Raw genomic sequence first — 128,634 nt, 5'->3', positions numbered from 1 at the left:
CACGGGGTTGGAAAAACCATGACATCTTTGCCAAGCCTGTCAAGCGGAATCTATATCGAATAGGATTTGAAGAGCAATTTCGTTCATGACTATTTTTTATTGTATCATCTTGTTTAAACCATTTGGCTATGTGAAAGATATTTTGAAGAGGGGAAGGGGTACATAATCTTTAAAAAATTTGGTTGTTTTGTGTTTTTTTAATTCGATTTTGAGAATGAAACTTGTGGAGTTTCATCCTAAACAAGGGAGGGATTCTGTCACGGATTTTATTATCCGTGTGTTTTAATTTAGTTTGTCTTTTTGTATTTGCCTATATGCTTTTTGAGGACCCTTGGTTCGGGTATACTTCATCCGGGTCCGGTTGCTGTGGGACTCCGATCGCCATCAGGTCGGGAGAAAAAGAGAGCTTTTCGCCTCTTCTCCGGTCGCCTCGCTGGCGGCCGGACGTGTTTTCCTGTGTTCTCTGTTTTGTGCTGTTTTAACTGTGAAGTTGCCTCATAATAAACCACAAATCCGGAATCTGAGTCTTCTGATTCAATACACACGGTAGCAACATCTTAGACCGTGACACTAGGAAAAAATCCACACCGCCTTTCCTAATGTGGAAGCAATATTAAGACTTGTTTCTAAGCTTAATGGTCACTAACTGCTCAGGAGAGAAATCTTTCGCAAGACTCAAAAGCATCAAAAATTAACTGAGATCGACAATGTCTCAAGAAAGGTTGTCTGGAATGAGCATTGAGAGTGACAAACTTAAACAGATAAATTTTGATGAACTTTTGCATGATTTTGCTTTGACTGACAATATTTATATATTATCCAAATTTAACCAAGAGGAACTAGCGGAACAGTTTTTTTTTAATTCATTAAGCGGTTGAAGAATATATATATACTTTGCAATATTGTTATTATACGTTTGTATGAAATTTTTACTATTATTAATTCCAAAAATTATGCGGCTCTCACATATTTCTGACTTGCTGCATGCGGGTCTTATATTAAATAATTTTGCCCACCCCTGGGCTATTTGATGGCTGTAACTATTTCTTATGTTCTCGTAAATAAACTTCACAATTATTGTAAAAGTTTTATCAAAGAAATTAAAATTGAAAGCAAAACTGATTTAAGTAAATTTTTATTCTTTCAATTAAAAATTTGCACCCGTGAATGGGGAGAATGAAAAGAACGAAGAGTTTAATGCACTAATATTTTTTAACATTGAGCAATGACATTTGATGTTGTTTAGAGAGAAATTCTGAGCTCAAAAAATGAAGGGGCCTAACAGATGGAATAGGCTAGTAGGGCTTCTCAAGGTATGCTATAATTCAAATTAATTTTTAACGTAATAATGTCTTTATTTAAAGAAAGGGGGCATGTCGATACACAGCTATAATAATTCATAAGCTACAACGAATCTAAGAATGCCACGTCCACCACGACCCCTCGCTTCCTGACTATATACTGGTACCGTATTCTATTGTCATGTTTTATTACAGCCTTGAATTTTTGGAAGCGTATATTATGGCGGCATAATGAATTTATATGATGTCAATCTTGATTGCAGCAAATGGATAAAGAAATATTGTGATTTACAGTAACCATCCATCTTCAAACAATGCTGTGATACAATAATGCGTGTTTCTTTGCACTTTTCAATGTACTTAAAAAGAAAATTGCTCCAATCTAAACCCAGTATTCGAATACGTCATCTGACTTTGTACGAAAGATATGACAGCTTGAAGTGCAACATTTTTAAAATTGCTGCAATTCGCAAAAACAATCTTTCATGCCTCGTTGCTACACCGCCCTCACGCCATTGCACCTCCGATTCGAACCCCGTGTGCGAGAGGATTGCTGGACTCCTCGTCGCCGTAGAGTAGTTCACATGACCACTGGTCGACCACGGCTTTCTCCACCACCAAGTCCACCTATCTGAAACAAATCCCATACCCGACATGGACTTGGCATTTCGAGTCGAATATTTGAATAGGTTCGAAGCAAAATTTCGAATCGCCTCCATCTTGTTTTGTTCTTTCTGCCAATGGTCGAAGTAAATTCCCAAATTTTTATTATTGAAGCCATATTTGACATATATATACAGTGGCGTAGCAAGACTTTCGTGGGCCCTCCCGCAAAAATATTTCGTGGAAATGACCCTAAAAACTTCCGGACATAAGCTAAAACAACGCTTTTTTTATTTCGTCAAAAAGCATAACATGTCGCTACTAAAAGGCAATGGTAACTTAAAATTTGCCGTTTATCTTGGTTACTTCAAGTTTTTTCATACGTGCTTCCTCTTCTGCCCTTACTCTGCGTTTCTGTGCGCAACTGAGAGGTTTTGCTTTCGAAATCATTCTGACAGCCTTCGTAATTTTGCCGGTGCGACCAAACCACAGGACGTCGAAAATCGACGACTCCCTGGCTTTGTCACGTAACAAAACGATTTGAGCAGAACTAACACCAACGTTATAAGATGTGCATTACTGGTTTTGCAATGCAGCTTTTGGTTTTGCGGCTTGAATTTCTAAATTCTAACCGCTTGGGCCCCTTTGCGCTGTGGGCCCTCCCGCGACCGCGGGGGTGGATGCTACGCCACTGTATATATATATATATATATATATACACGACTCTTTTCTGTAGTGAGTTATTGATGAAGGCTGTTTTTTTTATTGTGTGTGAACCCTCAGCAAATCTGCCTGAGTGATGTATTCTAGGTTTTCAGTAATTTATGTGTCTGGAGGACTCAATACAAAAAGAAAGTTACATACAATTTTATATCTTCTAGGTATTCGAGATTCTGAAATCATCAGGTATTCGAAAATGCCCAGTTCTACTGGTAACCGAACGAGAGGCATATGATAAAACCGTCTTTTCTCTACCCCGGGATAAATGTATGTGAATTCTATTTTTAGCAAAGGCGCCGCACCGATAGCAATGGAAACAAATACAAAATATATTTCGTTCTGCTACCGTCGTGGCCCATTCAAAATTCGCAGAGCGCATTATAGGAGATATTAAGGCGCATATTCCAGCGACAAGCAAAAAGTACATACTTCTCTCTCTTATTATCCCACTTCCCCACACACCACGTTCTGAAACCAAAGAGACGCTTTGTCACGTGGACCCTACCAAGAGCACAAACTCATTCTCCCGTCAGTCTTGTATATAGATAGTTGTGCTGTTACCATCATAGTTGCATAAAAATCACGCTTATGTATACCGCGCATACCGGTCCGGCATGTTATCAGAGCACTAGCACACCATTTAAGCATTGTTATTAACACATGCGATCAAGTCAAAATAACGGTTTATTCATCATATTACTGTTTCGGTAGTCATTTTCACTAAAATCATCCACAGCGAATAGCGACCTCTTGCAATAGGATAGGATAGGATTTACATATTTATCCCGGGGGAGAGGAAAGCCGATAAGACGGCTTATCCATATGGCGAACCACGGCCTCTCGTCCGGTTACCATTCCAAGTCGGGTATGGGATTAGTTATATATTGTTTGTTTCCGGAAGCATGGACTTGGTGGTGGAGGAAGCCGTAACCGACCAGCGGTTACGTGAACCACCCAACGACGGCGAGGAGTCCAGCAATCCTCTCGCACATAACCATCCCTGCATGGGATTCGAACCTGCGAACCCACGCAGAGTAATTAGAGGTGCGGTGGCGAGCGTATTCCTAACGCTTAGCCCTGTTGAGCCACACCGCCGCGCCAGCCACACCGCCGCGCCAGCCACACCGCCAGCTAGCCTAATAACTTAGGCTAGCTGGAACACTGAGAGGGTGTCGGGGCTTTGGCCTTCATACTCTAGCTTGCGACAAAGAATTTTTTCCATGTTTTCAGTTGTTATTAATCAATATCTTAAAACCTACAGGTGGAACAAAAAATCCAAGGTCGCTAGGGTAAAGCTATGTTGCAGTAAGTTGTTCGAATAATGAACTGCAAATTCAAATAACAAATGCTGCGACACACATTCAAAATAACAGAAATGCAAAAAAGACAGTAAAAAATAAGAGCGAGCTGTGAGATTTAAATTGCTCAGGAGTGTTTTTGCTCACTAAGATGGGACCATCAGATCATGAATTACCAAAACATGACAGAAAACTTCCAAATATTAAGAGTGACTTCCTGATTCCGCACAATGTGTCACGTATATCTTTTTATATAGAATCGATTGTCTAGGAAAGCAGTAAAATACGATTTGGATTGAATCACGTTTTTGCATAATTATCTTTTTATTATTAGATTTAATAAATCTGATCAATCTAAGCTGGTTTGCTTGCAATCAAACAAGATAGACCGGCTAGCAGAGGGCTGTATCATGAGGCAAACAAACCGCGGCCGGTCGAGCCGATTTTTGACGAAGCGCCAAACACTACTTTTGCACTCAATTAACATCCACGGGGTTAGGACCTGCAATGTCAAGATAAATCATGTCAAACAAGCGCTTTTGGAAAAGGGGGCAAATGTAGCTTGTTTATTGGTTAATATTCGAACAATAACTTTGTCGAGAATTCGACCGTAAATTTCATGCAAGATTGTTCATCGGGAATAGAAAATTCAAAATAACCACTAATGATTTGATACTCCATGAGAACATAAGCAATTTAAACACCGACTGGTGATGGAGGTATGGCAATGCAAAGTGTGGAGGCTGTATCAAACATCAACATTTTATCCCAAGTCGCTTACCTATTAGCGTAAACAGATGAGCCTCGGATATGTTCCACACAGCCACTGTATCAGCTTACCCAAACCCAACATTTTACCCAATGAATTTCATGTGTGCCATAACCAGATTTTATGAAAATGAGAAGATCATAAAGATTTTTTTTTTTATTAAACTATGGTTAATCCTCTTTGTATTCAAATTCATATCCCCCCTTATCACTATGCATCTTAACTTTCCTGGAAACCTTTGGTTCCACTTTGAAGATTCTAGCCTCTGATTCTAGTAATGTAATATCTTTTGTAGCTCCAAGAAACCTGAATAGGTGAAACAAAAAATTTAGTCTTAAGAGAATAAAATACAGTAGCTGGTACGCAAGAATGGTACTTCTGAGCAAGCGGTTGATTTAAACACACTTCTTTGAGGTGTATGAAATTCAATATGACATGTTCCAAGAACAGTTTGAAAGTTTTAAAGCCAATGATTACATAAAGGATTTCAAGGCAAATGAGCTAACTTTCCAAACATTTTAAATTGGTAAAGGCAACTATCTGACAAAATATATTATTCACAAATAATACATGGCACTGGCAGTTAAAAAAAAGACTGAAAAAGTTTTACTGGACGTTTATGAACACCTGAAAAACATATCCAGTTTGCAATACTTCTGACTCTATACTTAGAAATAATTAGACTCCAGCTCTAGATTTTAGCAAAGCAAAATGTTTAATAAGAAAATGATTTGTTTGCAATACTTTTAGTTTCGACTAGTCTAATCATTCTCAGTGCTGGTTTCGAAGCAAATGCACAAAAGAAAGATGTTGATACAAATAGAGTCTAGGTCAGTGTTTTAAAAGCGAGATCTTTGCCCAGAGTGCGGGTATCATTTTGCGGAGAGAAAAATATATTCAACAATATTAACCTTGCAGACAATTCCCAGTCCAATAATTTAATTTGCACAGTGCTTCCAGGACCAACATCACTCGGACTATCCCTGGGCTTTTTGCAGACACATAAAAACTTTCCACCATAATCAATAAAAAGGTTGTCGTCTAACACCTGAATTCATAAAAATATTAGGATACAAAAATATTAGATGACAAAAATGAGATCGGCGCTATAAACAATTTTGTTGAGGACTAGCAGAATTCCTATTTATTTATCATGTGTATCGATTTTCAAAATAATTTACATCTGTGCAACACTATGTAACAAAATTGGACTTGTGATAACATGAATCTAAAAAATTGCTGATATAACCTTCCATCAATGGTTAATATCCGATGGGTTTCACATTAAATATATAAGATAGTTGTTTCGCTATTATATGAAATAAATAAACAGGTTGATAACAAATTTGATCGAATCATGCACTTATATAATTAGATTGAAATTATTTCGCTTTCAGGACATCACAATCACTCCATAACTTCGTAGTACATGAGATGAAGCTTACCTCAACAACTCTTCCATATAACTGTTTCCCTTGAAAATCACCCAGACTTATAAATGGAGAATACCGAAGTAATGTTGCAAAAGAGGCTGTTTTTGTATCTATTTCTTTTGGTACCTAAAAATACCTCAAATCTGAGAAAGTCATGTAAACTGAAAAAAATTTCAGATTAATTTCGCAGATGCAAATTTCACTCCTTTGCAATCTCTTAGCATCTATGTTCATCCAGGAGTGTTTATAACAAGAAATAAGGATTAAAAGGGACGGATGTATAATCATATATATGAATAATAAAAAGATAAAAAATTTCCAACATGGAAAGCAAAAAAAACAAATCATTGAAATTGGTTTTTATAGAATTCATTAAACTTGGTCATTGCGATCATTTAAAATAAGCTGTGCAAAAATCAGTTGTAAACCAATAACTAAATTCAATTTTTAAATGAGTTATCATACCTAATACGAAGAATAAGGAGTGGGTTCAAAGAAGTGAATCTTACTAAATAGGATCCTTTAGATATTGATAGCAAGCATAGGACATCTGACTAAATGAATCCTAAATTTATATCCCCTAAAATACATAAAAAAGCCAATAGACTGACAAATAATACATTGAAGAAAAACCTTGTGTGTTGAGATCAGATTTAAATCTTCCTTGATTTTTTCCTGTTCTTCAAACGCTTTGGCAAAACTCGTTGATCCAGCATCTGTCATAGAATAACTTCTTTCGCGTATTTTTGACGTTGGGACAAGTAATTGTTTTGAGTTTATTAAATTTGAAGTACACATTGGATATGGTGATAAAGTTTTTGCTGCACAACGTCGAAGTAATGCGCAACACCATACAAAGGATTTTGTAGACGTCATCTCAGTATTTTCACATCAATACACAGAATCTTGAGACGGTGGTTTCTTCACTTTTTTTTATTCTGGATCTGTCTGGCACAAGAACTTTATCATTCCCAAATGAACTGTACCTTAATTAAATTGAAGTATAAATTATTGCTATCCTGGAATTTAGTTAGCTATGCAGACGCTGTTACATTTTGTGACAAATAATGAAAACATACATAAATTTGGGTCTAGTTTAGTTCAGTACCACAAGTACTTCCAGTGGGCGTAGCATAACGAATTTAGCATATGTTATTCCTAACCCCCACCTGACTATGCCATCCCAAAATTACGTCACTATGACATCACCATCACGTCATAGGCTTTGCCAAATTATAATTACGATCGCCCGAAATGGCATCTGCACCGCCGATAACGAATTCGCTAAAGCCGGCGATTTATCTCCTATCGTGATCGTTGTGACGAGAAACAAGAAAAATAGCTTGCTCGATTTCGGGTGATGGTCTGCGCATTTTGGACGACCATCCTCATACTTTGGTGGGCCTTATTACGCCACTGTGACGTCGAAATGACATAATTTTTCGGTGACGTAGTCGGGTGAGGGTTAGGATTAACATATGCAAAGAATTGTTGAGCCAGGTCAACTAGAAGTGTATGTGGTACTAAACTATATCGGACCCATAAATTTCTCATACCTGACAGAATTGGAATACTCAAGATAATTTTCTGGTTTCAGTACTCCTGATTTCTTTGTAGTTTGCTGCGATTTCCAAATCAAAAGTGATGTATCTTGATATCTAGTCTACAAAGAAAATAAAAAAAATTGTAGATGCTCCTAATTTGCTATTACGGTACAGTATTAGTCATCAACATCATTCAACCGTACCGGTAGTAGGTTTAAGATTTTTAAATGCAGAAATGTACAACGTTAGATCTGATGTGCAGGAAATTACCGGTAGACTCTAGCACAAATTCACATTCCCGTCTTCAATGTTGATAATTACTAACTCTTTTATATTGCTTTCACGAGACGAATAAACATCCGTACCGTACGGTATCCCGGTACCGGTACATACATACTGACATACACATTACCGGTACAGCATTACAGGTACGGTACGGTACCTCTATATGATGTAACTCTTTGGCAGTGAGCTGTAGCGTACTTTCGTTTCGTTCATCGGATTCGTTCATTCAAATCAAGAAAGCGTCGTGACAGAAACAAGATGCATCGCACCTTAAGGTGGCTACGGTAGGCTACCGTAATAACCGTATATTGAAAAATGGCGCTAGCCAAGACTACAACCAGAAAATCAACATTATTTTTGCCACAGCAACGAACCGAAGATCATAGACATTCGTAAAAATTAATGTTCCCAATATCAGTATTGTAAAAACGCGGAGCGTGAATAATAATGACAGAGATAACAAGATAAGAAATGATTGAGGACAGAAAATAAAATTGAACAAAATCTATACGGTAATAAAGCTTCAGAAGACCAAAAATTAAAGTGAAATGATGGAAACAGAGAAGGCGCGTGTTTACTCACCTATACGAAAAATACGTAGTGAAAACACATCCACTCTCTATCACACATATAAAATTTGAAACAAAAACGTCCATTTGGCTCCTGTCAGTTGCAAGTCGGATTATACATTTCCGTTTTGTTTGGCTGTTGAAAATGATTATTTCGTATTGTTCCGTTGGCTGTACGTATAGTATAGACAGCGAAATGGATCTTCAGTTGTATTCCACTGATTTCAAAAGATCCGGAACGTCGCGCAATGTGGATATCATCTACGGTATTGCCTATTGGCAGAATTGCTTGGTGTCAAGTTCAGAAGCCATCTCACTTGTGTTTCACTGTTTGCGGACAGCACTTCGTTGATGGTGAGTGATAATGTGGTGATAGTGTGCCGTTATCAAATTCTTTAAATATTCACAAGCTCCCTCATTTCAATGGAAAGCAGATGACAAACTACTGTTATTAGTAGGCCTAGGCGTGGGCCTACTTGCAGTTGCAGACTTGACTTGTGTAAGACAGTACGGAATTAATAATCAATTGCTATAAGTTATTGTTTCCCTAATTAGCAGGTAATCTATTGCCAAGTGTGAAAGGTTGAATAGATAACTAAAATTTAACACCAGTGGTCAGGCAAAAAATAACCAGAATTCAATTGAATTCGCCATCTAGGAATACGCTCACCACCGCATCTCTGATCACCCTGGTAGTTTCACAGGTTTCAATCCCATGCGGGGATAGTTATGTGCGAGGGGATTGCAGCTCTACTCCCATCGAGGGTGGTTCACATGACCGCTGATCGGTTACGACAATTCCCCACCATCCAAGTTCATGCTTCTGAAAACAAATAACTGGCTCCCCCCCAGATAAATCCTATCCTAATGGTGCTTGTACAACTGATCCAAAATGTCTTTTTATTGTCATTGGTAAAAAAGATATGCTACCCGGAATCAAATTCATTTACGACTAGTGGCTGTGGTGGGATATGGACATAAATTTCACACTCCTTGATCGTTAGATTTTATGAAAACTCTGTACCCATTATCTTACAGATATGGGTGCGACCATGGAATAGATGGATGGCAAAGTATAAGTTACAACAAGACCACAGTGGCACAAGACCTCAGCTTGCGTGACTTGATAATACATTCTCAGTATCCATTTATTGATGCTTATCGTAATGACAAAGTAACTTGTGATTACTGTGGATTGGTGGAGATAAAGTGTCTATTGTGCTTGAACGAAAGCAACTTCAATACGACCCATTCAAGAATTTTTTGTTTTGTTTTGGTGGGTCTGATAGTGAAGGTTTCAGTCTAAAGTTGGACACCGATACTATAACCAAATACAGTTGCCAATGAAACTTAGCGAGGCGTAATATTGCGACTTTGTGATCTGAAAGAAAATTCTGATGGGTAGCCGGCTAGCCGCAACCCTTTGTTTAAAGAATATTATGAGATATGACATAAGAGTCTAAACTTTTATTTGAGAGGGGTGTGACCCAAGCTAATTTGCAAATGGTATTCATGGTACCAAATGTATCACACACTTTACAGTAATTATAAATTATATTTGAAAAATAAAGCACATCAAAAATGTTTTTTCAAAAAACAATTGGTTTTATCTGCAGATACTAGGTTGATATTGAGATTGACCATTTCAATGCTAAATTTTCTTTAGTCAAAAGGCACACTTGATTTGCAAAGATTTGTGAATGCGAACAGTACACTAATTTGTCTAATGTTTCGATTCCATAGGCAGGAGGTTGTGGATCGGTGCTGCTCAGGATGGGATATTTTTGCCTATAAATGCATATTACGTGTTTCACCTGAATCCATCGTGCTCAGATTTGACTGTTTTCAAGGTCTGAAGGCTCCAACAGCCTAATTTTATCGGTACACAAGAGAATTTTCAGTGTGGCATGCATGAGTCAGTTGGAGTCACTGACCTCAAGATATCTATAAGCAAGGATAAGATAACCTGGAAGTAACATTCCATAATTTAGAGTAAAAAATGTATCTGCCTCCACAGCCCTTTTAAATGGAAGATATGATGCCTCGGGGGTAATTTTTTATCAAATATTTTACAGTATTATGGTTCTAGTGAAAAGGGGTGTAGGCGGCTTCTTTTAAAGTGTGGTAGGTCTAGTCGAAAGGCACATTGAATGTTTATGCTAACAACTGCAAAGTAATATTGCAACGCATACAAGTTAACAGAATTTGTTGAAATGGTCCTGCCTTTTGCCTTTCTTCAAAATCCCCCTTTTTCTAACTATTCTCTTCCTCTCTGGAGATGGCGAAAATTCAAATATCGATGGGACATATAAGCAGCTGATAATGGGTTATCTTCTCTTTTTCCTGAAAATAAATTAAACACTAATCATCATTTGACAGTGCCAAGTTTGTGTATCAGATCAGTGATAAATCACCTGCTAACTAATAAAACAATCAGACAACACCTTCTGACCATTAATGAAGATTTCTTTCAATTTAAAACGCAACTATGCCTACCAATGTGGGTAGTTTTTAGGATTTATCTGTGGTTGGGGACAGATTGCAAGGGGCAACATCGTACGATTACCATTCTATGTCGGGAATAGTTAGCCAGTTATTTGTTTTAGAAGCATGGACTTGATGGTGGGGGATCTCGTAATCGACCAGCGGTCGTGTGAACCACCCTCAGTGGCAGGAGAGCTGCAATCGCCTCGCACATAACTACGCCCGCATGGGATTGAAACCTGTGAAACTCCCAGGGGAATCAGAGATTCGGTGGCGAGCGTATTCTTAAATGGAGAATTCAATTGAATTCTAGTTATTTTTTGGCGTTAAGCACTGGCGTTAAACTTTAGTTATCTATTCAACTTTTTACACTTACTAATAGATTACCTGCTAACTAGGGAAACAATACCTAATGGCAATTATTGATTATTACCTTACACGAGTCAAGTCTGCAAGTAGGCCTACGCCTAGGCCTACCAATAACAGTAGTTTGTCATCTGCTTTCCATTGAAATGAGGGAGCTTATGAATATTTTGAAAAAATGATAACGGCACATTATGACTCACCATCAACGACGTGCTGTCCGCAAACAGTGAAACACAAGTGAGATGGCTTCTGGACTTGACACCAAGCAGTCCTGCCATTCTGCCAATAGATAATATCCACATTGCGCGACGTTCCGGATCTTTTGAAAACGGTGGAATATAACTGAATATCCATTTCGTTGTTTATACTATACGTACAGCCAGCGGAACAATACGAAATAACCATTTTCAACAGCCAAACAAAGCGGAAACGTAAAATCCGACTTGCAACTGACAGGAGCCAAATGGACGTTTTGTTTTATTGCCGTCCAGTAAACAAGGTCACGTGACCCGTGCAAGTCCTCTATACACCTCAATGATTAGTCTCATGGCTAATTTGCTGTAACGAACTGAAATTCTTAACTTATAAATGAAACATAAAAATGGAGAAAAATGTTTCCTAGGTTTAAATATCGTATAAAAATGTATGTTAATGTTAAAAGTGTTTTCAGGACTTGGCGCTCACAAAATGGCTAAGTTGTTTATGACAATCATTTTCAACCGAAATATTCGATAACCTAGTGTAGTCACCTAGGCTAGTTTCTTGTAAGTCACTAGATTTATAAACTTCATTGAAGATTTCATTTAACTGAAATGACTAGGTCTTGTTTTATTTTAAGAAGGGGGCTGATATTAAAATCACTATTAAAATCTGATTTGGTCTTATTTTCGGAGAATCACGGCAGTTAGTATTAGCCTGGTCTTTTATAGCTTTCACGGGACTAATTTCTGAACTGACGAACTTCAAGCAAGAAAAACCACAAAACGGGCTGATGTTTACAACAATGGTTGAATATCTATAATGAAAAACTTATTAAACAAGTTTTCTTGTGGTTAAAACCTGAATGCATATAGGCTCGCTGTCGGAAACGCATCATTTACTTTTTCGAACATAATAAACAGTTCTTTTACATGCATCAATTACTAATGATCCGACCTGACAGGTAGGATCATGCTACTTCATCTTTATAGCCTTATCATCGAAACAATCTTAGTTTTAAAAAAAATTGGTAGCCAATTTAAAGGCTTAAATAAAAATTGATGAATTGGATTAAAATTTTAATATTTCCTCAGATATAGATTTAGCCACGCAGCTTTATTAATTTTTATACAGAAAGTTCAACTTTTTATCGTTGTGATGCGCCTTCAAAATGTAGTCTAGTTCTAGTGTATACTTCACTATACAACATATTTACCTAAACTGGAAACCAAGGCAAAAAGCCTTGATACATCACACAAGTTCTCAGCTTCTGGTTTTAAAAAAGTGTGTAAGATTTCACATTATGTAAATTCATTTGTTACTAAAGAAGACACAAGAGGGGATCATAAAAATTGTTTCAAATACAATTCCATTTGGAAATTTTCTATGAGTTCGAAAATTCACCAACCATATAATGTACACCGCCCCGAAACAATAATGTAAATTCAAATTTTTCCTCCCCCTAATGTGACTTGCCTGAGCTAATATTAAATGATTCCTTGTCACTCACATGGAATACAGTTTTCAGTGATATATATATATATATGTCAAACAGATAAAATGTTAGCTTTTCCTCTTTCGTGTAAATTTTCTCTATATATATCAAAACGTTTTGTAAATTGAGGCAAATATTTTTAATCACCACCATATCGACACTGTCCAGTCATTATGAAAAAGAAGTAAACACTTTATTAACTCCGACCCCCGTATCCAGAATTATTTATTAATAGTCTTTCGCGAATGCTCATTGCCAGTCAAATGAACACGTTTTGAGGTTTTGTATAGGAAATTTTGATTTTTAACTATTGCCGTCATATATATATGTCTGAAATTCTGGCTCATAAAGATCTTAACTACCGTGTTTCCCCGAGAATAGGACGGGGTCTTATTTCATTTTTTTTTTTTCGAAAAATAACACTAGGGCTTCACTATTTCGGGGAGATGTCTTTTATTTTCATTTTATCAAAAACCAAATTACAAAGTGGAGAATTACGAGATTTCCAAGTATTCGAATATGAAAACCGTCATCCATTTACTTATAAATAACACAATTTTATCAAAAAAAAAACTGCTAAACATAGATTATAGAATATAAGCCCTCCCCTTAAAATAAGACCTAGTCGATAGCGCGAATTTTTTTCTACCTATAGTCGATAGCAAGAAATCTCTCCTACACATTTTAAATGATTAATAATCTATGTTTTGCAGTTATTTTGAACGGACAGAAATTTTTCCGTGATAACCCACTTTTAAGAATACGACTCCGACAAGAAAGAAATCTTACAAAACTCCGGACTGTGACTCCAATGCTTCACTGGCGCAACGAGGATATATTATATGACTTGCGTCAATCCAACATAAATTACTTTAAAACTACAAAATGCCGCGACTTACACATTGCCATGTCATGACTGCTGTCCGTTTGTTATCAATTGCGGTTTTGCACACGGCTCGCCCTACACCTACATACTCCACGATGTCATATCTTGTATTATGGAATTACCCTTGAAACGCAAATCAAATTCACCCACTCAGTTGCCACAGAAAATACACAAGCGTGATTAATACCCACGTACCAAATGACATAAAACTTCTTCCGTTAACTCCCAAATATGAATACCAATATTTATTTTGTTCGTGATAAATCAACACTATAGAATCACTGGTTTAATTAAATCGGTAAGAAAGAATGTCGACAAAACGCATTTGTTAATATGAAGTAGTAAGCAAACATTGTACTTAAAGCAAGACAATTGCTGAACAGCTATAAGAATGGAGATTTTATCAGAATACCTGTATTGCAAGAACATAAATGAACATAAACTTGTTCGTAAATATACAGTAAATGCAGATCCGATTACTGTCGCAAATAGACGTATTATGACGTCACATTTTCTGGTACCACGTTTCATTGCATCTTTCATTGCATAACTTATGTAACTAATGTATTACTGTAACGTTTCGTCTGATTTTGGCTCTTGAATTGCATAGTAGGCCTATGGTATTTTTATTCCTGCTACAGCATTCTTGTATTATACGCATACGGATCAACTAGCGCAAAGGCATTGGGGAAGGATTGAGAGTTAGTCTCGCGTAACCTTTACTGATAGTCTTCTTAAAATATGTTAAAATATTTATTATGACATCACTGGAATTTGCCTGATGCGCGTAGTCAAGAATTTCCAACAAAAGGGATTCTGAAATTTCTAATTGCCAAGATGGAGCGTAACAGGCAGCGGGTCTGAGCGGAGGCCAGAAGACGTCGGGTTTCGAAAGTCTTGACGGTCTAAAAAGCGTTTCAAGCTACGAAAAATTGTTACTTTACAAAATGGGAGAGGGTTCCGACCATCTGGCTACGCCCCTGCTGATGTGTGAAATACAAAATCGAATATCTTATTATGACGTCATGCATTTTCAACTTCCTAATTCAACGAAATCTCACGTAAGTTACTGATGGTCATCCTTCGAACGTATCGGCGTTTTTCGTACTTAACGCACTAAGAAATGTGCAGTGCCTTTGTCATTTTTTCCCAATTTACAAAATATTTGCAAGATATTGATTCCGAAGACTCCAAATTCCAAACGGCGTGATACAAAATACCTTGCTCATTGTCTGCAGTCGTCAAAGTTCACAACGTTTTATAACTGAGATGCTGAGATCGATCACGATTTATCTACCGGATGACACAAGTGCATCCAGTCTTAATGGGCTTGCGAGTTAATTTCCCATTTTTCATTACTGTAATTTTCGTTTTTGTTTGTATACTGACAAGATTCACGTTATCTTCTTTAGTTGTTTCTATGTTTATACAACCGTTACAAAGACATCGAGCTTCCATCAATATCTTGGGTATTCTAAAAATGCACAAATGCAAAAATTATTCTATCTATATTTTTACACACATAATATATTCATATGTACCTGTTATTATCAGTATTTTTGATATATTTCCATGGAGAAATACTGCGATCTTTTACTTTTTTAGTCCGACGCAGGTACTGCTCACTGAATTTAGGGCAACGTTTTCTAATAGATCGTTCCTCCCTCGATCGGACGTCTTGTACTTCCAATTCGTCAGCGAATTTCTTGTCAGAAAGCATATCTTGTGACATTTTTACGTAGTCGCCCATGAAAACAGTAATACAATTTTTTCTGAAAATAAATTGACATTTTTATAAAAATCACCAGACTTTTATTCTAATATTTTTTCAGCGACTTTTATTCTTTCACGTAAACTGTTGTATGGAGTTCGAATTTTCTGCCGCACAAATAAACGTTATTTGAAACCAATGGCAAATATCTTTATTCACAGTAACAATAGCATTGAACATGAACAAACGAAAAGATTGTTGTTATCTCTTAAAAAGTTTTGATCTTGATTTGCGGCCTCTCTTTTTTAGAATTTGCACGTTTAGTTTGAAAAATAATACATACAAAAATATTACAAAAGAAAATCGTGCCAATATATTTTCGACTACGTTCAAAAATAATTCGATTACATATATACTTATATATGTCAACTTTCTATACCTCTGATTTCCTTTTAAAAACTTGCATTCCGGGGGTATCCCATCGACATTCTCTTCGATTGCTAATTCATTTAGTGGCATACCAACAGAAAAGGTCAATTCAGATAGAAAAATTACAACAACAATTCTGATTCCTAATAATAAGTATTTAGCAGCTGTTCGACACATTTTGGAGGATATGCAAAACGCACTACTTCCACGAGTGCTGATATGACATTATATATCCAGCAGATTCCTATTAAAAGCGTAGGTGTGAAAATTACCCACAGCAACCCTTCAAATTCGTGTGTACTTCGGACCTGGGAATTCTCGAATTAGATAAAATTAAATAGGTTGGATTAGTTTAATCACATGTTTTTTGAAGTAAGAAATATTGCATCAGAATTGAATAAACATGCTAAATTTCACCCCCTTTCCTTCAACCCGTCGGTATTTCCCCCATTTTTATTGTTCGTCACTGACGTCACAAAAGCGATGCGAATGTAACCATATTCGGTCACCATATAGATCAGATTTATGTCATATAAGTGGTTCTCTTAAAATAAGCTCGATTAAGAAAGAGAATAAGATACATAATTCGACCGAAATTTGTAACATAGCGTAATGGCTAAAGTAAAGTATTCTAGTATTTATCCTTGATTAAGCAATCATGTGTACTAAGGTTTCTTGACCCGTAATTATCAATTTTCACTGAGCTATGGCCCTTTACCCACTTCTTCCAATCGTCTAGACTCTAAACCCATATCCTATACAAATACAGTTTTACAATTATTTGACCAATATGTTTACAGTCTGACGCCAACCCATGCTATTAATATATCCAGCTCCTTCGGTAGTTTATCCTCCCAATACATCTCATGTTTGACCTGACCAATTACAGCTTAAACGATATGCACGCTAGGTCATCGTTTGTGTGCACTTCTGATATTTTGTGCAATATGAACTACTAACCATTATTCCCCTGACCTAATATATATATACTGCATTTGAGATCCCAGCATATCGACCTTGTCTAGTTTGGTGGTTATCAGACTTTTTGAAAAATAAAAAATAAATCCGTGACTTCTTCTAATTTATTGATGACTCGCGGACTTTTGCATTGAGATGAAAAAAAAATGAAAACATAACAACACATAAAAATAATGTACTGTATGCAAATATACAGAATAAAGACAAGAACAAAATAAACAAGGATTTAGGATTGATGCGTTTGCCTCGTTACAGACCATTCATCTATTTTTCGTTGAGCTTTGGAAACGCAACCCTTGTGCAACGAGTAACAAATAGCCTGTATCGGTATGTGATTTTGAAATGAGCAAATAACGCGACCCTCGTAGGACGAGTAACACATAGTCTGTTTCGGTATGGGATTTTGAATGATTTTAAACTCTAGATCAGTACACACGAAAGGTTCAAATTTGCACGATCTAGAGGCCTCCCCGTCATTGCTTTCTAGAATTATTGCGAAACATTTAACACGATAATTGAGCAATTTTCACAAAGTCAGTATTACATCGAACTTTGCAAGCTAATTGAGAGAAGCATTGAATATGGCCTTCCAAAAACATGACATTGTATGAGTTGTTTTGTTTGAAGAAAGATCATGTCTTCGAGCATATTGACTAATGATTTCAAACTGTCTTTGAGTGACATTTCCAGATTTTTCAAATTGAAACGGACAACAGGTAAGACAAAAATAACATGATTTGTTTCAATTTGAAACTAACTTCATTGCATGTTTTCCATGCCTATTCGCATGATTTTTGCTCGCGCAATCAGATCACTAATTCTGAATGAAGTGACGTGACAATACGCGTGAAAGTTCTGAAATTTATTGATATTTAATATTTACCCACTCCAGCAAACGCTTTACGAGTTGACGCCGAGATGTATCATGTTGCAATCTCAACTATTAAAGAGTATTGCATCGTTTTAAATAGATAAAAAATAGTCAAAATGCTTGAAATATTTGGAAATAGGGATTTTGTAAACTTTTGGGTAGAGCCCTCCATTTTTTTAAAGATACATTTCAAGACTTATTTGCGTCAAATTGGCCGATATAGTTACTGTTATCGATACAAATGCAAAAGGTTGAAAAAATCGAAAACAAATTCTCAATTGACTCATTGGACACTAAGTGGACCCCATAATCGTTTTCTAAATTAGTTAATGTGAAAAAAAAATTATATTGTAAAAAAAATGATAATAGAAGAAGTCGCCAGATGGGCTGTTACTTTTATCTGTTTATTTTATTTTTATTTTTCAATCGCTTTCGAATATTCCAAGGTCTGATATTTCATACAAAATTTGGTTGTTTCATTTTACTTAATGTGAACACTGTTATATGATATATGAAAACACTTTCATATGTCTTCGTGTCCGTTTACTTTAGAACTGCGAGCGCATGGAGGCGCTGTAGCAACATCTAAGGCCACATGAATATATTGCCTCACTCGACAGGCTTGGAAACGAAAAACATACGAAGACTTGCACACAACCAGGCCGGCACCTTCACCTATAACCACTTGTGTTTATTGATCGTTGTGTGTTTTCTTTGTGCAAACATTATGACTGCTGCACAGCACTCTTTCTACAACAAATGTTTAATAAGAATTTAAATCAGATTGGAACATATTTTTACTTCCTTGCTTTGCTTTAAACGACCCTTTTCAGATTTCGTACCCAGTTTTATCGCCGATTATGCATTTTCATGCCATACAAAACTAAATTATCAGTTGCGTTTATTTTCATACAATACGTCACAACGCATTTTTATTTACCAGAAATAGTTGTTAAACCTTTAATCTTGCTAACGTATTTACTTTGTTACAACTGCAAACAATCAATGAAATATTATTCTAATTCCTTCTGAAAAAATTGAATGGAAAGCAAATCTATCATTATGTTGAGACTTTTACCTCTGATATGAACAAAGTTCTATAAAAGCAGCCAAGTTATATGTAAAAAGTATATGTCAAGGCAATGCCATCAGCACACATAGGATGTCATTCCGAAGTGATTGGCATGCCATAAAGAGCATGGGCTAACAACTATTAGTAAAAAAAATAGAAATAGCATAATTTATAAACTCATACGACTGGGATCAAGGATTTCATCAAAGTTTAGTTATTAATTGCAGGTCTCGTGTGGAAATCTGTTGGTTAATCTTAAACGAACATAAGAAATAAAATGATTCTTTTCTATTAATAATTTTTATTAACGCAACAACAGTCTAGAATTCATTTTTTTTAATCCGACAAAAATTACGAAGGGCAACCAATTGTCTCACAGTTCATATATTCTAAAGCTTCAAATTGCAAAATTATGGGCACGACAACAATTTTCAGCAATTTCACGTCATTGTAACAAACCTGTTTCTGACCTTTCCGATGGCATAACAGATAACAAACAATTGTAAACAGCACACACAGTCGCTACATTCGCGTCATAAATTTGTTTAAAAAGCTTTAGATATGAGGGGAAAAAATTGTAGATTTTTTTTTGTTTCGAAGGGTTTTTAAAACTTGATAAGATTAATGTAACCAGAAAAATATACCCCGTATTTCAATCTAAATTTATATCTAATGTTTTTGTGGATTTTGACCATAAGAAGTTTACAACGTAACGGTATTGTCCACCAATCCTCTGAATCTAGCGCTGTTATGTCTGTCAGAACACTATCTATTATTTTCAATAGTCTAGTATTCCCAAAAATGACCTCAATACCCCGATAACCCCAATGAAAAACTCGCAATTTTTTTTTTCTCTAGATAAACGACGTTTTTCTTCCCTGTCATGTGTAACAATGTCATTTCTAGGCGACGATTTTACCCACAATGTGTTGTATTTCTGTCGAACTCGAACTATTGACGTAGTTCGCGTAGTTGTCTGTATTAGTCCATTTTACAGTATTATTACAGTATAGGGCTGTATTACTCCATTTTAACTTTTTACAATGAATGCTAGATAGCAGAGCTAGTTCGAGTCGGACTCGGACATGTGTTTGAAAAATGCGGGGACTATCTCAGAATGTCGTGTCCTCTATGCCCCAAACCTGTCCCACTGTCACGCTATTCTTAGTTGGAATAAATAAATCTTGTGAGAAACAAGATCAGAATAGGCATATAAAGTGGAAATCATGATATGCTCTGGAGTAGGGTAGATATAATACTTCGGAAGAAAGTTAGAGTATTGATACAATTTTTGGCGGGAAGATGTGTGGACAAATAGGATATGGCATTTTTGAGACTCATTTATGGCACTAAAAATGAGCCTAATTAAAGCTGAAGTTATTTGTAGTGTTGGGTCTGCAGAATCAAATTCAAGTTTAGATATTCCCCGGCATTACCGTCTTGGAAGTTCAGTTCATGATTTATGAACAACATTTTTGTATAAAAGTGTTCTACTACTTGATTGTACGAATATGATTGTAAATTACATTTACTCGCTTGAATCGAATTTGCTTTGAATTTTCGATTCCCATTGAAACCGAAATATAAAACCGTTAATTACCCAGCAGCATACTTGTCACAACTATTCATATAGGCTATACTGGGTGAAATTTAAATTTTTTTCGACGTTAAAACAAAAACATCTTCCGAGATATGACTATCTAAAAGAGTAATCACATTCAGAAAAAAATGGTTACAAATCAAGCAAAACGTTACAGAAATACATTTGTGTTGGTGTGCAGCCGGGCTCTTGAATTGCATAGTAGGCCTATGGTGTTTTTATTCCTGCTACAGCATTCTTGTATTATACGCATACGGATCAACTAGCGCAAAGGCATTGGGGAAGGATTGAGAGTTAGTCTCGCGTAACCTTTACTGATAGTCTTCTTAAAATATGTTAAAATATTTATTATGACATCACTGGAATTTGCCTGATGCGCGTAGTCAAGAATTTCCAACAAAAGGGATTCTGAAATTTCTAATTGCCAAGATGGAGCGTAACAGCCAGCGGGTCTGAGCGGAGGCCAGAAGACGTCGGGTTTCGAAAGTCTTGACGGTCTAAAAAGCGTTTCAAGCTACGAAAAATTGTTACTTTACAAAATGGGAGAGGGTTCCAACCCTCTGGCTACGCCCCTGCTGATGTGTGAAATATAAAATCGAATATCTTATTATGACGTCATGCATTTTCAACTTCCTAATTCAACGAAATCTCACGTAAGTTACTGATGGTCATCCTTCGAACGTATCGGCGTTTTTCGTACTTAACGCACTAAGAAATGTGCAGTGCCTTTGTCATTTTTTCCCAATTTACAAAATGTTTGCAAGATATTGAATCCGAAAAATCCAAATTCCAAACGGCGTGATACAAAATACCTTGCTCATTGTCTGCAGTCGTCAAAGTTCACAACGTTTTATAACTGAGATGCTGAGATCGATCACGATTTATCTACCGGATGACACAAGTGCATCCAGTATTAATGATCTTGCGACTTAATTTCCCTTTTTTTATTACTGTAATTTTCGTTTTTGTTGGTATACTGACAAGATTCACGTTATCTTCTTTAGTTGTTTCTATGTTTATACAACCGTTACAAAGACATCGAGCTTCCATCAATATCTTGGGTATTCTAAAAATGCACAAATGCAAAAATTATTCTATGTATATTTTTACACACATAATATATTCATATGTACCTTTTATTATTAGTATTTTTGATATATTTCCATGGAGAAATACTGCGATCTTTTACTTTTTTAGGCCGACGCAGGTACTGCTCACTGAATTTAGGGCAACGTTTTCTAATAGATCGTTTCTCCCTCGATCGGACGTCTTGTACTTCCAATTCGTCAGCGAATTTCTTGTCAGAAAGCATATCTCGTGACATTTTTACGTAGTCGCCCATGAAAACAGTAATACAATTTTTTCTGAAAATAAATTGACATTTTTATAAAAATCACCAGACTTTTATTCTAATATTTTTTCAGCGACTTTTATTCTTTCACGTAAACTGTTGTATGGAGTTCGAATTTTCTGCCGCACAAATAAACGTTATTTGAAACCAATGGAAAATATCTTTATTCACAGTAACAATAGCATTGAACATGAACAAACGAAAAGATTGTTGTTATCTCTTAAAAAGTTTTTATCTTGATTTGCGGCCTCTCTTTTTTAGAATTTGCACGTTTAGTTTGAAAAATAATACATACAAAAATATTACAAAAGAAAATCGTGCCAATATATTTTCGACTACGTTCAAAAATAATTCGATTACATATATACTTATATATGTCAACTTTCTATACCTCTGATTTCCTTTTAAAAACTTGCATTCCGGGGGTATCCCATCGACATTCTCTTCGATTGCTAATTCATTTAGTGGCATACCAACAGAAAAGGTCAATTCAGATAGAAAAATTACAACAACAATTCTGATTCCTAATAATAAGTATTTAGCAGCTGTTCGACACATTTTGGAGGATATGCAAAACGCACTACTTCCACGAGTGCTGATATGACATTATATACCCAGCAGATTCCTATTAAAAGCGTAGGTGTGAAAATTACCCACAAAAACCCTTCAAATTCGTGTCTAATTCGGACCTGGGAATTCTCGAATTAGATAAAATTAAATAGGTTGGATTAGTTTAATCACATGATTTTTGAAGTGAGAAAGATTGCATCAGAATTGAATAAACATGCTAAATTTCACCCCCTTTCCTTCAACCCGTCGGTATTTCCCCCATTTTCATTGTTCGTCACTGACGTCACAAAAGCGATTCGAATGTAACCATATTCGGTCACCATATAGATCAGATTTATGTCATATAAGTGGTTCTCTTAAAATAAGCTCGATTAAGAAAGAGAATAAGATACATAATTCGACCGAAATTTGTAACATAGCGTAATGGCTAAAGTAAAGTATTCTAGTATTTATCCTTGATTAAGCAATCATGTGTACTAAGGTTTCTTGACCTGTAATTATCAATTTTCACTGAGCTATGGCCCTTTACCCACTTCCTCCAATCGCCTAAACCCATATCCTATACAAATACAGTTTTACAATTATTTGACCAATATGTTTACAGTCTGACGCCAACCCATGCTATTAATATATCCAGCAGCAGCTCCTTCGGTAGTTTTATCCTCCCAATACATCTCATGTTTGACTTGACCAATTACAACTTAAACGATATGCACGCTAGGCCATCGTTTGTGTGCAGTTCTGATATTTTGTGCAATATGAACTACTAACCATTATTCCCCTGGCCTAATATATATATACTGCATTTGAGATCCCAGCATATCGACCTTGTCTAGTTTGGTGGTTATCAGACTTTTTGAAAAATAAAAAATAAATCCGTGACTTCTTCTAATTTATTGATGACTCGCGGACTTTTGCATTGAGATGAAAAAAAAATGAAAACATAACAACACATAAAAACAATGTACTGTATGCAAATATACAGAATATAGACAAGAGCAAAATAAACAAGGATTTAAGATTGATGCGTTTGCCTCGTTACAGACCATTCATCTATTTTTCGTTGAGCTTTGGAAACGCAACCCTTGTGCAACGAGTAACAAATAGCCTGTATCGGTATGTGATTTTGAAATGAGCAAATAACGCGACCCTCGTAGGACGAGTAACACATAGTCTGTTTCGGTATGTGATTTTGAATGATTTTAAACTCTAGATCAGTACACACGAAAGGTTCAAATTTGCACGATCTAGAGGCCTCCTCGTCATTGACATCTAGAATTATTGCGAAACATTTAACACGATAATTGAGCAATTTTCACAAAGTCAGTATTACATCGAACTTTGCAAGCTAATTGAGAGAAGCATTGAATATGGCCTTCCAAAAACATGACATTGTATGAGTTGTTTTGTTTAAAGAAAGATCATGTCTTCGAGCATATTGACTAATGATTCCAAACTGTATTTGAGTGACATTTCCAGATTTTTCAAATTGAAACGGACAACAAGTAAGACAAAAATAACATGATTTGTTTCAATTTGAAACTAACTTCATTGCATGTTTTCCATGCCTATTCGCATGATTTTTGCTCGCGCAATCAGATCACTAATTGATCACTAATTGAAGTGACGTGACAATACGCGCGAAAGTTCTGAAATTTATTGATATTTAATATTTACCCACTCCAGCAAACGCTTTACGAGTTGACGCCGAGCTGTATCATGTTGCAATCTCAACTATTAAAGAGTATTGCATCGTTTTAAATAAATAAAAAATAGTCAAAATGCTTGAAATATTTGGAAATAGGGATTTTGTAAACTTTTGGGTAGAGCCCTCCATTTTTTTAAAGATACATTTCAAGACTTATTTGCGTCAAATTGGCCGATATAGTTTCTGTTATCGATACAAATGCAAAAGGTTGAAAAAATCGAAAACAAATTCTCAATTGACTCATTGGACACTAAGTGGACCCCATAATCGTTTTCTAAATTAGTTAATGTGAAAAAAAAATTATATTGTAAAAAAAATGATAATAGAAGAAGTCGCCAGATGGGCTGTTACTTTTATCTGTTTATTTTATTTTTATTTTTCAATCGCTTTCGAATATTCCAAGGTCTGATATTTCATACAAAATTTGGTTGTTTCATTTTACTTAATGTGAACACTGTTATATGATATATGAAAACACTTTCATATGTCTTCGTGTCCGTTTACTTTAGAACTGCGAGCGCATGGAGGCGCTGTAGCAACATCTAAGGCCACATGAATATATTGCCTCACTCGACAGGCTTGGAAACGAAAAACATACGAAGACTTGCACACAACCAGGCCGGCACCTTCACCTATAACCACTTGTGTTTATTGATCGTTGTGTGTTTTCTTTGTGCAAACATTATGATTTTACTGCTGCACAGCACTCTTTCTACAACAAATGTTTAATAAGAATTTAAATCAGATTGGAACATATTTTTACTTCCTTGCTTTGCTTTAAACGACCCTTTTCAGATTTCGTACCCAGTTTTATCGCCGATTATGCATTTTCATGCCATACAAAACTAAATTATCAGTTGCGTTTATTTTCATACAATACGTCACAACGCTTTTTTATTTACCAGAAATAGTTGTTAAACCTTTAATCTTGCTAACGTATTTACTTTGTTACAACTGCAAACAATCAATGAAATATTATTCTAATTCCTTCTGAAAAAATTGAATGGAAAGCAAATCTATCATTATGTTGAGACTTTTACCTCTGATATGAACAAAGTTCTATAAAAGCAGCCAAGTTATATGTAAAAAGTTTATGTCAAGGCAAGGCCATCAGCACACATAGGATGTCATTCCGAAGTGATTGGCATGCCATAAAGAGCATGGGCTAACAACTATTAGTAAAAAAAATAGAAATAGCATAATTTATAAACTCATACGACTGGGATCAAGGATTTCATCAAAGTTTAGTTATTAATTGCAGCTCTCGTGTGGAAATCTGTTGGTTAATCTTAAACGAACATAAGAAATAAAATGATTCTTTTCTATTAATAATTTTTATTAACGCAACAACAGTCTAGAATTCATTTTTTTTAATCCGACAAAAATTACGAAGGGCAACCAATTGTCTCACAGTTCATATATTCTAAAGCTTCAAATTGCAAAATTATGGGCACGACAACAAATTTCAGCAATTTCACGTCATTGTAACAAACCTGTTTCTGACCTTTCCGATGGCATAACAGATAACGAACAATTGTAAACAGCACACACAGTCGCTACATTCGCGTCATAAATTTGTTTAAAAAGCTTTAGATATGAGGGGAAAAAATTGTAGATTTTTTTTTGTTTCGAAGGGTTTTTAAAACTTGATAAGATTAATGTAACCAGAAAAATATACCCCGTATTTGAATCTAAATTTATATCTAATGTTTTTGTGGATTTTGACCATAAGAAGTTTACAACGTAACGGTATTGTCCACCAATCCTCTGAATCTAGCGCTGTTATGTCTGTCAGAACACTATCTTTTATTTTCAATAGTCTAGTATTCCCAAAAATGACCTCAATACCCCGATAACCCCAATGAAAAACTGGCAATTTTTTTTTTCTCCAGATAAACGACGTTTTTCTTCCCTGTCATGTGTAACAATGTCATTTCTAGGCGACGATTTTACCCACAATGTGTTGTATTTCTGTCAAACTCGAACTATTGACGTAGTTCGCGTAGTTGTCTGTATTAGTCCATTTTACAGTATTATTACATATTACAGTATAGGGCTGTATTACTCCATTTTAACTTTTTACAATGAATGCTAGAGAGCAGAGCTAGTTCGAGTCGGACTCGGACATGTGTTTGAAAAATGCGGGGACTATCTCAGAATGTCGTGTCCCCTATGCCTCAAACCTGTCCCACTGTCACGCTATTCTTAGTTGGAATAAATATATCTTGTGAGAAACAAGATCAGAATAGGCATATAAAGTGGAAATCATGATATGCTCTGGAGTAGGGTAGATATAATACTTCGGAAGAAAGTTAGAGTATTGATACAATTTTTGGCGGGAAGATGTGTGGACAAATAGGATATGGCATTTTTGAGACTCATTTATGGCACTAAAAATGAGCCTAATTAAAGCTGAATTTATCACATTCAGAAAAAATGGTTACAAATCAAGCAAGCTAGGTTTTTAATTCAGCATTTGATATTAAGACATTTTATGAAATCCTTCATATACGTTCAATCAATACCTTTTGGTAAGTGGGAGCCTCACATTTAATTTTTTGTATTGATCTGTACTAGAAAATAATTTTTTGGCCTATCACGTGAAACAGACAGAAAAGAATTATGAAATTGACATTTTGCCCCTCATTAGTGAGTTTTGTTGCCTGTGCATTTATCAACATTGTCGTGTGAATATCTATCATATTAATTAATAAGCAGAGATATCGGAACGCGAGACATGCTTGACATATATGCACAATGCACAATTAAATATGATATAATTCAATCTTTCATCGTTTACCGTACCGTGTTCAATTGTTTGTATTAATTTTATATTGATCTTATGCCAATTACATATGTCTTTCAATCATAAACCACCTTTCACCGAGAATCGAGTGTTATAATACATCACGTGATATATTGTACTTTGTCAGAAAAGTTCAAACAGTTAGTTGTAGTTCTGAAATATAATAGTTTGTTTGAGTATTGGTAGCAGTCAGTATATTTTGTCAGTAATATTTCATTAGTTACTCTTGGAACTGACGATTTATGCAGTCAAGTATAATTTTACAGCTGTTTCTATTATAAATCAATTACCAATCAAATTATTTCTTTTCTCAAGTGAAACCAATATTTTTCCTATACCGGCAAACATATCCAGATTGCTCACCATTAATAATAAGAGATATTATATTATACTTCAGATCGTCACGTGGCCGCAAAAATTCGTTTGCGTGACAACACCAGACATATTATATTTTTGGCAACGTAAAATTCTCACTTAAATTAATTTGCACCATAATCCTTGTAATTAGCTGCGGGCGGTAGTAAGAAACGAAAAAATATATACTTAATGTCTTTTTTTCTCTAAAATTTGATTTAATCCCAAGATTTCGTGACTGGAATAAGATCATGCAGAAGATTTCTAAATACGCCCTGTTTGAGCGAGATCGTTAATAATTTGAGCTTGTAGTTTATGAATATTTCCTGTTGAGTATATGACAAACGACTTTTTGCACTGGTATTAACATTAAGAGTCAATGAAAAGGGCGTTTCTCTCTAATGCCTTGTATAAAGTTGAGTCTTAATAAGAAAATTTAACTTTTAATTATTCTCACAAAGAATATGTTATTTGGATCAGTAGGTGATTCGTTCTCAAGTGTTTTGTTTGGAATAAAAGTGTAGAACAACAAAAAATGGATTTTCTACATTCCGGGGTTTTAACTGTATTTTTCTAAAAAGTCTCTCGTCCGCAAGTTTCAACATTATGAATACAAGTTGAGTTCAAGTGTGACATCGATAAATAACATCGCCAGTTTGTTCGAAACAATAGAAATACTTATTATTGCGCACAGAAAAACGTGACCAGATGCCTGATTTTTAACACGTCTTAGGCCATAAATTATATTGGAAAGTACTTCCTCTTGGCAAGATGTCGAAAGAAATAATTGTGTAATTTTTTTTAGTTATGTGGCAGGTTTTAAGTGAGTGACTATTTAATGTCAACTGTTTCAGATCAATTTGGTTGGACGTAAGTTGTGTAATGTATTTCTGTATCCATTTTGGTTATTTGTTAACGGAAACAAGGTGTAAAACTATGACAGATTGTGTTATATTTTAAACAAGCAGGCAGAGTCATCGCACACAGAGAGATAATTACTCAAAGCAAAAGTTGTAGAAATAAAAATGACTTTTTGGTCAAGATTTTGCCAGAAAATATGGACCTTTTCAATGTCACCAAATGTGCATAATAAGAGAAATATGAATTCGAGGATTTGAAAAACGATCAAATTTGAAAATTAGATACTGATCAGGTTCAACAATGTCACAGTATAGTGAAAATTACTGACCCTGATCTAAATTATCATATGATCACATGGCCACAATCGAATTTAGTAAGTTACATAATACAAAATGCGTATATATTCATGAGAAAAAATAGGGGGCATATAATGGAACCCTGGTATACACCACATTCAACAATATATGTTTCAATGCGGGAGGGAAACTTTTTCATTTATTTCAAGCTTATGTTTAGACTGCAATCTCATCATATGCAGCTTTAAGCGGAACTTTCTGTGCCGATTATATAAATAGTATATTACGTAGAATATATCCGGAACAAGTGTAAATTTTTGGATGTTAGTTATGTATAAATATGACATCAGTTACCCTTAATATAAAACGCAGCCTCAGGGATAAATCATATTGTACTTCAGAGTTCATCCTAATCGGCGACGATGGAGATAAAATCTTCCGGTCATAACAGGTTACAAAATTTTCGATAAAATCAGAAAAAAATAAAGCTGTTTCAGTTTGATATCACGAAATTCAGAAACCGTAGTTCGGCGACCATAGCCATTTTAGTCGTTTTTTGAAGTCATAGAAAATTCCAGGCGGTACTTCTCGTTCGGAGAACATTGTGTGCAAATCTTTTAAAGGATGCTAGTCATAGCAAAAATGTTTCAAGTGGAGTATGCAAATGTTCTATAAGTGATTAAGAAGAAATATACGTGATTCAATTTTCGTAAACTTTCGATTCGAATTCAACATTTTGATGTTTATTTTAAATTGTCCGATCAGCGCAACCTGATTCAGCAGAGATTTTGTTGTGTCGGCCTTTTTCGTTGTTTTATATTATACTATTTTTAACAGGTTTAAAAGTTTTTTTTCATGATTTAGAAAACGACTATTTGTTGGAACGTATTTTCCATGTTTATTGTTTTATGTAGCACTCTTTTTTGAGTAGGTATATTAAAATTTGTTAGTTTACTATCAGTTAGCGATTTTATTGATAACGTGATATTTTTTAAATACTGCTATTATTATTTACTCTCAGAAAGTTATTTATTGTCAATAATAATATATCACCAATGGAATATACGAAGAAAATATTATTTGTTTGTGTCTGTTTTATTTCAACTTCAGCTTTATCCATAGAACAACGAAAATGTGAAAACTCAAGTCCATGTGAATTCAAAAGTGAGTACAGTTATGTTTGAACTGTTTTGCCTACAAAAAGCAGGTCAATGTGTGATCTGTGATGCTTAATTAAAAGTTGTACAGTATGTGTAATAGGATGGCTGTATCCTGCTATTATAACTTGCTTCTTCACAAATTGTTCCTCATTTATTACTACCTCTATCATTCGCATACGTCAAACGGAGACATTGAACGTTACCCAGTTACGTGTTTAGTCGTATAATTTAGCTCTACAATGGTTTCATTCCATCGTTGGTCAAATGTAAATGTGAGCATCTGAAATCTCCGATGTTTTGGACTTATAATTAACGGTCTCATGCTTTCTTGTACTTGAAATTGGCAATAATCTTGCGATCATTAAACTTTGTGCAATTCTATTCAGGGAAAATACCGGTGTCATGCATTGATCATTGTTGAGGTCTCATTTATATTGTCAAGTCCAAAATATAGATCTGAAAATGCCTTGTCATCATACAAAGTGGACGATGCCGTAACTAATATATCACATGAATCTAATGACCGGTCACTTTATCAAGTACGCACGTCGCACTTGATCTTGACCCATTCATTCTAATTAGAATTTTGATAGCATTTACTTCATTTCAGAGAAATGAAAAGTGTTGCGCCATTTTACGCAATAGGTTCGAAATCGTTCACTTGAAGAAATCCTGCAGTGACCGACTACAATATCATACTTTTTAATTCGATTCTGGTTATCGATACTTCGAAATACTAAATACTTTCGGAAGTGATTAATCAAGAAGTCTTGACATAAACTTTGTTCCATATCATGTATGGTTCAGTTTGCTAGAAATATATATTCGCAATAATCTATAAATATAACAATATATACATAACTTCGATTTTTGAATAAAATTCTACATCGATACCACAGATGATTATATACTTTCGTAAGAAATGAATGATATATTTTATTTTTATCCAATTGCCATATATGTGGTAAATTTCACCGAAATATTTTTCGGTTTTTGGTTTCTTGTTATTTGTATTCAAAACAGATTATACGGTTAAATTTTTTCTTTGGCTTTCCGTATACGCATAGTTTGATGTATTATATATTTTTCTGTGGTGTTGATTTGAATTTTCGGAAGTAAACTATTGAAAACCCTCAAAATTAATTACAAATGGTTGACTACGAAAAAAACTTTAGTCACACAAAGGATTCATTTTGAATTTCTGAACTTTTGATATCTGAATATCATTTCTGTCAACTACATTTCAAAGTAATATATATATATTTATAAATTTCAACCACAGCATATAAATTATGAATTTTTAATTTTTTTTACACTAAGAACAAATATCACTATATTTTTGTTCGGTTTTTCTTTTCAATTATAGGCGAAATATACAAATTTGAAAATTAAATTACGTTATTTACTACATTTTTTCACGCTGGCAACGCCCTGTACAATCCTAAAGTAAGATAATACTCTGTTTATACTGAAATAGCATTCTGGACGACAAAACATGCACGATAAGAAGTTTGAGGCTAAGGCAACTATTTGTAGACAAGACCACAAACTTTCACAACATAAATTCAAACGTCCGATGTGTATTATTTCATAGCTGATCCGAGCCCGAAACTAGTATATCATGGTATTGTAAAACGTGAAGACATGATCGTTTTTTGTTTACGTTTCGATCGTGAGGGCGTGATCGATTTTGTTAAAATTAGTAATTCTGTGTGCACTCTTGGTATGCGGACAGGCTTGTGTTTTATTTTCAGAATACACAGTTAAAAAAAATATCCAACTACAAAAACGGATAAAATCCATCATTCGCCAATCTTTAATAATCTGAATGACATTAAAATTGAAAAATAAAGTTTATCAATCAGCATAGATGATATATTTTGCAAGAAAATGTTTCATTTTTTTTGTACTATTATTTGCTATTATATTTTCCATCAAATTAACTTCGCTTCAGAAGATCATGTACCTTATTGCGCAGTTTAATCTGAACGATGGTTTAATAAATCCAAAAATTTGTTCCTTAACTATAACTGCCCTATGGATCGATCGTATTTTTAATTCACCTCCGATATATTTTAGAACAGTCTCGACGATTATGCAGAAAAATCAGATTTGGATTAGATTTCTTACATATGTTTTAGGAGAAAATACGTAAATACCAATGAAAAATATATAAGTGGGTAAAGAGACTTTCATCAATTTTTTTTCCAATGTATCACTAATATATTTAATTTTGAAAAACAGAAGTATATTTATTTTTGACTCTGATGATCTAATACTTAATCCGCTTTGTAAGTGTCTCGCATCCTACGCAAGACTAATTGTCTGCACGCTACGTTATTAAATTCTCAAACATAACGTAGAAAATACTTTGTATGCGGTTTTAAGTACAATGTCGAAAACACGACATAATTATAAGTTCTAAATATGGATTTTTAATTGTACGGCTAATCATGCAATTTCCGTAGGCATGTATATTGTATAATAGGTGTTTGGATCATTGGGGGGTTTTAAAAGTCTCCAATCATGGAAGGCAACTACTAGAGAGAGTGATATGGACTTCTTGTCTAAAAGCACCCCCAAGAGTTAAGAATGTTTTGATATGGGCTTCACTAATCCCGTAGATACTAGACTTGAACTCTAAATTTCTAATCTGTTACCTCAACTTCGGCTTGGCATAACAATAATGAAATTTGTTTACAAGACAGGTTTACCACGAATGCCATCATAATACTCAAGTTGTTTACTGTTTCAGTGAGACTCATCATTAGCCTTAATTTTGTTCATTTCTAGATAACACACATCGTTCTAATCACAACTCAACTAGAATTTTGCACACTATTACTTTTCCAAGTTATTAAACCGATTTTTACCATAAGTTTGAGTAATTAAAGCAAAAAATCATTTTTTTATTTTATAGCAAATGAGGAGCTTCAATATCCGACACAATTGGTGTCAAAAAATCATAATCTTGAAGTAAATTTGAAAGTACAAATGTCAAGAATAACATTGGGTGGTTGGCTAAATCTCTGGAGAAGAACTTACAATGGTCAGATAGGTGGACCGACGTGGAGAGTTAAAGCAGGAGATACTGTAACTGTTAACTTGGTAGGATTGTAAATTTTTCTTCATCTATTTCATATTCAATTGTACTTCTAATACCAAAATGGGCACTCCCGTTCCGAACAAGGCTCTGGGCGAGTAAACTATTATGCTCATACAAAGCATCAAATATTTTTTTTGGCAAATTCACGATTATAATGGTTTGATATTGCCTTGAATTTTCATAACTCGGGCGAGGGAAGTGGTATGGTATTTCGTCCTGTAAAAAACATCTATGATGACAATACTGAGTTAAAAAATATTATTCGCTATTTAAATTGTAAAATCATTAAACGAATGCTCATTTAAATAACATGTAAAATTGTATATTATTCACAATTATAATATATAAAATATGATAAAATGAACTGATCTCGTTTCACAGATCAACAAATTGGGGAAAAACGCACCTGAAAACTCGAATAAGCTGCTGAAATTTGCCAACTCAACAAATATATTTTTACATGGACTTCATGTATCGCCTGAGGTAAGAACATGATAATACTAGAAAATGTATTGTAATAAAAGTTTTGTAATTTTTTTTTTCATGTTGTAGCTTTTCTCAAAACGGATTATGAATTATCTATAGCTAAGCAAAAGTCTGGTTTTTGATTAATAATAATCTCGCATTTGAAATCTGGGCTTTAGGTAAGCCAACCCATGGTCTGCCTATCTGAGTCATAGTTAATTTGATTCAAATTCGAAAGCTTCACGAGTTTTGTTAATTGCGTGAATTCAACCAATAATGGAATTCAAGATCGGCATTTGTGATTTCCTTTTTTCAAAATATGTCGTGATTCAGAAACTGCTATTCATACCTCACATAGATGTTTGAACATATATTTCGGGCTCAAGAATTTTTAAATACAAAATTGCTTTAAAATCAAAATCATATATTTAATTGGCATGGTACTCGTGTAGTGTGTGTATACCAGGTGAAGGTTGGGTCATAATATTATTTCGATTTTCTATATTTTGGTTCTATTACGAGTTCGGGGACTGTATGTGTTAGCCCAGTGAATATACCCTACGCCCACAGGCTTTCGTCCCTTTACACAACTTCATGTAAAGTAGGCGAACAAAATTAGTTACCTCCATATTGATACACACACTTCTAGAGCGCCATTGGCATTACCATTTCCATTATAGCATCAGCCCTTTTAATTTACCATACATTCGCAATTACCAAAATTATAAATGCAGTATATATATTTGAAAATTCAACCTTGCAGTGGGCATCTTTGATTCGTTCAGATATGCAACATACGCATCAAATCACGCCGTTGAAACGTTTAGATAATTTAACAATGTTCAATTTTTAAAGCATAGTAAGTAATTACCTATTCATCTGATGCCCAACATATAATCAATGATCTTTCAATAATAATATACCTCCGTACATTTGTCTTATGCCGTGCGTGATCTATAAACGTAATAAGACGTCACGATTATGAAAGTGAAGACGTTTATCAAGCAATGGCGAGAAATGTATATGCAAAAATTTTATTGGGTTTTTTGAAAATAATTTAAAAATATATAATAGCTCCTATACGCCTTGCCATTGCCAATTTACGTAATTAAAGGATCATTATCTCAAGTAAAAATCATACCGTTTCCTAGGCTCGGCTGATAATAATAATATCATGGAAATATTGTGTATACATTTGGCGCCAAGTGTCACTAAAATATCGATTTTCAGTGTTAGTTTTGGCTGGACTTTTTAATTTTAACAGAGGTCGGTCGGTGTATTTAGTACTTTTTTAAGGTTAATAATATGAAGTAATCGTTTCATGGAATATTTGATTCTAACTTGCCATAAAATCTACTAATCTATAATTGTTGATTTGATTAGTTTGGTATCGAACAGTTATCAAATTTAGGGTTGTCGTGTTGGAGAATGCTATTTTTTTAAATCTCGCCCGGATTTCGTAATAAAGATTAATACCCAAATCTCTCTATTTTGCAAATGTCAAAAAGCGGAAAACATTATTGTTTCGGTAATAACAAAAGCTCAATTTAGAAAAGTCGTGACAAATTTCACACCTGTCAATAACGATCACAATCTTTCGGCCCTTCCGGTTTAATTTTGGTATTTTTCCGCATTCACGTAAAAAGGTAACGTAATTGCTGGACATTTGTCGGTTCATGTAACAAGCAATAAAAAAATAGTTAAAATTGCATGGTTAATAATAATGTATTTGTTAACTTGTAAAATATATTTTTTTGTAATTAGTGAACATAAGATATTATTATGCTGCTTTCGTTTCAAAGCATGCAAGCCTAGTAAATCTTCACAAAGCTATATTTCCGCATTAATGAGATACACTTGTTTATTAAACATCGGTCAGTATTATGTCAATATATCATTTCAATAGGATAGGCTAGTGGCAAAATAAAAATAATGATAAAAGTATATTATTTATCACTTGAAGTATCGTCAAAATGATACATATTTTATTGATAAATCATCAGTAATATATTATTCATTTCAAATTGTCAAATTTATTTCAAAAAATTGTCTAATTTAAATTTTTTGGCATTCCTGACCAAAAAAGGTCCAAAGTCACAATTATAAAACGACCTTCATATCTCTATCTTCCGACATTGCTTCATAATTTTAAATTTGTATTGTTTTAGGAAATGAAAATCTTAAATTGACCATGAAAATTTGTCACGATATCATTTGGGTATTTAATTATCATACACAATTCCACATTTTTTCGAGGAATCTTCAACCAATCAAATATACAGAAGTCAAATGTGATTTTTGACAAAAACACGCCTGACAAGAACATGCTTTATGTTGAAAGCATTCGAAACTGTTATTAAATCAATTTTGGCCAAAGCACATCCGGTTTGGAGTTATTCATTACGTAGATAATTTATATATTGAATAGATTTACTGCAAACTTAACCTGCGGAGTAAATTGTTTTGTGGTGTATAATCAGCTAGAGGCGAGACGAAAATATTTAATTGGAATCTAGTCTACAATAAATGAATAAGATGTATCGAAAGAACAATTTTAGTGTCGGTAACCAATTCTGGTTTACGATGATAATTTTTATTTCAAATCACAGAAACAACGAATCAATTGTGCGATGCATTGTTTACTATATGGGCTTTCTTGTTATGGATACGCGCATTCCGATGACAATACATATGTCTCGTATTTCAGATATTAGTGTTATACTGTTCGACATATATAGTAATCATTTTGAAGACTCAACAAATGCACGGAATGTATTGCTGTACTATTTATTCTTGTCAGTTGTATTTAAAATACTACACATTTCGATTATACTACATATAGTATGCATTTTCCACAAAATAGACCGGTCTTTAATGAAATAAAATGATCGAAAATTATATTTTAAGTTTTTACTAATTTAGTATAGATATGTAGCATTTAAATACGACAGTTATTTTACGCAAAGTTCTTGTATGTGGTAGTGTTTTTATGTGATGTTTTACGTTTTCATTTCAAGTAAGAGTTTTGGAAAAGTTTCATTTATGGGTCTTCTATGTTTTCGAAGAGACCCCAAATCTTAGGCATATAACCTACCTTTGGTTGGTTTGGTGGGGAAATAGTTTAAACCAGATATAAATTACACGTTAAAATATATCATACATCTGCTCTATTTAATTATTAAATCTATTCATTTTCGTTATGCTATGTTGGAAATTTTGGAATCGAGCCCGTATTTGCACACGAAACATTTAATGCAGGTCATGCAGGTCTGTGATTCCTGGGAAATTATTATTTCAAAATGTTAAGATGTCAAAGATCACAAGTATGAATCACCTAACCATCACGCGAAAAATTCGAAAATTTTATCTTTTTTATATAATTTATATATGAATGCAAAATAAACCCTCAAGGGTATTATTTTAGAATCTTCCTTCGACGTTCTAAACTACGACTTTCTGAACTTTGCGTTAATAGGAAATTGGCAATAGATTATCTTGTTCCATATTGCAATGTTTGTAATATAATCAAAGACTGTACTCTACCAAGGAGGTGAATTGGGGCCTCTTCGATATTTTATCTTTGTACTTACCTCTAGTTGCCATTCATTTGGCGCAGAGGAATCTATCAAGTTTAACTTTACTGATATCATTCGTGTTCGACCCTTGTTTATCCAATGTAACCGTAATGATGTCTGTAACCGACCACGTCTAAACCTCACACGTTCATTTCTTTTTGTCACGTCGAGTAATGAAAAGCCCATGAACACGCAACAAAAGCGTATTTGATGGTCTGACATTAATTACTTAAATTGTTCCGAATTCGACTTTTCCCGATGACATCGAGTCAACTACCATTCATCACTTAATTAATTTTTGATTTATTTTGTACTACTCTCATTGGAATATACACACCCACGTGTTTGGCCAATTCTCGCAGTATGAGAATAGATAATTAAGTATCTCTATCAAAATAGTTAGGCCGACGTACTGTCATTAAAAAATCACATCCCACTCAATCTTTATAAACAATTTTAATAAAAAACAATATGGTTATTATTTTATTCAACTTTTATTGTTGTTCGATATCGCCTTCAATAAAATATGTATGATTGACGTCATAGTTAACAATAGCAAATGCAGTTAAAACAATTTTAAAATATTATTTTTCAGGATAACGATGCCATGATTCGAGTGAACCCAGGTCAAATAAAGTCCTACAAGTTCAAGATTGGTTGCAAACACCCAGCTGGGACTTTTTGGTATCATCCGAATGTACATGGATCTACAATGTTCCAGGTATATAAAACATAGTTTTGCTCTATCGCATAAAAACATGACTTGTAAGCATGTGAATGAGGAATAGGGTGCCTAACTCAAAAACACGGGCTCCATCATTTTAAAAATATATGTATGTCACACATAAGGTGCATTAAGCATGGCACGCTTTACATAAATCTGATACATAAATTTTTTTTAACGCCCAATAAGACACTAGTTGTAAGCTGTGGTAATCGAACGTCTAACAAGAGAACAGGATCGCTCACAATAGAGACATTCAAAGAACGGGTTCGCTAGAATCCATACGATCCTCTCAAATCCCACCATTGATTGCATTTCGAATTAAATTGGCCTCATCCATAAGAAGCAATTGCAACGTCATATAAATGCAGATGAATACATCTCTGACTACCGTTGCACATTTAAATTTGGTTGGGATGGGTATGTTCAAAGATGATTTTGCGACACTGAAATAATGAATAGAATGAGTGTTTTGTTGGTTTCATTTTGATTGTGATAAGTATGAAATACTATCCTCATTTCCATTTCATATATGTTTTTGAGTTCCCAACTTTTCCCATCTCTTTGTATATAAAATAATAATACGTTCTATAGACATTGAGCGGAATGTCTGGAATGATTGTTGTAGAAGACCCGGTCACAACAAACCCGATATCTTCCTACTCTTGTCCAAATAATTGTGATCATGAAATTCAACTTCTATTTCAACCAACCATGTTGTATAAAACCGCAGACGACGGATTTTCATTTGTGAGAATACAGAAAAGGATACGCGATGCTGGAAAATTCAGGTAAGAAACTTTTTTCGTGTTTTTAAAACATTCTATAGGCGCAACCAAGGATTACTAGTAGCTGATACTAGAGCATGATGGTTCCCGGTAATTATAATGTGAAATTTGATTAAATTTAAATCAATAGAGCCATGAAATAAGTAAATACTCATATTTACTTTTGATGATCCAACCTTATCGAATAAACATATTATTTTAAACTAATGATTGTGATATTTTCCAGAAATCTTGAAGAACTTCGCGGTGGCGAAACACTTGAAAACTGGTTAACAAAGAAAGATAATCACGTGCAATTTTTTACAACAAATGGTCAACTCCAACCCCGCATTCGGATAGAGTCAGGAAAAACAATGAGATTCAGGTTCGTTGTAAATCCAATCACTAAAATTTATTAGTATATTTATCAATTGACTTATATTAAACAACCATCAACTAAAAATTTCTATGTTATATTTCTTGCCATTTCTATGTTTCAAATAATTGTATGTTTTCAAATAATTGTTTGTCGTTTACGAATTCTTGAAATAGCAAATCATTTTCGCATGGCCGATATCATCAACATCATTTTGTTCAATCAAAGTTGGAAATTGATCGTTCATGGTCCCAACTGGTATTCAAAGCAGCATATTCATATGTGAATTTAAACAAAGTTTGATGTTATCAAACTATAAAAGATAATGATGACTTTGTGTCACTCTCAAAACTTGCAAATCGACAGAGATGTCTCATATCATGTATAAACGTGAAGAAAAAAATGTTGATTAGGCGATAAACAAGCGAATAATTTGTTGAGTCGCCAAAAAAGTGTTTATCCGGTAACATAACACTAACATAATAATTCAAATATTCAAAAACAAAAGAATAAAACCCAAAATGGTTTTGAGAGCAGACTTTAGCAACCACCAATATTTTTAGAGCAACAGGATTACAAAAAATAAATTTCAGTAATCTGAAACCAATATATACTCTTATTATTACTATAAAATTCTAATAATAAAAAATTTCTTTTTCCATAAATCGGATTTTTGTTTTATCCACGACATAGCATGTGATTCCATAATCTATTTCGAAGAACATGTATTTATTGTAATTCTGCAAAAAAAAATCGTTTGCAATTAATAATGTATGTAAACAAAAATACTCAGCGATTTGACGAATTAACTTACCATATTTACAACGACTTGAATTATTCCGTTCCATAAGTAAATTGCATAAAAATAAATCGAATATTTGTGATCAAAAAATTTCAATCAAAGTTAACACGAAAAATTATAATAGATCGAGAAATTGATTGTTCGTTTGTTAATAGATTCGCTTTGCACGCGAAGTTAGTGAGTTATTGCCTGAGGTAGAGAACTTATAAACACGATTTACCAAAAATGTGAAAAATAATGCATAGTTTTACTGCATAAAGTTTATTTTTGCAGATCTTTGTTTTTCAAAAAGATTATAGACCCAATGACATATAATTTTAAATATTTATCACGGAAAATAAATTGCCAATAACAAATGAATCATGAATCTCGTAGAGATAATTGTTAGCATTATTGGACACGAAATGTATTTTTTTTTTTAAATTGCCTTTTACCGCAACCTACATTTCAAATCTTTGCCGAGACCTTTAGGGATCGATAATTCAGCATAGATTTCGCTGGTGTTACGTATATTGCGACATCACGTGGTATTCCGACCGGCTAGTGTAGTCCACCGCTCTTTTCGCTAACCCTGGTGCTCAGTTATGGCCTTACTGGTACCGATGTTTATTTAGTGAGAATCAGGAACAATAGTGAGTCAAAGTTATTATTCTTAACAGACTCATGGCTGATTTTAAGTCGTTTCAGTCTTAATTCATATTGCTTCGTATATTTGTCGTATATAAAACGAAACACAACTGGGAAATAAACGCAAAAATTTTATGGCAACAATATCGTTATGCGATATATTTTCCGCCCTTTTCTATCTGTAAAATCTTATCTTTTTTAAACATTTTGGTTGTGATGAATGCCGAGAACGGATATTCCACAAGATACGTTGAATGATAAATACTTTGATTCGACGTAGCTCTATCATGCAATGATTTAATGCTGTAGTAAGACTTTACCAACACTAGTGGCAATATTGTATTCATCAGCCAATTTTTTTTCATCAGAATGGCAAACGCTGGTGGGATACATGTATTGGAGATTAGTCTTCCTAGAACAGAAACTGGAGTTCCATGTGTAGTACATGAGATTGCTAGAGATGGAATTTATTTAGAGCATCCACGAGAACTTCAGCATGGACAGACAGTCATTGCTCAAGGAGGGACCGCTGATTGGTTGATCCGATGTGACGTGCCCGGAAATTACAAGGTAATTTTGATTTACATCAGTGTTATAAAACTAATCGGCTGGACGTTTTTTTTTCAACAATTTTAAAAGTTTACAAATATCCAAGCAAAATATAACAAAGAAATTCATAAAATACACTAGTTGATTCAGCTATATATAAAATATTAATAAGCCATTTGGCAAAATTGAGCCAAGTAATATTTGAAGGCGATATTTCATTCGATAACACGATATATATATATGACATTGCTAACGCAATTTATTGAGATTGTATAGAGCAGCGTTTCTCAAATATGTTTGCCCCGGAACATCTACGCTTTTTTTCTCGCTTCGCGGAACTCTCAAGAAATTAGAAGGTAAAATTGATGGGTGCAAACTTGACAATTGAAAAGTTAGGACGACAGTGGACAATATCAAACGGTTAAAGAAAACGACATGCTTTCCAGGCTGACACAAGGCCTGTTCGCCTATTTGTCGCCAGTTTACAAATTTACAACCCAGAGTCGCCAAAGTACGACCGCCATGACAACCAATTTAGTCACAATTTCGATCACTCTTCCGCGGAACACAGTTTGAGAAACGCTTGTGTAGAGAATATACGATCTCTCTACATTCTCGTAGTGCGAGTTGACAATATACTAAAGGATGTAAGTCGTTAAATTTTGCTGACATTGCCCACCCTATGTTGTTTTCCCTTTCTGCACTTTGATTACGAATTGTGATATTTATTCTACAGATTGAGTCAAACCCTCTTTCCATGCATAATTCGGCATTGACTGGCCACATCCGATTTCGCGGACTTCTCGCAAATTTGGAAGTTATCAGATCAAGTAAATCAAATTATAGAAAGTCAATGTTTGTTGGTGCAACCTTGGAAGAAAACACTCCTATAGTGTTACCAACTAGGTCAAGGAAGATGACAGATTTAAGAAATGTTATGGAAACATCTATTGTTGGAAAATTTGTGGTTGAGGCAGCTAGCAACAATTTGCTAAATAGAGAAAAGTTTATTTCAATATCAAAACGTGCAATAGGGTAAGTAGTGCATGTATAAGTAAGAAGGTTTGAAAATATTATTTATATTAGTTTTGAAAATATTTATTTAAAAAAAAAATTTTGATTAAAATAACTTTTCCAGTTCCAATGACCCAGTTTTATACATAAAAATAAGTGAGATAAAACGACAATATACATATATAAATATATAGCTTGGCAGGCATTGAGCTATATCGCGTTCATTTTAGCCGGTATTGATAATATCATCATTTGATGATATATATTCAATTTCACAAATTACAAGTTTCAACAAATGCTTCATTGGTCGTGTTGACCAGTGTATTTATATGTAGTTTTAGTAGATGATAACATTTGTATTGATATTTCAGACACAAAATTCCTTTGGATGGAGTGCAGGAGTGGACTCTCCTCAACTCAGATTCTTCGAGCGCGCACACTCTTTCAATACAAGGCAATCCGTTTCAGGTTAGTTATATTGACACAAGAGCTTACTAGCGGTTTTTCATCACATGGTGTATATTGTTTAAGAACTGTTTGTTCATTTCAACAGATTATTAGCTACAACGAATACAGAGGACCAATTTCAATACTGACGGTCGGTGGTGGTCATCGTATGGTTGATCAAAAAGGAAGTTTCTGTAGGAACTTAAGACCCTTCGCTCCAAGTAAGTTTTTTGTTTATACTAGTTCCGTTCCCTTTTTCTCACATCTTCCTCATCTTTTATTCCACCTATTCCTTCTTAACTTTCAGTGATTATGGAGAAGGTATAGTCGTATAGATTTCAATCACTCGATCGTTAGAAATTCGCGTTTCTATCGCTTCGCTTAAAAAAAGTATTGCTTATAAGAAGCTTTATGTATTTACGCTTGTGCGTTTTGTAAAAAGGATTCCCAAAATCAAGAAGAAGAGAATGGGCCATACAGGATATTTTCTACTTCGTTTTATTTCTTTCTTTGTTGTTTTTCTGATATTATTTGATTCGACAGCAAATCGCTTTTATTAAATTCCTTAAATATTGAGTTTCCAAAATACTCTATTTTTGCATATGATTTCACATCTGATTTATGTTACAGGAGCATCTCTACCGAAGGTTTTCGCAATGAAAAAGGTCGGCGTAAGGCGTAGAAAATATATGCCTTACAATGGAAAAGGTTTTGCTTTAGTGGGAGATTGGAGAAACACGATCATTTTACCACCTTTATCAAATGTCACGGTAAGTCATGGTTTTATAATGAGAATATACTCGATTTCCCACAGCGCTTTGATTCGTTTCTAATTTAAAATATTACTTTTAGATTCGATTTATTCCTCGTGATTTTATTGGAAAAGTGTTGATTACAAGTCACAACTTACTGAGACAAGATTTAGGAATGAAAATGCTAATAGAAATTGCTAAAAAAGGTAATGTATTAATTTTTAATTTCATAAGAATTCCCACTAAGTGAGACTGATTTGTAATTATTTGCAATACAAAATGCAATTATAGAAAGTAGAAGAACGTCAACAAGACTTATTTACATGCAGGGCAAATTACCTATAATTTTACCTTTCCAAACAGCTTATTTTACACATGGATATATAAAAAGTAAATTCCATTTTTTCTGCTCCTGCGGTTTCTAGAAGAGCATTTTCGTTACAAAATATTTCGACATATCATATAGAACAGGGTGGTTCAAACTGCGGCCCGCCGACCCATTCCGTGCGGCCCGCAGAACAATTTTAGCTTACCATACTAAGCCATTGACAGATATTTGTATGAGATGAGCTCGCGTCAAGTAACTCCTCATTTGAAGTGTTTGTGCCTTTATTTTAGTCAAAACACTCCTCTATTTTCAAGCGTTGACCATGTGACAGCAGTGACGAACCGTAGAGCTGACTTAGCGCCGCGCGATACAGTTTTTGTTTATCTGGGTCCGAGGTCCCAACTTAGACGGACTTGGCTGTTTTTCGACGGTAGCACTAGGCCTGCTCACGCTACAAGTAAAAAAATCATCATATATACAAAGAGCGTAGAAAGAAGGTGACCGAAGTGAACTGGGCGGAAAAGTATTTCCTTACCCATAACAACGTTAAACCACATTTTTTTGGTGTGTTTTCAAGTAATATCTGCGATGAACTCTCATTCTTGAATATATTTCAATTGAGTAAACTCGCGATGTTTTGATCACTTTTGGGTTTTCTCCGACTGCAGCCCGCGAGACCTCCTCAAAAGTTTTTGCGGCCCTCCAACCTCGCAACCTTGGACCACCCTGATATAGAGTATTACTAATTTTCTATAAAAAAAAACTCATGGTTTGCTTCAAATCTCACTTTTGTCTTATATACAGGTGAATCCATGGCCGTTCGCAGTTTTGGTGTCAAAGGAGGTCGGCCAGGTACTTGCAGACCAAAAGACTTTTATCCGACCGTTACGGCTCCGTCTGTTAAAATTGGCACGAAAACACTCAAGAATTTTTTCTCCTGGTTATACAAAACAAAGCCTTCATACAGAAAAACGTATGGTGATCAACGATATCTTTCCAGACTATATGGAGGATTCTTAGCGCAATCACAAACCCATTTCACAACAGGCAATCATTTGAAAGACTTTTTTCAATGGGCATACGAGAAATTTCCAAGTTACAAGCAACACTATGGAGATCAGGGATATTTGGTTGAATTATATGATTACTACATATCACGCAAAGTCATTCCAAAAGCATCTTCTAAAAATAAGAAAAATACAGCTTGAAAAAATGACCGAAAGCGACTCGTGCAGCTTTCATGCTCCAAACAATTCTTCAGATTTCCTCAATCAACACATTCACACAACTTCTACTATATGATCTATTGTTCGAATCTTGAATTTAACTCATATTTTGGAGAAGCTTTAAGCTTGAACAATATTTACTTTTGATTTCTATATACAGTAGCAATGCCACTCACAGGTAATAAAAGATTACATTGGACAGCACAACCTATACCCGACCATATCCCAGGTGTTTTGCCGGGTTTCCTGCGACGAATATAAAAAATTCACACAGTTCACATTTTATGGAAATTTTAACGCACTACATATTATTTGTATCTTTGAGAAGGATATTGGTGGACAGAAATTACGTTCGTTTGCCTGGCCATATTTCTGTTATTCCTTGGAGAGTCAATGCGTTTGTATTTACAAAAGTAATAACACACAAATACGGTATACGAACTCTTGTAAAAGTGAGGTGTTTTTATTTTATCGCCAGAACGAGACTCGGTTTAAGTAGACGCGACTCGGCCCTTGTTGACGGAAAAGATTAAAAGTTTGCACGGATATATCTGTTTGAGCATAGCCTACATAATTTTACACCTTGTATGAATGGTGAACTTGCCTTACCAGATTGTAAAATCATTATTTAGCTATGAAAAATGCCGGACGATGCTGGATATCGTTTATCTGCAAAAACTTACTGAAATAGTTCGCCAAGTGTGTTATCAATATTAGCAATGACTAACTATAAGTTTGTGAGTTCCTCCAATATATCATTGTATCATTATCCACTCGACACGGGAAAGATATATATTGACTATTTTCCCCAGAAGCCTTTCATGTATTATATGTTATTTATAAAGACTTGAAAATTATGCTGTAAAATTTGCCTTGCTTTTTTCTTCATGTGTAAAAACATTTCTGAATAAAAATCTGTTTGACAGAAGTAAACTAAGAAACAAATGTCATTTTCTGAGAAGGGGTAGCTTGTTGGACTTATTGTTATTGTATTATATTATAAAACAGTGGATTACTGTCAGTGGTGCCCGTCATACCCCTTAAAACTTTCCCTGAAGATCTTTAAATATTTAGGAATTTACGAATACTGATTATTTGAATTTGGTTCATAAAGTTTGGTTTGGTTTATACATTCAAATATAAAAATGTTCCTCCCTTTAACTTACACAATGTCGTGCTGGTACAGGATTTTATATCAAAACAACAGCAACCAGTCGCATATCAGTAGTTGTCAGTGTGAGGTTTTCAAAATCGGTTCTCGAAACTGACTAGTTATAAATGTAAAACGAATGTCGGAGAAACCGTCAATTGAGCCAATAAAAACATTGATTTGATGATGATAGTACAGGCTTCCGAAGGCGTGCGTAGTGGCATCCTAGCCGCCACAACAGCTGACTGCATAGGCAAACTTCGCAGGCTGGTTATGGTTACCCAATTTGCGTTAATAGGAAGCTGCACAACCAATATGATATAAATCAAATACAAGAGAACGATGATTAAGGATATGGGCACGAAAGCCATAACGAAGCAGTAGTCTACCTTACCATATACAGTACTTCACCTCACCTTGTCTCTTGTACGGTAACGACTACAGAATTTCGCGTAGCACGGGAGTAGCACGAGGGAGGTTGCAGATTCGCTACGAATAATTTTTATTAATACTGAAGGGATCATCATACGAAATTTCGAGTTAAACACGAATCACATAGAGCCCACAGAGAAGTTTCGAAATAAATATAAAAGTAAAAGCCGTCTAGCAATCTTTAACCACTGACAATTTCAAAGCAATTGGTCCAGTAGCTTTAGATGAAATTTATTTTTTCATAACAATAAGAAAAAAAATACCACCAACAACAACAACAACCTAAAAACAAAGCGTATGTATACATTTCGTGTCCAATAACAGACAATTGCTAATCAGTTTAAACACGTAATCATTATTATCTCGGTTTCGGATAGTAAATCCGATTTAAGGTGTATATTAACAGATATATATATATATCCATAATAACCATTCACATTTCGTTTTCAGTAAACGAAAAGTTGTCAGTTACAGCTGTAACCAGTGGTTACCGGCACATTTTGTTACACATGCATTTTATTAATTCCCAAACGATTGGACTACCCACAATTTTGTTGAGAGTCACGAACGCGTCAAAAAATACTGAATGTAGCTGAAGGAGAATCGGGAGTTGTGTACGGCCAAAATAAAATTGACTTCATTTCAATTGTATTTTGGGAAATACAATATATATAATATGCAACAATGAGGGTCATATAGACAAGCATCCACCCTATTACATTGTTTTGGAATTGCTAAAAATGTGATATACTGTATGTAATATGGTGGGCTTCACTAGAACTCTATCCTTATGAGCAGGGGCGGACTAAGCCCCTTTGGTGCCCTAAGCACTGGAGGCTTTGGTGCCCCCATATGTGTCTGATAAAATACATATAATTAAGTGTATTATCCATCAAAAATACTCACAACCAACAGTAAAAAAATACAACTTCTACGAACATTTTTAGGTTTTCTTACATTTTTTTGACTGTGAAATTTTGCTCATATTCCCAAAACTAATCTTATTCTTACATAATACATCTTTTACATTGAATAATAAACAACACAAAATTTTGAAAAAGATGAAATTGAAATAAAACAATACCAACAGTAAGGAAGCAAACGATGTTTTTCGGTACATTTACTTGAATTTGATTCTGATAAATTTTCTCATATTATCAAAACAAGTCTCTCTCCATACTAGATACTACGCCACTGACATTACAAAGGCACCACTAACATTTGAAAAGACAGAAGTCTTTCACTTACTTTTGAAAAATTTTTTCCTAATTTTTTTAGCTGCAAAGTCTTTGATTAGATCCTCAAAACTAAGCTTATGTAACACATCTGCCTCTATACTCAACAGAGATAAAGAATCTAGTATTCTAGTCTGTCTTGTTTCATAGTTGTTCTGTAGGGGTTTTTAATATACTTCAGCTGAGAAAATGAACGTTCTGCTGAACAATTTGTGATCATTAATGTTAAAAATATTTGAAAGCTGCTGTCTACATTTGAAAAGGCGCACTCAATGTTATATTCTACAAGAATTTTGTAAAGTTCAGCACGACTGAATCTTGATTTTTTTTCCTGTGTCATTGAATTTATGGAGCACATATAAATGAGACTGCTGAAGCTCAGCTGAGAAATTACTGTTGAAATCTTCTGGGTAAGCATCAATAAGCTTTTGACAACCCTGCGAATACCTTTCCTTCTCAGCAGATGAAGAGACATTTGGTTGCAGTGGTAGCGTGAGCGCTTCATAGCGTTCAAATTCATCTCGTGGAATGCGCAGCTGGCCTCGTAATGATGCATACAGATGCGCGCATGTTTGTAAGTCTACATTCTCACTTTGCAGAACTTGACTTACTCTGTGAAAATTCTGCAAATTTCATTCCAAAACAATAACATAAAACGAATTCCAGCTCTTGCATTTTATCTGCAATATAAGTAATCTAGCTGCCTAGGTTTGCATCAACTGGCTTAGCAGAATATGATTTCCATATATTCTGGGAATTGTCACGATTAAGACTCACGCGTCAAGTCTCAACGTGAATCGAAATACCAGATGAACCGAGTACCGGTACAAACTGCAGTTTAAAATTTTACCAGTACTTATTAGTCTAGTCTACCTTACCAGAAAACTCCCCAACTTCGCTGACCTCTAGATCGCTGAAATGCGATCGCGGAACCGCCACATAGTGCGCCATTTTTAATTTTGAAGTTGTCGCTACACCAAACTTTCGACAAGTAAGTTTCAGTGTTCATCACTAATGTACCTTCCCCGAGCATCAACCTCCTTGTTGACTTCGAGTAATTGGCCAATCAGCCACATGCAAGAAAGTGACGTAACAATGTACCCTTTTCGCATCCGCTCAGACACTTTCTCACTCAGACAGATTTTCAGGCATGGTTGTAAACATTACCTCGTTTTCGCGTTTTTTTTATCTCTATTCGTTAGTTTTTAGTTGTGTTTCGGAAATTTGAGCATAAATCAGATAATTAAATGATCACCATGTCTTTTTATAAGTTTTAATTCAATTGCAGTAAATGAAAAATTGGTGTAAAAATAGCTGTGTTAGACTAGGCTAAAATTCCTTACCGGTACTTATAAAAAGGTGATTATTGTACACCATGAAACATAATGATGGTCTCAACAAATACCCCATTTTACAGGGGCCAACTCGCGAAACCACTCTTAAAATAAGCCCCGAGAATTTTGCAATTGTAAAGTATAGGAAGAATTTTTCGGGGGTCAAAGTTCGGGGAAAGGTCCATTGATGTACACGATTTTTTAAAGGTAGTTCGCAAACCTCCAAACATTGATCGAGAAGCTTAATATGATGCTTGAGGAAAAAAAATACGAACAAGTCTGAGTTGTCTGTTCAACTCGTAATATTTTATTAAACACCGATGAACTATTGAAAATTCTGATATAGAAATTTCTGTGGTGCCCCCCTTTGCTTGGTGCCCTAAGCACGTGCTTATATTGTTTACTGGTTAATCCGCCTCTGCTTATGAGCAAGGCTCAATTTTAAAACCAGATCTCTTACCCACCCACTCGCTAACCAGCGTATCAAGGTATCCGTCAATCGCACATATCAACACAAACACATGGGTGGGCAAGATTTTTAGACCAGGGGCCAAAAAAGTTTCCCACTTAGACTCGCGGGCAATGTAAGTATTACGTAAAAAGGTACATTTTATGACATATATACAGGTTACAAAAGCAACAGTGGAAAACAATAGTCCTCGTGCCAGAACTGAATTTGGCCCGCGGGCCGTACTTTGCCCATGGATGCAGTTTAACACCGATATAGAAAGTATATTATACTGAAGTAGAAATGCTCTCACCCATCAACTAGTACATATATATATCAATCAATGTTGGAAACTTGTTGATCCAAGATTTTAATATGATAACTTCAAGTTAGCAATGTAGTTTTATGCCTATTTTATCGGCGTACGTGACCAACCGCACAACGCCATGAAGTTTGAGGTGACAACATTTCAATATGATTTTGATTATTATGTATATATATACTGAAGTAGACATGCTCCCACACATGAACTAGTATATATCAATTAATTCTGAAAATATATTGATCTAAAAAGATCTCTTGAAATTGGCATTTCAGCCTGATTTGATTATTATTTCCCCGGGCTATATGTACCAATTGAAAACAAAAATACTGTTTACAAATTGCATGCCGATTGGCTTTTTGAAATGGGCGTTTTGTCACCGTTAATTTAGGGTGTTGTTTTCCTAATATATTTCACTTTTTTCCTATTATTTTCCTTTTCTTCGGAAAACAAACAAGCATGCTATAAAACGAACTACAAATTGAAAATCTGCAGTACATCTTATTTGTATTTGAAGCAGTTTTCATCGCAAGTAAAATTCTGCGTTAATGAAGGATATATATAATGGAGACGGTTTAGTCCTAGTCCTACTGTTGTAAACTTCATAAAACATGAGTTAATTTGAGGTATAGAAAGATCATCAAATGCAACGAGTAAAAATGCAGTCTAACGACGCCAAGACATCGCGCATATCGCGAATTAATTTATTTTCGCAATTATAACTTCATCAATTATTTTTGCATATCGACTTTTACATTATTTAACTACTCCTAAAAATACTCTGACAGAAGGAAACGGTCAACATAACGACGCAAGTGGACACAAAGATAAACTGTAGAAAATCCGACAATTTAGGCCTCAATTGCATTCGCTAGATATTTGAAACTTTGTCAGTTCTTAGAATTATACCATATATACGGCACATATACAAATGCTCAGAAACCCAAAAGTATAGTTATGATAGGTGAATAAATTTGAATTGAATGGAATGTTTGTAAAGTTTTAATCACAACAACAAAGAAGCAAGTAATATATCTTGTTTAGATACCGGACTTACAATTTGTACGACATGTTTACTTGAAGCGCAGTGCACACAAACCCCATTCATCGGCTTCCTTGAGCACGTTTTATGGATTTGAATTGGGGATACGTACGTATCTTTGTAGCATTTGTAGTCGAAGGGGCCGAAAAGAACTCAAGCTTTTTAAGTGTATCAATAAGGTATGTTGCGATAGTTGTTGACTTGTCAACATTCAGCAATTAAGACACCGACACGTGAGTTGTTTTGGCGATAAAAAACAGAAAGTGAGAAATTGAAAAACTAGTACTGGCTCATTAAACCCAGGGTGCAATGTAGGGGTACAAATATCATATAGCCTATACTAGAAAATAAGGACATCATAATATAATATAACAACCTCTTCCTGCAGACTAGATTACTCAAATATTTTTTATTGAAATATTGCTAGAACAGTATAGTGAAAAGTATTCTGAATTGTTATATTTGAAGAAAAATGAACGAACCGACTTTAGAAGAAGCAGAGGAAAATGCATTTCAAGTTTTGTTATGTGTAGATGGAAGCAAAAATGCCTACCAAGCTTTCAATTATTATGTTTCTTGTATTCATAAACCAAGAAACAAGGTATTTCTGGTTCATGTCACGAATATGGTCTACCCATTAGATTATACATACACTGGGGCAATATACGACCCTCCAGGAGGAATAAACCCGTCACCAGCAGTGGCAAGTCAATTCATGGAAAACGAAAAGAAAAAAAGCAAAGAGATAAAAGCTAAATACAATGCAAAGTGTGAAAAACACGGGATTTCACACGAATTCGTTCTTCTGTCAGAGAATAATAACGGTATCGGCGCGCCAATTGTTGCCGAAGCAAAGAAAAGAGGAGTGGATATGATTTTGCTTGGTAACCGAGGACAAGGTCTTGTTCGGAGAACGATACTTGGATCCGTTAGTGATTATGTACTGCACCATTCACATGTTCCGACTCTAATTTGCCCGAGGAATGCATAGATAATAACCATGGCGATTTTTTGTCAATAAAGGTTAAAATATCCATATCAATTTTTTGTACTTGGAATCAAAACTTTTCTCAATGTTGTAGCACAGAGTTCCACTAGAATAAAGTTTTGAAATAGAGTATAAGATATAATCCTTTTGTGAATAATATAAATATGCTGTAATAAACTGTATTGATATGGTAATATTGTATTATATATGCTAATAAGAATGCTGGTGGACAGGTTGGCCAAAGCCATACACCCCATATTATTAAAAGTACTCTAAGACTAAAATTACCGACCTTTAAAAATGCAATCAGATATATATTAGGGACTTGGTTTTCGCTTCTCCATAACCAGGTTAGGCTTCCTTTCTTCGAGGAAGCGGTGTGTTCATTTTCCCCCTACTTTTGTGTTCGATTGATTTTTTACTGGTTGAAAAAAATTTCACTGAGAATTGTATAAAAAAGAAAGATGGCGGTAAAGGGTTGCATTAAGCTTTATTTAAAGAAATACGGTAAACATGCGGTGAAGAGTAAAGGCGAAACCAATGACAGTAATCTAAAATTCGTGCACTTCTTACTTCAAACCATGCAAATGCGCACTTTATATTTATTTTCCACAGAAAAATTGAACACTCATCCTATAGTATAGGATAGGCCACACATCTATCTCACTTGGCAAATGTAGAACCACAAACGTTTTGCTCTTGTAGCGTGTCAATATCAGCATGAATTGAACAACTTTAATATTTTCTACCATTTTCAAAAATGTCTTATCTTGAAAATTATTTTAAATCCAAAAAACGTTTTTATAGCACCAGAGGCATAGCCATTAATTTATAAAGGGGAGGGAGGGGGATGGGGGAGGGGGGGTTCAAGAGGCTTGAGGGTCTAAAAAGCGGTTCAGTCTACAAAATATTGCTATGTGTGATACAGATTTTTGTTTTACATTTCGAAGGGAGGGGGGGGGGGGCGACTCTCCACTTCCAGTTTAATTGACTTTTTGTCATAAACAGTCTTTGGACCATTTTACAGATATTCTTTCCAATATCAAACTTCATGAGAAATTCAACTGTTGTGCAAAATTTCCTCAGGAGGGCTACGCAGGTGAACAATAATAAAGAAAATAGTATACCGGTAACTGCATTTTTCTGCCTGTACTATTTAGGCCAAAGTATCATAATAGCCTAATTAGTTTCATTCGCTGTATACTGTACAGTGTACAGAGTACACCAACGTGAAGATTGTTTTAACTACCCAACCTTCTTGTGATTATGGGAGCATCTCTTCGATAAAGACGCCATTATTGGTTATTTAATTATTGCGTTGTTATCATGTCTCAATAAATGGGTCTAACAAAACTAGAAGTTATCACTGTTTTTCGAACAAGACTTTGTGCCGAAGTAAATATACTACAAACAGTATGAAGTTTCAGCTTGCACCATTAGATAAGCAGGAATCAGGAGCCGCTGTACGTACGTCCACATAGCACAAATTAGTCCCATAACGGCATTCAACATTATCATCAACATGAGCTAGTTATTGGACACGTTTAGTGGCCATAACGATCGTTTCAATATTATGTTGTTGTTGTTGTTCTTGTTCTTTGACACGTTTTTAAAAAGTCGCTTTTCTCTTCGAATACTGGACCAATTGCTTTGAAATTTTCAGTGGTTAAAGATTAATTTTTTCGCTAGAAGGCTATTACTTTTATTTATTTCAAAATTTTGCGTGAATTCTATGAAATTTGATATTTCGTCTAAAATTTTGCTGTATTATTTTTATCCATGGGAACACGGATTTTAGTCAGTGTCATGACTGGTTGTACGTTTTGATTCTGCAAAATTCTTGCTACTGGAAATTCAGAACTTTTTTGAGGGTACCGGTAGCGTCAAAGGTACCGCTAAGGACTGATTCGCTCTGGTCTAACGTGTCCATATATTTGTGCGTAGCTCTCTTGTTATTATGGTTGTCACACGAAGTGGCTCAATGGATCGTTTGTCTCATTAACTACTGGATCAATTGCTAGTGGTTAAAGATTGTATTTATTGCTAAATAGCTATCAATTTTATTTATTTTAATAACTTTTTGTAGGATCCATGTGATTCGTTTTTCACTTCAAAATTTTATGTGATGACCTATTGAAATTTAATCAAAACTATTCGTAGCGGTTCTTCTCTCGTGCTACTCCCATGCTACGCGAAAGACAAAGTTTTTCAGCGGTATCGGTACTGTAAATTGTAAGGTAGACTACTGCTTCGCTTTGAACATCGCTCTGTTGTTTGTAAGTGCGCTCTTTATTGGCGCGTTCTCATTGGTATGACTAAACCGCCACAGGGCGTTGTTAATTACTTTCAAGTTTTTCAAAGCAACGCCCTACATTTGGAATTCACCACGAAGCTGTGACATAATTAACTTCAACAATTGAGAATAGTTGAAATATCCAAGGCACGATACGAGAGAAATCTTGCTTGGCAGCGTGAAGGTTTCGCATGGAGAAACGCACCATAAAACAGCCGACTACAATCATCCCAGAACGAAGTTTAGAATTTACATGTCTAAAACTGCTGATATGTATTATGTGGGTGGGTAGGCCAACAAACATAATTAAACAGAAGAGGTCTGTTAGACATGGTCTCACAGTTCGATAGATTTTAGCCATAGGTATGGGTGGTATTTTCGCACGCCTTTTGCCTCTTTCCGCAATCTCGACTAATTTGTCTTTCGCCGAGGAAGCAGGCCTGGCAGCAGCAGCGTAGTTCGGGATTGGGGACCGCTCGAGAACAGCCACGCCTCCTCGAGCCGATAAACATTTCAATAAGTGTAGAATGTAGACGTTGTTCCCGAACATATCGACTTGCCCTCGGGGCCAATGCCACGTTTATGATCACATTGACATGGCGCAAAACAGCTAGAGGCGCCATAAAGATAGCTATCAGCTCACGCCCAACCACCACAAAAAAGTTCCACGTGAAATCACATTTACTACTCAACCAGTTTATTGTAAATGCTCAGCATCACTCGTTTTAGTACATACTGGTAATGAAGTGCATCCTCAGGCGGAAAGGAGATGTACGAGACAAGTACAAAAAAATTTAACGAAAAGGCAAAGCAGTACACAAAAACAAACTAAACAAAAAACTGTTTTACACACAAGTTACAACAAAATGGCAAAAGTTGGCAAAGCTGCCAGATTAATGGAACGGTTGGACAAAAATGCTGTCCACGAATCACTTATGCTCAAGATATTAAGGCATTTGTTTGCAAAACCGTTTCATCATGATTAATTAAATCATTTTTAGCATTATAACAGTTAGAAGCGCTACAAAGAAAAGCCGCAGTGTCCATAAAACCACATTACCACGTTTTTGAACAAAGTTCAACAAAAGCCTTCAAACTATTATCCACGAACCCATAATCACTTCTCATACTTTATTATCAGCGAAAGCTGAAACGCGACTTTATGACAAGACATCTATTTCACTTTTTGTGAGCTTTAAGCACATTCAGCAAAGTCCAGGGAATGCTATTCAGTCGAAATATCCGACAATTGTCGGTACAAATACATATTATCGTTTGAATGATAAGTATATCAATTGATGACTATATACATAATTAGCTAGTTTTTTTCTTGAAATGAGTGATGAACTGACATGATAAACCACGCTTCATTCTAATTATATGCTGAAGCCTTTGTTGATGGTGCCGGTGGCAGTAACTTCGCCAGAGCGCTCGTTTGACCTTTTGAGGCGCATCATCACAATCATCAAGGCCATGCTGAGACACAACAGGCAGAAACCTGAGAACACTCCGATGATGATGAGAAGGTTGTGGTCGGTGATGCCGTCTTGGGGTTCCCCTTCAAGAAATAAAATTGAAAAGTTTAACAATAAAAGAGTGGAGCAACTGGGAACTGTTCTGTCGCTAAGAGACCCCCACATTGATTAAATATATATACTGATGAACGAGGAGTATATTCTTAATACTAATCGAGTCACGGGAGAATGTTGTCAGGTCGTATGAACACCTACCACCTGCAATTCTTCAACAAAAAGATTAGCACATGCTGAAGCGTTGCCGGAGGTGCTGTTACATACGAAGCGGTGTGACGTGTCAAAAATTGTGAAACAAACAACCCGATCGCTGAAACTCATGGTTTTCTGCGAACGTTTTTCTACTTACCACGGGATTTCTCGTGCGAAATGGTTTCGTTCTTGATTATCACAGTAGCCTCTCCTGTATTGCCACCAGTAAAGTGAATCTGCACAGTTGGGAATCTGCTAATTGGTCCGGCCGTAACGATGTGCTCGTTGTTGTCGATGAATTGTCCACTGCTACGTCTTTTACGCCGGGCACCACATTCCTGAAAGTATTACATGTATTGTCAAATCATGAAATTCCGAAACTACGTACGTATGTAGTTTGGTAAAGTAACTTACCGGTTCACAGGTGCCTTCGACGCAGATCGTGATGTCGCAATGAAGCCAGACGGTATTGTACTCATCTTCATTACCAACAAATTTGAAGACCTCTGTTCTCCATAGAGCTTGGTGATTTATGCCATTCTGAGTAACTCTTACGGTGTCTTCAACCGCTCCGTCGACAGCGCATCTGTAAACACAATCACAGCCTTCCAGTTAACAGGACCTTCTCTCATCGCGTACTTATCGGAATGCGGAGACTGTTAGCCCGACAATCACAAAGTTAGGCGCACTTTTAATTACCACTCACAACTTTTCAAAAGCCCGGGGCAACGTCACGCATTTTGATTCGAAAATACAAGAAACGCATTAACTCGTTAACAACCATCACGTCATCGTCATTTAGCATTTATTGTTTGTCACATTACAGTGTGCAATTTGCCAACGTTATATATCAATTATGATATAGGACGCTCCGAAATAGCAAGTCAAATTCTAAGTTTTTGATAAAACTGAAATATTCTGTTAACTTGGTGACGACTCAAAATATATTGTTGTATTGCGATCACAATATGATAATATGATAAGCTGAGTCTGTGTGGACGCTAAAATATTATTGGAAATCAATGTGAAACATCTTTCCTATCTAATGTGTTTATATGTATTCAAAAAATAAAGTTGCATGAATGTAACGCTTTGGTAGGAGATATCGGTATGATTAAAACATTCATTATCCGCGGAGTATTGAGGGTTAATATTAGAAATCTTCTAATCAGAAAAAACGAGACCACAATTTAAGTCACCACCCTCGGGCTATCACAAATCTGTTAACCCGTTGGACACCTGTAAGTCAAATCATAATCACGCTGTTCTTTGTATCCGATTGATAACAGTCTTAACCATGGGTGAACGGGTTAATATATCATGTTTCATCGAAATTTTTCATTTGAAATTCTTGCTTTATTCAAAAAATTTAACGACTAACAAAGCAGTTATAATACGGATTATCGGCCAATTTGTTAATAAGTCAGTTTCTAAATGTTCAATTGCTTTATCAAAGCATCGAGAGCTAATCAGAAGTTAATTGAATTATTCACGATCAACACAATTATATACAGAAAAGAAAATAAGTCGGGGGGCGCCTTTTTTAATATAAAAATGATTGATTTTTCAACTGAAGGTCTGATTGAGATAAATCTGGTCGCAGTGCACAAATACAAACTAATATAATTGTTTGCCATATACACCTGTTATACACTAGGCAAAGATTATATAGTATGTATGTACTTGAATTAAAAACAAATAGAGCAATGACTTAAACATCAACGGTACCGAGGCAAAAACTGTAAACGACGGTTTGCTTAGCGTGCTGGAATGCAGCGAGGGAAAATACTTACGAGTCAGTAATGAGATCGTAGCTTGGCAGACTTTCCGGATCTTCAAATACGGTTGCCCAACATCTTCTCAAAAGAAGGTACAATTCCTCGCTTGGGTCTTCGCCAATGAAGGTGACTCCTTTATTCAAAATATTTACAATGTGAGTATTTTGTTTATTCCGGATACCCGAGAACATGGAGGAACTCAAATTATATAACTTGTTCCCAAGAACACAAAGTATAAATATTTAGTAGTTTGTGTACAAGTTTATTTTTGTTGTATTTTGAAGTCAGTTTTGTTTGATGATAATTTACTGAAATATTACGATGTAAAAGTCATTCTCACGGATTTAACGTTGAATGGAACAAAAAAATCGTGTTCCCACATGCAAATTTAGCACATGTTAACTGTATTGCACGTACGAGATAACACATAAAAATACGAATATTTTGTTCAACTTCTTTAAACACATATCACAATACCATTCAGTCCACCTGATCCCTGACTGGCAGACAATCAGCAATTTCACGAATTTTCTTTAGAATAACGCAACAGGCGAAAAAGTTGCTTCATGCTTGCTTCAATTTATATCAGTGCGCGCGTATGTAAGTATATTATGAACTTAACTACTATTTTGTTTGTCAAAAAATGCTGAAACTTGACCAATCACCAAACGGAAAAAAGTTACAGCCTCATAATGCTAGCTTCCACGCTTATAGACCAGGCCACATTTTGTAAATAAAAACGATCTTGAAATTCTATCTCCACGCAAATACGTACCGACGAAAACGGTCTCATCTGGTTGAAGAGTGGGAGTTCCTTCCAAGATTTCTCTGTAAGCTTCTGATCTGTAAATGGCCATGGCAACTTGGAATTCTCCAGTTCCGATTGCGTCGGGAATTTCGATCCTCCTGTAATGGGGAATAGTCTAGCTGGATATAGTTCGGATAAAAATATTTCACTTTGTAAAAAACCCTGCCCTATTTCATATATATATATTAGATACAGCTGTGTGTTAATAGGAAAATATTTATAGGGTCGCGAGATAGAGGAAATAAGGTGCGTCACGATATTGCATTCAAGCATAAATATTGTAATACACATGCAACAAACAGAACTGGTGTAGCATTTATTAACTATTATATTTCACCGCAGTTACAACTCAGTTTGTTCACATTCATCGCCAAGCATTAGTCGCTATTATTGAAAAACCAGACATTATTGGCATTTTTACGTCAATGGTTTTTGAAATTCATTCATATTGCTTAACTGTGTGTAGGAGTGAAACTACGCACTTCCTAGCATTGCAGCATAAGTGATTTACAGTTTACACCACGGTATTAAGCCGATCATTTTTGGTTGATCTGAGCAATCCCCAAAGCTCCGAATATTTGCAAGAGTTTTTGTTTGTTTTTCGAAAAAGTTTTCAGAGTCAAGTAAGATAGAGCAGGGGTGTTACAAATGAAATTTAAGGACTCGTACAGGTCGTCTGCTAGACTAAAATAATTCGTTGAGAAACTTGAAAAATGGTATTTTGCAGCGTAGAAATTAAAAAAAATTATTTTATCAAAACTGGTAATGGTTTATTATTACAACTGAATATTACTTACAGTACGGTGATATTGGGGATGAAAGCGGCGCTGGCTCTCAAATCAATTTCGTAGGTGCATTCATAGGAAACGCTGATCAGGTCTGTGTTTTCTGGTTGACCAACGATGATTCCATGAGGGAAGGTTAATCCGGTCTCAATGTCTCCAGAAGAAATGGAGTTGACAAAAACGGCGTGGGTGTCGTTGGCCTAAAGAGAAATTTGAAATATAGGTTTTGGAAATTGTAATGCGCACGATGGCGATAAAGAGCAATGACGCGCGAATTGGCTTATAAGTTACGATTTTGGCATTCAAATGTTGCTAATTATCACTAGAAGCGCCTCGCTGGCTTGCGACACGATAAGATCTCCCACCACAATAGCACGATTATCGACGCCATTTCCAATCATTCGTGTTCCAATCAGAACGTAGAGACGGACATAACACGGCTTTAGCTTCAGGTTTGAGATATGCTGTTATTTTGCTGGGCAGTTACTGAGTCCATCGTTTTTACACTATCGAGGATTACCCAATGATATCCACATTTGAAGATTTTCGAATAAAATTGACCCCTTTTCTCTTCAAATTATCGGAATACTATAATGATTTTAAAACGTTATCAGAGTTGTATTTTGAACACTTGCAAACAGAAAAAAATTGTCAGCTTGCTCGTGTAAACATTTTACACGCTTCAAAAGTTTGAAAAGCGGCAATAAAATTACACCAAACAGTCTCCCTCCCTCGACTTTAACAAGATCCCGTTGACAACAATGGCTGCTGAGAGAAATGTGATTAAACTAAAAGCAATGGTAGCATCGTAGCAACACTTTAATTTGAAATATCTGTAGACGATTATGAGTTAAAGATATAAATTATTTTCGGACGAAATCGGAAGAATATAACGAAAACGAGATATTTGTAGCGCAGTACAACAAAAGTGATGAACTTTTAACATCACTTGCTGGCATTTTATAAATTGGTCCATGAATATTTTACGAATTTGGCACGAAAAAAATCGTTTTTATTCGACACGAGTAAATTATTGAACGAAACGTGGGTGGCATTTTAGTCAGTCTGCAAACATGAATATTTCATTTGATTATAGAATTGAATAAAATAAGATATAAAGCAAAACTTGGAAAGGTCTATTCAAATATTTTGAATTTGGGTAATACTGATTGTTCAATGTGTCTCAATTAAATGATAAACAAAAATTTACAAATCGGAAAATCAGGAAAAAAAAAAATTGAAATTATTGTTGTAGGCCGAACAATTTTTATGTGCAGAAATCCTCGATTTTTTACGATGATTTACGTACCACAATTTTCGTTCCACAGTCGTTCAATGGTGACATTCTTTTTATGAAGTAGCCATCTAATTCCTCATCAAAACCACATTCTGGGTCGTTGAAATGGAGCTCTGACATGCTGTAATCAGCGGCATCGGCGGTCTGCTTGTTGAAACGAGCAACGATGGCATCTTGGCCGCATGTAACCTCAAGGATTTCTGTAATTTTGTATATTTAGTTGAATATATCAAGAAAATCATTATGAAATTTGACCCAAAGGAAAAAAACAACCATTAACATACCTTGGGAGACGACGCTTGTAATAGCGAGTCCAATAATTGCGAGTAACAGCTTCATTCTGGAAAAAATAAATTCTGTTATAATAATCCGCAAGATGGCGACAAGAGTCAAGATTCTAAGCCATTGGAGGTTTTATTGGAAAAATTATTGAGAATTCAATAAAAAAAAACAAAGCTATATGTCAACTGTTCATAGAGTGACTACAATCAGAATTTCCAATCAATTTTTCATGTTAAATGGTTTGAAATAACATCGACTTACACGTAGAATACAATAGATATTATCACAGGAATCGAGAATCTTTTTTGGCAAAAATCAACAATTTAAAATTTTTTGTCGCTTTGTGTAAAAATAAATCGGCAGATAATTGACGTGGCCCCAGGCAAGTACAAAAATGCTGTCAATGGTTTTTTGTTAAATATGAAAATGCCAACTGTGTTCTTATTTCTTTTTCCGCTATTAATTCACCTTTTTTATTACAATCATATTGTGTTGCCATATTTTTGATGCTTTTAACATTTTTTCGATATTTTATTTAGCTCGGATTAACCTATCGGACTTATATTTGACATTTCATTAAAAATTTGGAGGCAGATCTCTAGAGGACAATTTTGGTGATAAATATTGTCAAATTAAATTTGATAAAAGTACGTTTTAGAGATTTACGTACTTTTTTACTTTGCGAAAATATTATGTGACAAATAGGTATAATAGTTTCTGTTAAAAAAATGACGTGAAATTGCATATATATTATCCCGAGAAAACTTTAGAATGATAAATTTTGATGGTAAAATGACTCAATGGAGATTTTGATATATTTGAATTTCAAATCTCCTTTGCTACAACAGATTTGAAATACGACAACCCCTAATATTACCAATATCGGCAATTATCGAAAGGAACTTTTAATTTTATGTTGTTAAACTAACAATTTTGTCTTTTAATGTCCGAACATCGTGGCAACCGGTCATTAAATGTCTGGTTTGAATATGTGGCTGTAGGTTTAATCTGCGTTTGATGCGTCATTTTGTAAAAGCCAAATTCCACTCGGTAATTTTATACTGCTTTGTATTTTCAAATTGACCAAGACGTGACATTTATGCGTGTGGAATTTCATTTATTTAATGAGTAATCGGTCTTCTAGATATCCAATTGGCATTCCATCAGAAAAAGTTTCGATAAGGGCTATTGTTTTGTAAAATGTAGTCTCACTAATAACGAAAGATTATCGGCGAATAATAACAGGGCAAGTCTTTTTCATTTTTTGATGATTTTAACAGAATGAACAATACCCGAAAGTCAACGTTCTTTTTTCCTGGGGAGAACTTTCGTCCATCTTCAGTTAGTAAATTATACACACAAAACTCTACAGGGCACAGTATATTTATATGTTTTATTTGGCGCTTTCGTAGTATGTGCACCAAGATGGCGCACAACCTGATAACCCTAACCTGGTACACATACTATGTTCAGGTTGTGCGCCATCTTGATGCACATGCCACGGGGGCATCTTTTATTTTCGATACTTCTTACTGGATATGTTAAGGACTCGACTGTACACGATCGTCGTTCTCTTTCATTTAGTGATATATTTAGAAGTTGTTATCATCAGAGTACATTTTTGCGCATTGATATTCGACAAAGGATTTCTAATCTGTAATCAATCAATAACGAATCGGAAACACAGTAGTAATAAAACTTACAAACCAATTTGTTCCTAATCTATTTTGAAAAACTTTCGCACAATAAACTTGATTGATTATATGACCTCTCAACTCATTTTAGAAATTTGTGAATTGGAACGCAACACGCAAACTAGAAGTCAAACTTCTAAAATAGTGATTAGAAATTTTGAGTTGCGATTTCTTGTAGTATTCACCCTTACCGCGCTGATTATTGAATTGTTTCCATAGGTGTGCCTATATAGGTGTGACTATAAGACACAATCAATATCCATTAGCCATGCTTCAAGCAAAGAAAAATAATCCATTAACTTTAAATGCTTCAAATAGTTTATAGCTACTACTAATTAAGCTTTTTAAAGTGATGTCTTTCTATGTGGTAAAATAAACAGTATGTCAAATCTTTACGAGGACCTTTTTGACCATAATTGAAATTACCTTGACCTAACTTCCTTATCTAATGGCCTTGAGTTTTTTACGATTCGAACGTTTTGACCCTGAGTGTAAAAATGGCTAATTCTACTTGCGAGATAAGTGGTTAAGGCAGATAATACAAAGTATTGTTGATTTTTTTTTCAGGTCAGATTCGAAATATTAAACAGAGTTTACGTTTATTTTTTGAAACTTTTCATTTGCGTGTCATTTTTAAATTTATTTTTTGATTCGTTTTTATCACTCCAACATGAGCCTGGGAAAATAAACGTGTGAGAAATGCAGGAGCACTAACAAGTTTTCATAAAATTTGAAAAGTTTGAAAGAATTAATTATATAATAGAAAGAAAACAAATCAGTTAATCCCCGTCCTCTGAAGCAGATACCAAAATATATAACAATAGATTGTTTTGTCCCTATCCAGATATGATACACAACAACTAATAAAATTGTATTATTATTTGTTTACAATTCATTATGCGCAATAACAACTTTGTTTATACAAACATTTCCGAAGTGATCATAAAACGTTTCAATACACGTTTTAATAAAGCGAAATTGATTTTCATTTAGTCGCTGTGCACTGAAATGTAATTTGTAATCTGCAAGCAAATTAATTTTACAACTTATTGGCTAATGATTTGTTTGGTCGCCAATTTTTACGCGCATTGTTATTGAAATTCAATTGTGAAAAATTACAGACATACAAGAACAAGTATAGCAGTTGTGGTCATAAAATCGGAAAATGTTGAACTAAAATTTCGTTGTTATAAATGGTGGAATTTTTATAAAGACGAAAATATATAGCATGCCATTATTATGGTAAACATTCTTAAATATAGAATTATTTTACCGTTAAAAGACTTGCGTACAAATTTAAAAGCCAAATTAATTTTTCAATTTTCCCTATTCCAATAAAATTATCATTGAAAATTGTAATATTCTGTGCTATGCATTAAACATGGATATTTCTAGGCTTCAAAATTTCAAATAATTTTTTTGAGCAATAATATAAGTAAAAATTCACAGCGCGCCCGTTTCGTTTTACCTTGTTCCAGGCTAATCAAACAATTTAAATAATTTATATTTCAAACAAGAGTCACACTTTATTATACCTATGGATAAGTTTTTACCTCATGCTTATGGCAGTCAAATAAAGGCAAAGACACTTTAAATAATTTATGGTCGAATTATAGAGACTTCCTGGTTGTATTAAATTGTAAAACGACGGAATTGCATAATGAAAGAGAATAAGTTAAAATGGAGAATAAATATTGCACGGCGTAGCAATATGGCGCTAATCTTCTTTTGCCACGAAGCATTACCTATATAAGTAAAAACAGTTTTCATACATTTTCTCGTTATCTTGAATTTAGTGCGTTTCCTATAACATATCTAATCGTGTTAATGAGCAAAACATTGCTTTATAAAAATTCTTTAGCGGATAAAATCTCATTACATCAGACATGTAATCAGAGAAATATTTTCCCTTTTTCATAATTTGAAAATATTCACATTTTGACGAAAAAAATAACATCTTTTATCTATGTAATAACGTATTCATGTTGAGAAATACACCTTGACGGTAAATTTGACTTGATACATACTTATGGGAGTTTATGGAGACTTTAATTAAGCATTTTGTTTTGCCGAGTGGAATAAAATAAATCTTTTCAAGTGCTTAGATAATGCCGATCAAAACAGCGTCATCACTTCAATATTAATCTTTTTATTTATAAATTATTTATTCTCTTAAAAAACAATATATTTTAAGTATATACGAAAAAATTTATTCATGTAATGGAAATTTAAAGAGTTAAATTCTTTCTTAAAAAGGTTTTTCGTACTTTCACATATGTTTTGTGCCAAGAATTTGGGATACCGAAACTGTTTTAATAAAATTGATAGGCAAAAATATCAATGTTAAATTAGGTTTTATTTTAAAATAATAAAATATAATTTTACCTGAAAGTTCTGCTTTGATTTTCTTTCTCGTGATTGGAACTTTATACTTTATAAAAAAATGCTAGTAATTAGTATATTAACGGACGCTTTATTTCAGCACCTGTTTTCAAAATAGAACAAAGAAAAACATTATTTCAAAGTTCCTAATACAATAGCACGTTAGTGAATTTTTTTTCCGCTGGAGCATTGTCTACGCTATGCAATTTACTAGAGTCAATCTGTTGATTAACTGTGTACAAAGCATATCATTGTCGAAAATCTTGTCGTCTGCCTGATGTAACAATTTTTAAGCAATCTAATAATTAAAATAAAAACCGCAACTTTTTCGGAAGCTAATTCAAGTGCACAGTTAAAGTGAAAACTCTAAGAAATTGAAATTTTCTAATTATATCAATGAACATTCATCAAAATAAATTTAGCTAGATTCAATTTAAAAACAATTAGTAATTTTTCGTTTTAATTTTGATAGCTCTGTTATTTCGCATAGCAAAATTATTTTCAGGGTAAAAAAAGATTACTGGAGCACTTAAAATTGGAAATATAAAGTTATCTTGGTAATTCAAATACGATTTAAGTTTCTACATGGAAGTGGAATTTGTCTAAATAAATCCCTAAATTTAAAAATCAAGTTTGTACTGAATAGCTACACGATTTCATATCCCAGATATTTTTTTACACTTCCACTGTCTAGATATTTTTTCATGTGCCGTGGCATCTATTTGCCAAGGCATCTATGCATTTGGCATCACTTTTCCCTTGTACCCCGCTTCTTGCATCGTTCCGGAACGCCAGAAGCTTCCAGTTGAGGAAACGAGTATTTTTCACTAAGCATCGCAACATAATGAATTCGTTTCGCAATGTGTATGCCAATTATATATGAATTGCTAATGCAAAAGAGTCGAGTCGCCTCAGGCTACACTTTTACTTCGACGTAACTATCTCTCATACGTGCAAATTGTACACCTGAATTTCTGAACCGATGCGAATTTTCTTATTACGGAGATATTCATCTATAATAAATAATAAAAAAAATTACAAAGTGCGCTCCTTAGCAGGATACTGAATTTTCAATTGGCGCCTCCTCTGTGCAATTTTGTTTGGCAAATGACAAAATTGAACGCTGTTGACGAAATTAATATGACGACATGTTGTGTCCGTTTTTGACCAATTAGGCGATTTTCGTATTACCGTATATTTTAACTAGGATCGGCCTTTATAATAGTCGCTGTAAAAGAATTTAATGTAATTTTGGCATTTTTTTTTCCTTCAACATACATTTAAACATACATATTGAAAAGGTAATTGAAATAGTAGATATTTAAAAAAAGCATCACCGAACACACAAACACTAAAAACCTTAAATTGTTCAATCCAATTTGTTAACAAAAACGTATTATAATTTTTTAAAAATAGGCAAACACATAAAAATGTATTTTTTAGCAAAACTTATTTTAAGACATCTGAGAAAAACTCAACCCACCTATGGTTCATTTCCGACAAAGCAATTTTCAACAATCAGTTTTTATCATCTATATCAGTTCCTTTTGTTGTACTTGATCGTTACGAAACGACGTTATCCAAATATACAAATTAATTCAAAAAACGCCTGGCGCCCAAAATTATAATAGCGCACCCGAAATTATGACAATGCGCAGGCCAAATTATATAAGTTCGATGTTTTTTATAAATATTTAAAATCTCTTGAGTTCACCAAGGTTCAGTGAGATATTATAGTCCCATTAAGCGTGAGTGCCCGGATTGAAACTATTAAGTTTATGCAATATGACACGAAATAAAACGAAGTAAATGACAATAGTGAACAATAGACAACAATAGATGACCATATACCTACTTTTTCTTCTAAATATTATTTTCTATATTTTTATAAGCAAAATATTGTTCAGTGACTGGTGATTAGAGATATTTGTATGAACATCCCTATTGAATCTTTATTGAATTTGTGGTTCATCTTTCTTTTTTATTGAGTTACGAAAATTTATTTGTTACTTTTATGAAATTTTCAAAATAAATTTTCTACAGACACTTAAACCATGAAAATATCAAATATATATTATTGCTACGCTAACAATGTTACACAACTATTTTACTGGTATTTTGAAAATTTTAAACAGTTATAAACTAATGCGTCTTCATACACAGCAAATTTTATAAATATTGTCGTTCTTGGCAAGTAAATTCTGAGCATTTCATGAAGCAGATATGAAGTTTTTATTTGCGCTTGTTCTTTAAGCGAACCTATTGACCGCTGGTGTTCCTGGGTCATTTTGACACCCCTCTATAATTTTTTTAATATTTCACCAACCAAAAATGCCAAAGACATCATTAATGTGTCCTTAAAAAGCTTATTTTCGTCGCTTTCCACTAAAACGCGCCCAAATTACGTAGCGCAAATGTGTACGGCCGTAATGTATAAAAGTCGAGTTATGTGTAAGAATATCGCATCGTTTTTTTTTATATAAGGGATAAAGTAACACTTTTTGTGTTTCACGACTTTATTCTAAAGTTCCTAACATGCTCCAAACACATTTTTAGATGAAAACACATGTGATAAACAGATGGAGGGGGTGCCTAAAGTCTTTCGAAATAGTTATTATTGTATCTTTAACTCTCTTACTATAAATCTTCGCCGCGATATAGGAATGACTACAATAAATTATGACAGTAAGTATTGCAATAACAACGTTTTCTAACGGACTTATAATAAACAGCTGCGAAGTAACTGAGGGTCAAGGTGGCGATTGTAAATGAAAATTCCTTTCTTAGAAAGTGTGGCAAGGTCATAAACACTTTTCTTTTATCTTTATTGGCCCATGGCTAAACCGTGTATTTCAGCATTGCCTTTTCTATCTGTCATGTGTGATAACTTTCTATGTAGAAAGTTTGTTTGTAATTTAGGTAGTTTATCTTGTTGACATGCGATATGTTGTATTGCGAGATCGTATGACGCCTAAAGCATGGAATGAATTGTCCATTGAGGTTTCAAATGTCTTGTACAACGTCGTACATGGTGTTTAGAATATCATAGTTCATAATGTATAGTTAGATATGATAACCTTTTAAGTTAACCAATTTAGAAAGACTGGTAAATCTTATAAGATTTACTTATAAGTCATTACGTTATCTGTTTACATAGCCTACCTTAATCCATATTTTACTGTTCACATCTATTTTTTATGTCGAACACCCCATTAGTATTAAAATAATGATTGGTAATTGGACAATAAAGTCATCTTCTTCGAGTCAAGTTATGTTCCCTAAATATTAAAAAACAAAAAAAGCATCAATTCGCATTTTCGTGTCAGTTTTGTTAAAATAATCATGAGTTGTTCAACGATGATATAGGTAGATTACATTTGCAAATTGTGCTACCATTTTGTTGTTTTTCCTTCGATTTAGGTGTGTGCCGTACGACAATCGCAAAAGACTCAAAATGCATTGAAGCAACACGATATAAGTATGCAAAATTGTCGTACAAGTAGCTTTAAAACCCACCAGTGGTATTTTGAGGTCAAGCAATGCTTAGCAATGAACTGGTGAGCCTAAAATACCGATTATCAATAAAATATGAAGCATTACCAAAGGCAAAGTATCGAATGCAGGCAATTTCGGACCTTAAACCTAAACATATTGAATTATACATTATATTGTGGGTATCTGAACTTGCGCTAAATTCGCTATGATGCTAAAAGCCCCTGTCAAAGGAATTGTTATATTGAAAAGGAAATTTTTAAACCTATTCCAAAAAATTCGCAACATAGGTAATATTTCGTTTCTACACGGATTATAAACAATGTTCACTTTGCATATTAGACATATATGGAATTGATATGATATATATAACTTGTTTTTATAATGTGCACCATTTTTGCAGTGCAATAACTTATATCATTTTTCAGTGCAATAGAACTGATTATAATATTCGAACTCATTTCAAAATATATTCTTGAATGCTATAATATTCGGATATGAACACCATTCAGATAGGATAATCTTCTTCTCTGAATAGAATATTATGTCCCACGGTTTTAAGAGTTAATTGACCGTGTAAAAGTATTTTAATGGTGAGGTAATTAAGCGTGATGTACTTTTAATTGCATTTTAATTTGAAGATTCCTTTCCTCGGACGTGATTGCGCTGTATTGTCTTGGAATTGCTTATACTTTCGACGTAAACTAGGTCATCATACCAATACATGAATTCAGAATATGCACTATCTCTGTATACTGGCAGTCTTTGTACGATAACCGAATGCCGTTGCCAGATCTTTCCGCTCTATTGTACTTAAATATTGACCACAAGTCCAAATTTTAGAAAAATCCTGAACACATTATGTAGGACAGCTAGAATAAAAGGCTCACAATAAATTAGCAAATTTGTCATACATATTTTATGCTATTATTTTGTTTCTTGATCAAGTATGCAATGACTTATTCTGACATGTTAACATGTTTCCCCGAAAATTAGACCTTAGATGAAAATGATATCAATACAAACCCTCCCCTTAAAATAAGACCTAGTCAAGAACGCGAAATTTTTTTTTTGACCAAGCCGATAGCAAGAAATCTGTCCCAGAGGTTTTAAATGGTTGATAATATGTGTTTTGCAGTTATTTTGAACAAAAACGTGGAAAGTAAATGGATATCGGTTTTCATATTTTGTATATTTGAAAATAGCGTAATTCTCTACTTTGTAATTTTGTTTCTGATAAAATATAAGACATCCCCCGAAAATAAGTCCTATTTTTCTGAAGAAAATTGAAATACGACCGAGTCTTATTTTCGGGGAAACACGGTAGTAATGCGCAGTCTAAACTGTTGGAGATCGAGGCTATACTCTTATTAATATCTAAAATGGGCGAGTCGATTATATAAAATAAATGATTAACATTTTCATAGCTCCAAATTTAATATTTACGGTCGTTGTATCGTGCCACTCAGAATAACTAGCATTTTGAATAAAACGCCGTTAATTCAATCCACGTCATAGCCAACGCATAACGATGACAACATTGACCTTTATAATATTTTCATTACTTATATGGATTTTATATACGAACTTGGTCCTTCAGTTTATACCTAATACTAACTCCTCGTCCTGTCAGTTTAAATGAGTTCCAAAATTTTGAAAAATGCCATTTATTTCAACTTTGGTACTATTGTTTTGTTTTTGAATTAATACCCGTATGTCAGCTTTACATATTTCAAGGATTAAAAAAATTAAGCTGATGGCAGGAACGCAATTATATTCTCCAAAAGCTGAAATAATTCTGCCAAACATAGTATTGCGAATGTCAACCATTAAAACAAAATATGACGGCACATTCCAGCCTACAAATGAAACCGCCTAAAATCATGACCAATTGAAAAAAAAATGATATTGTTTATTTTAGATTTATTGAATAGAGTAAGGGGTGTTTGGCTGTCGTTACCTATTTTGATGATTTGCACTGACAACGCATATATATAATATATATGTATTCAAAACTTAGACGAATTACCTGATTCATGCAGAGAGAATAAAAATTGACGATTTTTAGATTATAAAACTTAGTAGAGAAAAAAGGAAAACCAGTTTTTCAGCAATTTTATAGAAAAAAAGTAGGGAAAAGTATAAACGAGTTTGCTCCCGACGGCATTACAACGCATCAACTGCGGGTCGTGATATCGCCATTTAAGATGGCACCACGATAACCCGAAAATAGAGACGCGGGCTCTTCAATAATTTGTTCCATCTCAAGATGATATCTAGAAGTTTCTACCTAGTGTTTATTTATTTTGACTTTTATAGCCAAGTTTGATATATAGATATAGAAAGTTTTTAGCGCTATTTATTGCAAAATGTTTAAACAAAATTTTCAATGTTAAGTTTCGAAAAAACAAATCCTAACATATTTCTGAACGCTGGTTTTTCCCAACAAAATGATATTTCTGATAAGTGTTTCAATTTAGTTTTCAAATTACTAAAAATTTATCCAGCACTCACACATTAAAGCTAAGTTATTAAATGTTATTAACGAATGTCCGGTATTACTAATTTTATCGGTTTATCCGATGAAGCCTTCCGGATAGCTAAACTGGCATCTGTGACGAATTGAAAATTTGCTAATGCGCCAGCTTGAAAATTTTAAATGTCTTCAAAAGAATTTAATCTTTCCGTGGCGCACCAAATATGGCCATCTAAAATAGCCTACATCATACTAACGTAAAACTTTGTACTGGAATAAAAAGTCACAATATCTACATTTTTATATAATCATCTTACATGGGCCGTTTGCTGAAATAGCATCAAAACAGAATTAACAACCAAAAGCAATTTTTTTCATGAAATTCAGTACATGTATTAGCATAATATGCCACGTCATTGTTCATTTTTTCATCTCTCGGATAAAATCTTATTCTCTATCATTTTTCGAGGAACCTTTGATAAAGATGACGTGGAATCTTTTTTTCGAAGATTTCATTGTCATTTCAGTCTTCCGTGTAATTTTCCTGATGCGCCCAATACTTGTGCCCTTTGTTCCTGATGGTATAAACTAAAATTTTAGTTTGTTTCGCATAATAATAAATGAAAAAAAAAATTAATATCCTCACCACTCCATTGCAAATCTTCTTAAATTTTTGTTTAATGTATAGATTGCATTCATATCCTCTACAGACAATGTAAAATCGAATACCTGAAAATATTATTTATTCGAGTATGTGGATTATAAACTCTATTTGAATAATATATAGGAACTATTTAAACTTTCTTCCGATTTGATGAAAACCTTTAATATTTTTGGAAATCTGGCAATATAGTAACGTAACAAATTCCACATGTTTGTGATAAAACAAGGCGTATGTACAATAAATATTCTCACTTTGAAATTGGTTCTTATTCTGTCAGGATTCGCACTTTTAGCAACTGCACCAACCCCTCGTTGAATCTGAAATCTGATTGCAATTTGCGCTGTAGTTCTTTCATATTTACTAGCAATGTCTCGTAAAACTTTGTCTGCAAGAACGTCTTCATCATCTTTGGGTGCCCTGAGCAGCAAAAAGAATTTGATGTGCTATAATGATAGCTAAATTTAATAATTTAATAAAGTAATTCCTAACCAGAATCTTCCAGGTGATCCTAAAACAGCGTAAGCTTCCATTTCAATTCCATTTTTTGAACAAAACTGCGCATGACTTTCTTCAGTCAAATAAGGATACGATTCGGTTTGATGAACGGCTGGAATTGTTGAACTTTCATTGATTACTTTATTGATTTGGTATTCATTGCAGTTGGAGACACCAATGCTACGAACTAATCCTTCCTTTTGTAATTTTTCCATTTCCTTTTAAATATATTTCAAAATTATCGCATACACTATTACATGTCAATAAAAAGCGAAACTAAAAAGAAAAAAAACGCCACCTTCCACGTATCAAGATAATGCACTTCATTATTATGAACAAAATCCAGCTGTCCTGGTTTTGGTACTTCGCCCTTCTGAAAAATGAAATTTGTATCAACATATTCGTACAGAAAGTGAAGGAAAGGTTTGAATAGAAAAAAAAGGTTGTTAAATGGCAGCAAAAGGGCTCAAATATATGGACACGAAAGTAGAATGACTAATATAAGGCTCAAATTCGGCGTTTCTTCGTTTCCGCTGTAGCAATTTATATTGTTACTGCTAACTTTTCAGCCGATCGCCGAGTGCATAAAAGGTTGCTAGATTACCCTGTCAGAATGATACGTAGTGGTGCAATATACGCAAACTTTGCCAAATTTACGGTAAAATATAAGACGCCATAGCAATAAAAAAAAAATTGAGAAAATAAAAGCTTTACCAAAATTTTGAATTCGATTGATTCATTAGTTGCAGCAAAAGCAACCTCAACAAGAACAACATTTTGGAAAACGATGTATAGATCTACTTTGTGTCCAGTGATGTGAAAAAGAAAACAAGGACCAGGAAGAGTAAAATAAGAAGTAGTAATAAAATGACATTTGTGATGATGAGTTATAATGCTAAAAGCAGTGTTAAAAATAGGTTGCGAGTAGTAAAGATGGTCGCTGATGATAACCCTCCACCTACCTCGTAGGCACATGGATTGTGCATTAAAAACAAGTCAAGGTAGTCAGTTTGTAAATCTTTCAAACTTTCCATTAATCCATTTCTCACTTCTTGTTTATCGTGAAAATATTGAGATAACTAAATAAAAAAGATGAATTAAAATTATCTGTTAGAAGTTGAGCAGCTTTTTCTGGCTGCAAAATGTGAGCTCTTACTTTACTTGTGATGAATAAATCTTTTCTGCGAAGTTTTGACTCATCATACAATTCCTGTAGGGTACTTCCAATTTCTTTCTCATTGCCATACATCCATGATGTATCAATATGTCGATATCCGACTTCTATCGCCTGTTTGATTGCTGGGCCAACGTCCATGCTTCCGATCTGTTAGTAGATTGAAGAGTGAAAGGTAGATTTAGGTAAAGAAAAGCGAAAGAAGATAAACAGTGAAAATTTTAAAAAAGTATGTCCAGGAATCATATAAAATAAAAAGCAACAGAAAACAAAACAACTAAATAATTTACTTATATAGGAGTGTGTTTCATTAAAAAAACGTTGATGCTTATACTTTAGTTTAGAACTTATTAGAACAATAGAGACAACGTTGCAGAAACATATTTGAGTTAGTGTGCAGCAAAAATCATGAATCAAATAGAATGAATTTTGAAGGTAGATATAAACATAACACCTTAAAATTCTAAATCAACAAGCACTTGATATGCTCCACATTTAAGACATTGTTGGATACACAGCGTATGTAAAAACGAACGATGCGAAACTTTAAAAATATATGCAATTCAAACCTACATTCCAAGTTCCAAATGCTGCAAGAGGCATATTGTGGCCGGTATTCAATCTCACAAATTTTTGAGACATTTTTCTTGTTTCCTGTTACAACTGTTTTTCACACTGAGTATGTTTTTTATATTCACCAAAAGTGATGAAGAATCCAACCAAATTCCGGTAAGATAAAGAAAACAGAATGGTTACAAATCTGCAATTGCATAACACATAATCACAGTAGAATATGTATTTAGGCTTGTTTCAGATCACTCAGCTGTCTAAAACATTTTTTACAAAAGTTGCTTTTACAGATTATACGAGCTTTCTTCATCCGTCAAGAAATTATGCATTGTTGATTGACCTCTTTTTTATCATACCCTGACAGTTTGATCTGGTTTCATAATAAAAATAATTGATTTTTTTTTTCTCCCGTACCGTTCTGAGATCTTGAAAGGATATAAAGACATTGATTGAATTTGAATAATTAAGTTTTGACATCCTAAAAACATGACATGTTGAATATGCGTTCCGTTCAGCGCAATCGATGAGAGCTTTATTCACTAAATGCTACATATTTCAATTTGACATGTCAAATCATAATTCCCCAAATAAACTATGTCACTATCCAATCCACACATTTGAATCAGCTTTCTGAGTACACCTGGAATTACAACACTCGAATAACGACTTATTAATGGAATTACTGCACTGGTGTTATAGATTTTCAGGCAGTACATACCTGTGGTATATTGCAGAAACCAATGAAAATCGTTGTACCCTATATCAGAAAGTTAAAATTAGTACAAAGTAAATGTCAATGATACTCAAAGCAAACAACTTTATGGGGACAAGTGCTTTGTCATTTTCAAACAAGAGGTCATTATGCTGGAGGTCATTCATTGGATATGTTGAACAGTACATAGACAGTCGTGTATTCAATAAATTAAAATTCATTCAATAACAGTATATATATGAGTACAGGACACAGTAGTGTCAAAACAAGCTCATTCTTTGCTAACTTCTGATCAAACATCAACTGAAATTGTCTTCTTTGCAGTTTGCTTTACATATACATACCTTCATTGTGTGGAAATACGCGCCCGTTCTTGTTTTTTGTTTGTTTTGGACATTACAGGGCCGCGACAAATGGGCCGCGCGCACCGCAGCTGACGATTAGTGTTATGTTTGGCGTTTTGCTCGTTATGTATTCGATTTGTGTAGGGCAGGGTGGTCCAAACCAAGGCCCGCGGGCCAATCGAATGCAAAGTCTATTAGCTTAGGTTGGCGTATGCATGACAACTAAATATTAATGTTATAGTCCAGGTGTGGCAAACCTGCTTCCGACCGCGATCGACTAAAATCTTCAAAAAAGATCGCGATCGACTGATCGGTAATAAGGTCCTACACAAAAACGAATGGGCACTGAATGTGCAGATAACTGCGCACACGCATACAAAAAAATCGCAAAATCGACACACAATTTGTATTTTTTATGTTCCATTCAAATTGTTGATTTGAATATTTAATTGTAAATGTAAATGTTTCATTATTAATTTAGGAATTATTTAAATCATACATTTCAGATAGAGACCGTGCCTAATTGTTAGTCGTAAGTGCTGAAAATTCTTCAAGAAACCTTAATTAAGCCAAGTATTATCCAAACAGCGAAAAATAAATATTCTCAAACCAAGAATGTTACATGACTGCTCAAACTTCAGTATATAATTTACAATTTTTTCCAAGAGCGATTCTTCGCTTGCTTAGAATTAGAACAAATTGGGCATTTTGATGCCACTGTTATCATTGCGAATAAAATTTATCAAACTACTCTTGGAGTGAGACGATAACTTTCGCATACTGCGGAAGTTATTGTAGAATCGTTTGTCAGTCTAGTCTAGACTCTAGACCAGGGTTGCCAGATCCCAGTGATGAAAAAAAGCCAAATCAAGACAGAAAAAGTCAACAAGTACAACAGCCTCATGATTTAGGACTCCTAGCACAATTGTGGATTTGCACAGTTCGCAAATATGCTGATTTAGAGCAATCAGTTGATTTAGTGAGCCAGCACATCAATGCTAAATCCTATACTAACATTTGTAGTTTTGGTTGCTATCATGACGATTTTCACTTCGGCACGATCAAGGGTGTTTACAACTAAGAAGGAATATTAAATGGCAGAATTAGAATGTATATCCGACATGATACAGTCAAGCTGACATCTGCATATAAAATCTGAAAACATCAAAAAGTCAAAATACACCACGTATACAGCTTTAGGATGGATAAATGTACATGTTTCTACTTAAAATTGCGATATATATATATACCTCAGAAAATTCTCCCGATATTTTACTATTGAAAATTATTTTATGATTGTTCTGAAGTGTTGGCGATTATAAACTGGTTCACATGTTTGAAGGCATCATTTTTACTAAAATTATTCAACCACGTGCCGCTTGCACAGATAGTCTACTGATAGATGATTTTAGCCTAGATAATCACGCAAAACTAAGAAAACGAAGCTGCTTGAACATCTATCTGAGCGGCTGCAAAAACTGCAATTGTTATGTCATTCTAAATCTAAGTGATTCAATAGTCTTGCTGCACACCAACACAAATATATTTATGTAACGTTTGACCAAGGTCAGACTTCCTCATAGTTCAACCTAATCGATAGCACATGCATGTCATTGTTGGCTTATTTTTGATTGATTGTGGTTAAGGAAAAATCTAAATGTTGAGTAACTAAGCTTGCTATTGTTGCACAATAAATACCTGTATTGTATTTTAAATTATTTTATTAATAGACAGTAGAATGGACATAAAAAAGCCAAACGGAAATTCTGACGCCAAACGTGTTTCAAAAAAGCCAAAATCGTGAAATTTGACGTTAAAAAAAACAATATGGCAAGCCTGGTCTACCACGTGATATTCGGCACTTCATTTTTAAACTTTGGCAGCGGAAAAACTTGCATTTGTTACGCAATAATATGCTTTATCGGGCTTGCTGTACTGTATTCCCCTTCCCTTATTGCAAAACACACAACTGGTTTGAGACAATTTTGCGGGTCATTTCAATAAAATTCACATCAGACGCGATCGACTGCTCGAGATATGGCGATCGACCGGTCGATCGCGATCGACGTGTTGGCCACCTCTGTTAGAGCCTAAGATTAATCAGCCGAAACAGTATTACAAAAATGATGCCTATATGTCAGTACCTCACATTTGGTAATCAATCAATCTGCAGTTATTTGTGATAACTATTTTGTAAACATGAGTTTGAGAAGAAAGCTGACTAATTCAAATGGATTTTTAACTGGATATGGGATGGAAAATACTACAATGCTTGCTTGATATGTCGGCAAGTTGTATGAATGACAAAAGAATATAATTTAAAACGAGAATCTGGTGAGCAATGAGAATTTTCCAAAGTTAATGGATTTTGCCATGAGGATCTTATAGATGTTCGAGATAACTTACATTTGCCGAAGCACTTTCTCTGTTGTGAAGAGTTTCGGATCCTAAATGTATATGTAGAAAGATTTTTTGCACGTTCTAGTGAGTTTTTTGGTATTTTGCATGTTTTCGTTGGATAATTGACAAATAAGGATCAATGTATTTTCAATGTCCCCGAAGCGGACAATCTTGGACCACCCTGGTGTGGAGCGTGTCATGATAATCCGGCTTACGCAGTTAGGTGATATACAATTATATATTTTCTGATATGATGAAATCTGATGTTAATGAGTTCGATACAAAATGGAAACAGTTTTAAAATTTGGAATCCAACCACCACTGGGTATAACGAAGTGAAGAAGCTTCTGTAATCGGACGCAGTATGATGATAGTATCAAGAAAAGAAAATTGATAGGCGTGTATCGAATGCCATTTTTGTTTATGTCAAATTAAGTTACAGAGAGGATTGTGATGTTGGAGATATTTGCTAAACTTGAGGCAAAATATCGGGCCCCGCATGGACTCCTAGTAATGAAAGGATAAAAAGCACTGAATAAAGTTTGAAATTGAATTGATCACAGCAGCAACAGTTAAGCACAACAAAAACATGACTAGCAACAACAATTTGGCAAAATGATCACCCGTCAATAACGCTTCGTTTTTATCTCCTGCTTAGTCAGTTCGACAGTTGGGCTGTTGATGTAAATGATGATGTAATAATAAAATGTGAATGAAATTTAATTGCCCTCGAAGAATTGCCCTCCTACAGTTGCGCCGTAGGGTTAGGAATGAATTATTTTAGCCTTATTTTGCATTCTCCACTAACCCCTCTAACTTGTCATTTTTTATATACAATTTAGCGCTATTGCATGATAATGTGGAGTTGCGCTTGGATTTTCCAAGATTAAACTTCATAAAACAAGAGAGCAATGCTGAAATATACACACTGAGGCCAAAACAAAGTATCATCAAATCTTTTACAGTACCGTTAGTCTGACCACGAGATTATGAAACGACACGGTGCGAATTTTAATAACGTCAGCACACAAAAATTTTAAAGTGAAAAACAAACTCCATAGATCCCACAGAAATTTTTGGAATAAGCAAAAGTTCTAGCAACAACAGCAACTTTTAACCACTGGTAATTTCATAAAAATTGGTCCAGCAGTTAATGAAAAACAACTTTTTTTGTAACAATAAGAATACAAAATGATGAAACGATCCATAGGTCGATTTCGTGTCCAACAAGCATCGGAATAGTGTAGCTGATGACATGAGAAAGAAGACGATTATGTCATACCCTGCGTCGTGGTGAGATTTCAAGATGTGAGACAGAAATAACAGCTGGTTGCGATGATTACTAGTAATCATTGATTGTAACTAACTGATTAGAAATGTAACTGAAACCTAAATTTTCAACGTATCGGGATCGTAAGATACCGGGCTAACTAACCGGGTAACTAACTGATAAGAAATGTAACTGAAACCTAAATTTTCAACGTATCGGGATCGTAAGATACCGGGCATGACGGATGGCTACAACTTTGTTGTACACTTCAAAAAAATCCTCAGAACTATGTATGTCATAAGATAATAAGCGTTGCATTCCGTCATCTGCAAACTATTCCGAACAGTTTCGGTCGCCAAAAGTAACAACATCGCTATTGTCTGAATTTATGACGATATTGAAATAATCTGACAGCTTCGAGCCATAATATGTTTTGATAACACATTTTGAAACAAAGAACTAATTTTTGAAATGACCCAGTTAAATGTGACGAATTTATTGGAAGGTTTCGGAACAAAATATAGTTATCTTATACAGAGAGTTGACAATAAGGAATGAAAATTAGTGTCGTTGTCAATCAATTTTTAGTGGTTTTGTTATGGCTATTATAAATATTGAAATAAATATGAATTTCTTATAAGATTGTTAAAATTCAAAAAATTATTTCACAAATGGGGTAATTTTTATTAAAAATCCGTTAGGTAAACCTTTTAATATAAGCTAAAATTGTATTATACATGGTGGTGGCTAGAAAAGCAAAAACTTTGAAAGTCAGATGACATAACGAATAAAATACGTTTATGTATAGTTTGAATTGGAACAATATCCAACGAGTTAATCTTCATAGAACTACACGAGCTTGGACTTTTAGGTTAAGACACTGTTCTGAAGTGCACGGACGACATTTTTAGCATCTATGAGTGTAATATAACACATGCCTTTGAAAAATTATGTAATATCTGCTATTCACTTTACGCCTTAATTTTAAATACCACTTACCACCGATTACTAGTTTGCAATAGGTTATATAATTTGCTGTGATAAGTAATACAAGCCTTTTTATCACGATCAAGTATCTGAATCGCCATTAAAAGTTCTAACTTGATACAGGTTGAAGATCTTGATTGAAGCATGGAAATGACTGTCATATCAATATAGCCGGGAAATGTTACGAGATTAGAGCTTAGGCCCGAAAAAAAAGGAAAAATCGCGTCACTGTACGTCGTAAAATTACAGTGTAAGTGAATTAGACTATATAATATTCTATATATATATATATATATATATATATATATATATATATACATGAAATTTTGAAGATGATCTAGTCTAGTGGGTCAGGTTTAAAAAAATGGGATAAACACCACGTAATTCAAAAATCTAAAAAGAATTTTAAAATATTTTTGAAGTATTAAATATTAGGGTATAATGAGGTTGTGAATAAAATCACATGATGTACTTTTAAAGAAAATATTCGCGACAAATTTCGGCTACGTATCAGTATTTGTGACAATAAAAAAAAACAGTATTTACAAATTTTACAAATATATCATCATGAAAAACATACTAATTTTCCTAAATAAATTGTCAAAATATCAGATTATTTCAAGCCAGAAAAAAATTAATGTCTGATTGGATATTTCGTCGGCAGTCTTTTGAATAGTAGAAATGTGTGTTTCCAGTGCTGCAGCTATCTCTGAGAATAAGTATATGTATATACATACGCAGACTAAATTGGAATTTAACCCATGCGGACCGCGCCCATTTTTTCGCGGCTGTTTATCAGATGACAAATCCGACAGCTTCCCAACATCGCTAAAATAAAGAAAAAAAAACAGAAAATATAGTTGAATATTATAGATATAACATAAACTGACGCCACCAATAGTACAAACTTGAATGAAAAGGAAATACCAATAATTTTACTTGTTTTAAGCTGCAAGAGAATTTTAATCAGATCTTCTCACGCCGGCTGTTTATTGTTATAAAAATATATCAACACTGAAATGACGCATTGTGATTAGTTATGACCTGGTAAATATTCCAGGGCTTATCTCCTTCCAATTTTTTCGTAACGAACGATTTGAAAAATAAAACTTTGCATATATATATATGCTAATTTAGCGGGATGGTCAACCGGTTGAAGCGTTACCGGTGTTGGCATCGCAGTTTACACATCTTACTCAGAGTGTAATGAATTGGGTGGGGAATACTGAACCGGTCCTTCCAAAAACAATAGCTCCTCACATATCGGAAAATACCGGTGGCTGCTTCTGGCCTTATTCGGCGCCTTTTGCAATATTGTCGTTTCGAGATAAGGCGGTCGCGGGCAATTATTCTTAACGAACATTGTTGTGTGCTAGCTAAACACAGCCCTTAAATCATTCATAAAATTTCTCATTCTGGGGTATAAAAAAATCAGTTCACAGAAAAAAAATATTCTTGATTTGCAAACGACCATTCTCATTTACACTTTTTCATTGCGATTGGACGTCTCGATTCCGAAAGAGTCAGAATTTGGACTCCTGACACCACCGAGTCTGAAATGATATTCAAGACTAAGGCACCACAGACCTCGGCGGTAGTGTCAAATTGCAAGAGACACTAAACCAAAAAACCACAACACTTTTTTCACAATATTTTATTTGCTATGCAACTACGCATTGAATATAGATAGGCACATTGTTGATGAAGCACTCAATATACAGAGCAAAAGCAATTATGAATTATACTGAAACTTGACACAAATTAAAAATGGCGGATCACACAGAAACACAACAGCCACCGATCCCAAATAGAACCTGGTTAAATTCTGACTTTTTATTCCATTATTAAAAATGGAACATCGAAGATGAATAAATGAATTTTATAAGAGGAATTAAGAAAATAGGCTAAATACGTCAAGAAATATCATCAAGTCAAGTTTATTTTTTCAACCAGTAAAGAAAAAAATCAATCAAACACGAATTACGATAATTTTGATTCGTATTTTGAAACATATTTTCTTGCACTACGCTAAAAGGCTGTCAATGCAATATGGTTCAAAATTAGCATAAAACGCTGATTTTTAGAATGCTATGTGGGAGCCCATTGGATATATGTCAGACCTATTTGGGCATCATAGGTAAACACCAGAGTCCAATACCATTTCTGATAATCACGGGGCTATGTAAGATAGGAAAATTTACGTCCACTCAAAAACATATTAGCTTCTTATGTCACAATAATTGCCTGTGTAGAGACTAGGTTTGAGAGAAATTTTGAAACACTGGCTGCATTTACTGCTAATAATGTTTCATTGAACTGCAAAATTCACTAATTGAAAGTGAGCATTGAAATTTGAATTTTTAGAGAAGATAACAACTTGTATTATAGTGAGATAGTGATAGAAATTAAGACTGAAGCATATATCTAAATTCACACGAAAAAATTAGCAAAAAAAATATTGACAATGCACATCTAAAAATCGATATACTTTTAAAATTTAATTAAAACATGGGCAATCACTGACAAAACGGCGAAGAATTAATATTCAATCATATAATCTTTAACTTCGTTGTTTATTTACATTTGATTTCTATGTCTGGTCCATCCCCGACATGCATTATCAAAGATGTGATTCAACCATTGATAATTGATTAATTTCAATCTTTGTGGTTTGATAACGAGACGTCTTCCTCTCTTCCATCCACGATCTTCTTCACCATGATGGTCCAAGTACAATGTTCCTGTGAACAAGGAAATAAGTGATACTGACTGCATGGAACAACAACGATGTACCAATTTGGGCCTGAAAGAGTGCAGTCTGACTCGATTTCAGACTACGGTATATCAGGCTTGGGGATGTGGCGCATCTTGTCACGTGTTAGGAATAAGCTCGCCACCGCACCCTGCGTAGGTTCACGGGTTCGAATCCAGTAGGGGAAATTATTAAGTGCGAGAGGATTGCTGGACTATTCGACGCTGTAGGGTGGTTCACATAGCCTCTGTTCGATTACAACTTTCTCCACCATCAAGTAGTCCAAATTCACCATTTGGGAAAAACTAATATAAAAGCAACAATATTGCCAAAAGTACAACTAAAAATACTTAAATAGTTAAGTAGAGATAGCATATTAAGAACAAATGGTTGATCAACTTGATACACTCACCCCAAACACAAGATCTTGATCCTCTCACAACAATGACGGTAGTGTTGTGAATATGAAGCAAAATAACCGTTCCATTACCACAGTGTCGAGCATGGACCGCTGCACCTTGTGGTGTAATACGAATCCTAGTTTTATCCTTGTCATTGTACAAGTCTCGTGGATGTTGACACATTCCTTTGTAACAAACGAACTGGCCGCACATAAGACAGACACAAGGTTCTCGTGGTTTAAACTTGCATCTTGGACATGTCTAAATATATAAATTGAATATTTTTGATTCAAATAAAATTTTTAACTTGCTTGAATTGGAAATTCAAAGTTTGAAAAATTAAATGTGTGGTACATTGGAACATTACAAAAAAAACAAGATGATTAAAATGTATGGATGACTATGGAGGATGAATACATATGAAACGGAGAAAATGCAGATATTTTGTAATTTAATTAAACACTTCCTGGGTGGAATTTTCCACAAAATTTTTGATAAAAGTTGTTCCTTTCTTTTAATAATATTGACAAATCTACCTTACAAAATCCTTTAAATGCGGCTAAGTTTAAATTTCAAAACCAAATTTTGTTTTAATTTTGAAATAATTTGTGACAATCAGTAATGTAAATTTTATTTAGTGAATTTGAACGAAAGTGATTTTTGTTCCTATTTAGAAGAGAAATTTTTCAACAAAACATTACCAATTTCTTCAATTGAATTCTCAAAATCTACAATTTCAAGTTTTGTTGCCACTTAACCCTCGTTTAATATATATATATATATTAGGAGCAGATAGTTTAGTATTGTAGAACTAACGTCATCCTTATTTTGTGTAAACAGATACCTTTTGTAACAAAAAATATAATATATATAATAAATATTATTACAGGGTGAAAATATATTTTTTTGGGCAAGAATGCAAATTATACAAAGTAAGTCATTTTAAAACTATTAAGTTTTGAAAATATTTTTTTTGAATACTTTACATTTCAAATTCTGATTAAACTATAATTTTTAAACCTCCCTCCCCCCCCCCTCTTATATATATATATGATTTTTATATAGTTTATCCTTGTATTTAATAAAAAAAAAAATGACGATTTTTTATAAGAAAATACATGCAATAGTGATTAGACTAGTGCTCTAAAAATGACAGCAAAAACAAATTTTTCTTTGTAGTCTGTAGATGGATAGATAAGTAAAACATGCTGCCTGACATTTACAAACCGGCTTAAATATGACAAAACCAAAAGAAAGAATACCATCGAAAATCAAGATAAAATTTTTCATGTTTCGTGTTTTCAATGTTTTAATATTTACTGTTGTACAAATAAACCCTTTAGTAGTGAGGTTAGAATTCAACGTAAAACAAAAAATAAGAATCAGATAAAATATTTTCTCAGAATTGTATTTTTTGCTGTTAAGCATTTACTCAAATTTGAAAGTAATTTAATGAGAGGTTGTTGGGAGCACGAAATGAAAATATTTATTTAGATTATGATTATTCCATTAATATGAGCAAATCAAACTCGTATTTATAAGCTGATTTTCACACATTAATTCTAATGAAGGTTTTTGACAATCAGCGACTGATATGTCATAAATCTACTATGTTTCGAAACCAGAGTCAAGCCAGAGACATTTAATTTGAAACGTAACGCAAACATGGCTGATCCCAATTTACCCTCCTCTATCCCTTCGAGCGCATACGTAAGAAATGTCATAAGAAAAAATATTTTTGATTTTGTGACGTATTTATGTTCTTTTGGCTCCAAATAAGGCTCTGCAGCACTGATATGTAAAGAGACGCGATATTTTAGAAAAACCATAATTTTTTCAGTTCTGGCTCGGCATTGCCTACCCAATTTGTTATACTTTAGGTGAGGCGGTGGGTATCAGATTTGAACCCGTCTAACACTTTAACCACTGGGCGGGCCACCACCCCCATGAATTACACAAATTTTCAATGATTTTATCCTCGGTGGGTGGATGACACACTACATGCACGATTCAAAATACCATCATGCCTATCTCTACACATGACTACTTGGAATACTGTTTAATTTTATTCATGAGACAAAGTGACACATATACGAGGCAAATTATCTTTATGAATTCCTATTCACGTATACAAGTACAAACAATTTTTATTTCCAAAAACTTGATTTTAACCAATAAGAGCATTACATAAAAAAACTTTTTTGATTCACTGAACCGCTAACAACTCTATAAAATAAAGAGAAAAATGATAGCATATGAAACCCTCTTTCCGAAAAGTGTTTGAAACACCCGATAATAACGGGCAATTTTCACCTACGATTACGCCAAATTTCGTCAACACAGGTGAAATAAAAGACAAAAATTTTAAAAATTTGATATTTGTAATAAAAAATCCATTTTAAAGCAGGTTATAGTAATTCAAACGCGGATAATATCATTGTTAAAAGCCTGTATCATATTTTACAAGACAAGTATTTCCAGTCGTGATCATGACTTACCTATGTCACGCTGACAGAGCGACAAATACTGGTCAAAAAGCCCTTATTTATATAGAAATGTATTTTTGAACTATATATTGTTGTAATAAATAAAAAATTCTTCGCAACTTATCGACGAATCAATTTCAAATTCTCCATACTAATCAAGGAAATGGTAATTGAAGGCCTTCGATTTATCTTTTACTTTTTTCTTTCAAATTGACGTCGTATGATACCAGATATTTCAACCAAATATATTAAGTAATTGACAAACACATACAAATGCTTTAAGAAATATTCAAGGAATAAATTTTATCCATGATTTAATTGGTACTCCTGTAGTGTGTGTACCAGATTATGGTTAGGCCATAATTTTATTCAGATTTTCCTTATTTTAGTTCTATTACGAATTCATGGATTGTCTTTTCAGCCAAGTGAATATAACCCCCTGCCCATAGCCATAGGCTATCATCCCTTTACACAACTTGATGTAAAGTAGGCGAACAAAATTAGTTACCTCCATATTGGTACACACACTTCTGGAGCGCCATTTAATTTTTTCGTACTATGAACTCAGTTGCCTTATATAACAAAAAGTCAATCATGACAGATTATTGCAACATATCGAGACAGCAATTCCTGGTAATAATATACAGTTGAAGAATACCCGAGGCCATGATAAGAGGCGATAAGATCTTACATTGAACATACCATTAACCTATGACTAGCTAGCTATACTCCTTTTTCCAGTTTGAGGTAAAAAGTGCATTATTTCTTTTTTCTGTTTTGATTTATTTTTGGTAAATACTCATTTTTGGAAAGAGATTGAAGTGAGTTCCCAGACTAAACTAAATTTCAAATTTATCACCATACATCAAAATAGGTTGACACATAGCTGATTGTTTGAAAATAGGAATGAAACCATTTTTTGCGATGTAGCGAATTCGAACCTATGATTTTCAAGAGCGATAATTTCATTACGACAATAACAAACACATAGGAAGGATGAACTTGTGTGATATTCGGTTTGCACGACAATAACAAACACACAGGGACTTGTGTGATATTCGGTTTGCACGACAATAACAAACACATAGGGAGGGACTTGTGTGATATTCGGTTTTCACGTGATATTCGGTTTTCACGACAATGACATACACATAGGGAGAGACTTGTGTGATATACGGTTTTCACGATAATAACAAGCACATAGGGAGAGACTTGTGTGATATACGGTTTTCACGATAATAACAAGCACATAGGGAGGGACTTGTGTGATATACGGTTTTCACGACAGTAACAAACACATAGGGAGAGACTTGTGTGATAAACGGTTTTCAATTTTTAATACACTTTGATACACTCCGAGAGAGAGAGGAAAGTCGATAAGACGCCTTAATCATATGGCGAACCACGGCCTCTCGTCCGGTTACCATTCCATGTCGAGTATGGGCTTAGTTAGGTATTTGTTTTCAGAAGCATGGACTGGTAGTCTGTACATAGATTAAAAACTGAAAACATAATTAAAAATTTCACAAGTTCGCAAAACAATTAGGTTACCTGATAACTTTTACATCAGATCGTTTTTTACTTATATATCAGTGGTACATCTGCATCAAACTGAACTTGAAAAAAAATTGGGTTTTGAATATCTATCAAAATTGTAGTGGCTAATATAAACGTACAAACAAAAATATACTCACAATATCTCTGAACTTTGTGAATAAGTTTGTATAATCTTCCGGTAGATCGACGATCGCCGGTTGCTTCCATATTTTATGTCTGTTCATCAATTGTAATGAAGTATGACGATCGGATGAGACCACAGTTTCAACCTGAAAAATAGAGAAATTTCTGGTTTGTTTTGGTGCTAACAGACTCAGCGGGCCAAATCAATCTGCGGGCCAAATGCGGCCCACAAGAAAAAATCGTGCGGCACTTTTTGGCCCAACATATTTGTGTGAACAATTTTTATCTAATATGGGCGTCATAAAATCTCCGTATTGAATTGGACACTCCGAACACTGGAATAATAGAATTTTGCTAGCACTTCCATTGAAGCAAATTTGGAAAAAGTAGTCGGGTAAAGATACCAGCTGCCAATTTTTCCCTGAATTTGTTTAAAGACGTTATGAGATAATTTGAATACCTGTTTCATTCAGAAAGTTAGGCGTCTTAACTTGTTGTTTCTGCAAGGTAACTTTTTTGTCGCTGCAACCACTAGAAAGCCTATGTTAAATAAGGGTACGGCCCCTTGTTTCATTCAATTTTATTATATCTGGCCCTTGTGTATTAATGGTTGCGCACCCCTGCACTAATATATATTGATATGTTGAGAGTTACTTTTTTGGAGAACCAGAATCTTTTCAGTTCAGCATAAGGTATGCTATGAAATTGTGAATTCTACATTGCTGAAGTTCTCGGGGAAAAAAAAAATTTGGGCATATTATATTTTTTTGTCTAGTAGGTATACTGATAGTAGCCTAAGCAGGAGTGAGAGCTCACGATCGATCATGTTTAATATTACTTGATTAATTGCTGAGGTTAAATCTACATTTCGATGATGACAAAAACTGGTCATGGATAAATTTCACAGCCGGTTTCCGGTAAATTTTTTAAAACAATCCCGACAGAAATATTGATGTAGGTTGATAACCATCTTAATAATTTTACAAATTTAGTTCATTAGGAATCAAACTTAAGTATCAAAAGGTCAAAGCAAGGTCATTTATCTTAAAACAGATTCATCCCACAAAGTAATTTATCTGACAACTTTGACATTACTTAGAGGAGAGGCCAAAATATCAAAGTTATGTTTCAATTTTCTCGGTTAAGTAAATATTTATATTGAAAATAAAAACGGTCGATCACAGTGAAACCAAATTTTTGAATAATTTGCTGCTTGAAAATTTTAATTTTGAATGCCGTTCATGAAAATATATAAACACAATGTTACATCTTGTGAAAGTTCATTTTTTGGGTAAAAACTTAAAAAATGAGAAAAAGGTAAAAAAATTTAGGCGTATTACTTTTATCGCAAAATGAAAGCCTAGGGGCAGGTTTTCCAGTTTACGAAACGTGAACGATACGTTGTCGTATCAAATTCATCCTATTTATGATACCTGAATTTTTTTAATTCATTTTTTTGTTAAACGGGCAAAAATGAAACAAAATAGTGAGTACCTCCTTGCACCATGAGTTGATAACGTATTTGGGAGAATTCGGCCATTTTGCGAAAAAAGTGCATGAGCTGTCCATAGGTGTCGATGAAGCGCTGTCCAGCATGCCTGAAAAATTAACAGTTAAGTATTAGTAAATTGAGTATTATTGAGTAAATTAATGAAATTCCATACACAACTTATCTCATATTGATGCAAATAAGCCAGCTTGTGAATGGGTCGTGGAAATTTTTCAAAAATTGCTCATTTGGAATAACATCATAGAAAAAGTTTCCTGTTTTTCAACTAATTCTTAGGAAATCGTTTTCAAAACCATCTTTATGCTTGGGTGTTATATAAATTTGGTATAAACCAAGCAAAACAGATAAATCTTATTTTGTTGTTTTGCAAGGCCTGGGGCAAGGTAAACATCAGGAAATAGAAATTATATTGGAAATGTCTCACAATATCATGAAAGATTTTATTTATAATAATAAATAGAATTCAGAAATCAGAATACACAATAACGTCATAATTCCAAGTTCGCATTAATTTGTTTTCAAAACATCATAATCTGAATATAATGAATCTATTGACATCAAAATTGAATTTTGGAAGTCAAAATTCGGCCTTTTCCAGTTAGAGTTAGGAATGCAGATTGCACTGGAAATTAAAAAGTCAAACTGGAAAAGATCGCAAAATTTTATACCCAATTTATTATTGAAGCAGAAATTCCCAGTTTTGATCATGATTTGCTGAACATATCGCAGTTAATCAATTTACTTAAAATTAATTTACCGGTAGTCATCAGAAATAGTACTTGGTGAAGGCCTTCGATCATAGCCCCTATAAAACCACTATTCAGCCCCCTAGGGGGGAGGGGGGACAGAGGGCTAAGTTTGAGAAACCCTTAATCCTAAAACCCTTGTGTCTCTCAAGACGAGAACAGAAAATGAAAATTTAAAAACATTATCTTTCAAAAAATCCTAGTAAAATCGCAGTACAAACCTAAATATTTAGCGAGATAGACTAACTCATTTTCTCCAGCAGGTGCACATCTGAATTGTGACTTAGTACTCATGTTTTCAAATATATGAAATTGAAGTAAAGAGGAAATCCTCATGAACTGCAGAAGAACTTCTTCAAGTGAGCTTTGTACACTCTAAAATATGAAAACGACAATGTCAAATTCAATTTTTTTTATAATTTCATTTTTTTATAATTTTTTTTTTTTTTTGGGGGGGGGGGCATCTTTCTGAATCACCATTACTCACCCGATTTATTACACCCTGGGTGACACAAGAATCGAATCCAAGATGTGTAACCTATGATACCAACGTAGTTTAGTCTAAAAGCAGTGGTTCTCAAACGGTGGGGCGCGCCCCTCAATAAAGGTGTAGACAATTTTTTGAGGTGGCGTGAAGCCAATTAAAAATGTTTGTTAGATTTGATCTTGCCCGCCTTATTTGATATTAAAACTTTCATTTATTTCATTATTTACGTTCCATTCACGTTTTTTTAACACGTTTTTTGAATAAAATATACTTTCGCCTTATTATGTGGAGGTGGGACACGAGAGTTGACAAATTTTAAAAGTGGGAGCGGCTTAAAAAGCTTGGGAACCACTGGTCTAAAGCTTTAACCGCTGCGCCAAAAGAAGAAATGTCAAAAATTTGGAAAAATTCATATTCCAATATATTACAAAGAAGAAGGTGCTTTTGAATCTGGTTTAAAATTTGAAGAAATATGCACCAAAGAATCTCGATATAAAGTTACAAAAGTTTGAGAATCAAAAATATATGTTTGCTCATTTCCTTAAAACAAGCTATAAAGACAGATTTAAATTTGCACAATATTATTCGATTATTCGAAAAAAATATTCGGTTCGATTCGAATGAAAAAATATTCAATTTTGAACAGCCCTACTCGCAATTTACCTGAGAAGTCCACACAGTTGAAGTATAACACTGAGTTGAAGGAGGCATCAATTTTTCTGCTACGTCATCATTAAATAATGACTTCGGTAGACAAGCAATAACTTGACCAAGGAGACAATCTAGTTTATCGGCATCGAAGGGAATTCCACCAAGAGATGCACTGACATTAGACTTCCATGCTCTGAAAAGAGATTTATTATTTCGAATAAACGAGATTTTCTATAATGCCAACATAGCTTTGTCACTAAAGCAAAATCAAACAATGAGGAATGGTTATTCATATGTGATTCAAATCACCAATGGATGTTGATGCTTAAGGTCTTATTATGTGAAATTTAGCACTAATCAAATTTAGCCAACACTATATGAAAATTGACAGCATATATCAGTGTTATCAATGCTGACTCTGCACAAATTTGACTCAATGACCAATTATCGAAGACTCGAAGTTACTCGAGTCATCTATACACAACTAGAGAGTAGTGAGACTGAAGTTCGGTGATTTGCTTGTCTCCGTGCTCCACGAGAGACTTGGATGACAAGTGACCCAACTTGACTCGCTGTGGGAGTTCTATCAACACTGGTGTATATACAATTTCAGAATGAATTACTAGATGATGACAATTAAAATTGAAAAGTTTTGAAGAGTAACACCGGTACCTTCTTTCTTCTGGTGAAAATTTGCAACTGATTTGTACCAATGCTTGTACAAGAGATAGATTGTATAACACACGAACAACTGTCTGATATTCGTCTATTGTGAATGGATATATAGATACACAAAGCTGAAAAAAAAAGTTAAACATTTTAAACGTTCCAATTTTTTTGGATCTCAGCTATATCAACAAGGCATGATTAGAAACTTTCATATTTGAAGAGTCAGTTAAAATAGCAAAATGTTTCCTTGCAAATGACCACTAACACTAAGTAGAAAATCATTTGCAGAAATACGATTTCCTGAACAAGCAAAGGTCAGAAGAAAATTCACAATCACACAAATATATAAGACTTTTTCATGTTTATGACAATGCACATACATATAATGATTGGGATATAATTAATCGTTGAATTAATCAAGTCCATTATTTGTCTGACCAAGAGATGTCAAACGATTAAAATGACAAATTTTAGAAAAAAGAAAGTTGCATACCAGGTAATATTCATATATGCAAACACTAGATAGAAACTCTAAATCCACCAGTGGTCATCAGATATCTGGCATTTTGTAATAGTATTTATTTTTCTGTTTCCATTTCATAAATATCAATAAATTAAAGACAATCTTAATCCAAATATTAGAACAAATAAATGAGGCCCTAGTCATGACTCATGACATCAAATTTCATTGATCCATTCTTACAATAATATTATTTTGTTTTTTGTTTATAATATTTAAAAACAGGGCCAATATAAATCCAAATATTGGTAAAGTATGACATTAAATTTCTCACATAAAATTTCGAAACTCAACAAAATGAACTCTCTTCAACTATTGAAGAACAACGTTGCACGGTTGTTAAACAAGTTTTACACGTTGAGTCAGTGCATGTTAATAAGGACTCAGGCAGGACCTCTGATATACAAAAGTTCTAAAGATTTCACACACGATAAGTTGCTTTAACAATAACCAATTCAGACATGCATAGTTCTCTTTAAGGTCAAATTTAAGTCCGATTTTGGACCAACTTGGACCAATTAACACAGAAGTTAAGAACTATTTTATTAGCTTGATTCAAACTTAAAACATGCTTGAGCAATATTTGTTTACAGCAATACCATGACCACAAATAGCTTATCTTTTCAAAGAACATGAGATTCGCATTTATATATACATATTCTAGAGATGACAAGAAGGCGTCCTGTGCGTATACTGTGTGACGCCTAACCAAGATTTTACCCAAATGTTCTATCACGTTTTATTTTGGTAAATAAGTCTGAATATTTGAAAAAACCATGAGAAGATCAGCAGTTTGTTGACAATATGTCAAATATAACATGACAGTTTGAAGGTCAACAGTATCAAAAAAAACTCTGTAAATTAAGTAGAAATTTACGATTAATATACTGGAAGCGAACAAAATGGTTCATATTTCTATGCCTTTTGCTTTGAACAAGGCTCTGCACAAGAGCAGCTAATATGTAGATGTCACATAAACATGTACCCACGAGTTGAAAAATCGAAAAAAAATTTTGGGCAAATATCAGGCCCTATTATGACTAAAGAAATTTTAAAAAATAATAGCTTTCTGAAAGCTTCTTCCATCATAAGTATTGACAATTTGGTCCAGTAGTCGCTTAAAAAAGAAACTTTACACGACAACAACAATTTTGCAAAATGACGCATAACCACATTTTGTGTTTAAGTAACCAAACAGGATACAAAATAATGAATATAATAATCATTTTTTAGAGATTTGCTCAATTTTATTCCAAGGACCAACCAATATAGAATAAAGCTTAGTATTTTATGAAAAACAACTTTACTTTAAACTGCTCAAAAACGATCAAAATGATAAAATCACGTAGAACCAGTTTCCAAATACCATACACAGAAGTGTGGTTTGAAAAGACATGTTCTATAGAATATGACATTTTCAAATTCATTTATTAATACTTTATCTAAGTCGAAGATCAGAAGTTATGGTTCAATTAGGAACAAAATCGACTCATCTGAACTCTTGAAAAACAATTAATAAATAAATTAATTCATTTATATAATAGCTTTGTTGTATGAACTGATATTTGTTAAGAAAGTTCAACGAGATGCAAAAACATCAATTTAAACAGTAGTTTTACGGAATTAGAAATTAAAGTGTATACATCTGTATCGACAGACGTAATAGCAGCACCAGGGTGTGGAGAGAAACTTTACAATCTACTCTGACTGGAAAAAATTTTGGCTCTGACTCATACTCTGAATTAATCAAAATTCTGACTCTGGCTCTGGCTGTTTTACTTTGACTTCAGCTCCAAACTCCGCGAAAATCTAATTTTGATTACAAAAACTTTGCCATATAGCCCTCTTCAATATAATGTTATTGAGAATGCTTGGTAAAATAATGCTTTTTGAGTTTTAGTAGGAAGTTTTGACTTATATTATGATTATTAAAAGTCTGCAATTCCGACGCCCGACTGGAAATTCAGAATATCAACACATACTCCAACTACACAATCCTGGGCGCAGGTTAAAGACAAGCCGATGAGCATGAGATATCCATGCCGACGTACTTACATGAGTAAAATGAAATAATTTTCATAGGCAATCTCAAACCAGACATATTTCGCTACCTTCTATTTTGTGAATCATATGATCCTAGTCTCTGCTTGTCCAGAACCTTGTTAAGAGTGAGGTGTAAAAACAAGAATATCAAACATTAAAAAAACAAAAATATAAAATTACAAAAAATGGAAAACAAAAAACAATGAATTTAGGACAATAAATATCCATAATTTACCTCAATCAAAAGTGCAATCGGATCTTTCATAAGCAGCGGGCAGTCGCTTGTTTCCTTCACTTTCAATAAAGATCCAGTAAGTTGATTCCAAATTTTTTTGGTATATTCATTGTTTGGTTTGTCTCCAGTAACTCGAATTGTTTTTGCCAGAACATGGAATAACGGACCTGTGATGTAGAATCTTTTTGATTGGTTGACATGTTAGACTAAACAATGTTGGCATTTCTTAGCTTCAAGTAAGACTCAGGCCCACCACATCATTCAGGGTATAAATATTGTTTAGCAATGCTGAATCAGAAAGATTTTGTAATTTCCAAAACTCTTTGTGCAAAGCCTGGTTTGAGACAATATTGTTATAAAATAGGAAAAACAGGAAATACCGGTATATAACACTTGACTTTCAAAATTTCGAATTTTTAGATTTCTTTAGAATTATTACTACATTTTTCAATTTTGCAGCAAAATAGCGATATATGCACATAAAATTTTACATCACATATAGATGTTCACATGTTATTTGTTCACAATTCATCTATTTTTTCAATGACAAACTCTGTGGCTTCAATAAAAGAAGTAAACTCAAATATGCTGACGATTCACTGTGTCTGCAACTTTTAGTGGCCAAGAATATGAGCAGACTCATTTTTTATTTGATGATAGTCATAAAGGCAGTAAATAAAATAGGAGTCTGTGCTTTAAACACTTATTTAAACAATTATGCAATGAGAATGGAAGCATTTGAGAACTGACTATTCCACTGAGTAAGACATGAAATTATGAATTAATGCCTTCAAATTTCCAATATATAATACAACTGTAGAAAAAATGACATGAAACCTACCAATGGGTATCTTTCTCTGCACAACACTCAATTGTGGTGGTTTCTTCTCAAGCAATAGTGTTCCACCAAAAGTACACAATTCATATTCTAATTGTCCTTGGAAAACACCACGAGAAGTCAGTTGCATTGTAGCATCTAAAAAGAAGAAAAAACTCACATAAAAGAGTAAGGGAGTGTATCTTCACATGTGTACTGCTAGTTCATATGCTGTAATAAAGGTGTAAAAAAGTGAGTTTCATATGTGATAAAATATGATGCAATAGCAACAACCAAATCATCCAAAAATCAATCAGTAATATTCTGTGTTTATTCAATTGAAAACTGAAGATATTTGTAAATAACTGAAGATAGTGCAAGTTTTTTTTAATATTTAATGATAATTCGACTGAAAAAGGGCCTTCCGGAAGGCCCTATTTTAGGTCATTTTACAATAAATTTTCACAGTACTATATAGCAATAAAACTTCTTAGTTTTTCAGCTTTGAATAGTTCATTAAAGGTTATTTACAAACACTTAACAGCTACTGCACATATATAGTTTTTATTAGTCTGCTCAACTATTGAAAATAAGAACTTTTTGTCACCTATGAAAATTTTTATATATTTTTCAAAAATCGCAATTATGGGCAACCCAGGTATTAATCGAGGCACTTTTTTTTACTGTTTTGCAAGTTTCTATAGATTTACAACAATTGCAATGTGATTGGAATGAACTGCTACCACTCGATAATGTCGTAAATTTTGTATAAACATGTAGACAAAAGGGCCTTCCGGAAGGCCCTATGTTTTTTTTACACCATTCAACTATTTTGACCAAATTGAAGACTACAGGGCTTTAAATGAAAGCAATAAAAGTTGTAGTTGCAAGCCTGGCGATTGCCAGATGACATAGTCATTATTTTGTCTTCATATCTCCAATTATAAGCAAGTTACCTAGTTTATTGATCAGAATATTAGATTAATTTTTGTTGTTCCGGTGTCAAAAAATATTTTCTTCGTAATTGCAGGTACTTTTTTTGCACGAGGCATGATTTCATGTTGGTTACTTGATTTATTGAGAAACAAAATGCAATACAGAATGTTTAATGATATATAAAAGTTGGGCATTACTATAGAAAATGTTAGGGCCTTCCGGAAGGCCCTACAAAAATAATCAGTTATATGTGTCGATGTGGACCCTTAATATTGAGAGGAAAGCCTGTTTTTTCGAAGGGAAGCCAAAATTAAACACAAATTACCATTTTATGTTATTGATTAACATAATAAATATATTTAGGTTAAGTTTAAGCTATACAGAAGAATATTTCGAATTTAAAAATTGATTGCTACTATATACAGTATCATTATAATTTGTGGTTGGATGTGATTTCTGGGTTGATACTTTTCAAGTTTTTAGAGAAAGCTAGAGTGAAATTTTATGATATTACATTGTGAATTGTGATATAATATTACAGTGTGTGAAATAGACTATAAAGATTTAAGACCTGGAGTTTCAGATGAAGAGAACATAGAAAGAACTTGAGAAAGATTCGAATTAGGAAATTACTTTGAGCGCAATGCAGAGAGTAGCTATGGTTTGAATGAATGAATAACAACCAAACAGCAGTTTACGTATCAACCAAAAAGGACTGAGAGTTAGGATTCTGAAGTTGAGAAAGAAAAGGAAGTTAGTGAATGTGCTGAGTGCTTTCTTAGCATGCAGCATAGACAGTGAACTAACAGAGATGAATGTATGTTCATTCTCAGACGAAGAAAGTTACAGAGTCTGATTAATAAGACATAGAGTCTGATTAAGACATGGATACAATCCCCTTACAGCAGAGAATGATAGGCAAAGTGGAGACAGAGCCTTAGGATGAATTATTAATGGTGTAGTGAGTTAGTTGCCCATCCAAACTTCCAAATTTTTTTGCAGATAGATTTGATAAAAGGATAACTTTAACTAGCTAGAAACAAAATGAGAATGGCACTCTGGAAATATCCCTAGACTGCAAGTAGCAGAAACTTATTTGAAATTTGTCACTGTCATCATTATAATGTGGGTACTGGATCCTTTGGTTTCTAAGATGCGTAACTAATGTGCTCTTGTGACCACTGTCAATTTAGAGCAACATGGGTTTTCTAATAAATGCTCATCTTTGGATGTTATATTTCATTAATAAAGACAACATATCAACCAAATCTTGCATGATATTCTTTACATGACGAGCAAACTTTTCAATTTCAAAAGTTTTATTGTCCAAGTAGGCGCTGACTTTCAATGAGTGATCGTCTTTCATTTACTGAAAATTAATGCCCAGCTGTCATTTGGGGAACACCTTCCCTCCCATCAAAAAAGAAAAATGTAACTTTCTTTTCAGATAACATGGCTTAAAATAATATTTCCCTTTTTATTTGATAGTGGTACATGCTCTAATTACTGAAAATAGAAGTTTTTTAGGTTTCCAGATACCGGGTCTTAGGGCCTTCCGGAAGGCCCTTTTCAAGAAAATTTTTGAAGAGGGTCTCCCATCCATTATGTTGTTTGTGTTAGTATTAATTTTCGAAGTTTTTTTTGGTATTAGGTATTTGTGTTCTGGGTTTTTTTCAAATTTTTCCTTTTTATTAAAAAATTTTGGTGATTATTATATTGCTCCAAACCATGCTTAGATAGATACCAGCCTAAAAAGAACCTATTTTTCTGTAATATAGAGTGTCCCAAAATAAATGAAGCCCACTAATTTGATCACCAATTTTGTCGGTTTCTTTTATTTTCGGGCACCCAGTAGTTCATTTATTGCCCTTTGAAAACAAAATCCCCAAGAGGTTTTAAAATTTGGTGAAATATTTTTTTTAAAAAAACAAGTTATTTTTCGTTGCAAAAAATTCACACCATAAACAAGTTTTACCAGACTTTCTGATAAAAATTTAATAATATGTCTGTTTGTTAAAAGAAGACGTGTTAAATACCCCGAGGGCGACTGTAACGACGTTTTCGTTTACCAAAGTACACGTCATGACCACACAGATAAGCGTATATAGATATATACAATTCGGTTTTGAGGTAAACTGCGTCATTTCTTGTATTTCAAGGGCCTGAGAATATTTTCATTTAATAACGCAATATTTGTTCTAAATTTTATCATGTCACACATATTCATTGATATACTTCACATACTGCTTGTTCACAGTTCATATTCTGTTTTCACATCACATACATTTTCCCAAATCACACACATTAATTAATGAATATCACATACATTATATCACAATATTTGTTCAAGTCTCGTAAATTTTATCACCTCACATACATTTATCGATACACATCCCACGTATTTATTCACATTGTGCATGCTTGCTCATGTTTCATATTTTGCTCTCAAATCACATAAATTTTCTCAAATTACATACATTTAGTAATATTGAATATGCATGTTGACGTTTCATATTCTGTTTTCACATCACATACATTTGTTCACAAACACATATATTTTCTCAAATCACTCCAACTTGCTCACATTAGATATACCTATATTTATCTAACTAGGAAAATTTAGAAAAATAACTGTTAAGGAAATTTTGACATTATTTTCATCGCTAAATTCAGATGTCTGTGAAACAAAATCTTGATATGTGCTTTAATAAACAACATGATTTTCAGATAATACCTTTTTTTAATTCTGAGAGTATATGTGTGAAGTATGGCTGCTGAAGTCGTTACAACATGTTTGAACCAGGGCTGTGGAGTCATTGTGTGGCATTTTAATACTGAAGTTTTTCAAATCGTCGGGAATCGGATCAAAATTTTCGATTCCCTAGAATCGGGTGTCGGAATTTCACACTTTGGGTGGTGATGATACGAGTCAAAATTTTCTATAGCAACTCAATATACTAAGCCAGGGGTGTGCAACAGGCAGACCCACTGGGCCACAACCCTGGGCCATTTAATATGGCCCTCGTCAACTCTCAAAATTTTCCCCATCAATCATAAAACGAGAATATCAGTCAGAGACCGAAGAATTATCGATCGAAAGTTAGGGGATCCCCCAAAACAGCGCTCTTACTCCATAGTGACACCTTGTGTCCCATCACTAATTAATTAATAACTCGCTAGTTATACTACATAATTCATCCAAAATCAATAGGCCTCTGGTCCAACATATGATGAATGCACATGTAAAATCTGGAGCAGATTCAATCTCGCTTTCGTGAGATATCGCGTGCATCTAACAGACAGAGAGACAAACAGACAGACAGACAAATACCTATCAACATACTTACCGATTAAAATCGATAAGTAATAATCTGACAATTTATGCCTTAAAAGGCGCTCATTATCCCCCATCAAGCATAAAATCATAATCATGTTTAAAAAGGCGCTCACATGGATAAAAAATACATGTGTTTTTTGCTCTCGTCTCTGCGTTAAATTTTTCCCTGTTTTGATCGCTGCCTTTATTACTGAAATCCGTTGTGAACATGGAGGAACTAAATTTTTTGTGGGGCCCAGCTAGATGTCTGAAGTTGGTTATATGGCCCACCGACATAAAATTATACACAACCCTTCGCTAAGCGTTTTTAATAGTCAAACAAATAATAAAGCCTCAATTCAGAGCTGGGTTCAAGTACAATAGGAGTTGAACATTTCCTTAATCCAACGCTTTTATCACTAAAGAATCGAAAGTCTAAGTCTATTGTAAATTTTCTCCAACTTCATAGCCTGGTTTGCAGAGAATCCAGCTCCCTACTGCCAGCAATATTAAATATATTAGAACTTACATCTAGTCCATCATAAAAGTTCTGACGCTCCAGAAGTGTATGTACCAATATGGAGGTAACTAATTTTGTTCGCATTTTTACATCAAGTTGTGTAAAGGGACGAAAGCCTATGGCTATGGGCAGGGGGTATATTCACTTGGCTAACACAGACAGTCCCCGAACTTGTAATAGAACTAAAATAAGGTAAATTGGAATAAAATTATGCCCTACCCCTAACCTGGTACACATACTACGGGAGTACTATCAATTATACAAAAAAAAAACAGAATTGTCAGGTATAGCGAATTTTTGATGACTTACCTTTGTCTAACACTATTCTATTTTCAGCTAAAATTGCTTCAGTTGAATCTTGACAAGCTTTAAGAATTTCATCAACAGATAGAACATTGACATCAATCATACGAACGGGGTCAATAGGGGATCCTTCTACTTCAGAACTGGATTCTTGGTTTACCTGAGATTCGGGCATTCTTATTGTTCTGATGGGCACGTTGGATACAATTAAATTGTCGATTTCCCAAAGTGACCTGAAAGTTAATTATCATTATAATTTGAAATGTCAATTTGGATTTTAGGTAGTGTCTTATATCCAGTATTAGGTTTGGTTGTAGAAGTCTGGAAATTGCAAAAACAAGATTTACTCGAAACCTTGAAATGTGGCATAAAGTAATTTGGTTCTACTGCTTCATTTTCATATCATTTAGCTGTTATTTATATCACCATCTGCAACCATTCGACTAAATACAGGGTGAGCTAAAAATAGGGTAACGGTTAAACTATAAGGTGGTCGCTAGAAAAGCAGAAAATTTAAAGATTATGATGAAATCAGGAATAAAATGTGTGCTTAGTGCTTACTCTTTTCTTTTTCGATACATTTTTTTTATTTTCAGATTTTAGGTTGTTTTATGTTCTACTAGACTAAGACACTGCTCTGAAGTGCATGGACAACATTTTGAGCATCTATGAGTGTAATATAACATATGCCTTTGAAAAAACTTGTAAAAGTTATTCTTTGTAGAATAAATAGCTGTTTGACAAATTTTCATTTTTCTGTCGATCACCCTTTATTATACTATTTTTGACTAATCTCTTATTTAAATCTTTTCTCATTGTTATCTTACTTTTGGAAATCTTGATCTTCCATGGACAAGGTCCTATCCGGAACATGCGGTTTCAGTAACTTTCTTAAACTCTCAGGCGGTACAGGTCTTTCCTGTTGTACATTGCATGGTACAACTAAATTTGAAGTTTGTCGACAGAAGGGGCATTGAAATCCCAATCCTTCCTCAAACCGGAGGTAACCGGTTTCATCTCGTTTTACCCACTTCATGTAATCATGGTAACAAGAAACATGCAGGTGATGACCACATGTTGAAACTTGAGGTGCCCATTCCCAGTCTAAATGTAAATAAAAAGATGAGTGAGTTAAAGTGAACAGCCTTTACAGTAGTAAGACACTTCAAAAAATTGTGTTGGGATAAAAAAGATTTAGTGTAGTTAAGGGGAATTTTTGCTATCTTCTTATAGTGTGTCATATCTTCTTATGTGTCATGATTTTCAATCTACTCATATAAAATTGCTTCAGTTTGCTAGTGGCAAGATCTAAAGTAAGAGTATAATATATAAAAACAGATTTACACTCATAACAACGAACATGTTAACAAATGCTAAAGAAAATAAGAATCTTGTTCCTTTTTTTTTAGCCAGGGCTGTAGAGCTGGAGTTTGACATTGGAGTCGTAGTTGTATTTTTTGACCCATCGGAAGTCGAAATTCTTTCCACGAGACAGGATTTCAGACTTTCAAATAAGTTTCAATGGCGATAAAAGTCAGAATTTTGCACACAAATTCAAAACACATCATGTTCACTTAGCGTTCCTAACAGTACATTAAAGAAGGCTTGCACATGCAAAAGTTTTTCATATTAAAATATGATTTCCTCAGAGTTTGGGGATGGAGGCGAATTTTTTTGCAAACAGGAGTCAAAATCAAAGTTTTTATCAATGCAGAGTCTGGGTGTGAGTCAGCGCGAGAACCAAAATTGTTTCAACCCAAATCTAAAAAGACCAATGATCTGGTATACTGATGCAATCAAATGAGTCAAAAATAAAACGAGAATATCAGTCGGAGACCGAAGACTTATCGATCGAAGCTGCGGCTTCGATTCATGACTATAGTGACACTGCGTGTCCCATTACTAATTAATTATTTACTCGCTAATTATACGACATAACTCATCCAAAATCAAAAGGCTTCTGGTCCGCGATATGATGAATGCACATGTAAAATTTAGAACAGATTAAACCTCGCCTTCGTGAGATATCGTGTGCATCTAACAGACAGACAAATACCTATCAACGTACTTACCGATCAAGATCGATAAGTAATAATCTGATAATAACAATAGGCCTACATTTAGTTGAATTACCTTTTTTTAAGTTAGAATGAATGTACACTAACACTAACCTATATTAGTTCCGAGAGTGAATGAACCAATTTCTTGTGGGAATTTCATCTTCAAATTTTCATGATGTTCGCGATTGAATTTTCTGCAAGTTTCCGTTGGTTTTATGTTTGAATCAACAGGTCTGAGAGGTCTCAGTTCATCAGATTCAGTTCTGAATCCTGAAAGTATAATTTTAATTCATCATGCAGGGAAAAACAAAAAATTTAGATATCATAAATTTTGTAATTGAAAACACGTTTTCAGGATTTCATATGATAAAAATTGAGATTTTCTGTAAAATCTTCCATTTTCCCAATAGCATGAAAAATTAGTCTAATGAATGGGTGTGCAGCATTTTTTGTCGGTGGGGCCATAGGGCCATATAATCAACTTCAGACATCTATCTGGGCCACACTTAAATTTGGTTTTTCCAATACAACGAATTGAAATATTAGGGACGACATGAGCACTGCTCTTCTATAAACAAAATCAGTTTTTTGTTTAACTCATTTACATCAGTTACGGTATTTTATTCGCAACCATGTCGTTCATCTCGAAAATAGTAGCTCCTAACGAATTTTAAAAAAAATTGCCTGCTTGTACAGATCCATGTTCGGAGAAACAGATGTGAACAAATAAATGTTGTATAACAAATGTATTTCAAGATCAACTTAATTGCAAAAAATCAGATAAAACTGTCGAAAATATAACAACACAACTCACCGAGTAAAGATGACGATTGTACAAGAGCAACCATTCCCATAATTTGTGATTTCGCACTGTTCGTACGTTCAGCGTCTGTACTTCCAACAATATTAATAGTACTATCTTCACTAGCACCACAAATAACACAATCATATCTATTATCATCAACAACATTTGTTTCCATTTCTACTTCAGCTTCTGGATCAGCAGGCAAATCCAAATCCATTTCAACTTGCTCTGTCATATGAAAACATATGAAAAGAGTTTGGTTTATTCAATGATTAAAATTACTATTTGACAATACATATCCTCAAAATCACTGCATCTTACTGTAAAATTTTTCATTTTTGCAATGTGATTAAGTTTAATATTACATCATTGAAAGTTTTTCAAAATTTTTGCTCGGAACCAGTTCATGGGCACTCGCTCAGAAAATATAGGAAACTCATTTCCGAACAAAAACATGAGCGGTCATGAGATACCGGACTATATAAAGTTATGGCGGTACACTATGTGCAAACGAATACTGATTGAAAAGGCTGTAAAGTAGTGAATTTCACATTAATGAAGTTCTCAGAAAAAAAATTCGAAAGAAAACAGATAAGCTCTCAACCAACCAAGTAAGAATACAAATCTCTTTTTAGGAAGAGAAAAACTTTAAAGCTCAGAAAGTCCTAGTTTGACAATTTTAAAAGGACATGATGAGATGTCAAGTTGTATAAAAATGAAATATAAACGAATGAAGTCATATTTTTTATCAATGAAAATAGTGTTGAGATTGAGATTCTAATATTGCAACATTGCTGGGCCACACATTCATCAATGGATTATACTCGAGCATACATAATTATGTATATGATTCTTTTCTAATTTATTTTTTTGTTTGGAGGTCTTCTGTATCCATCTCATGATATAAAAATAGTTCAGTAACTGGTGAACTCCGTTTCTAGAAAGTGCAAAAATTGTAAAATTACCTAGAAATTTCTTTTGTTTGCTTGCAAATTCCTTCAATAATCTCTGTTGCATGTCCAGTGCAGCTTGTTTACGTCTTTCTCGTTCAGATTCATATCTCGTTTTATCATCACTAACTGAAGGAGAAGAAACTGCGGCAGTACCACAGATATCAACGATCACCTGTATATAAAACATGTATGAATTCACAAACCACACTAGATAATCAGAAGCAATATATCTGCAGAAGCCTGTTCGGACTAGCTTAACAAACATTCCAGCTTGAGTAAATATAGTTTCAGTAGCTCTTTCAGTACTCAGCATTTCAGTACTTGCCCGCAACTCTGCTAAATGATGATCCTTTACTTTTGAGTGAGTGTAAATGACCTCCATTCGATGAAATTTGCCATAAAAATAGTAGAAAGACAAATTAGCTTAGGTCACATTTTAAGGTTTTGAGAAAATCACATTTTTGTAATAGTTCAGTTCAAATATATAGGCTATCCCCAGAGGTGGACACTTTCCATAAAATGGGGGGGGGGGTGTCGAACTTGGATCGCCAACCAAGAAACAATATTATTCCGGGGCATCGCAACCCCTCCCCAACCCCAACTAAACTTTGTTCAGAATATAGATTTGAAAACTTCAAACAAAGAAATATATAATCGGGTATGAGCCATTGAGCCTCAGTGGCACGGTCATCTATGGCACATGTTCGATCAAAGCTACTTACCTTCTGATTGTGAGGGCTTTTTGATGCAGCAAATAGCAATATTTTTTCGATAACTTTCACCGGCGTCGGAGGAATCGGATTAGGAGGATCAAGATCGGGAACAAATTCAGCAGGAAAGACGAAAGAGTTCTTGACTCCTGAAAACCTTGTATGTAGCTTGATCAGCATCGTAATAATGCTTTCCTGAGAGTAACAGATTTGGTGAAAAAAAATATGAAATGTAGAAAAAAATGTCCAAAGTTATATAAAATGCTAACTAAACTGGCCCCGCTACTTCATTTTAAACTATTAATTAAGTAGAATATTTTTGACGTCATTTTGAAAATTTCATCTCAGATATTTAACTTACCATTTAGCTATGATTTAGTGATATATAATATTAGCTACAGTATACATCAGAAAACCAAATTTTTAAATTAACAGACTTTTTTTGTATTTATTCAATGCAAAGTTATGATATATAACACCTGTATTACGATGCATCTTTCAGGTTCTTCTGGATCAACTTCAGGCTGATTATTCAGTTGTTCTGTAATAAAAATGAATTTAATATATCTATTTCCGTTTAACTGGCCTTAACAGTAAAGCATTATTTAGAATTTAAATTTATGTGTGCGCACTGAGCAATCTGAGAACAGTTTGAAATAAGTTAGTGACACCAAGTATTGTACTATTGATCTGGTATCTGCGGGACCAACTACATACATATCCTTCATTTATGTAGTTTCATTAATATTATTTAGTTATATAAATTATCAATAGATGATCTCACCATCAGTTTCCATTGCATCATGGAAAGTTTCTTGCCAAGTTATTTGAACCTGATCAATCACTTGCCGAATGTTTGTCGTCATGTTGTTGGTTTTAAACCACATTGTCAACATCTTTTGCCATTCTGCATCTCTGTCTGAAGTTTTTTGGTTTGGAGAGCTTGATGGTTCTGAAAGTGGATAAAAGTTGGGGAGATCTTGAAATCTTGGGTTCAAATCCCATGCCAACACCTCACCCAGGGTGTAATCCAATGGTTCTCAAACGGTGAGGCGTGCCCCACAAGGGCAATTTTTGTAGGGGGCGTATAGCTAATTAAAAAAAATTTTGATCTTGACTGACATATTTTGGTTATCCACATTTCATCCACAAATTTTCAACGTGTTTTTTTGACACAAGAGTAAAAAGTGTAGAAATATGTCATACAAAAATGAATCAATGGAATATAACATGCATTCTAATAGTTCACAAACAGTAGTAAATAGCTGCCCTTTGAATGGTTAATTAAAGAGGTGTGGTATGGTTTACTATATAACTACACCATTTTTTTCAACTTTTCTATCTTTGAAGCGGACATAAAATTAAATATCGAAGGGTTCAATATAAAAAATAAAGTTTGAAAATTCAAAAAAATTTCATTTTGAAAATTACAAAAAAGTAAAATATTTAATATAATGTGAATCAATATTCACCAAAGTGGAGAAGGTGAAAATCAAAAATGTATCTCTACGTTGTCTCAAAATAGATTTTTCAAGCTTTTTAGCCCTTTTGGGTTTAAAGCAAAGACACATGGTTGTTTGCTTTTGCTTTACAGTTGCCAAAGAACAATTTGTATAGAGATGATGCAGGAAACACATACTTTCAGTTTCTACTTCCAAACCATCATCATTTTCTCTTGGAGAAGCAAACAATGCACCTTCAAGAATTGTGATCGCCATACACAAGGTCTGAAAAATGAAAATAAAAGATAAAGTCTTCAATGCGTTATTCAGAGAAATTTTGGTTAAGGATACAATCTTAAATCACCACATACTCAGATGGAAAAGCAATTGATTTGTTTTGATAGTAAAAGCACATCCAAAAATTCTTTTCTAACAAATGAGATTTTGGAAACAAAAAACATGGTCTCATTTTGTTCTGTATAAGCGGGTATTTGCTGGATATTAAATGACAAACAAGTTTTGTGATAATTCGGGTCACCCATCTTGATGATAAGCACACCCATTCCTAATCCAACGCAACGAACTTTTCGAGTAATCATACCTGTTCTGTGACTGCAGTATGTTTGTGAAGATATTTGTAAATAACCATGAATATGGCAGTGTGTAAAGTCCTGCAGTTGAGTAAGTTATTCAGTTGAGAGTAACGTTCATCAACAATACGGATTGCTGAAAAAAAAACGTTGTTTATTATTAAACAAAAGATGATACCTAATTGTATTGTATTTTGTGTTTAAAATTAAGATTCTTTGGAAATCTAATTGCAACTTACTGTAATCAAGTATAGCAGAGCATTTTATATGCCAGAGAAAATTCAACTACTGGTAGGTACCAAACCACAAAAGCTGTTCATACAGTTGGCACATAGGATAGGATTTACATATTTATCCAGAGGGAATGGGAAGCCGCTAAGACAGCTTAATCATACAGCGAACCACAGTCTCTCGTCTGGTTACCAGTCCATATCGGGTATGGGATTCGGGTATGGTGGAGAAGGCCATAATCGACCAGCGGTTACATGAACCACCCTAAAGCGGGCAGCGAGGAATCCAGCAATCCTCTTGCACATAATTATCTCCCACTGAACTCAAACCTGCGAACCAACGCTGGGTAATCAGAAGTGCAATGGCGAGCAAATTCCTAACGTTTAGCACGATGTGCTACATTGTTGAGCAATTTACTCAATCACTGATCAATGTGTCAGTGTTTATAGTTAATGCTTCAAAATTATTCGATTTCAATATTTTATGAAATCTCAAATGTTTGTAAATCTGGCATGAATTGCCCAATAACAGAATTACAGTAAGTTTTTTTGAGCCGAAACCGAAAAGTTGAACATGATGATTAGTAAAGGACTAAATATGATTTTTATTCTTTTCGGGTATGGAACCTGTGTAACTAATCATTACAAGTTCTAAATTCCATACTTTATGCATGTGGAAAGAAATGAAGAAAAAATGGTATGAAAAAGATTATGATTATAGACAAGATCTATAATACAATATGAATCATGATGGAACTTACAGCAATAGGGCGTCCATACCGATGATTCCAAAATGCTTGAAGGAAGTTTATGACAACGTTGAAGATATTTAAAGTAGTTGGTATGCGCCTGCATTAAAAAATGAAGAAAAGTAATGAATTTTCAATCATACATATAAAATACAATTTCAAAAGACGTTTCTGTTTTTAATATAGTAGTTAAGTATGGCGGGCTATTTAAATAAAATTAACTACAGCAATACCTCGGTAGTCGAACGATTTGATACTTGAACAAATCGGTAGCCGACAAAAAAAATCTTAGTCAAAAATACTGCGATACTCAAAAGGAAATTCGGCTTAAACACCAGAGAGTGCCGCCAAGTGAGATGCACATCTCGGCTGCCTCTTGATTGCCCCATTCAACTAGAGGGCGTTGCACAAATATACAGACACGAAGGCCTCGGCTGCCTCTTGATTGCCCCATTCAACTAGAGGGCGTTGCACAAATATACAGACACGAAGGCCTCGGCTGCCTCTTGATTGCCCCATTCAACTAGAGGGCGTTGCACAAATATACAGACACGAAGGCCAAACCGCCGCAAGGTGCACAATCAGCGCACACAAAAAACCTTTATTGTGTTCAATCTTCATTATGTACACATACCATAATTATTGTTGTTTAGGTACGCGTTTTTAGGTACGCGTTTTGTTAAAATTTTGAGTACTTTGGAAAGCATTAGAACAAATTAAAATAATTACCATTGTTTCTTATGGCAGAAAGTTTCAATAGTCAAAGGAATATTCCTTGGTAGTCGAACATAATTAGTTTATGTTTGGTGTAAATCTCCAGAATAGCCAGTATTATTTTGCTGATTATCGAAACATTATATCATCAGGTTTTCAATTTTTTTTGTCATATTTTTTGTTTTTTTTCGTTCTCCTGAAATATTTCTGAGTGTCATGTCAGACGTAATTCCCTACCGAGTAATGCACCATCAAAATCACCAATATGTATGGTTTTACTAGCCTGGAGGGGAGTCTCCTTCTGCTTATTTAGGTAAATTATATTAAAAAATATCCTAAAAAAGGTTGCCAATTGTGATCCAAAAATAGAACACCACAAAACAACTGAAATTTAATTATTTATTTATCCATCTTAGTTTAAAGGCAGACCTGTTGAACGTTTTTCTTGTACAGTGCTCTATGTGTTGTAAAGATAGGATCATATCTTCGCCATGCTTCATCACGTAGTGAATATTCCGTTTGTGTCATTGCATCACCTGAAAAGTATCGCAGTATTTCATGAGTGGGAATGACCAAGTCCTAGCCTTCAAAGCAGGGGTGTGTAACCTTTAATACAAGAGGGCCAGATAGAAATAACTGGGTGAAATCGCTTGCCGCACCTTTATTTAACATAGGCTTTCTAGTGATTGCAGGCACAAAATTTATGGTTGATAATCTTATACCAATGTTCCCTTCGCACACAAGCTAGTTGTTAGGGCATTGTAACGTCATAGATAATGAATTGGACTCGGGTATAGCCTTTGCAACGCAAGGGGATTGAAATTACTAAATTAATACTCGTTCCGCGAGCCGCAAATCATTCAAAATTGGCACTTCTCCGTGGGTCGCAAATCATTCAAAATTGGCACTTTTCTGTGGGCCGCACAATTTTTTCTTGAGGGCCGCATTTGGCCCACGGGCCACAGATTGCACATTCCTGCTTTGAAGCGTTGACTTAACGATGACAGCATCACAGATGTAAGTCACTAACCACTACCTCACTCAAGGTGTAATGAATTGCATATGCAGGCAATGGCGAACCGGAAAGATCCTTGTCCTTCGAAACAACATTAGCTCCCTAGCAGTGGATGATTGTACAGAATCTAGTTCAGTATAATATCGGAGTATAAAAAACCAAACCTTCAACAGTGACAGACAATTCATCAATAGCTTTTGTCAGGGGTTCCGTGAAACGTTTTGATTTTTCTCCAGCATGCATATCATGACATTGCGGAATATGTTCCATCAAACCACTGTGAGTCCAATTCTGCGTACTAAGCACTGCTACAAGCTCATTTTCAATGATAGTTTTGTCTGAAATCCCTGGGAAAAAATGAAAAGGGTGATTATAAAAAAATAAACTGTTAAATATCAAATGACTTAGTACTCAGGGCACTAGGATAATAAGCTGCTGCATTTTTCCTTATCTCCTTCTACTTCATATGCATATGTGACCTTTGACACAGCGATGCTTGTATGAGATAGTATTAAAGCAACAAAAAAGAAAAACATATCAATTTCCACAAAACGAAGTAAGTATATTTGTAAGCTTTCGTTATATCATAGTCCAACTTTCCCAAACAAAACAAGATATAACCTAAATAAAGATGCCTGGGAGGAGGGCAGCCATGATTTTTTTACAGGAGGGTTACAGCGAAATTAAAAGTGAGCCAAAAGTGCAATTCACAACGCTGTCAGAAGAACTAAAAATTGTGTGTAGTTCATAGCAAAATGCTGTTAAATGTAAAATTTCAAAGTGCGTGTAGCTTGACTCCCTTTGCCAGACGGCGTTCGGGAAATATTTGCTGGTTTGTTTGGTTTTTGGTTTGACGTTTCTGAATTTACAATACGATATTGACGGGCTTTATGCAAATTAGAAATTATAAAAAATATGATAGGCTCAGAAAGAAAGCAAAATTCACCATGACGCAAAGATTTATCACATTCATTCTTTGTCTGTTAGCAAGACCCGTAGGTAAATTTTGAAAGAATTCAAGAGATTGTTGTAGCAACTCGCAGTGCGTAAGATACATATCACAATTACTACAAAGATAAGTGTCATTATCAGAGCCAACTAAAAGAGATAACCTATCCCAAACACGACCCCGTAACACCCGCTGGCTGCGTCCCTGATGCCTTGGGTATGTTTAACATAATCATTGCGCTACGAGACCAAATACCATTCTAGCATTAATGAGCATGAAAATAGTAACCTACCCAATTGAGTTTGGATACTGAGCACAGACAACAGAAGAGTGAAAGCTGATTCAAACATTCTATGGAGTCTATCAGGTTCGGGTTGTCCTTCTGCACCATGAGAAGACTGTTGAATGGGTGGAGTTTCTGGTTCAACTGTCAGACAATTTGTCACTCGACAACGATCGAAAACGGATGAAACAAATATATCAGGACTCATGTAGCAGGAAAGAAGCTGAAAATATAAAATAATTATATCTTAATTTGGTTGCTAGGCTGTTATATATAACAACCTAGTAGGTGCTCAGGTGAGATCTCTGCAATTATTTTAAGCCTGAGTCAGTTCAGGGTGGCCAAAAGGTAACATGGGCCGCCAGTGTTGAATCGCAGATCCGTATAGACAGCTTACTGTAGAAACCGGTTACCAAAACTGCCAGTTTAATTTGGGCACTGCACATCTCGTTGGTCTCCTTGCATGAATGTTAAAACATGTTCACTAAAATTTTTTAAGGCTTCCCCAGTTCAGGATTATAGAGATGGAAGATGGCTTGTTCGAAAAATATTTTCTCCAGAGGGGGTCACTTAGTATGTTTTTTTTATCAAGTCTGAGTCTGTTTTGTATAACTCAGAACCCACAATATTCACGAGATAATAGTATATGATTGACAATATACAAATTTTCACAAAGCATAAATGCACTGCAAGAGCAGATCACATTTAAAAGCATCGACATAAGCGATAAAAATTAATAAAAAATAATTAGAAAATAATTTGACATTTCAGATATAATGAATATAATGTTTTTCTCAGAATTTCTTGGACCAAATTAATAATTTAGTTTCAGTGCTTGGAAGACATTACCATATATTTACAATATACAAACCTGAAGCATAAATAAATCAGCATCAATGAAAAATGTGCAAAAGAAAGATTGTCTGTACGCAAGTTGTTGTGTTGACATGTTCAATCCATTACGAACCCACATGTTGCATTGAATCTCGTGTGCTGTGCATAATACCTAAATGAGAAATATTTATATGAACGTAAAGGCCTAGTCGTTAAATCGTTAGAGCTAATTGTGTCGGAATCGCAGATTGGTATCTTGGTTAAAATTCCTTGTTCACCAACTCACCCACGATGTAATAAAATGGACAGGCCGAACCGGAAAGATTCTAGCCCTTTTAAAAATAACAAGTCCATACATTTCAGTCGCTACTTGTCTTGTTCGGAGCAAAAGCCGTGAATAAGAGTAGTTTAACAAAAACATCGTTTTCTCAAACTAAATTGATATAGGAAAATTAATGATATTGAAAAAAAAATTGGCCAAAAATCGATAAAAACAAGATGGAGGAAAATATTTTGTGTGTATGTGTACACATTTCTAATACATCCCATCAGAGGTGGTTCACATAACCTCCCATTATTATACGGTTTCCTTCACCAATCATTTTCAAAAAAGATTACAATACCAAAGCGAAAGCTAAATTAGCAATAATAATGAAATAAACTATACCTGCATAGGATGTCCCAATAGTCTTCTGGCCAAATTCTGGTTTATGTCCAAGTCACTGATTCTCAAACCTAAAACAATAAAAAAAAATTCACATTGCATGGTGGTCTAGTGGTTAAAGTGTTAGACACAAGTTAAAATCTTGAGTTCAAATCCCTTGCCCCCTCCTCATCCAGGGTGTAATAAATTGGATGGGCAAAGCCAAACCAGAATTATTCCGGTCCTTCCAAACTATAGTACCGGTAGTTCCTTACCTAACAGTGGTTGCTTGTGCAAAGCCATGTTCAGAGCAAAATGCTATAAATACACAATACCAAAAAAAATAATGAAAACAACCTTACCTTGTCTGCCGATAGCATTTGCCACGAAAAGGGCAAAATATCTGTGGATCGGATAATGGAAGCTAACTCTGTGGAAAGGTATTCCAGTGCCTTTGGGATCATCTGCACCGAGAGCGTCCAGTAGTTCAATAATTGTTTCTTTACACATTTCGATCACTTTCATAGAAAGATCAAGATTACTCGCATCCTGTAAGATTAAAAAAAAAAAACTTTGTTAAAAAAAATCGGTTTGTAATTTAATATCCATGTACAAGGTTTTTAAATATGCTTTAAAAGCATTTTAATTTTTTTAATTAACGTTATTGATTTGAAAGGAATTTTTCCAACTTAATCAAATTCTAGAGTAGACTTCTTTCAATGACAAGCTGGCCAGAGAAAAGTGTGTTACTTGGGAACAAGGGTGTAGCCAGGAATTTTCAGATGGCGGTCAGTTTTTTTTTATATTTCTAACACCCAAGTTAGGTCTAACAGCTAGCATCTTGAGGGTCAAATACAGAAAAATGATTTTTTTTTACATTTCATAAGGCATTCGGCCATCAAAAAAAATTCTCACCCTCAAAACATCCAATACAACCCACAAAGGTGAAGCACAAGCCTCTCTTTCACTGTAGAATGCAAGTAATATGTTTTGCGGATCATATTCAATATGTCTATCAGTTTGTCGAGTTGTTAAATTCATTCCACTGAAGCATGTCAGAATCCTCATCCATATTCTGAAAGTTAATAAATCTATTTCATACTTCTATACTGTTAGGAAATACAGAGTACAGACTTAACAGAAAATACAGACATTTTGATAGCCTTTATTAGGGGGCAAGATTGATCTATTTTACATATTTATACACCTTTTTCTCCAAAGAAGGCTCTACACACAAGCAGCCTCTGAGGAGATACGGTGCAGCTATAGTTTGAAAGGTTCAAAAACTTTCCAGTTCAGAATTTCCCAACTATTAATTGAATGGTAAGCACATTGATGAAAATTTCGCAAAAGAATAATAAACTTCTAGTATTGTCGCTTGATTTTATAGGCTGCTTAGTCATGCTTTTTGCTGCGAACAAGGTCATGTATAAGCAACCACTGGTAGAATGACCAGGTGGAAATAATCAAGTCTTAATTCGATTCAATTGCTATGCTGAATTTCATTGCTGGTTAGTTGAGTAAAAGAAGGACAAGTTATTAGATTTAGATGACCCGAATAACTTTGAGTATATGAAAAACAGTGACTCAAGTTGAGTTAATGACTCGAGTCTCTACAAAGATGACATACTGTGATACGCTAACCAACAAGTTTAAAACAAATTAAAAATCAATCGATTACAGAACTTACTTCAATGAATCATCATTGTTCAAAAACAATCTTGCAACTTCATTGTGACTGAGACAATTCACAAGATCTGATACGATCGCCCAGTATGCATTATTACGCAATCCATCACCTTGTACTGACACTGTTTGATGGAAATCAGATTCTCCAGTCTTTGAATCGATAAGTTTTTTTGTCACCATGAAATTGATGGAAATCATGAACATCTGAAAGTTGAGAAAAAAATGAATTGTAGTTCTCGACAATTAATCTGGTCAGCCAAACCAGATTACTTGTAATGGTTATTGTAGCAAAGTAGTTCTCATACTTTCATAATCTGTGGCCACCAGCTAATGACTTTACACTTTTTCCTTCAGTGTTGGTGTCATTTTAAAAGGCAACAAATGAAAGCAAAAAGATAACAACCAAAAAATTATAGTCAATTTACTTTGAATTAATTCAGTGGGGACCTTTGTTTGTGGCCCCCTACGATGTCTGAGGGTCTATTTTGATAAAACCTGTTTTAAAACCCTTTTCGAAAATACCTCTTTAAAGATATTTCTGTACAAAACATATAGATCCTAAGGATGGCAAATGAGATGATTGCTATTAGTGTGGATGTCTGTTCATACTAATATGAACTATTTGGGTTTTCGAAGTATATCTGGTGTCCATTTTCAAGTTGAGGCACTTTGTTCACAGACAAAAAAGTTACTAAACACCTGCCTGATCACTATGAAATAGTGAAACGTGAAAATACCTCTAATAAAGCTTCTTCTTTAGCGAGTAAATATGCCAATTCACTGTTGCTGAACAATTGGACAGAGATGTGAACAATCCTGAAATAGGAATAATATTAATAACAAAATGGAAGTCAGAATCTTCACTTTTCAAACCTATACATAGATGTTTAAAAATCGATCAAAAATTATTATAAAACTATACTAGACAAGGGGTGGGCAAATTACAGCCCATCGTAGTGTTTTATTCGGCCCCCTTGTGTCTGCTGAGATTACGACTATACTTTTATACGCCTATACTAATATCAATTTCCATTGAGAACATCGATGAAAATAATGTAATAATGGCCCCAATTGTTACATTGTGCTTTTTATTATTATATAAACGTTAGCCCAACTGTTGGACTAGCTGTTGTGAATAATCTATTTTATTTGTCCATAGTTTTTCATATTGAGTTTGAGGCTCCGGCCCAGTAGCAAAGTCTATTATCTGTAACATGCCTAGGACTATAACATTCCTCTCAAAGAACTGTTAGTAGCATGGTCATTTTGAAGTTTTTTTAATTTTTTATGTATGTCTATCCTATGATTCTGTGGTGTGCGTCTTGTGTAGTAACTGTGTCTTAGATATGTTGACCCAGTGGTTTATGTGTGAGACTTTTAAATTTTAAAACGTTTCATATATTTCATTATGAATGTTTCATCCATATATTTTCCACGTTTTTTTCAAGGTGGGACGCGATACTTGACAAATTTTGAAAAGGGTGCGGAGCCAAAAAGTTTGAAAGCTGCTGCACTAAAGAAACAAAGTAATATACCTGTTTGAGTAATCATCAACATGCAACGCTCCACTGAGTGATGGAGCAACAAAAATATAATGCTGAACAAAATATCGAGCAAATTCTCGCTTGATTCTTGCGTCGGGCAACATGTTTAGAATAAACAAGATCAAATGTTCTGGAAATTCAAATCTGGAAATAAAACGATCACATTATATTATTAGTTTTACAAAGTAACAAAACCATAGCTAATGTACTCGGTATCAGTGATTCTCTAAGTGGTCAATAATGTCTCCTGGGAGACTAGAGCGCATTCTCGAAAAGTCAAAAATTATTGTAAAACTTGTTTTGCTTATGAATTGTACCTGAATAAAAAAACAGTATGAAAAAATTTCTATTCAGAATGATTGAGTGATAAATCTGATTATACTATGTGGTATTCTGGGAAAGAAATTCTCAGATATCTTTACTACATTATTGGTTTCAACCTCCTCGTGCTTGTACATGTTAGTTGCTTTATTTCTATTGCTGTGTTTATTAAACTTGGTTTCCTACATTTATTTTGAAAATAAACCGAAGAAAACTTTCGAACGGCATATTTTCAATGCCCAATGTCCACTGATTTTATTATCAATTGAAAATAAGGCATAGGGTAGCTTTATTACCTGCAAACCCAGAACATTAATTCTTGCAGTAGGTTCTTGTAGACAAATTTACTACGACTAAATCTCTCTTTATCCTGTATTTCATCTGGTATGTAGCACATTGGTAACCTCTGTAAAAATAAGACAACTGTTAACTCCTACTTTTATAAATGTTTTTAAGAAGAATCTTATGAAAATCGATTCCCCTTCCTCCATTGTTAAATAATAAGCATCAGTTTTCCAGTTTTCGAACCATTGCAAAAAATAATTGTTTTTAATTTCTGCAAAATATATATTCATAAACCCATTTGAATATTATCATGAATATATACATATGTAACCCTCTGATTCTAGAAAACTTCTGCAATCAAATATAGTGCATGGAAAACCTTGTATTAGTTTTTGTTTATGAAATTAAATTAAATTCATGTCCATTAGTGTGAATTACACATGCTCAAAATATTTGGTTCAAATAAAATTTGGAAGAGCAAATTGATTGGAAAAGCTATGCTATACATGCAGATAGCTGAAATTACAACCCTTTCAAGTATTAACGACAAGTTTAATCTTACTAATTGAATTCAATCGAAGTATTAAAAATAGAAAAAATTTCGGTAAAAATTGCAAAAATACAAAATAATCAGGTAGTGACATAACATACACCTACATTTAAATAAAATAAACAAATAAATATAGCAAAGTAACACGCATAAAATTCATATTTCTAAAATTCAGTTTTTGGCACTTTTTTGACAAAAAAAGTTCAGGCTTTCTAATAAAATAACATACTTTGACGGCTTCGGGAAGCCAATTGAGACATTCTTCGTGATAAGCTTTCATATCTGGAGTAACAACACCGCCAAAATGTTGATTGGCAGTTAGTTTATGGTAATAATCTTCAGACAACAGAAGATCAGCAACCCAACTTCTCACTGGTGAACCTGAAATTTGGTAAAGAATTTACCATAGTGCACTTAAAATAGGACATTAAAATTAGATTCATCCAATACTATTAATAACTTAAAATTAAATAGATTCATTTACACACATATTCAGAATCTAACAGAAATTAGAATATGCATGATGATGAAGGGGTACTCCCGTAGTGTGTGTACCAGGTTAGGGTTAGGCCATAGTTTTATTATGATTTTTCTTATTTTAGTTTTATTACGAGTTCAGAGATTGTCTGTGTTAGCCAAGTGAATATACCACCTGCACATAGGTTTCAGTCCCTTTACACAACTTGATGTAAAGTAGACGAACAAAATTAGTTTCATCCATATTGGTACACACACTTCTGGAGCGCCGATGAATGTTATGAAAAGATGCTGTACGAAAATATTTTTTGAACTCAATGGCTGAGCAGTAACTGTGTGGCATTGCAGGAGGCACATCTTGAGTTCAAATCCCATGCCCACCACCTCACCCAGGGTGTAATAAATTGGGTAGGCAATACCAACCACGAAGATTTTGGTGTTTTAAAAAATAGTAGCTTCTTACACAGCACTGTGGTTGCTTGTACAGATACTTGTTAGGAGCAAAAGGCATGAATAAGCCTTGTAAAGCCGTGTAAGCCGTGTAAAAACATACCCCCACCTTTAGTTAGTACTGGGAATCTCTTTCTGACAAATTTGGCAGCAAAAATAGTAGTCATTCAAAATACATTTATTCCGTAATTCGAATTTGAAAAAAAAACAGGAAATATGACTAAGCTTACCACACTTGATTGCTTCAATAAAAATATCAAGACTTTCACAAAGTGGATCTGGAATTTTTGATGGAAAAGAAGACTCCAGAATTGAATTTTTCACCAAATAACGAAGACTGTGAAGGAGCATGATCAGTATTCTTTCCATGATCAACTGTCAAAAAAATTTAAAAAACAATTTTTTAATTAAAAAAGAAAATACACCAATAATTTGATGCTCTAGAATTCTGCCTCTCCACTATTTTGTGGGTGCGGGAGCCTAGCCCCGCTAGCCGTTTAAGCGTCATACTCAACTATGATCTAGCTCAAGGTGCACTAAAATTTGTAGACAGTGCCAAACCAAAAAGTGGATTAGGTACATTCTTTGCGTTGACTCAAAGTCATGAATTTACCTTGTTTTTATTAGTATTTTGTGAAAATAACAAAATACAAATCCATAGCTATTTGTTAAAAAAGGATTAAATTTAAATTACTTAAATGATTATTAACACTTTTGAAATCGAATATAAATGTATTATTAGTGAATATCTGTAATAAGCATGGAATTTTTGCTTCGACAAATATTGGACCAGACCAGCATTTTAGCTCTATTTGTGTACAGAGCCACGAGTTATTAATGTATGGAAAGCCAATAGGATGACTTAATCAGATGAAAAACCACAGCCTCTCATCTGGTAACCAGTCCATATCAAGAATGGGAATAGTTGACGTTTTTTTTTCAGATACATGGACTTGATGGTGGAGGAAATCGTAGCCTGCCAGTGGTTACGTAAGCCACCCCCCATGGTGAGGAGTCAGTAATCCTCTTGTATAAAATTAGCCCCCCATTAGCCCCCTGCTTAAAATAATCAAGGGTGCAATGACAAGCCTATTCCACCCTGCACACTTTGCCGATTCAATAATATATGCCTTTAATGAAGTGCTATTTTTGCTCAATTCAAATTTATCAACAAGAAACATTGTTGAAACCATTCTCACCTTAGGTAGAGTCAGGAGACTTGCTGGCAAGTCATCAGGAACAACTCTGTTGACTCCATGTCTGCTACAGAAACCAGATTCCTTCATTACACTTGCATCACCACAATCACATGCTCCACCAGCCTCACTTCGAAATATGTTGTATTCATGACCTTCATGATTTCCTTTTTCAAAACAGGCTGAAAGAAATATATAAATGTTGCTTAATTAAAAATGATTGTATACCGGGCGGGCAAAAAAAATATTACCATTTTCTACATTCAGAATGTTAAGAAAGTAGCTACTTTTTTTCGCCTACCCTGTATATAGGTAGTATCAGGCACTAAAAATTTGGCAGCATCCAATTTGCTATGCTTAAGTAGTGCCTCAGCACGATTTCAAAAAGTGCAGTTTTCTTATTAGTGCAACTTTGAAGTAATTTCTGGTGAAAAAAAACGGCCACTGGTCTAGGTCAGTGAAAACTTTCTTGTGTTGCTGCACACTAATCTTGTTACGGTAACAGTGCTAATTTTGTTACGTTACATATCAATTATTAAAAACTATGCAGAGAAAGTTATCTGAAACAATTTTCAAATCAAATTAATGGAATAAGGAGGACATACAGTGCACCAGAAAATGGGGGCCTGTTGTTTAGATACAAGTTGGACGAGACTGTTATTTTCTGAGCCATACTTCTGGGTTCAAACAACTATCATTTTTCTTTATCAAAGCCGAAAATTTGACTCGCATAAGCAAGTTGACTTCGAACAATTACGATATGTTATACAATGTATGTAGTATCCTGTTGTACATCCAAATGTGAAGATTATTTGAAATGAATAAATAACTTAAAAAGAAAAGTCTACATACGATATATTTTAATTTATTCCGAGCACATATCTCTTTCAAACAGTTTGGGAAAGTTTGGAATCAATTTATTTTGCAATATTCAGTAGTTATTACCTGATTAACCACCAATCAATAAATCACATAGAAATTGGTGTAAAAATTATGTAACATTGCAAAATAATATATTAATGTTGCTTTATTTAGGTACTTGAATTTATCTTAGCTATTCTCAGTAAGAGCATATTGTTACAACATTTTAACAGTCCTTTATTTGATCAGCAAATACAATATTTCCTCTATGGTGCAATATTTACAGTGTATAAAAGCTACAAAAATATCGGGCAGCTCTGGCTTTATCAGATATGGTAAGCTTGGCTCCGGCCCTAATATACATCAAGACAGCCCTATATCGATATCTCATTCAATAAAAATTAGGCATTTAGGCATTTAATATATATAAAAATAATTAAAAATTTAATTTCATGATGTACCATAGATAAAGATAAATAATGTTTTAGTTGGTTAATATTTTCTACCAAATAGTAAATAAATTGTTTTAGGTTCGACTGTCAGATGTCAAAGGTTCAAAATGTACAAATTCTTTCACATGTGTTTACATAGGAAAAAACTTGTATGACGTTATTATTACATGTCTTACAGCATGTAGAATGTATACAATTTTTCATTGAGAAATTGTCGAAGTGACGTTGGGCTGAACTTCAATTGATTGAATATAATTTGACTAATTTATCATGCAATAAGATGATGAATTTCGAAGATGGATGACATCAGTTTTGTTTACATAATCTATTGCCTGTGTAGGTATTATCTAATGTAATGAATAATTAGATCATTTTTGCATTGGTGTTTGGAAAGTGACTATAGAACAGCCAGATTGTGATTGATGAAATGATGTCAATTATCATAACAGTAAAATAATTTGTCATGTGAGTAATCTGCTCATTCCGGAAAAAATGTAAAAATACTATATTTTGATTGTGAATCAGTTATACAAACAACTACAACGGAATATTAGTTTGATTTTTTCTAGCTCGAGTGTATTGCACCAGATGCCTAGATGTATGTGCTTTGAATGTGTGCAATGTTTTATCACTTCAAAATGTTGTGAAGAGCCCACACTCATACTGTTGCATTGGAAAAGAAAGTAGCTTCAATAACAAGATTTCAGCAGAATTGTTATACCTTATGGTTATCAGCAATTTATATTAAAATTCAAGCATATGCTCTAATTTGGGGTGAAAAAGTTTTAAATTGCTATATAGTAAAGTCAGGAATATACAATACTGAATGAAACTCCCATATAGCAGTTAGTGCTTGTACGAGTCTTGTCATGCGTGAACGTGTGAAAACTTTTCTTAAAAGAACTTAAATATCATCATATTCCCACTTACCAGCACAGACTGACATGCAAGGTGATGTTGCACAGGTCTTGCATCGATAAGCAACAAAATCTTTTGTCCAGACGCATCCACAGTATGGTGATTTGTCATAAACTGAAACTTTACCACAGAACTCTTCAAACGATTTCTCAGTAGTGAAAAGTGCTTTCACCCAACCAGCTAGGTCTTCTCTCCTTGAATGCAAATTATAGGATTTATGTGAAATTGCTATAAAATATATCAGATCAAATCACTTTTATAATCTTCGATTCGTGAAAGAATGAATACAATTTATAATTCATCTGCAAAAACTTTCCACAAAGTTAATATAAAAAAATATCAAATAATTATTGTAAACTGTTACCCTACTTTTAGCATATACATAATATCATTTTCTATATATTCAACAAAAAAGTCAATTGAGTACAAGTAAAGTTACAAAGTCAAAACTAGCTATACCTTTCAATAAAAGCTTGATGTTTTGGTTCCATCATCAAATCTAATAATTCACAGATCAAATATTGACCTTTTTCCCGATCTCTGACGAAGAGATTCTTTAGCATTGTAGCAGAGGAATCAATGGGTTCCTTATGCAAGTACGCCATTTTAGCACGGTAGTGTTTCAACTTCCTCAATATCAAAATATTTGTTGACTGAATTTCACATGTTTTGTTGCATTATGTGTTTTAATAACTTAGTCCTAACTGTAAATAAGTAAGAAAAAGTAACAATACAAGGTAAAATTGTCACTCTCCAACATAAAGGTTCCCACGCACACCCATATGCATAGATTTGAATCATGGTTACGGTCTGTAAAATTTTAGGAATATTATTCATAGGAGAATCGTTCTATTGCACCATCTTTCATTGTTAATCTGTAATATTTTGGGGATTAACCAAGGGAAATCCCTATTTGATTTTTCATTTTCATTTTAATTATCCAAATTGTTAGACATGGGCAGGTAGGCATTCTTGGATGATTATTCAGAATATTATATGATAAATACATAGCAATTAGATTACTATATTATAATAGATGAAAAAATACTATCAGTAAATGCTGGTCACCCCCAAGTACCTCAATAAATGATTCCAATATGTGGTATTTTTTGATAAAATTTTTCATACAATATATTGTACACTAATACATTATCAAGTACAATCTAATATTGTCCAAAAATAAGTTACTTAAACATTTTAAGTTTGCTAAATTATTACTAATAATCAACCTTTTTTGCCCCTCATTCACTGCAAACAAAACTTTTGATGCACTTTTCATTTCACTATCGTGTAACCTTGCTTTGAGTAGACTTTTACAAAAATTGATCAAAATATAATAAAAAGGATTTTATTTTCCAGAATTTTTTGCAGCATGTCTTTGCCAAAGGTCAACACCTTTACACGCAATTACTTCACCAACTTCCTCTTCATAAGGTATTTCGTTCAAAGCATCTAATATCCCCATGATATTTTCGAGTCGTAATAATCTTCTTTCCATTGTAAGGAGTATTTGAACAGCTACAAATGGCAAAAATGTGAAATAACCACTTATTAAAACATCCCATACTCGTTCAAGTCCACCATCAGTTTGCAAAGTACCCGAAAAGCATCTAATGAACCATCGTTTATAAGGAAGACATGCTAATGCTTGAATTTTACTTAAATGTTCGTGTAACTTTGGACTCTCTTTTTTGAGAACCGAAGAAAACGCTTGACAAAATGTCATTTCATGTTCATCATTTTTTTCAAAATAACCCGAAAATGTTTCATATATATTGACAGAAAGCCAGTATCCATCTACATTATCATCAGTCATTTTACAAACAGAGGACGAGATGTCTAGAAAAAGGTCGTGCCATTTTTCATGATAAAGATGCAATCCAAACTGTCCAGTTTCGAGAATATAAGCACTCAAATATATATGAGGCCGACTCGTCTTGTCATCGATTTTTCTCATAACTTTCAGAGCATGGTGAAGATCTTCGTATTGTTCGCATCTTTGTTTCATGACAAATTTATGAGATTGTTGATGAACAGGAAGTACGTCAAGAAGAATTTTCCATATCAATACTCTGTACATGGCAGGAAGAGGATGGAAGCTGCAATATTGTGCTAGTTTGTCTTTATCTATTGTATCATCTTTTAACAAATTTTCCAATGCCTTCTTATTCTCGACCACACGTACCCCTCTCCCAAAATAGGGGGCACGAAAATTCCTCTTGGTTGCAATATCGGTCATTATAACAGCAGGTTTTATTAACGGTACGGGATTATTTATAAAATAGAGCCCAATGTTAGCTGTTTAATATAAGTTTCATTTTCTGTTATTAATAAAACGATGTCTTTAAAAATAGCTCCTTCCTAAACTACAGTACCTACCACACATGTCTCCGATTCCAAGATTAGCCCCCAAAATAGGAGACATCATTAATAACAGTCTGTGCAAAAAAAACGCAAAGGTCAAAAAGGAGAAAACTATGTTCGTTATAACACTGCAAACTCACATTAGGTACCGTACTCCATGCTAATCACTCGGATGCCAACTCCACAACTCATATTGATAACCCAATGGACGAGTCGTCGAGCGAGAGGTTATGCCATATAAACGCCATCTACCTTTCTCTTCCTAGAGATAGTTTTAAATAAAATATGAAAAACTTATCCTGAAAATCATAATATCTCAACAGACACAGTAGGTACGAAAGTTGCAATCGGGACATTGAGTGGGTCTAGTCGACTTCGCCACTAGGGGTTAGGGTGGAGGTTATCGTTGGGCCTAGACTTGGCTGTTCTCTTGGATTTTATAAAAAAAAAATTCTCCCATCGAGGAAGTCAACACCATAATAAATTTGAGTCAGAACAGATAATGCCTACCCAGTAATTAGTTTATCATTATTGTTAACACATTTTTATAATCCCACTGACAGCAGGATATTACAAACAGCCAAAACTAGTGAAGAAATAAAGAGTGATTGTACGGGTTCACGCGCACCCGTTATTGCAATATCGTGATAATCATTCCGGATAAGTCAGAAAATTTGAAAGAAAATTTTGAATACCATCACTGACGTGCACGTCACAAAATAAACGCCTCTAATGTATAGCTCCCAAAAAAAATTGGTGACAAAAAATAATACAAGTAGGCCTATATCAACAAACCTTACTGAACAAGATAAGTATAATAAGTATAAGTATAAGTTTATTTCGACTCCATAATCAGCATAACAATACATTTGACAGATAAAAACAAATAAATAAAAACTGATTATGAAATCAGGGGAGCAAACAAAACCTTAGATAAGGTTTATAACGTACAAAATATAAGATGGAAGGTTTTGCCGAGAGGAAGTGGTACGTGTTTACTCACCTAAAATTATTAGGTTATTTCACACACGCTCACATGCACCCACCAGCCACACACACACACACACACAACCACTGAGAATTTATTTAAGTAAGAATAAGACGCGATAAATTTAGGGTATACTATACAGTAAACAAAAAAAATAAATAAATAAATACAAGAAAAGAAAAAAAAAAAATTTTTCTGCCACACCATATTGATATTTTTGTAATGATTTGTAATGAAGATGACCAACAACGTAAAGACCTATTAACTTTTTTAAAATGTGAAAGCTCTCTGAAAAAAAATTCGACCAAATGAAAGCTCTCTGAAAAAAAATTCGACCAAATGAAAGCTCTCTGAAAAAAAATTCGACCAAATATTCAACTACAGTATCTAGTACGGTGTAAAATGGATCCCCATTCCACAGCTAAATTTTTCAGAGAATCCTGGAAACATCTCATAGCCTACTGCAGGCCTGCCCAACTTTTTTCGTCTCGCGGGCCACTTTCAAGTAACGAAATTCGTTGCGAGCCCCAAACGTTTGTACCAAACATTAATACCAGCTAAGTTCTGATTTCGGTGCAGGTCATTTACATAATAAATAGAAGGCAAGTTTAAAAATGGCGCGGCGGTGTGGCTCAACGGGCTAAGCGTTAGGAATACGCTCGCCACCGCACCTCTAATTACTCTGCGTGGGTTCGCAGGTTCGAATCCCATGCAGGGATGGTTATGTGCGAGAGGATTGCTGGACTCCTCGCCTTCGTTGGGTGGTTCACGTAACCGCTGGTCGGTTACGGCTTCCTCCACCACCAAGTCCATGTTTCCGAAAACAAACAATATAACTAATCCCATACCCGACTTGGAATGGTAACCGGACGAGAGGCCGTGGTTCGCCATATGGATAAGCCGTCTTATCGGCTTTCCTCTCCCTCGGGATAAAAATATGTAAATCCTATCCTAAAATCAATCAATTTAATTTCTGTTTTCTGGTTACTGAGTAGGGCTGGCAAATTATTCGAATAGTAAAATAGCAGTTTACAATTCGAATATCTGGTAATACGGGGCGTGGACAAAGTTTAAATGAGCATGTTGTGCACCACTGTTACGGGAATATCATGTTTAAGTGGACCGTTTCGTAAAATTTGAAACACCAATACAAATATTTAATGAAGTAACATTACAATATTACATTTTTCTGGGCGAATAGCCTATAATATGTACTGATTCGTGACCAATATGCAGTGATGCCATTAAGTCAATTTTATCAGAATTATTGACGGATACGCAGTGACGATATTTTCGAAATCTTATTTAACCCAAACGTTTGATCGTAAAAAAATACAAACATAAAAGGACAACGAGTCCCAGTATAAATTTATTTCGACTCCATAATCAACAGTAGACGATAGAATAATAGATAAGATAAAGACAAAAAAGGAAATAACTGATTATAGAATCGGGAGAGCAAACAAAACCTCAAGTAATGTTTAGAGCGTACAGATTTTAGATGGAAAGGTATTGATAAAAGAAGTAGTACGCGTTCGCTCACCCAAAAGTATAAAAACAAATTAAAGCACGAACGCATACACACACACTCATACAATCCTCGAGACATATGATAAGGTTGAAAAAAGCGTGCCTTAAAACAATTAAATTACTCGGTAAAATGAAAAATATAAAAAAAAAATTAAAAAAAAATGAATAAATTCTTTTGCCACACCAAATTAATAATTTTATGAGGATTGCCAAATTGGATACCGAATTAGTCAACAAGAGTTATATACTGTGGATAGAAAGAAAATCCTCAAAAGATATCGTCAAACTGATTATAATTGGGGTCACCTAATGCCAAATTGCCCAATCAGAATTGCCAAGTTGGATGCATGAAGAGGTGGGCTAGACCTGCTTCAGTCACCAAATAGAAACCAGGAAGATCTTACGTTGAAAATTTATTAAAATTTGAAGGTCTTTCAGAAATAAAAATAAACCTAAATTTATAAAAAGCTTATGATTCTGTATCATGAACTCATTTTTGCTGCTTGTATAGCGCCTTGTTCGAAGAGAAAGTCGTGAAAAGAGTCGTAAAAAATATAAATTTAGAGCAATGCTTAAACTTACCGATATATATATATATATATATGATAGGTTTCGTACTGTCAAAATTATGCCGTCTGATCTGAAAAAATAAGAAAATGATGAATTGTGTAGGACCTTAAAAATTTGGCTGGCACTGCATGAAACATTATTTCAATTCTGAACTGAATCACGGCTTCGATATTTTCATGTCAAATTTGGTTTAAAATACTCACAAATGATCATTTATATAACATAAATAACACACTAAGTCCGACATATACATTTTGTGAGATGTATGTTGAAACTGTGTTGCATTTATTTTATTGCGGAATACGTGCGAATATTTTCTTGGCATCAATAACAAAAAATTGCATTACGCTCTTGCTTTGTACTAATTTATATATAGTACGATTGAAACGAAATGCAGTAATTTGTCGGGATGGAACGTCTACTGTAAATAATGTGACATAATATTAAAATAAATTATTGGAATGTGAAGCAACTTTGAACTTCTCTAATTTCACACTGGTAACTAAATTTATTTATAACACTGCATTCGATAGAACTGAACCACAAGTACGTGATATCATAATGAAAATTTTCTTACAAAATATTTGAAAACCGTTGACAAATGCATGAAATCTGTATTTTTAATTCCCGAACCACCCGAGGATTTGCTATGTCGGTGATGTAACATCGGGAGATTATCGAAAACTTTTTGCAGAAGCCCAGCATTTTTCGCGGAAGATCTTGCTGGCCGATCATTGTGAGTCACATACCGTAATTTTATTGGGGAAGAAGGAATATTTATTATGAATTTCAATACAACTCATCTGCTCCGACCATGGTTGAAGAAAATCATGACATTTTTTATATACAAATCTACAAACTTTATGGAGTGTGAGTATGCATGACTTTTTCGCTTACAAGGAAAAAATTATTTTTGTATTGAAACGAAGTACTTACGATGTCAATGGCATATATACTGAAAATGATGACGTATTGATGACGTCATCATAGAGTTCTGTGACGTTGTTTGGAAACTACATCATGAAAGAAAGGTAATGAGTGAATTTCTTGAAACCCCCATTACTGCAATGAAACTACTCATAATGAACATTAACGTTAATCAACTTTACAACAAGATGGACTATGGGTTCTCTGAGTCCCGGAAAAAGATCTTTTTTAAGTTTATGTAAAAACATTTCAAACCATTTTTTTCTCTTTTCCGATCACTTACTCGCCTCGCCTCACTCACTCGCCCACACAGCGAGCAAAATCCGCTTCTACAGATTTTTTTATAGATAGAAAATGTCTAAATATATTTATATCGCCAGATTGAGATCTATTGGATAACCTTGATAATATGGAGACATTGATACCGATTGTCGTATTAGTTCTTTTCTAGATTTTGCAATAAAAGACTCAAATGTGCACAGATTCAATTAATTTGCCTAATGATTTCCCGCATTAGCTCGCAGTTCAAAATTGATACATGGACGACACAGCATATCAAGAAAACTCTTCGGTGTTTGCTATACTTTCTGAACATGTCATTATTTTCAGATACTAATCTTTACTGTGGCCCATATATATATATATATATATATATATATATATGTGTGTGTGTTAAACTAGGCTCATGTGAAATTTTTTGGATATACGCGCCAATATACGAATCATCTTCTTAGTTTCCCCGAAGATTTATCATAATTCCATAAACATTTGTTCGCATTTAGAGCAGGGCATTTTAAAATACTTAGTGGTCCCAGAATTGAATCGAATATTTTTCAAATCAAATTTCAAATGCTTGAGAGATTGGTAATTGAATGCGACTTTTTTTTTAATTACCGAAAGCATACACTCCATCATTCAGACAGTTGGTTTTGTGTTCACTAGGAAGAATAAGAAACCTGTTTTGTCAATAAATCACTCGCAACCTATATATTTAGTGAACAAAAAAAAAAGATGTCGGCGATTTCAAATTTTCGTCTGACCGATTCCAAAAAATTACTATTTGATTTAAAATGCCCAACCCTGTTTACATTTCACAATGTTAAAAATCAAGTGCATAGCAAGATTTATTATCGCCATAATATATATACGGTATATATATTTTTATTGTTCCCACTTATACTTTGTTTTCAAGCATAGATTCCAAGAGTTTTATGCAATTCAACCCACTCTACATTTTGTCAAACTTTCAAACTAAAACATAAGTCCGACTTTCCGTTCTGAATACAACTTTGAATTATCATCAAAAACAGCTTTAAAATAGCGGATTGAGGAAGGGCCATTTCTAAAGTTGCGTGTAACATATAACCAGGGGAGTGTCCTGAATACAATAGGGGCAGCGCCCCGGGAAACACGATTTATGGGTGAGATTGTTGCTTAGTTATAGGTGATTGAAGTAGGTAGATGATAGAAGTTGTTAGGTATGAGGAACATTACAATGAGAAACTCGCACCGGGTAGCAAAAAAGTTTGACACTCCCTGCATGTAAAGCAAGTTTTCTCTCTGGCGCATCCGAATTCCAGCATGTATTTCAATACAATACTTCCAATACTTGTTTTGGTGAATGCAAGATACAAGACCCATTTCCTGATTTTCAATAAATGACACAAAATTTCTACAAAATTTAAAAATAGTTGAAAAATATTTTTTAAATTCCAAGCAGTATGTAGGCCTGTTGTTTCTGCAATTTGGTTGTTCAAATAAACTGCTGTAGGCAATCCTCTATGGATTCTACGACCTCTTAGCGGAATAAGGAAAATAAAATACTTCTAAATATTGCCAACCATAGTTTCATGATGTTGTTTGCCAACAGCATTTACAAGTCAATTACTCAATTACCAAAGAAATGTAATATAAACGATTCTAGTATTGTTCCAGAACTATAACTGTCAACCACGGCCATGTTTTTTATTTTCATCAATAATTAGGTTATCATACGAAATTTTGTTTTCAAACATGCTCAATTTCCGATCTGCAATAAAAAAATTTCAACCAAAATTGCCAAGACAATCAAGGTTACCGTAGTCGTAGTGGGTATGTTGTTGAGGAACAACAAAACTTATGAAAGGGTTAACAATATCAACTTGAATGAGAGGTTGAAACGGCTACGTTAGGATAGGATTTACATATTTATCCCGAGGGAGTGGAAAGCCGGTAGGACGGCTTTATCATATGGCGAACCATGGCTTCTCGCCGGTTACCAGTCCATGTCGGGTATGGGATTTGTAAGCCAGTTATTCGTTTTTAGTTGCAGGGCCTTGATGATAGAGGATGCCGTACGTAACCGACTAGCGGTTACGTGAACCACCCTACGACGACGGAAAGTTCAGCAATTCTTTCGCACAGAATTAT

General features: G+C 34.2%; 9 protein-coding genes across 15 annotated transcripts; 2 read left to right on the top strand and 7 right to left on the bottom strand.

Annotated features, from left to right (window-relative positions):
* Positions 1-3,900: 3,900 nt before the first annotated feature.
* Positions 3,901-8,554, bottom strand: LOC120344801 (small ribosomal subunit protein bS1m-like). 6 transcript variants are annotated; one of them, XM_078112824.1, is made up of 7 exons: positions 7,872-8,028; positions 7,681-7,787; positions 6,758-7,110; positions 6,137-6,250; positions 5,603-5,739; positions 4,917-4,997; positions 3,901-4,426 (listed from the first exon to the last, which is right to left on the bottom strand). In XM_078112824.1, the coding sequence occupies exons 3-7, from the start codon at positions 6,998-7,000 to the stop codon at positions 4,399-4,401; spliced, it is 603 nt and encodes a 200-aa protein (XP_077968950.1). In that variant the 5' UTR covers positions 7,001-7,110; positions 7,681-7,787; positions 7,872-8,028; the 3' UTR covers positions 3,901-4,398. The 6 variants fall into 6 exon arrangements, with proteins under 6 accessions (XP_077968950.1, XP_077968951.1, XP_077968947.1 ...); XM_078112825.1 differs by having other exon boundaries at positions 3,901-4,427; positions 4,923-4,997; XM_078112821.1 differs by lacking the exons at positions 3,901-4,426; positions 7,872-8,028 and adding an exon at positions 8,536-8,554 and having other exon boundaries at positions 4,798-4,997.
* Positions 8,555-14,241: 5,687 nt separating this feature from the next.
* Positions 14,242-16,391, bottom strand: LOC144422880 (uncharacterized). Its single transcript, XM_078112827.1, has 3 exons — positions 16,102-16,391; positions 15,493-15,723; positions 14,242-15,425 (listed from the first exon to the last, which is right to left on the bottom strand). The coding sequence occupies exons 1-3, from the start codon at positions 16,266-16,268 to the stop codon at positions 15,245-15,247; spliced, it is 579 nt and encodes a 192-aa protein (XP_077968953.1). The 5' UTR covers positions 16,269-16,391; the 3' UTR covers positions 14,242-15,244.
* Positions 16,392-20,651: 4,260 nt separating this feature from the next.
* LOC120344842 (interleukin-17C-like) lies at positions 20,652-22,612 on the bottom strand. Its single transcript, XM_039414158.2, has 3 exons — positions 22,355-22,612; positions 21,746-21,976; positions 20,652-21,678 (listed from the first exon to the last, which is right to left on the bottom strand). Exons 1-3 carry the CDS (start codon positions 22,519-22,521, stop codon positions 21,498-21,500), a joined length of 579 nt encoding a protein of 192 aa, XP_039270092.2. The 5' UTR covers positions 22,522-22,612; the 3' UTR covers positions 20,652-21,497.
* Positions 22,613-29,592: 6,980 nt separating this feature from the next.
* LOC120344568 (uncharacterized) lies at positions 29,593-45,411 on the top strand. The gene is made up of 13 exons (XM_039413850.2): positions 29,593-29,722; positions 32,639-32,826; positions 33,206-33,307; positions 37,460-37,585; positions 38,183-38,379; positions 38,603-38,740; positions 40,529-40,730; positions 41,446-41,744; positions 42,095-42,191; positions 42,277-42,391; positions 42,801-42,940; positions 43,023-43,128; positions 44,055-45,411. Exons 1-13 carry the CDS (start codon positions 29,614-29,616, stop codon positions 44,456-44,458), a joined length of 2,223 nt encoding a protein of 740 aa, XP_039269784.2. The 5' UTR covers positions 29,593-29,613; the 3' UTR covers positions 44,459-45,411.
* A 5,500-nt stretch (positions 45,412-50,911) lies between these two features.
* On the top strand, positions 50,912-51,430 carry LOC120344843 (universal stress protein YxiE-like). The gene has a single exon (XM_039414159.2). The coding sequence runs from the start codon at positions 50,912-50,914 to the stop codon at positions 51,428-51,430; it is 519 nt and encodes a 172-aa protein (XP_039270093.2).
* Positions 51,431-54,395: 2,965 nt separating this feature from the next.
* On the bottom strand, positions 54,396-64,575 carry LOC120344582 (uromodulin-like). Its single transcript, XM_039413876.2, has 9 exons — positions 64,474-64,575; positions 60,397-60,452; positions 60,125-60,312; positions 58,828-59,015; positions 57,998-58,128; positions 57,238-57,355; positions 55,859-56,030; positions 55,602-55,782; positions 54,396-55,278 (listed from the first exon to the last, which is right to left on the bottom strand). Exons 2-9 carry the CDS (start codon positions 60,449-60,451, stop codon positions 55,097-55,099), a joined length of 1,215 nt encoding a protein of 404 aa, XP_039269810.1. The 5' UTR covers position 60,452; positions 64,474-64,575; the 3' UTR covers positions 54,396-55,096.
* A 5,941-nt stretch (positions 64,576-70,516) lies between these two features.
* Positions 70,517-73,671, bottom strand: LOC120344572 (aldo-keto reductase family 1 member B1-like). Of its 2 annotated transcripts, none has more exons than XM_039413855.2 (8): positions 73,345-73,671; positions 72,754-72,921; positions 72,560-72,676; positions 71,896-71,970; positions 71,592-71,815; positions 71,354-71,519; positions 71,085-71,167; positions 70,517-71,013 (listed from the first exon to the last, which is right to left on the bottom strand). In XM_039413855.2, exons 1-8 carry the CDS (start codon positions 73,411-73,413, stop codon positions 70,962-70,964), a joined length of 954 nt encoding a protein of 317 aa, XP_039269789.2. In that variant the 5' UTR covers positions 73,414-73,671; the 3' UTR covers positions 70,517-70,961. The 2 variants fall into 2 exon arrangements, with proteins under 2 accessions (XP_039269789.2, XP_039269790.2); XM_039413856.2 differs by having other exon boundaries at positions 71,896-71,967.
* Positions 73,672-80,692: 7,021 nt separating this feature from the next.
* Positions 80,693-120,563, bottom strand: LOC120344038 (E3 ubiquitin-protein ligase ubr3-like). Its single transcript, XM_039413121.2, has 36 exons — positions 120,306-120,563; positions 119,859-120,040; positions 117,619-117,797; positions 116,650-116,794; positions 115,722-115,873; positions 114,954-115,063; positions 114,328-114,480; positions 113,530-113,608; positions 112,794-112,996; positions 112,019-112,178; positions 111,466-111,652; positions 111,128-111,195; positions 110,498-110,632; positions 109,636-109,849; positions 108,559-108,741; positions 107,809-107,915; positions 106,678-106,765; positions 105,698-105,822; positions 105,294-105,381; positions 104,439-104,606; positions 104,134-104,195; positions 103,667-103,849; positions 102,957-103,116; positions 102,001-102,219; positions 101,298-101,456; positions 99,954-100,230; positions 99,133-99,359; positions 94,076-94,210; positions 93,235-93,401; positions 90,440-90,564; positions 89,780-89,960; positions 88,851-89,004; positions 87,868-87,971; positions 86,388-86,519; positions 82,219-82,468; positions 80,693-81,795 (listed from the first exon to the last, which is right to left on the bottom strand). Exons 1-36 carry the CDS (start codon positions 120,449-120,451, stop codon positions 81,632-81,634), a joined length of 5,571 nt encoding a protein of 1,856 aa, XP_039269055.2. The 5' UTR covers positions 120,452-120,563; the 3' UTR covers positions 80,693-81,631.
* LOC120344039 (TBC1 domain family member 7-like) lies at positions 120,551-122,485 on the bottom strand. Its single transcript, XM_039413122.2, has one exon. It carries the CDS (start codon positions 122,083-122,085, stop codon positions 121,195-121,197), a length of 891 nt encoding a protein of 296 aa, XP_039269056.2. The 5' UTR covers positions 122,086-122,485; the 3' UTR covers positions 120,551-121,194.
* Between the last annotated feature and the right edge of the window lie 6,149 nt (positions 122,486-128,634).

Source organism: Styela clava, chromosome 5 (assembly GCF_964204865.1).
Source record: "Styela clava chromosome 5, kaStyClav1.hap1.2, whole genome shotgun sequence".
NCBI classification, from domain to species: Eukaryota; Metazoa; Chordata; class Ascidiacea; order Stolidobranchia; family Styelidae; genus Styela; species Styela clava.
The sequence above is the reverse complement of the archived record's forward strand: the minus strand, read 5'-3'. Positions and strand labels throughout refer to the sequence as shown.

What these genes read in the sequence shown, in the direction of transcription:
- LOC120344801 (XM_078112821.1), bottom strand. Translation starts at nt 7,000, where the DNA reads ATGACGTCTACAAAATCCTTTGTATGGTGTTGCGCATTACTTCGACGT. An exon ending in TATATGGAAGAGTTGTTGAG is followed by an intron (nt 5,740 to 6,136) that starts GTAAGCTTCATC and finishes TTATGAATTCAG; the next exon opens with GTGTTAGACGACAACCTTTT. An exon ending in GACTGGGAATTGTCTGCAAG is followed by an intron (nt 4,998 to 5,602) that starts GTTAATATTGTT and finishes TCACCTATTCAG; the next exon opens with GTTTCTTGGAGCTACAAAAG.
- LOC120344572 (XM_039413855.2), bottom strand. Translation starts at nt 73,413, where the DNA reads ATGTCTCAAAAATTTGTGAGATTGAATACCGGCCACAATATGCCTCTT. An exon ending in ACAATCCATGTGCCTACGAG is followed by an intron (nt 71,971 to 72,559) that starts GTAGGTGGAGGG and finishes TTCATTTTTCAG; the next exon opens with AAGGGCGAAGTACCAAAACC. An exon ending in ATTATCTTGATACGTGGAAG is followed by an intron (nt 71,816 to 71,895) that starts GTGGCGTTTTTT and finishes TATATTTAAAAG; the next exon opens with GAAATGGAAAAATTACAAAA.
- LOC120344843 (XM_039414159.2), top strand. Translation starts at nt 50,912, where the DNA reads ATGAACGAACCGACTTTAGAAGAAGCAGAGGAAAATGCATTTCAAGTT.
- LOC120344038 (XM_039413121.2), bottom strand. Translation starts at nt 120,451, where the DNA reads ATGGCGTACTTGCATAAGGAACCCATTGATTCCTCTGCTACAATGCTA. An exon ending in GGCTTCCCGAAGCCGTCAAA is followed by an intron (nt 115,064 to 115,721) that starts GTATGTTATTTT and finishes TTATTTTTACAG; the next exon opens with AGGTTACCAATGTGCTACAT. An exon ending in TTTGGAAGTAGAAACTGAAA is followed by an intron (nt 104,607 to 105,293) that starts GTATGTGTTTCC and finishes ATCCACTTTCAG; the next exon opens with AACCATCAAGCTCTCCAAAC.
- LOC144422880 (XM_078112827.1), bottom strand. Translation starts at nt 16,268, where the DNA reads ATGTGTCGAACAGCTGCTAAATACTTATTATTAGGAATCAGAATTGTT. An exon ending in TTTTTAAAAGGAAATCAGAG is followed by an intron (nt 15,724 to 16,101) that starts GTATAGAAAGTT and finishes ATTTATTTTCAG; the next exon opens with AAAAAATTGTATTACTGTTT. An exon ending in AAAAATACTGATAATAACAG is followed by an intron (nt 15,426 to 15,492) that starts GTACATATGAAT and finishes GTGCATTTTTAG; the next exon opens with AATACCCAAGATATTGATGG.
- LOC120344842 (XM_039414158.2), bottom strand. Translation starts at nt 22,521, where the DNA reads ATGTGTCGAACAGCTGCTAAATACTTATTATTAGGAATCAGAATTGTT. An exon ending in TTTTTAAAAGGAAATCAGAG is followed by an intron (nt 21,977 to 22,354) that starts GTATAGAAAGTT and finishes ATTTATTTTCAG; the next exon opens with AAAAAATTGTATTACTGTTT. An exon ending in AAAAATACTAATAATAAAAG is followed by an intron (nt 21,679 to 21,745) that starts GTACATATGAAT and finishes GTGCATTTTTAG; the next exon opens with AATACCCAAGATATTGATGG.
- LOC120344582 (XM_039413876.2), bottom strand. Translation starts at nt 60,451, where the DNA reads ATGAAGCTGTTACTCGCAATTATTGGACTCGCTATTACAAGCGTCGTC. An exon ending in TACAAGCGTCGTCTCCCAAG is followed by an intron (nt 60,313 to 60,396) that starts GTATGTTAATGG and finishes ACAAAATTACAG; the next exon opens with AAATCCTTGAGGTTACATGC. An exon ending in TTCGCACGAGAAATCCCGTG is followed by an intron (nt 55,279 to 55,601) that starts GTAAGTAGAAAA and finishes TATTTCTTGAAG; the next exon opens with GGGAACCCCAAGACGGCATC.
- LOC120344039 (XM_039413122.2), bottom strand. Translation starts at nt 122,085, where the DNA reads ATGACCGATATTGCAACCAAGAGGAATTTTCGTGCCCCCTATTTTGGG.
- LOC120344568 (XM_039413850.2), top strand. Translation starts at nt 29,614, where the DNA reads ATGGAATATACGAAGAAAATATTATTTGTTTGTGTCTGTTTTATTTCA. An exon ending in AAGTCCATGTGAATTCAAAA is followed by an intron (nt 29,723 to 32,638) that starts GTGAGTACAGTT and finishes TTTATTTTATAG; the next exon opens with CAAATGAGGAGCTTCAATAT. An exon ending in GACTTCATGTATCGCCTGAG is followed by an intron (nt 33,308 to 37,459) that starts GTAAGAACATGA and finishes ATTATTTTTCAG; the next exon opens with GATAACGATGCCATGATTCG.